The 130958-nt window shown below is 32.5% G+C and overlaps 1 protein-coding gene across 3 annotated transcripts; it reads left to right on the top strand.

Annotated features, from left to right (window-relative positions):
* The first annotated feature begins 20781 nt into the window (after positions 1 to 20781).
* Positions 20782 to 105078, top strand: LOC129798705 (pituitary homeobox homolog Ptx1). Of its 3 annotated transcripts, none has more exons than XM_055841992.1 (6): positions 20782 to 21663; positions 28413 to 28858; positions 48427 to 48561; positions 60206 to 60456; positions 80891 to 82889; positions 105037 to 105078. In XM_055841992.1, exons 2-5 carry the CDS (start codon positions 28558 to 28560, stop codon positions 81503 to 81505), a joined length of 1302 nt encoding a protein of 433 aa, XP_055697967.1. In that variant the 5' UTR covers positions 20782 to 21663; positions 28413 to 28557; the 3' UTR covers positions 81506 to 82889; positions 105037 to 105078. The 3 variants fall into 3 exon arrangements, with proteins under 3 accessions (XP_055697967.1, XP_055697966.1, XP_055697968.1); XM_055841991.1 differs by lacking the exon at positions 105037 to 105078 and adding an exon at positions 85285 to 86452 and having other exon boundaries at positions 80891 to 81651; XM_055841993.1 differs by lacking the exon at positions 105037 to 105078 and adding an exon at positions 85285 to 86452 and having other exon boundaries at positions 48427 to 48555; positions 80891 to 81651.
* Positions 105079 to 130958: the final 25880 nt, after the last annotated feature.

Consider the following 130958-nt stretch of genomic DNA (forward strand, 5'->3'; position numbering starts at 1 on the left):
TACAGTGGCGGCCAAAATAATAGAATCATCTTGCAAAACTTATATTTTTTTAACTTTTGTATTTTTTGCTAATTTGCTGATATAATTCTGCAGTAGAAATCTTCAAATTATTAGAACCGTAATGGTTGTTTTGGCCGCCAGAGGTCTCCATTTTACACAGAATACGTCAATAGTGAAATTCAGTTCGACCAAAAAAAACTGAAAAACTGTCATTTATCGTTTCTAAATATGGCTTTATTTAAACTTATTTGATTTATAGACCACGTTCTCTAATTTAAGACTTTAAAACCCGGGACAAAAAATCACATAGACTACCAAACTGGAATAAAATGCCAGTGCAGCTATATTCAACAAAAAGACAATTTTTCAATAGTTTTTCGTTCCGTAAGACTTCTACAGCAGCTCTAGGACTCAAAAAATTCATTTTCCAATAAATATTTTCCCATTTTCTTGTCATTTTTATATGAATTCTCTGAAAATTGACAAAAATGCCAAAGTGAATTTTTACAGATTTTCGTAGCAAAAAAACCAATTTCTATTGAATTTCCTAGCAATTTGGTCAGGATCTTAGAACACATATCTATATATTTTCCTGTAAAATTTTCAAATTCTCATATATAGTTCGCGCTTTTGTTTAAGGAAATTTTATGTGGAATTCCAACAGGGAATCGAAAAAGAAAAACAAAGCGTAAAGTGAATTTTCACCTTATTTTTCTTTACAATACCACTCTACAACAATTCTAGGTCTTATATTAATTAATTTTTAACTATTATTTTAACATTTTCACGTATTTTTTGTGATTTTTCCGAATCATGACAAAACTCAAAAAATGTTAACATTTTTTAGGTTATGTAATATAAGCCAATCAAATGTCCATTTCTGATGCCAACACCATATAAAAAAGGTGGAATTTTATGTCAATTTGATATTCTACGTCCATTTTTTTGGTTCTTTTTTCCAATGTTTTAAATATTAGAAAAGTTATCAACTATTTTTTTCTACTAAAGGAAAGCTAATTATATTCTCTATACTTTTGTGTTATCACTTTAGCATAATATTGAATAGAATTCTTACTAAGCAGCTCCAAACTTAAAATTGGAGTAAAATGCTACTTTGGGTTTTTAAGTGTTAAATAAAAGTGGTTCTATTGTGTTGTTCAAACCAAATTTCACTATTGATGTATTCTGTGAAAAATAGAGACCTCTAGCGGGCAAAACAACACTTATTTGACGTAAGGTACTTATTTAAACATTTCTATGTCAAAATTATTTCAACGAATTGGAATAAACAAAAATGCTCATGGTAAAATAGTGGTCTTTACGGAGCTGATTCCATTATTATGGCCGCCACTGTATATCCCCCGGGGGCAGCCAAAATCCTGAAGTTACATGGCGGATAATGTGTAGAATAATTTCCCAAGACACAGAATATTTCCCTTTGCCTTCAGCAAGCGCGGGTTCAATCATGGGAGTAGCTATGACACTTTTAAGAATTCGGTGTTTTGGCTTTCGTAATTTTCACCAGGACCCTATTCCCGCATTTATTATTTTTTTAGATTTAAAATTTAATAAAAAAAATGTTAAGGAATCCTAAAATGCCCCTCATTCCTCTATATACTAAGGCTATATACCTAAGGCTATCTATAAGGCTATATACTAAATTATCATAATACAGATACCTCAATACTGAATATGGGAATACCAAAAAGTCTCAAGGTGGTTTCTCTTGGAATTATCATAATTTGGTGATTTTTCTAAGAATGTGAATCAATCGCATCCTCCATCCAATGTAAACATCTGGATGATATAGCGCGTTGTTGTGAGGAAGAGAAGAGCCACGGTTAGTGCGGTGAATAACTTCCGCACGGCATTGTCTGGTGACACCAAAAGAGGCGATTCACTATTTTTCCGCATCGGGTGTTCTCATATGGTCACGTGTCCTGGAAGGAAACACTTTGGGTTGTAGGACGACTGATGTCCTTAGCAAAATCAAAATTGAAGAAACATTTGACGCCTGACTCGCACGTGACTCACATGGGGGTGATCAATTGTATAAACTGGCAACACGTGACCAGTGCAAATATTGTATTTTAAATTAAGTTACTTTACATAGGAATGCATGCAATTGTAAATTTAGTGAAGAAAATTGGCTGTGTACTCTGCAATAGAACGTTCTCACCATCGATGAGAAAGAAAAGAGCATTCAAAATTGCTGGAAATTGATTTCCATTTACTTTCTTGATTGTACAAAAGCTATTTTATCATCTTCTATATTTTTTTTCTCTGCAAATAATATTCAATTTCAATTTATTCCGAGGGAGATCCAAAGGAATTACAGGCAATGGGAAAAATTAAAAATGAAATAAATAACTGATGGAGAAATTAAAAAATAAGCTTTTTAAAAGGTTCCCAAATCCCTACACAGCCATCATGATGATGGCATGCATAATGGGTTTTAATCTTTTTTTTTTTCGCGCCACCACTTAGTACAATTGAAATGTGTGCTATGTACACACACACATTCTTCGTGGAAAACATTTTAAAAAGGGAACCAAATTCAATTCTTCCTCCTACTATCGTCCTTTTCCCTCGACAAATTATAATTTCTTTTCAATTGCAGGGGACATCAAAAAAAGTCCCATCAAAGTTAATTCTTTTAAAATATTCTATGGGAAAAATAACAAATAACAAATGTATTTTTATTCTTTTACTGACCAAACCACCCTTCAAGTGAAGGGTTATTTTAAAATCTGTAGTTAAGCACTAAAGCATGGCACGGTAAGTGTTTATAGATTCATGCAGAAAAGCAATTTTAATTCTGTTTTGGGAAGAATGACACTTTTTGTATTGAGACGACTTTCAAATATTTTAAAATTCAAAAATATGAGATAACCGGATGATTATTTCTTTTGAATGGCGTTTTTGTACTGTGAACATACAATTAATACGGAAATATTATGTGAATTATATATGCTTATTTTCAGTATAGATACATATATTTCAATGTCATCCTATTTGAAAGTTTGATTGTAGAAATTTCTAAATTTAGAAATATCGTCAGTGTGTGGGAGCTAGTTGCTTAGATACTCAGAACATAAATTAAAATCACAAATCCTTTATATTTGACTGCAATCTTGTCGAAATTTTTCTAACAAAAAACTGGAAGAAGGATTTTCGCAAAAGCCTTATCCTTCACTGAGACAAAAAAAGAGGCTGCGATTAACTTTTTTTCGTCATAACTTTAACACTTTTTGCGTGTAAAAATATATCAACATTTTTTAACGTTAATTTTACACCTTTGAAGGGTAAAATTAACATGAAAGAAGAGTAACTTTAACCCATAATACGCCTAAAAAGGGTAATATTTACACCGATTTCGGATCAATAATGCAGGGTAAAATTAACATTCCGGAAATGTTTATTTTAACCTTGCAGTATTGATCCGAAATCGGTGTAAATATTATGCTTTTTATGTGTATTAGGGGTTAAAGTTACCCTTTTTCATGTTAATTTTACCCTTAAGAAGGTGTAAAATTAACATTAAAAAATGTTGATATATTTTTACACCTAAAAAATGTTAAAATTAAGTCGAATAAAAGTTAATCGTACCCTTCTATTTTCTCAGTGTTGTAAAATAGTAAGAGAAGGACACCATACCTCGTCAGTTTAAGAAGTATGCTCCATAATTAGTTTAAAATATTATAATAACGCCTTAAAACTCCAAAAGAAAAGAGCGCTACCTTAGGACGACCCAAGCTTTGAAAAATTATTTTTTTAGTTTTTTTTTAAATAAAAAAAATTGATTTGTCAGAAGCTTCAGTCGTCCGAAACAGCCTATACAAAAATTGCTAACTAATTTAGGTGAAGATTACATTACGACTATTTCTAATCTATCCGTCGCGTCGATATGGAAAATCATTAAATACTAATATGGTTAGCAATTGCAGATGTTATACTTTTTATTATTCTATGATAATTAATTTAAATTTAATTTAAATTGTCAATGATCAATTGGTCCATTTTTATCAGAGTATATATCTATAATGATCCCGCCCAAGTAGCAAAAACTGATACCTTCGACGTTACAATTCACTCAATTTGAAGTAACGACTTAGACATATCTAAAGCCCTTAAAAGTCTTTATAACTTGAGTAATAAAAAAGATAAAGCTTAGAAAACGAGAACATTTTTGATAACTATAACAATTTTAAGACTTTTTTTTCAATATTTTTGGCGCCACACCAATCCTGAACGCCATTAGTGTCAACCGATCGCGCGGCGAGCACCAAAAACACCTATGAAAATTCAACCCTAATTTTTCTCCTATTGTTAACTTTACTTCCTCAAAAAAAATCTCATCGAGAATAAATGTGCAAAGTGAAAAAAATAATTAAAATCAGTGAAAATCTAACTACCGAAAGTTTTTCTGCTGTGAACGGGTCCGGTTCCCAATAAAAATACCCAGGCATAAAAATTATAAGAAATTAGTGGGTTTTAAAATTTTATAAACGTTTTTCAAATACTCTCTGCGTTCTGAAAAAATAGCTTTTGGGATTAAAGGAATTATTATTAAGAATTATAAGTTTGAGATTTTTTTATTGCTAAATTTACATACGATTTAATTCGGATTTAAATTTTCTTCAAGCTAAGACTTCTACAATGATCTATAGAAAATTATTTTAAATTTAAAAATTTATTTTAATAATAATAAATTAAATATTTATATTATAATAATAAATTAAAAATGAATATCAATTAACCCTCTAAGGATCACCATATCTCAATCAATGCACGCATAAAAAATATCATATTTTCAGTGTTTTAAGTAATATTTACCATGTTTATGTACAAAATAAAAAAAAACTTTATTATCAGAATAAATGCAATTTTTTCGATGCTACTCTTGAGAGGTAATTAGTCTTTCCAGAGTTACAACATTTATCATAATTTCCAGAAAATACATGTGACAACTTCATGAATATCCAAATAATTGTATAACCTTCTAATATTGAAATTATCTTTACAATTTAAAAGGAAGTCAAAGTGATTAAAAAAAAGTTCAAGATATAAATATTTATATTTGCACTAGACCATTATTGCAATATTTATTTTCTTTTATATGAAGCAATATAATTGTGCCATTTAATGTTCAGCAAAGTTCACCAAAATATAAAAAAAAATATATTGGTATTTGAAAATTTTCCTCTATAGAATGATTAAAATTCCTAATTTATTATGACGATTCATATATTCCAATTTTAAATACGCACCATAAATAACCTGCAAATTGCGTTATACCTACTTTTCGGAGAATAAAAATGAACTGAAAAATGCATTAATTAGGGTTATTTTACTTTTTGCCGCACCAAATATGTCTCCGCCATATTCGCCGTCCAGTCAATTTTGTCTGGATATTTCGTGAATTGCCCCTCAGGAAAGGAACATTAATGAACCCGATACGGTGGCGCTTTTTACTGATGGCTCACGAGTCCCTCTTTCATTGGCCGGAGCTCGGACTTAGCGGATCTGTACCACTCGGCCGGTATACTACTGTATTCCAGGCTGAGGTCACAGAAATTGGGGTTCAGAGCCTGATTGAGTTTGACATTTCTGGCAGGAAAATAAACATATTCTCTGATAGCAGAGCTGCTTTACTTACTCCCGCTCTTCGCTAGTGCTCGAGTGCCGAAAAATGTTAGAAACAGTCTCACTCGCCTGTTAGATTGATCTACATTGGGTGCCTGGGCACTGTGGCATTGCGGGTAATGAAGAGGCCGATCGCGTCACGATGGTAGGTGCGAACACCGAATTCATCGGTCCCGAGTCTGCCGTAGAAGTGTCCCCTCAAATGAAGAAAACTATCTTTAAGGAGGACTCACTCGGACAATACTAAGCGGTCTGGACGACTATAGGCAACTGTCGCGTGTCCAGATTATTCATGCCACTTGTGAACAAGAGAAAAGGACGGAGTACCTGGTGAGCAGTAACCGATGCATAGCGCGGCATCTTGCTTGTCTTTTCGCCGGATACTGTCTTTACAAACACCTCAAGAGACTGGGTGTTGAATGTAGTATGACCTGTAGAGGTTATAACAACGCTGAGGAAATGGTCCTACGTTATGTATTTGACTGTCACAGCCTTTAAAATACCAGACGAGCGCTACTTGGAAACGTGGTGCTGGACTTAGAATGACCTACCAAAATTGAAACTGGCTTATCTAATGGAATTTATCCTAAGCACTGGCTGGCTCAATATACAAAACCCGTAAGGGTTAACTGAAATAGGGGATGCATAAGGGACCCAAACGAAGGCCTGGATACAGCGGGCGAATCGGCGAGAATATGAAGCACGAGAAGGGTGGGGTGGCTGAAGCCATGGCTGGGACCGGAAGAGGAGCTGAAGGTGTATGAATGGATGCCACTTACTGCCACCAAAATGAATCTATCTATCTAAACAATCTAAATCTATCTCTTAGTTTTATGATCGTAAGACATGTCATAAAATGGTCACCTTGACGTCAACGACATTAACCTAAATTTAATTCTGACTGCTAACAAATTAGTTAAATTTTAGTCATTCTACTGGTTCATCTTCTTAACTTAATGTTGCGCCACTGGTCATGCAGTGCTACTTGGGTAGTGAAAGAATTCATTTCTGGAAGGCAATTTCTTTTAGATTTTCCCATCAATTGCCTCAAGTTCACTTCTTTTCTTGCAAAGCTGACTAATGATTACCAGCAATATGTCAGAGCATGGGGCTGTTTTTCTCTCATTAAAGAACTTATCTCTTTAATTTTTAACTCTTTTATAATTTGGAATTTACCCAATTAATTTATAATTAAAAATCATTTTAAAGAATTATTTTAAAAGCACTTGATTAAGAGAAAATAAGCCGCCACAAAGTCACATCAATTGTATTTTAAATCAAATTATAAAATTATAAAAAATAATCAAAAATCCTACCTGTAACTTTACCTTTCCCGAGGAAAGACTTTCATTCTGTCCATGGTGGCGGTTGAATTTCCGAAAATCATGGAATATTTTACTTAAGTGATTAATTTTGAGGTGATTTTCATTTGACAGTTGTGATTATTGCATGGAGATTTTTTTCGGATTAGCGATATCAGATTTTTATCGGCACTGCTTTGCCAGAGGCCGCTTATTGCATCATAAATTTATCTCTCCTGGAATATACGAGAGTTGTTTTCACCTACCTCTTGCCTCCCTCCTATTCACAAAAGGCGCAGATACGTCAAAGAATTTATTGATTTTGATTCCACCTAAATCCAAATCTAATTTAAAGACAGTGTCCAGATTATCTTTCTATCGAATTAAATTAAACTTTTCCACTTATCGCCGCAGAGTTGAAACATATTCTTCCCTCTTGCAGTAGTCAATTTATCCATCAGAGGCATTAATTGTGCATTCCTTACAAATTTGTCAGTTTTTATTTCATTGATGATTTATCGATTTTGGTCCATCATAGGTTCTTCATATCTCTTGCCAAGACTACAATTGAATCATTTATAATTTTTTTTCACGCCCTAATATACTCCATTCTTTTGCTGTTTGCAAACTTGCCATTCATCTATTCTTTTGCGCCGTTTATTAATGCAACAAAAAAAAAGAAAAGGAAAAATCAACAAAAAGACGTTTAAAAAATGGGAAATTCGCTGTGTATTGAATCCTGTAGGTCGCCCTCCTGCGGTTATGAATCCATCATTATGTCAATTTTGCCGCTAGAGACGATGGGGTGAAATTCACCACATCATTTTGCCCAAGTCTAAGAGGGTACTTTTTGTATCATAATTTCCATTTGGAATTTTACACCCTCCAAAACTGTAAAATCAAAGTCAATGTCCCATGCAAAATTTGATAATTAATGTTTTCAAATAAATTTCACTATAGGGGAAGTGCTTATAATTTTGGACAGTCTGCCTATAAGCATCGAAGTTCCAAGTTTGAAGTGCGATATTAGGTGAGATTCTTAACAATCTCACCTACTATAATCCTAACAAAATTTCATGTCCTCCGATCGCGCTCAAACTTGGCCAAAATGTGTTTCGCCACTTCCTGATCACGAATATATGGGGGGCTAAGTTACGTTCCCGGCCGGCCGGCCGGCCGGCCGTCCGGCCGGCCGTCCGGCCGCTCTTTGGAGCTTAATAGCTCCTAAACTAAAAAAGATATCGACTTGCGGTTTTCGGCAAAGGTTATATATCGGGTGAAAATTGCAACATGGTGCATTGACCCCCCACCCCCCACCCCTCCTTCCGCCATTTTGAAGACCCCCCTTTTTTTGTTTTCTCAATAGCTCCGCCCCTATGGCATCGAGCGGGCTCAAATTTTAGTATGTTATAGCTGGGCCTTAGAGCTTTCCATCAATACCAAACTTAAGGTCCCCCGACCCCCCTGACCCGAGCTATAAGGGTCCAAAAAAAATTTCTTAAAATGGCCATAACTCCGGTTCTAATTGTCAGAATTTAAAAAGTGAGGGCTTTTTGAAAAGCTCTCGTGAAATGCCACTTCCCCTTCTAACATCGCAAGTTCATAAAACCACCGATAGGGGCGCTATTATTAAAAAGAAAATTTTTAAATCTTAAAAGTTAAATAACTCAAAAATTCCTTATGCAATCGGGCTGAAATTTTAGTATGTTGTAGCCGTTGATTATACCTATCAAACAAAAAAAACCTTAAGTCGATCCATAACCCCTGACCCGAGCTATAAGGGGTCAAAGTTCGAACATTGACCGGCCTCTATCTCCGGTTCTAATTAACATAGCGACCTAAATTTTACCTTTTTGGTTTCGTCTCGATGAGCACTTTCAGATGGAAGTTCAAAAAGTCACCACAGGTGGCGCTGTGATAGCGTCAAAATTCATCGAAATTCAAAGTCACTTTTCTCAAAAACGGCATTGTGCAAGTTAATGAAATTTTAGTATGTTGTAGTCCAGTCTAGGAGGTTTCCAAAATTGTGCGTATGTGCGCTGTAGTTTCAATAGAACCGGAGATATGAGGGGTCAAAGTTCACGAAATTCAAAAAATCATATCTCCGGTTCTATGTGACCGATTTTGATGAATGAGGGCTTAAACGAAAGATCTCACCAAATGCTACAGCTTTCTAGAATATTTGAACTTCGTGGGGCCAACACCAGGGGCGCCACAGTCGAAAAACCAATTTCAATATCACATAACCTCAATTATCTCGACTGTCGCTGAACCGATTTTGATGATTACTTCGACATAATTGTAGAGGACATTTGTCTCTACATTTCGTCCATACATCATTTTCCGGTCAGACTACGCTATCACTCCGATTTTGCCGTTTAAGTGTGAAAAAATTGATTTTTCCCATAATAACGCTTTGAAATCACTCAGATGCCAATTTGACTGCCTCTACTCCACCAAGACACTTAAAATAGGGTTTTAAATGGAAAGTCCCACAGAATACAACAATTCTTTGATATAGTTGAAGTTCAACAAATGACTACTTGGGGCACTCTGGATGAAAAAAACAAGTTAAGAAACAAAAAACCTCGATTATCTTGGCTTCTGAGTAATCGATGAGATCATGTTCTATGGAAAAATTATAGAGAACATTCTGGTCTACATTTCACCCATATAACACTTTTCTGTCAGTTCATCCAAATCCTTGATATTTTGGTTTAAATACAAAATTTGTATAATTTCACGAATTTTATTCAAGATAACTGAATGGCGACTCACAATTTCAGCTCTAAATCGAATTTGCATGCACTCCGAGTTAGCTCACGTTAAGAATCTCACCTACATAAGCCGGTTAGGATTATCTGTCCCTTTTCTATACTAATTGACATTTCTTGTTACTCTCTTTTCAGAAGGATTGTTTAGAAACTTGGCAAGCTATTTATTATCTCATTTTTACTAAAATTAGTTTTAATACGTTTAAAAATGAATTGATATGTAGAGGTGAATTTGACTCTTATTTTGGACAACTTGGTTATTAATTTTTACAACTTGTCTGTAAATTTGGACAGCTAATCCGCCTCAACAGGATGCCCATTGCTCTTCATTTCATGAACCAATCTTACCAAGTCCTCTTCCCGTTCATGTAAGGGAAACGTGGAATGTCACAAGAAGCCCGGAAACTTTCCATTTCATTCATTAAAGTGAGTTGACTTCGATACTCCAAGTACGTGCGGATTCGCTCATTCCCTGATCTTTCCGGGAGCCTTTCAGGGCATTTCTCGCTACATCTCTTTCGTAGAGATGATGGTCCTTTGTTTCTCCAGGCATTTGTCCAACCTAGTCATCACAAAAGCTAAAACTTCACGAAATTTCGTGAGAAAAACACCTGTCCAAAATAAGAATCATCACCTCACTGGTAAATGTCTTAAAAAATTTCGCATTTTTCACACGAAAAATATAATTCACAAGGCAAATCTCACTTCAGGTCAAATGTACAAATCATCAGTAACGTGAATCAACACAATATTCAATGAATATTCAATAATATCACTCAAAAAAAGCGAACAAACTTTGTTAGTACTTCACCAAAACTAAATAAGACTGAAGTAAGCCACGAAGTTCTGTCATATTTCTCGTAAGCAATTGCTCACACTGAATTTTCAACAAAGCAGTTTCAACTCAAATCATATTCAAATTTTAACGTATTTAGTGTTAAAATCTTCCAAAAAGAACAAATATTTAGATAGAATTCATTATTCATCAAATATTGGAATAAAAATCCATCATTTTAATCAATTTATTTTTAGTGTCCAATGTTATCCTCAAAGTGTCCAAAATAAGAAACTGGACAAAATTATGAGCATTTCCCCTACCTTTTGATATAACAGAAAATTTAATAACCTTTCATTTGTATGCTTAATTTTGCTATCTGTAATACAAATGCATAAGTTTTCGCTAAATGCTGGAAAGGAGAGATACATGTGTGATATGAATATCTTAAATTTTCATATGAGGACCTTACTACTCCGCTCAAAAGCGTTTAAAGTCAATTTTCGATGTTATTCGATGTTTTTTTCGCGCGAAATCTATATATTTGAAAGGTTGTCACAGCAGGACAGAACGATTTGTATGATTTAATTCAGAGAATAAATTATACGAAACCAACTTATGTTTACTATGACTCTACTGACTACTATGACTGGCTTACTATGACTGGCTTTACTATGACTCTAATACATTAGTGTCTTTCAACCTTCAATCCATTCAAGGTTTAGTTTAAAGCTATAAATGAGCTGAAATTAAACGGACGGGAACGGCTTTTAGCCATCCATATATTCGTGATCAGGAAGTGTCATAACATGTTTTGGCAAAGTTTGGGCGCGATCGGAGGACATGAGATTTTGTTACGATTATAGTAGGTGAGATTGTTAAGAATCTCACCTAATAAACTGCACCAAAAACTTAAAATCCTATTTTAACCCTTTAAGGACGAGAAGGTCAAAAATCGATGGTCGGAAGAAGTCATTTTTTCTAACTTTTTAGAGCAAAGCATAACTTTAGAAGGTCGTAGGAAAAATTTCATTTTTGGGTCACCGGTGACCCAATCGTCCTTAAACGGTTAACATAGTTGTGTGACTTTTTATTGCTCGAAGACGCGTCGTACGATTTTTTCATTTTTGAATATATTTTAGAGACTACCCAGGCAGATATTTCGTCCTTAGACGAAAATACCGTTGAATCATTCCTAATAACGGGTTTTCAAGGTCAAAGGTTAAGAAGACACTAGAGAGTGCATTTAACAAGCAAATGGTATCATGTTAGGGCTCGTTGGAAAGGTCTTGGAATTTCCCATAAACCTGAACCGGTTCCAATGGATTCTGAACCGGTAATAAACCGGTTCATAACCGATGAATAATTTTTATCCGAAAATCAATTCTATGGCTTTTTAAACAATTTTGAAGAATGTTTTGAATGTTTTATAAATCGGTTCAAATCGGTTCAAATTTCGCAAAGCCTGGGATGCTTTGCCACCCCTTTTATGATTTTTTAAAGAATTTAAAGTAGCTTTAAAATATTTAAAGTAATTTTAAAGTATTCAATATTTCACTAAAATGTTTTGGGCATAATCTTAATTATTATTATTATCTTTGCGTCTTAAAGCTATATGCAAACCATTACAAGCCCTCGACCTCGGGACAGACCTAGGACAAGGTGGCTGAATCCAATTCAGAATCTTGCCTTGAGATCGAATCTGAATACCTGCAGCAGCAGGCATACCTGAACATTTTCGTAAAGTGGCGGACGTGTGTTGCTAAACTGGATATCCTGCGCCAACGATCCCAATATAAGAATGGGCGGTTGAAAATGATAATGATGATGATTTTGGCATGATTTTGGTTGTAAACATTGATTCTTATTTCTAGAATACTTGGACTTACATCGACTATTTCTTTATTCAACAAGAATCTCTATAGTATCATTATAAGTCTTGTCCTTTAAAGTTTAATACCTAATCAAAAAATCGCAGTGTACACAACTGCCCGTGTTACATCTATCCCAGTTCTCCCTAGGCCTTCTTTAGATGATGCAGATGATTCAAAGAAAGAGTTTTCCACCGTTTTACTCTGAGGTTGATCACTGACGCTAAGACGGAGATAGCCTTAATTACAAAAAAAACTTAAAAATTTGTGTCTGTCAAACTTTCAAGATGACTAGCTCAAAAGCAGTAGTATGAATAAATTTAAAAGAAAAACTAATAAATTCTACAATCGATATTGGTAAGAAATCGACAACCGAGCATTTTTCTATGGTGATCTACCAAACGATTTCAAACTTAAAAGTGTTATGAATTAATAAAGGTTAAAAAATGACTCAGTTAAAAAAATAATAAATGTTCAAATTTCAAGAACTCTATGCTCTTCCCTATCAATTGAATATCTAAGGAATTTTATAGAGATAAACTAAGCTTAAAATAGTATAAAAAAAATATATATAGGTAAATAGTAAACTACAGAACATTTAAGTCCCGAAATCGATAATTCAGCGAATCTAAAGTTTATCGTGTTTTTTTTAATTCTGTTAAGCTTAAATTTGCAATTTTGATTTTTTAGTGATACTGGACTTGGCCCTCAAAATTTGTAAAATGTATTTATCTCAATTTACGAGGGTTACATCTGGTCTTTTATCGGGTCCCGGTTAAAATCCCGAAAGCCAAAATCCAGAATGGGCCAAAATCTCAAATGCCACAATCTCGAATTCTTAAAAGTGTCATAACTACTTCCATGATTGCACCCGCGCTTTCTGGAGGCAAAAGGAAATCTTCTGTGTCTTGGAAAATTATTCTAAACATTTTCCCACATATAATTTCAGCCCTTTCAAGTTTTTGAAGATTCAGGATTTTGTCACCGCTTTTATCACTAAATTTACCAAAGTCTAACGAACTAAAGCGGTCTTCAGAGTAGTATGGGCTTCAGACCTGAGGCTTAGCCATATGGCTTCATTCCTCTAATTCTTTATCAGACAAGATTTTTGAAGAAATCGTTACTCCAAATTGGATACTAACGGCAAATTATCCATTAGATTTTGAGAAATCAACAAAATTGTTTGTTATTTAGAATTTTGGAGCTTTAGGGAACTGGGCTAAACCTCCAGTCTGAAGCCGGTATAGAGGTTTGGCCCAGTTCCCGAAGGTCTCAGAAACCCAAATGGTATCCAACTTTATTGCTTTTTCAGAATCAATTAGTTCATTTGTCCTCAATCGAATCCTAAGTTAAATTCTCCAAAATATCTTGACTGATAAGAAATTATATCAGGTAAGCCATATGGCTAAGTCTTAGGTCTGAAGCTTGTATAACTTAATTCAATAAAAAAGTCACTTTTGAACGTATCCTATTGAGACAATTAATTTGAATCGACTTGAAATTTAATCAATAATTTTTCTTCGATATTGAGGTAATTTCACGCATCTAATCTTTTATTCAGTCCTCATTTACTAAAGAAATGCAACATAATGTTAAAGATAAAAAAGTTTTATTTACATCAAAAAAATAAAAAAACACAGTATATCTGCATTTTATTTATTAAAAAAATTAATCTAAAATCTTGTAATCGTGATATTGCCATATTCTTCTTTTCCCTACCACTTTGAGTCACTAAAAATATTATAAATTTCATTTTTAGTGTAATTTTTAGTGTGTTATTTTTCTGTAACTGTCCCACTATGACCCATTGACCTACATTTTTTTTTCAAAAATAGTTCTGCTTTATATTTTTAATTAAATTTAAATTGTTCATGGCTTGCATTTAAAGTTAGGCATATTACTGTACTTAATTAATTTCAAATAAAGTGAAAATAAAATAGGTGTGATAATGTAAGAATCACTCTTAAATGCTTAAATTAAAGTAAAATTATTTTGTAAATATTTTTAAAAAATAATATGTCGAAGTTTTTTTCACAAAAATCATAGAACGCATAACAAAAAAAGAAAATAAGATTTTTTTATTTGTTATTTCAATTTTCAATTGAGTTTTTCTTTTCTTTATACATAATACAATGTGTTCTGACAGGTAAGTGTTAAACATTTTGAAAACATTTTTATTAGATTATTTTCATAAATCTCTTCTTATATTATTGATATATCTGAACTGTTAATGTTTGCTTTTAAAAACTGTAGAATACTTTTAATAGTTTTATTCTATTTATTTATTGTTCTAAAGTGTACAACTTTTCTTTAAGAATCAGTAGAACATCTTAAATAGTGTTGTTCATTTTATCGATTTTAGTCTAGAAGATCGTGAAGAATAACTTCAGGTCATGATGACAATCCCAAAAGATTAATTTCCTGCGAGAGGATATTTTTAGTATCGTAAAAAATTGCTAACCATTTGATAAAAGAAGTGTTGATGTTCTGCAGTATATAGAAGAGTGTTTAACAACAAATCGATAAATAGTAATATTCGAGTTCTCACAGCCCATCTACAGCGGGTTCTAGCAATAAAATATAGTGTCACGGAAAACTGCATTGCACCTCATTTAGCCTTCTCATTAATACTGATTGTTGCTGATTGTGATAGTGATAACAATTCAAAAATGATTTACGATATTACGGAGTGGGCTGATAAATATCATAAACTGTTTCTATGTAACATGTGCGTGATGAGAAAAGTTGGAGAATATCACCAACAATTCTAGGTATTTTAATTTGATAATGAAGTGGCTGTATTTGTGCTCACAATTTACTTTTCCGAAAAAAAAATCCAACACTTGAGATAAAAAGAATATTTATTTTTTATTGTTGTTAGAACTTTGTTGTTAATTTTTCTCGTTGGCTCGTGTTATTGCTGAAGACACTTTTTTGATGAATTAATTGCACTTGGTCCTTGATCACAAATTTATTCTTGCAATAGGCACTATGTAATAACACTATTTTTTGGCGGGTTACTTTCTTGTTACTTGGATGACGTTGTGGCATCAGACTACCTTGTCGGGTAGTCAACTAAAAGTAAGAATTTTCCTTTCGGGATGATATGACTGAAAGGAGTCGCCGCCGTAATATGGATTTTCCTTCTAGTTGAGATTGACTTTTCTTGTAAAGTTTTGTGTACATGAAGCTATTGGAGTCTAGTGTCACGTCCCTAACCAACACATATATACATTTTCACTCTCGTAGAAATGTATCAACAGAAGCCCACTCTCTCTTGATTTTTAGGGGCCGGGTTTATCGTATTCACTCTACATTCAAAGAGCAAACACTCAGTACTCGCATGAGTATGTAGTATCAGTTGAATTTGGAGGCGGAGCATCAGGGTTGAATTTTCCATGCGAATTTCCTTTTTCTATACAAAAACTTTAGTTTTAAATTTAAAGATTAATATTCTGACCAAGACTTTTGAATTATCAACCCCAAAACCCTTAAAAAACGGCTAAAATTTTAAATTTTCCATAAAACTCTAAATTCATTAATTTTCCTCACACTAATCCGTAAAAGTCCTCCTCCTAATTTTGAAAAAATTTCCAATTGACCTAAGGAAAAAATTAATAAGATCTTAAGGCAAAAGAAAACGCAACTACACTCCTTGCTGGTGCTTCTGTAAGTAAAAGTGAATTTCTAATATTAACTGTATACCTAAGATTTTCACAAGTTCGGCTTTTCCGACAATACATAGTGCCTGATATAAATAACCTCCTACCGCCCATTTGTAATACTACCACAGATACATACGAAAGGGACATAAGAAAAGAAAGAGCAGAGATAGACCATGACTAGGCGTCTCCACAACCATCTTTTAGTGCCGCAGCCGAACAGCGCAACTCAAGACCGAAGGGGAAAATGCTCGGGCAATTTTTCTAATCTGACATTTTCATGAATGAACATTTTCATTGCTCGAACTCTGAGAGAAAGCGATATATAAAGTCCCTTGATTTGGTTTTACTGAAAATTTTGATAATTCGACACAATGGTTATCCATGGAATTCGGTTGTCCTTGGAAAAGATTACCCGAATAGGGGCCAAACAGTTTGGGATACCAACTTTGGGTATTCAATGACTCCTCTACAAATAAACTTCCACTAAAAGAAAAAAGCCTTAGTTCTTTGATATTTTTGAAATATATTTTTGTTTATTTCGTAAACAAATTTTTACGATTGTCGAACTTTTACATCAATCTTTCAATGACTTTCATTATTTACGTAATGGACTTTTTTTTAAGATTAAGCTCTGTTTAAAATTTTTCCTACTCACATACGCATTTGTATTTATGTGAAAATTATTCTAAAACTAACCAAAAGTCTTCACCCTGGCATTGGATTGAGATTGCATTGTTCTAAAATCGGTTGCAATTGGTTAAATACGGTTATAATTGTAATAATTCCGTGTACATGATGGTCTCAATAAAGCCATTTACACTGAAGATTGAGATTGAATTGTCCTAAAATACGAATAAATCTGATGAATCCGAAAGAGAATTTCCTGGACAATTTTCTAATACATTTAGTCTGAAGACTAGATATTGCTCCACCATAAAAATAACTCTAAAAAAAAGAATATTAAGAAATTATTAAGAGTTTAGAAATCCATGTAATTGTACAAATTACTTCTAGGATACCCAAAGCAGTTCTAAAATCTATTCAAAATTCTATGGGATGTCCAAAACGTAAATATTCGATCAATTTTTTTATGGTCAGACCTACAAATTAGCCATGTACCGCCCAATTATAACTAACTTAGTAACAGAATAGATTATTACGCAAATTATGATTCAGAATGGGATATTAAGGGCAAAAGATCCATTAGATTTTAAAAAAGAATACTAATATTTCGTGTTGTTTAGGATTTTCGATCTTCAGCAACTGAGTTAAACCTCTTGTTCGAAAACCGAAAATTCGTCAGTTGGATCAGCAATTGTCGTAACTTCCTCATCACCTCATCAGCAGTTCTTGTATACAGTGTGTATTTCCATGTTGTTAAACGAAGTACTGATGAGACGATGAGGAAGTTACGACAAATGCTGATCTAACTGACGAATTGTCAAATAAAAAATAAAAACTGTCAAAAATGATTATTAATTGAAAAATTTATTGTCGCCAGACTTTATCGATTTTAACAATAAAAATCAAATATTGAAAAATAATTCATTTATTGCAAATATTTAAATTTTCTAAAGCTGAAATAGATGTCTGAATGGAATTTACATTATTATATTTTTTTTTTAATTTAATTATTTCGAATACTACTTTTGAGATAGAGCTCTTGTAAGCCAAAGTTTTTACAAATATAGGTGTTCAAGGAATTCAATGTTTGAGTGATAGCGGCCACCGCCGTCTTAGCGTTGGTAATTTTGAGTAACTCAGAGTAGTATTCTGTTCGAGATCTTTAAAGTTTATAATCGTGGATTCGACGGGTCTTACAAAACTAGATCAGAAACAGGAATGTGTTAGCTCAAGCTGCAGATATCTTGACATAACTTTGAACTTACAATAATTGAACTTAGATTATATTTTCGAATAATTGTACCTTCAGAACTTCGTCAGTCAGGTTCTAAATGAAAAGATTAATAAAAAATTAACTTACGAGATCTGAAATTTTCCAGCACGTCGAAAAATGTTTCTCATCAAAAATAAATTGCAATTCAAAAAGAAATTATTAAAACATACATTAATTGACAACTAGAAATTTAAAAAAAAAAAATATGCATTAGAAGCAGAAATATATTTTGAAAAACATATTTAAAATGAATTGTCAATGTCAAAATCAATAAAGTAAATAATATAAATTATACTATTTAATATTAATAACTAAAAAATAAAAATTTTACATAGAGTTGCATTTAATGAAAAATTTAAAAAAAAATGGCTTTTCTAAGTATAATGTGTCATTTAATTAATAATTAATAATTAGTTAATAATTTTAAATCCAGATTGAATTTCTGTGTCGTTCTTTAAAGGTCTGAAATTATTAAAGTCGTGATGATTATTGTAGGGGAAAGTACTCTCCCTTCGAAAGTTCAAGCCTTCGAATAATGTGAATTTTCTTTTAGTTTTCCTAATAAACTTATACATTTCTATTAAATATTAGTTAGCTTATCATCAATTGTTGATAATTCCGTGATAATTTAGTGTAAATCTTTTATGAAAAACAAATGAAATTCACATTATGCGAAGACATGAACATTCGAAAGGAGAGCACTTTCCCCTACTAATAAAAAAATGCAAGCTTGAAGTTATTTGTTTTAGTCAAGAACTATATTAAGAATTAAAAAAGAAGAAAGTCTTTCAGTATCATTCAAGAAAAAACAAACTTAGGAAGCATTTTAGAAAATATGGGATTGATTTATTTAAAAAAAAAACATAATTTTTGACGTATTTTTGGGGGATAGGGAACTCATCAAAGTGAAGGGGGAAAAAGAAAGAGATAAGCTTCAAGATTATGTAATTTTAGGAAGGTCATCGAAGTCCGTAATACGAGCTTCAGACCTAAGGCGTAGCCATATGGCTTAACTGTTCTAATTTTTTACTAATCAAGATTTTTGGAAAAAATTAAGATTGAAATTTGAAATTTAAAATTGAAAAATTCAAAGAAAGAAAAAAACCTCACTCGCTATTTAGGATTTTGAGACTTCGGGAACATGACTAAACCTCTGTCTGAAGACCGCGTAAGTCGATATCTCTTATCGTTTAATTGTTATATGGATCAGAACAACCCCCTTGTTTGCCTGAAATTTGAAGCCAATTTCTCATAATTTGATTTAAATTTATATGGGATTTTTTTTGCAGTCGCGACCGTTACGCTAAATATCTAAAAAGTGAGAAGTTTTTCCGTATTATAAGATACCTTTCCGTATGGAGGGATAAATATACTAAATTTTTGTTTACCATTTTGTGAAATGCTCGTCAGAACACTGAAAAAAATCGAAAACCGTATTTTTTAAATATAGAGCTACTACCGTTTACTTTACCGATCAATCACCGATTGTGACCGATGCAGTCGGGATTAGAATTACAAGACCTTCCTAAAAAATCCAAATTTAGCAAAATTGGTTGAAAAATAGGCTTTCCAAAGTTACATAATTAATTACCGTAGATGCGAATGACTTTGTCCTCTGTGAGTGACTTTGTCCCCCTCCTATTTACCGATCCGATCTACCATGCCTGATCGGTGAGGACTGTTCTTAAACATTAGAATTAAATTGATATGGGGAAACCGGAAATCGTCGGGAAATGGGATCAAGGAAAACTCATCAACTTTTCTCAAAGCTTTCGGCTCAGGCTCCGAGCCTTCATCAGTGACTGGAGCAAAAGAGAGAGCCATTTTTTATTCATACTTTTCATAGATCTTTTTTCTCAACTTACTCTTTTGCTCCGGTCACTGATGAAGGCTCGGAGCCTGAGCCGAAAGCTTTGAGAAAAGTTGATGAGTTTTCCTTGAGAAATCCCATTTCCCGTCGGTTTTTGCTTCACAATTGGAATTAAAGAGAAGTTTACAAAGAATAGGGGGCAAGGTCACCCGAATCTACGGTAATTTAATAAAGTTAATTAATTTCAGCATTTTGACAAAAGCGTCAATAAGGATTCCCCGTCGAATCCTTAGATCCTACTGCTTTTAGAATCGATTATCAAGAGGTACATATGCTAAAAAAAATGAACAAGTAAAATCCACATGCCGTTCAAACTCTTATCATCGCGAGCATTCAGCAAAGTGCCTTTCGCCATTGATATTTTTGAAAAGAGTCTCAATAATTACTTCTAAAATTTACAAAATTGATATTTATGGAGTGGTTCTTGCGAATCTTGAGTTGATTTCTTCGGCAATCGTTCAATTTAAGAAAAAAAATGAAATGGATTTTTAAATTTGTCCACGCACCTGTTGATAGTGAATCATCTTGAAAATAGCCATAGTTACGGGTTGGGAAAATCTCAAGTATTTTTCTCGTGGCGTACCTGTTCTTAGTTTAGAGGTGCTCGAAAAAGAGGTGCTGGAAAATGTTATCAAAATGAAATACATCACGTTGGAGGAAAAAAAAATCTGGCTGCATTTGATTGAGATAAGGTGTACTTGTGAGCTTATCGCCCACGATGGTATATGTTGTTCACAATTATCTACCCCGATGGCTTGGAGAGAGAATGTTTGGAGACTCAAGTGATAACACTTCTAGCCTACACGACTACATTTGAAGGGGGCCAAAAAGAATTTGTTGTGCTCACCTTTTTTCACATCAACTGATAACAATTTGGCCATCTCACTCATCGTGCACACACTCACAGGCCATCAGGCCAGAAGAGCTACTAGAGTAACTTCTGGGGCTTCACGAAAGGCACGTACAACCGTTTCGTTCTGCTGTATGCCACAAATCAGTTCACTATTTCAGTCGCAGTGTAATTTTGGACGAATAACAAGAGGGTTCGATTTGTGTGCTTGATGTACTGCAGACTCTCAATCCCCCAAACAGTCATATATGTTGAGTGTACAAGAGTGCTAGAGGGCGAGTAAGTGAATTTTCCCCGTTTATACCATCTCCGGATCACATCCCGGGGTCGTCTAACCATCGCGCATCAGGGAAAACAGTAGCTGTTTTGTGTGGCTGCGGATCAGTTTGGATAGGACTGAGTACCATTGTTAGATACCTCCGAACCTCTATCTAACACCACATTCTCGGGTTTTTCGTGTGTGAACTTTTACGAATAGTGAAAACATTCATCTTAATCCAGTGAAACTGACTTACCGGATGTGTTTGTAACTAAATGTGCGAAAAGTTTTGCAAATTTCAAAATTTTACCGGTCGATTTTCATCCCAAAATATTCGGAACTAATATCGGGAGTTAGTGGATTAGCAAGAAAAGTCATTACCTTGTTCTTGCCAGATTGTCTGACAAGACCACACCAAAACCTATAATACCATCTTAATACTTTATAATACTTTCAAAGATTTCCCCAATCCCAACAGACATTATCATTGATTTTTCACTTTTAATCCTCCCCAATTAAACATATCCATGAATAGTGTGTCGAATCCCTAACAAAACCGAATATCCCAACCCCCAAAAAATTAAAAACTCGGACTTTTCTTAAGTGATTTGTAAAATAGTGCAACAAAACTCTTTAAAAACGAAAAAATACATAAAAGTGACTTAAATGTGGGGAATGTGGATGTTCTCAGGCAAATCTTATAGCATCTGAGAAGTTACATAAGCCAGTATCAAGGTGGATAATTTAGTTGTAAGGTGAGTGTTCAATCCCCCTACCCCGCAATGACTTTAAAATTTATAAATGCAAAATGATGATCAAACAATCTACGTTTAATTTTCCATTATAATTTTTTCGTGAAATTTTTATTTGTGCATTTTCACTCATTTTTCTGCTTCTTTTTGAGCAAAAAAAATCGTGTATATATAAAAATAAACATCGCGTCAGTAAACAATGTGGCTATAATTTACTGGTGAGCAAATAAGAACACAGAGGTTGTGAATAATTTAGGTCTAATAAATTGATAAGATATATTATTTACTCCAATTTTACATTCTGTTTTATATGGCTGTGGTAAAATTTTATTAAATTTTTAATAATTGCTTTTCATCTTCAAAAGAAATCTTTAAGCAAATAGTATAAGGAAATACTGGTGATGCTGCAAATGCACAAAGATTTATTGATGGTAGGCTTCTAAAATTTGATAAAAAAAAAGACTATTGCCGTGTCTATCTTTATTAAATTGAGTGATGTTCTTTTTATCCGACGGCATCAGGAAGCAAGGTTTAAACTTAATTTACCGACGTTACTTCTTTTATTCTATGCTCAATTATTTAATGCTCTGTGCGATAGATTTATTTTCAATTTTTTTTTTAAATTCTTGATTATTTAAAAAAAAATTACGTTAAACTTTATTTTGTCGACGTGTATTCAGTTTATTTGAAACAATACTCTTAGATTTTACGGGGCTGTTCGAACGAGTTAACACAGACTTAATCTTTATCATACAGTTTTAGGGAAATCTTTTAAAATTGCAAAATAAAATTGTCAATCAACAAGTCTGTGCATAAGTTTGTCGTTAAAAGTAATTAAAAACATAGTCTTTCAATTTTTATTTAGTAAATTTCAATATCAGACGTTTATAAAAATTATTTTCGTTTTTTGAATACATGTTACATCAGCTAAATTTATCATAATATCCAAAAAAAAAAGTTTTTTTTAAATATATTTATAATGCCAATAAACAATCTACCGACACCCACGTTACCTTTGCAGGATAAACATTAAGTTTTTGCATAGGTTGTTCATTAGCAAAACGATATTCATAAGATACAGAAATAAATTTATAAAACCCACACTATGTGAATTTTTATAAATTTATAGAAAATAAATGTTATATTTATAAGATTCAAAACTTCCGGTGTTCGCCAGAAGCAGCTTTTTCCTCAATTAAAAACTCAAAATTTTGGTCCAAAGCTTTCGACCCTTGGTACGGGTCTTCCTCAGTGGGTAAATTCAGAATTTTATGTCAACTGGGAACGTCTAACGTCTGCTTACAACTACACATCACCAATAGAACTTTTCAACTTCTTGAGATTTTATATATTATCTTGAATAATTTATCTTTCAGTTGGTTCATTCCCAATCGCAGATTTTAATTGAGAAAAAAGCTGCCCCTGACGAACACCGGAAGTTTTGAATCCAATATAATCCGTCAGATACCCCACCTATAGTTATTTATAATTATTTACAAATTATTTTTGTATTTTTTATATCCAAAACCTATCACCGGCGTCAGAGATCATGAACTTAAAATCCAATCCAAATTTCTTTTTGAAAAATCAATATTTTTTAAAACAGCTTTTTTCATAACCGAAAACAGTTTACCGGTCGGTGCCAAAAGGCATATGTATTGAAAATTTTTGCTAGATTTGCATTTCATAAAAATAGAAATTTCTGCAAATATTTGGAATTTGGTATTACAAAAAGGCCTTAAAAAGATACTCAACAATTAACAATATTAACATTCGTATTTTAACAACACGTGTTCGTATTTCATCTGCCGCCGCCTTATCCATTTTCACTTCCTTCGGGAAAGGAGAAGAAACCTGAACCGAATGCACCAGTTCAGTTCAGTATATTTTTATCTCATTTTGTCCTTTTATTCCCTTCTCATGTGGCCATCGCTGTCTTAGCGTTGATACTGACCTCCGGAACGAAAACTATGGAAAATAACTTCACTGGTTGTACGTTATGTATTTGTTACAATGAGCATTGAGCATTAATCTACCAGTCGTTTTAAGAATCTATTTTCGATAAGTAAATAAAGTTAAAATACTAAGGAAAAGCGAACCACCTTCGGACGATTTATACTTCAAACAATTCATTTTTTCAATGTGCAATAAATGAATTTAAAACATTGAATTGTCCGGAAACTTGAGTCATCCGAAGGTACCGCGCTTTCTCTTACTTACTTAGGTAACAGCAATGTCCCTTTAAGGTACCGGCCTCTCGTACTAACCAGTTGTTCGCTTAAAAAAGTTCAATTTTCAAAGTAGATAAAATCATAAAAATCGTAGAGCTTCTAAAAAAACATCTGAGAATTACTTAAAAATTTACACAATATAAAAACAAATTCAATATAATAATTTTATAAATTTCGTCTTCACTTAAAAAAAAAACAAAAATAAAAATATTTACTTGGTTTTAAAATTATTTGGACACTCTTAAAAAAAAATTAAGAGTGTTAATTTCTTTTTATCAAAATCTTATTACTGTAACTTTTGAAAATTGTGAACATATTTTTATAATTTTTCCCTTACGAGAAGAAAAAAATTTTGAAAGATATGAAAATAATATAAAAAAGAAACATTTTTGAAAGCCTTATTAAATTTTAGTAGAGTGTGCTTTTGCATTTTGTAACAATAATTTTTAATAAACTGATTAGAAGGTCGGAATAGTTACAAAATAAATAAAATAAATAAAGAAAAAATAAGAAAAATAAAAATAGAAGAAATAATTCAAACCCATATTAAATTTATCCAAAAAATATCAACTTCACTCATTAAATTAACTACTAAATTTATTGAATCTGTATTCGAACTCTAATTACGTGAGTAGGGGGAAGTTGGACACCTTCGAAAATGGATACCTTTAAAACACAGATTTTCTCCTACTTTTGAATGGAACTGGACCTTATTACCAGATAATTTAGCTCTATAAAGCCATTGTGAAGGTGAATTGGATGATTATAAGGCTCAGTTCCATTTAAAAATGGGAGAACAATCTCAATATTAAAGCTGCCCCAATTCAAAGGTACCCCACTTCCCCTTACTCTGAAAAAAATGTTTTGCCAAATTAACAAGACAAGTTTGTTAAAAGGATGTTCTTCCATACAAAATATGGAAAAGTTTTGTCAAATTGGCGGCCAACTGGATCTTGTTAAAAGTTTGCCAAAAGGATGTTTTTCAATATAAAATGCAAGAAAAAGTTTTGTTAAATTGCTAAATAACTTCCTTTTAACAAAATTTCAACAAAATCCATTTGTTCGTTTAACAAGACATTTTTTTCATAGTAGATTGAGAATTACTTTTATTTCTGAAAATTTTACTTTAACATTTTATACATTCTGTATTTCTTTTTAAAACAGTTAATTAAACAGAAAGAGCCGGCGTGAGAAATTTTGAAAATAAGGCTTTTTCTGCTTTATCCTTAATCAAAGTATACCTTTTCAAAAATAATTAATTAATTTACCAAAGTCTTGGACTTCTTGGACTTGGCATAGTTTACAATTGCTGAGCCATTAAGCTTCAATAGTTCAATCAGTAATGTACTACATTCCTTCGTGAATCAGAAGTATTTCGGGTCTTCTGCGTCCCGTTTAAACGCTAAAGTATCAGACTATCTTTTAAACAAATTAAATAATGAAAATAATCTTAAACATTTTGAAAAATATAAACCTGTCGATATCTACGCCACGAGGGATTAATTTAATTTTTTAGTAGGTTTGAAAGAGCACTTGTTTGGCAGTATCTAATAAAACAAGCAATATAACATTTTTTCGTTAATCTTCGTCTTTCTAAGGATACATATCGTCGGTTAGATCAGTAACTGTGCTAACTGCATTTGGTTTTTCTCATCATTCGTTGTAAGCAACACACCGCTGCGTGCCGTTTGCAACTAATGCAGACACAAAGCAAATGCAGTTAGCATAGTTGCTGATCCAACCAACAATATTCCAATTTCATTTCACATCTTTGATCCCAATTTAAGGAAGTATAATTCTTGTTGAAATCGGATTTTCCGGTCTTCGTCAAAGACAAATTCTATTTCTAAAAAAAAGAACTCAAATTTCTGGAGAAAATTTGAGCACTTCTGTTTGAGAGATAGGATCTACTCCTGAAAAACAACTCCGTCAGATATCCTACAAAGGGTATGGGAAGGCTTACAGGCTTCGGACGCACTCTGGCTTCGAACACTTCATATTTTTCGCAAAGTCTTTTAATGAATCTAACCTATCTATGGCAATTTTAATAGCTAGTCTTAAGCCAGGTTATTCCTGGAAAAATAGGTCAGCTACAATAAAGAAATATGGGAAAATATAAAGTGTTCGAAACCAGAATGTGTGCGAAGCCTAAAAGCCTTCCACTATATATTTTTTAAATTATATGACAGAAATGGTAGTCAGGTAATTTTTGAGATAGAGTAAGTGTGCCAAATTTCGGCATAGTTGCATGCAAGCGCCAAAGTCTCAAGTTTGAAATGTAATATTTTTTTTAACACAAATTGATTTTTTATCACTTCTTTTTAAGGAGTCTTGTTTGAAACCTTGTAGACAGTTTATCTTCTCTATTTTCTCTAAAATCATTCTTATTATATTTTAAAATGCATAAAAATGTAGACAAAGCATTTGTGGCCTATTCCGACCACTTTCATCTCATAGTTCCTTACCCTTCCGCAATTCTTCCAATGCCTTTTTGAGATCATCTTCCTCGTCGAAGTGATATTATTTGTTATTTTTTTGCATTGTATAACCTCTTAGGGTATGCAAAAACTAAAAATTCATGGAAATATGAGAAACAAAAAATGTGGCCGGAATTTGGTACACTTACCCTAATACCTAAACAATCTATAATTTTTCTAGCTCACAATTTTTCAATTTTCAAAAAGAATAACCTACTTCTTAAGTTATCTATAATAAAAAAAATACTTTTCACAAAACTAGAAAAGAAGGAAGCTGAGATGAATATACCAACTCTGTGTTCTAATGGGTCTAATGCCTCTTAGGGTATGCAAAAACTAAAAATTCATGGAAATATGAGAAACAAAAAATGTGGCCGGAATTTCAAGCTGGCCGGAATTTGGTACGCTTACCCTAATACCTAAACAATCTATAATTTTTCTAGCTCACAATTTTTCAATTTTCAAAAAGAATAACTCACTTCTTAAGTTATCTATAATAAAAGAAATACTTTTCACGAAACTAGAAAAGAAGGAAGTTTTGAAGAATATACCAACTCTGTGTTCTAATGGGTCTAATGCGTCTAATGCTATACCCTGTCCGTTTGCTAATAATCCCAGGTTCACCTAATTCTGTAAAGTATTCTTTCAAAAAATCTTTCACCAAAAAAAAACCAAATATAAATCAGAAAAAATAAACATTCATAGAGTGATATAGACAGAGAAAAAAAAATGTTGTGGCAGAAGTCCGTAGATCGTTTGGGACACATCACAATTCATTTAGTTAAGAATCTATATGAACAAGGTTTAAGTCCTTTTATGGCGCTGCATGCCCCTCTGAATGGACGAGTGTAGTAGATATAAGATGTGGGGGTACAAATAATCACTAAACCATCACCCTCGGCATCCTCCAGCTCCAGTCTCGGCATAAGCTGAATAATATAATGGCGAGAGACGTCGGGACGGATGCTCTCAGAGCGTCGTTGACTATATATGGGCGGAGCTTTAGCCCATAACCCCACGACGTCGTTTCCACTGTATACACATATATTTATTTAATATATATAGCACACTAGCAACTACCATATGTACATATATATATATATATCTCGCTATTTTCTCCACATTATACCTATATCTTGTTCCTTCTGGCCTCACATACAACCCTGGGGTATACGTATAACGTATATTTTATAAGGGTTATAGGGTTCTTCAAATTAGCCCCAGTGGCTGCGAAAACTGTGGGGGACCGAATAAGAAAGATATATATTTTAAGATGGAGGCTTACCAGAGCTTCAAAAAAGATCTACTCTATTGCTTGTGCTCTGGTTCGGGGGTGCTATGAGTGAAAATCACAAAATCGCAACAATATATAGGATTTCTTATTTCTTATCCCAATTCGTTATGCACTCATCGTGCTAAAGTTTATAAACAAAAGATTTATTGCTATGGACTAGTTTTTGACTTTTCTTAAATGCAAAAGAGCTTTCACGAAAATCCTCATGTACATAACAGCATTAGTCATTTTCACTCTGTTTATACCTTTATATTGACCATTTTGCTAATACTCTCTAAAATACAAAATAATTAGCAGCATAAGTCTCAATGACAATTTCGTTTGGTATATTCTTTGAAATGTTATTTAAGCCCGGCGGTCAAAATTTTTGTACAGCAGCCAATCTGACTAAGCCGGTGTGATTAAAATATTACATCCTAGAGATCAACTGAGGATAAACAAGGATTCCGTCGGTTAGGCATCGTTATATATACCAAATGCATTTCCACATAGAGAGAAGTGAGAGAGTGAGATTGAGAGAATGGGGAATATTGTGGTTAAATGGTTCTCGAAATATTAATGATAATCATTTCATAAGCTCGTGTCATTATCTGAGATTATGGGTCTCGGAAGATTTGAAATCGTGTAGGAGACAGATACAAATTCAAATAATGAAGTCTATAAATAATATCTAGAATTGTGAGTGATTAAAAAAAATTAATTTTTGCTTTAATTCTCGACATTTTTTGTTTTTTTTTTTATTTCTTCTAGGATTACATCTTCAATATATTGGTCAGTGTTTTCTCAGAGCCGTCGCTAAATTGCCAAGACGATTCGATACCACGGATTTAGAGACGTCGTCATTCCAAACGGAAGAAGACTGAATCAACTATCGGCCATCTTTCCACCTGCTATCATGGAGCGGGGTGGGCTCGAAAGTATGACCGATTCCGCCGGACTCTGTCTTCAGGATCTGGTGGGTGGGGGTGGTGGTGGCAGTGGCAGTCAGTCTGACCACTTGCACAATCATCATCCGCTGCATGATTCTGTGGCAGCTGCGGTCAGTGTTTCATCGGCGATAACCGGCCTAATGACAGGTACGGGAGGCGCTGGCCTAGGTCACTTGCATCACAGTTCACACGACATATCCGGACATCATCACCACAGCGTTGTGCCACATACCCCATCTCTCCATGAGCCACTGGAGAAGCTAAAGAGTAAGTCCATCTTGTCCAAATATCACTTTGTACGGATGAGGAAGAATATTATAGGATCAAGCAGGGTTACTCATAAATCGAAAGGCTAACCACTTGGATAAAACCCAACTTACTGCATTCAAAGGGCGAATCATTCCCATCCGGGGTTACTCTCTGACTTAGATTTTTCGAATAAAATTAAACCTATTTTGAGACATAATTAGTTCCTTATCTGTAATTTTTTACGTATATAGGAGAATTTAGGGATGGTTCGTACGCAAGCCTTTAAATGATGTGACTACTCTCTTTGCTAGCTAAGAGCTAGTTCATTGTGTCTTAGACGTAGGGGGAAGTGGGGCACCTTTGAAGCTGGGGCACCTTTGAAATTGGGATTTTTCACCTATTTTTAAATAAAATTGAGCCTTATCGTGATATAATTTAGCTGCACAAACAGACTGAGAAGCTAAATTATATCACGATAAGGCTCAATTTTATTTAAAAATAGGTGAAAAATCCCAATTTCAAAGGTGCCCTACTTTCAAAGGTGCCCCACTTCCCCCTACAGTGCCCGCTTTGTAATCCGGATGATTGGGAGACAATATGACAGATATCCGCTTCGTAATCCGAATGGATTTTTTGAATTTGTTCAACGTCTCGCAAATATAATACAAGTTTTTTTTGTAGAATTAGAATAAAAGTTTTAAAAAAGATTAAAAAGGTTAAAAAGACAAAATTAGAGAATTATATGCTATTACACCTCATTTATTGAACAAAAACATCACAGGATAATTCATTTTCATTGATGAACACACATGCATACATGACCTCAAAATTATTTTAAATGTAACCGTCCATAACTCGTCCGGATTACGGCGATCCGAATTAGAGACAGGGCACTGTATGACAGGTATAATCATAAACATTACAAAATTGCATGAGAAATAACGAACCAGATCTTTCAGTTCCTCAAATTCTCATCTTATTGGTAAAAATCTCAATATGTTCATATATGACGCATTTGCAGGCCATTTTACATTTATGGGAAAGCCGGCGTTTATGAGACACTTTTTTATGTTTTGATTTTATGCATTATTTCCAAAACTCAGGAAATGATCTTGGTATTTTTTATAGCGCTTATTATACCCACTAGTATAGACTTTACTAAAATAACTCGATTTGTGTATTGGTTGTATTTTATTAAATAATCAAAGAGTTATCCATTGCGTCTCAAACTATCCGCGTCTTAAACATGCAGACTCTCCCTTATATTTAAAGATCTAAATCGTAAGATTTGTTTTGGGACATATGGAGTAAAATTTTGAAGTAAGACGAAGTGAGGCACCTTTAAATTGGGGCACCTTAGAAATAGTTACAGGACCTTTTTCTCATATATTTTTATATGTAACAGAGTCTTCTAATAATGTAATTAATTTTTATCAATTTTAGGAAACGGTTTACGGTTTTAGGAATTTAAATCATGGGATCGTATTGTATTGCGACTCATTATTTTTTAATGTTAACTTATGTAATACTTAAATGACCCAATTATCCTTATCTTCAATCAATTCACCCGATTTTCCTCTTCTTTTAAAATTACTATTGATTTATAATGTCTGTTTTTTTTTCAAAAGATGTAAATACATATGAATTATAGAAAATTCCAAGGGCATTCCAACAGTATCTAATTTCTAACGACAATTTAAAATATTGCGCACGAAATTAAAAAAAAAATCTTTAAATAGGCACAAATTAAACTACATCATTCCCATCGCCACTTTGTTTTCTTGGTACCAAGAGCATTATTACAAAAATTATATAGGGTAAGTGCTCATAATTTTGTCCAGTTTCTTATTTTGGACACTTTGAAGATAACATTGGACACTAAAAATAAATTGATTAAAATGATGGATTTTTATTCCAATATTTGATGAAAAATGAATTCTATCTAAATATTTGTTCTTTTTGGAAGATTTTAACACTAAATACGTTAAATTTTGAATATGATTTGAGTTGAAATTGCTTTGTTGAAAATTCAGTGTGAGCAATTGCTTACGAGAAATATGACAGAACTTCGTGGCTTACTTCAGTCTTATTTAGTTTTGGTGAAGTACTAACAAAGTTTGTTCGCTGTTTTTGAGTGATATTATTGAATATTCATTGAATATTGTGTTGATTCACGTTATTGATGATTTGTACATTTGACCTGAAGTGAGATTTGCCTTGTGAATTATATTTTTCGTGTGAAAAATGGGAAATTTTTTAAGACATTCACCAGTGAGGTGATGATTCTTATTTTGGACAGGTGTTTTTCTCACGAAATTTCGTGAAGTTTTAGCTTTTGTGATGACTAGGTTGGACAAATGCCTGGAGAAACAAAGGAGCATCATCTCTACGAAAGAGATGTAGCGACAAATGCCTTGAAAGGCTCCCGGAAAGGTCAGGGAATGAGCGAATCTGCACGTACTTGGAGTATCGAAGTCAACTCACTTTAATGAATGATATGGAAAGTTTCTGGGCTTCTGTGACATTCTACGTTTCCCTTACATGAACAGGAAGAGGACTTGGTAAGATTGGTTCATAAAATGAAGAACAATGGGCATCCTGTTGAGGCGGATTATCTGTCCAAATTTACAGACAAGTTGTAAAAATTAATAACCAAGTTGTCCAAAATAAGAGTCAAATTCACCTCTACATATCAATTCATTTTTAAACGTATTAAAACTAATTTTAGTAAAAATGAGATGATAAATAGCTTGCCAAGTTTCTAAACAATCCTTCTGAAAAGAGAGTAACAAAAAAAGTCAATTAGTATTGAAAATATCGCACTTCAAACTTGGGATATCGATGCTTATATGCAGACTGTCCAAAATTATAAGCACTTCCCCTAGTCAAAAACGAAAATATTAAAGATATTAAAATTTTTCTCATTCGCTTCTCGAAGTTAATATAAACATAAACTGAATTTTAATTAAATTCAACTGGTTTGCATCTTTTGTTCAATGATTTCGTATTTAAAAATATTAAAATTAATTGACTTATTAAAAAAATCGCAGTGTTTACAAATATCTCATGATTGCTACTGCCCCAGTTTTCCCAAAAGAAAAATGTTTGGAATCTACACAATATCGCTCCTCTAATAATGAAATGATAAATAATAGTTTAATTTCTTGAAGATATAAGGGATTTGTTCCAAGCTTCGGGCAGCGCATAATATCAAACATTTGTTATGTTAATCTAAATTTCATAAATTTTTATTTTAAAAACATCTTGAGGTACAATAATGCCGAAGAAACCACAACGTGTAACCTCTACGAACTCTTAAAAATGTTCTTGTACGTAAAGAATTTTAACAAACCTTGTGTCCGATATTGCACACAAATGATCCATGAATATTATTCATTTTTGAGATTTTTTGCATTTAAATGTATTAAGATTGTAAGGATTGTAGGAGAAAGCAAATGTGATAAACTATCTACAAAGTTCTAAATAACACACATAACTTTCTAAATAACCACAAACTTGCAATTTATGACAATAAACTAAAAATAATGGTGCTTTATATGCAAAAAAAAATCAAGACTTAGCAAAATTTATATTTATTACCGAATTATTCTTTTGAGAGCTAGTGTGTCGCCGATGAACCATAGAGCAATTTTTTTTTACTTAAAAACTAAGACTTTCAACCTAAATATTACCAATATTTTTTTTAAATATTCACTGAGAGAAAAACGGGGGTGCGATTAACTTTTTTTCCTCATTACTTTAATACTTTTTAGGTGTAAAAATATATCAAGATTTTTTAATGTTAATTTTACATCTTTTTAAGGGTAAAATTAACATGAAAAAGGGTAACTTTAACCCCTAATACACCTAAAAAGGGTAATATTTACACCGATTTTGGATCAATACTGCAGGGTAAAATAAACATTTCCGGAATGTTATTTAACTTTTTCGGATTTCTCTCAGTGTTATAAAATGATTTATACATAACCTCAAATTTTACATTTTGAACTCAACTGTCGTTCAAATTTGAGGAAATCGACTGTATCTCATACCGTTTAGCCTCTATTCTGGTGTCAGACAGAAGTAAAAAAAAAACAAAACGTGACTTATTCAAATCCTGAAATTCATATAATTATAAAATTTGACTTTCCAGAAGGTAGTCAGTAGAGATATAAAGACAATGATTTCTGTGCATTACTCACCTCCTTCAGTGTTCAAAGGTTTTCAACTGTGATAACAAGGATTTGGCTCAACTACCTTGTGAGTTGCACAATTCTCGAAGTTCAGTGCATCCAAAGGCGAATCACCCCCAAATGTAATCCGATGAATAGTTTGTATTATATAATAGGCTGTAATTGTATAATATGAGGCAATCATTCGTCACCCTCGACCCTAAAGTCTATCCTACTATACGCGTGTGAAAAATCTCCGGAATGAATAGGGTGATCAATTAGCTGGAACGCAAATACACTTCTCGCTCACTTTCTCGCCTCATTTTTCTCCTGGCTATCAAAGCGAGACTGCTCCTCGGTATTCAAATACTCCTCTCCATACATATCTGTATAGTATATATAGCACATATAGTGAGCGATTTTATGGTGATGATGCCAATGCTCTTCCTGCACAGAATGGAAACCCTCAATTTCGCGTCGATTTTCGTTGAGGACAAAAAAAAGTGGATGAAAATATACATATGCGAGCTAATCGAATGAATTTGCTCTTTTGCGGATGGGAAAGTCGTACACTTGTTGCCAAAACGAATCGAGATGAATTACGATGCTATTCAATACCATGGGGGTAGAGGAAAAAAAGCAGTCCTCTGCAAATGAATAGCTTTTGTTGTAAGGTGGAAAAGGAAAATGTCTTTAAAAATAATTCATGCAGAATAGGTATAAAATTAAATTTATTGAGATATTTAGGGGAACAATCAATTACAAAGTCTGTTCAATTAATAATTAATTTCCTTCTGGTGTCGGAGATGACCAGAAAAATTTCACCAAACATGCCCAAAATAGGGGTTGACCACATAATTCATTTGGAAATCATTAAATGAGCATCAGAAACTAAATAGAGACAATTTTACGTATATAGCACAGAAGGATAGAAAAGCATCTCAAATGGTGTAAGGGAAATTATTTGGCATCCCCTTTTCCTGACTTCTCTGCGTTCCATTTGGCTAGAAAATTGGTCCCATATGGCCTCATATCGTTGCAACACCCTCATTCATTGTCAGTGGCAAAGTATACACAGATTATGTATTATTTTATTATTATTGTATCATCATTCAACATGTAAGATAGGGAAGATCATCTGTGCCAACAGATTAGAAAAACAAATTATTGCGGGTAATGGAATGAGAATTTGATTTGAGAATCAATTCGATTAGGCGAATATTGAAGTTTTTCTTCGGTTGTTACAAATTGGATTTCAATTTGGCACAGCTCTTGCAATAGGACATGAAAGTTTGTTTAAAGAAAATTATATATTTCTAAATGACCTCGAAAAGATGGAGCATTTCAAAAAATATCGAAAATATGTAAATATTTTAATAAAATAGAAAATATTCTTTTTAACTGTGCTAAAAAGAATCTGTTTATATTTAAAATTTAGTACACGTAGGGGGAAATGGGACACCTTTGAAAGTGGGGCACCTTTGAAATTGGGATTTTTCTCCTATGTTTAAGTCGAATTGAGCCATGTCTTAATGTAATTTAGCTTCTCAATCTGATTGTACAGCTAAATTATATCACGATAAAGCTCAATTTTACTTAAAAATAGGTGAAAAATCCCAATTTCAAAGGTACCCCACTTTCAAAGGTGCCCCACTTCCCCTTATGTGATGCATCTTACTGAAAAATTAAGTTTTCTGCCCTCTCGAAGAAATGAATTTTTCTCTAAAATCTCATATTTTACTTAAGTTGTTATTAAAGGCCTTTTTGACTTTTTAGTACAGTCGTGTACTAAATTTTTTTCTACTCAAAAATTCTTTTGGAGTCTGTTAAGCAATTCCTATACGTTGAGAGGGATGAGAAGTCATTATAAGATTTTTTTTCAATTATTATATATTTAGCACATTCATGTACTAAAGTAGCTTGATACAGACGTTTTTGCAGTTTTGGGTAAAATAATTTTTTTACACTCAATAAAAAAGATTCTAATACACCAATCGTCTAAAAAAGATCACAAATAAAATTTTAACGAGTAAAAAACATAAATAAAATAAATATTTATTCACACTGTGAGTTCAACGCTACGGGAGATTGGATTAATAATTTTCTCCGCATGATTTTTTGAACTTAGCGAATTACTCCCGATAGTAGGACAATAATAAAACTAATAAAATTACAATAGTATTATTTCTATTCTAAATGCCATTTCCAGTAAGAAAGCAATTTTCCACTTTTAGGTTATAATTCTTCCGAGCAAAGCATATACAGTTGCAACGGTTGAATTCATAAGAGAATGAAACATTTCACTCTTTGTTTAGTAAGTTTTGAATGAGTTTAGAGGTCTGCCCTTGGGTCTGCTCCGGTTTGTTCATGGGCGATCTCTAAAAGATACACCTCGGTTCATCCATAGGTGATTTTGTTGGGGATAACTCCCGTATTTCCTGTATTTGAAGTAGCTCATCTGGCCCCCCGTATTTAAAGAAAAATAAAGAATACTGAATTAGTGAAGTAAATAAAAGTTAACCAGAGGAATTCTTGTGTTTTTCCTGAACCTAGAAGCTCATCTTGCCGTCCATTAGATCGTGAATCAAATAAAGGTGGTTGCTAAGGGTTTACAGGTCATACCCTACCCCCAGAATCGTAACAGTTTTTGGAATTTTATGAATTTATTTATAGTATATTAAATTAGGGTAAAGCGGTGCTCTCTGATAAAGATTTCACAAGAATAAAGCCGCCCTGTTTAATGACATTTGTCCGGAAAACAGGCTGGTATGATTCATCTTGCCCACGAGATAGAAATAGTTAATTAAGGCTTGTATGCAGCGGTTCTCTAAGGTAGGGGAGACTGGGGCAAAAAGTCACAAAACGGATATTTTATTTTTCTTACAAACTACCCGAGCGCAACAGAAATTTCTAATTAGCTCAGTTTTATAGCAAATTTACTGTTCTACAACTTTGTGAAAGACATTTTCCTCTATTTTGTAATGATATACATATATAGATCCGTATTCTTAAAAGTAACTTTGAGACTATTCTCAAAAATGTTGGGGCAAATAGTAGCATGATTTGATTCGCTTTCTTACGTGCTTCTGTAAATTAAGAAAAATACCTAGATGATATATTTTCATAGGAAATTTATTCCTCTACACTTTTGTAAAACACCGATTTCTCTATCTCAACAAGATAAGCGTTTTTCAAGCTATTTTAGAAAAAACACACACACACATATACAAAAGACAGCGAATCATTTGACCAATGCAAACAACAAGCTGTGACACAGGGTATTGACGTTTCTTTTCGCCATGAGACATCAAAAATTGCCTCGGTTTTTCTTACTTTTTGCTCCATATCTTTTGTTACCTTTTACCCCAAGTGGCCGTTTTTAATAAAAAAAGAACAAAATTCTGGACAAAAGAATATTAATAAAATTTTAAAATAGATACCGGCTTCGTATTATTATTTTATTTATTTTTAAATTTATGTCCCTGTACAATTTATGAAACGCTTTATTTTGTTTATTTATAAATTCATGTCCCTGTACAATTGTACTGAAAGTATCCAAATCATTTAGGAAACATTCTCCAGTGTATCAATTTTGAAAAATAAGTAGGTAATAACTGATACATTCTACAAGGAAAATATTTCAAAAATAGGTGTGATTAAAAGGAATCACACCTAATAGGGCTAAAAATTTTGAATTTTTTTTATTTTCTAAATTCCTTGTTCGAATTCTAAGAAATTTACGGCATTGAAGAAGATTTATGGAGGCTTCCTATGAACAAAATTTGAAGCCGCTTTCTTATTTATCTTGGAAGACATTGAATTTTGAAATTTTCGATTTGTGACTTCTTGCCCCAGTCTCCCCTACCGCAAGAAAAAACACTCATCTGAAAGAAAAAGAGATACTTGTCTCGGAGCCAGTTTTGAAAAAGATTTTCATTTTCGTTTTCATTTTTTTTAATAAATGGTTAAGGGTATAACAGGAAAACAACTGACCAAAAGTACATATCGTACACCGAGAAGTATTCATCAGTAAAATTATGAAAATTTACTCTAAAAATAAAATAGATCTTCCTCTGGTTATATTATTTTCTTTGTTTTTTAGAAATATTTCTAAGAAATTTTTAAAAATTACATATTTTATTTTAATTAATTTCGAATTAATTTTAGATATTGTCGGATAAATTTAAAAAGTTTTGTAGTATATCACTTGTATAGAAAACTTTTGGATTAATCTAAGAAATTTTTTTTTTTTCATATCTATTAGAAATTTCGCGTATTCACTATTCACAATCTTATATAAGAAGAAAAAACTTCGAATATTTACCTAAATATTCGCAAATATTTCACGAGTTGTTTGCCCCTTGTGCGAACAAGACTTTCTGTTGCCCTAAAGAAAATTGTAACCCAGAACATTTGCATAACAGAGCAAGCGCTCTATTACTTGAGACACTATGATAATACTCCAATGAAAAATGAAAAGTGGCAATCCTTCTTCTTAACATTTATTTTAGTACAGGACTGTTCTCATGTACTTCTGTGTAATTGTCTTTTCTATGTTTTTGTCCCTATCATAACTGGGAATTTCTTAACACGACGAGGACTGTGGAAAATAGTTATGACCCGAACTAATATAAAGAAAAATCAAAAATGTACAAACACTTTAGAACAGCCGTGTACTAATAATAATGTTTAAGAGATAGATGACCCCTTTTAATTTTCATTTGTATAGCACCATTTTCTATTATTACATAAGCTACTTAATTAAATTTCTAAAAGAACACTAAAAGGGGATAAGTCATATAGTACAGAATAGGGTGGTTTTAGACATTCTAGCATGGCCTAGCATTTTGGTTATTAAAATAATATGCCTTACTAATTTCGCTTAAGTTTTTAGATATCTGGAAACATTATAACAAAATTTTTAAAATTAAATTGATCATCAAGAAAAATATATATATTTTTTTAATTATGCAATTATTAAACTGCCCCACGTGCATTATAAAGTTATAATGTTAATATATATTGCAGGTCAGGGGGTGACATTGTCTCTGAAAAATGCGACCAGTTTTAGTGTAAAGTTTTTCCTGTTTTCGTACACATTTCACGAGATATCTTCAAAACTACGTAGGTTGCCAATTTGGGGTTTTCGGTTGCCTCTTCTTTATTAAATTGGCTTTTATTTTGTATTAGTATTTTTCGCTAATTCATTCTACAATGACAGAAAATAGCTAATAAACTCAAAAGTTATTTCGGCGCACTAGAAACATTTAGGAAGCATAGGAAATATCATGCCCCTGTTGCAGGTAATATTTTAGATAACCGTTCCATAAAATAAGCAACGAAATGCCGGAAGGAAGTATCTATCATTGTTTGTAAATACTTCAAACGTCTCATTACAGTTTCTTAGTAAAATTAGTAATCTTAGTAACACAAGAATCTCTCTAGGCCATATATCAATGTTCTACATGACCGCTTTTTTTATGGGAATAAATTCATTTGTATCTTTTTTTTCTTCTTAAAGACTAAGTATTTAATTAACGAAATATGCCCAGTCCATGTATGATATATCTGAGCTTGATAAAATCCCACTTAATCTAACCATCCGCTAGACAGACACTGCACCTGACATTATAGAAAAATCTTCAGAGAGGTTGAAAGGCACGTACCAACGCCTTGTCACGACAGTTTTTATGCTCTTTTTTCTCCCTCATCCTCTTTTGGCAAACAGGATAGAGTCCTCCATAGATATATGTAGTTCATAAGGTGTGAGGCTCTCTATCCCGTATTATATTTCACTGATCATATAATGCATATTCATCATGCTGGAGATATTAGGGATGAGAGGAATGAGAGAAAAGTTAGTGTACTGTACATCCCCTAAATCGTTTCCCATAAAAATTGACTCGGTTCGTCCTTCAATTCCCAAAAAATGTGATTTATTGTGTGATTTGGGATTCTTCAGCAGACTGTCCAGATGGTGTTATATCTCTTTCTTTTCTTTCTGAGATTACAGTAAATATTTAGCATGTGAGTGAATGGCTAAATTTACTTTCTTTTGATTTTGTGGTAGGAATGTTAATATGACTTTAGGGGTGGTACCTCCTAATGTGACCGTAAAAAAATGCATAAATTATCATGACACTCTTTATCTAGAATGAGTGCTATTCGCAATTGTTTCAGCAGGCATTTCAGTGTTGAGACAACTTCTAATTTAACCACTTTATTGAGACACAAGCCTTATAAGACACTCACTTTTCCTCTTCTGGTAGTTAATTTGTTGTTATATTGTGGCCAGGTTTTTTTCTCTCAGGTCATATCATAAACAAATATTTACGAGACACTTGAGTCTCTTGTTAAACAATGTTGTAATCTCATGCTGCTGAAGGACCTCATGACTATTTGTACAGTATCAAATATCATGTAGCTCTAGTAACAAAGAAAAACAACAAGAATTTTGAAAGAGAAATTCGTTGATGTTTCACCCAAAAGAATTGTCTTTTGATATCTTGGAAAAGTCTTCATGAAAATTCCTGAAAATTCACTCATGAAGTTTTGGCACAGAGTGAGCAAAAAAGGAGAACAAAAACATTCAAAATAATCGCCACGGTTAACTCTTAACCGCTTAAAACATATCCAATAGCAGTAAGGCTCAAGGAGTCTTATCCATAAGCCCCAGGGACTTAATGAATCACAGAATCCAGACAGAAAATGGCAAGAGATCTCTTTTCTGCTCACATTGTCTATATGTATACACAAGGAAAGTTTATAACATATTATGTGCTCTTAAATGGTCCACATAATCTCATGAAAAATCTACAGAAATCAAAAGTCTCTATTTTTGGAAAATGAAAAATCAAGCATCTGAAATTTAATATTACTAAAAGGGGTGGCAAAGTGACCAAGACTTTGTGGAATGCTCGTTGTCGTGTGACCCGATGAACGATTAATAGTTCAAAATTTATTTGGAAGTCTTGAAGTTAACCAATTGATTTTTATATTAAAAAATCAATTGTCTGGTATATTTTCGATTAATAACCTGTTGACATCGGATCGTGGTTGAAAGCCGTTTCAATGTGCTCTTTATAGGAGAAAGGCTCATAATTTTGTCCAGTGTCTTATTTTGGACACTTTGAAGATAAAATTGGACACTAAAAATAAATTGATTAAAATGATGGATTTTTATTCCAATATTTGATGAATAATGATTTATATCTAAATATTTGTTCTTTTTGGAAGATTTTAACACTAAATACGTAAAATTTTGAATATTATTTGAGTTGAAATTGCTTTGTTGAAAATTCAGTGTGAGCAATTGCTTACGAGAAATATGACAGAACTTCTTGTTTACTTCAGTTCTTATTTAGCTGTGGTGAAGTACTAACAATGTTTCTTCTCTCTTTTTGAGTGATATTATTGAATATTCATTGAATATTGTGTTGATTCACGTTAGTGGTGATTTGTAAATTTTACCTGAAGTGAGATTTGCCTTGTGAATTATATTTTTCGTGTGAAAATGGGCTATTTTCTAAATGATATGGAAAATTTCCAGACTTCTTGTGACATTCTACGTTTCCCTTACATGAACAGCAAGTGGAATTGGTGGTTCATGAAATGAAGAACAATGGGCATCCTGTTGAGGTGGATTAGCTGTGCAAATTTACAGCCAAGTTGTCCAAAATAAGAGTCAAATTCACCTATACATATCAATTCATTTTTAAACGTATTAAAACTAATTTTAGTAAAAACAAAGACGATAAGTAGCTTGCCAATTTTCTAAACAACACTTCTGAAAAGAGAGTAACAAAAAAAGTCAATGAGTATTGAAAATATCGCACTTCAAACTTGGAACATCGATGCTTATAACCAGACTGTCCAAAATTATGAGCCTTTACCCTAGAGGTTTTAGAGTCTTTTTGTTTTAATTTTAAGAAGACACCAAAAGAAAGGAATAACGGTCATTGATATATGTATATGGATCAAATGCTTGTTTAAACAATTTCCAAAACATTAAACAAAAACTCAGAAAAAAAGATTAGTGTAATTTTGTGATTCTAAAATCGACTTTAGATGGTCCACAATTCTAAGGAGTTATCTTAAATCCTAAACTGTTTATTTCATAAATCTTATAGGGTAATGTGTGGTATTTCCGGACACTTTTTAGCATACTTTCAAGTTTTAAACAGCTTAACGACTTCTCAAAATTATTTATTTCTTTGTTGATACAAATATTTATGTTCCTAATTTTATTTCTATTCTTAACTTTTTTTAGCAAAAAAATGTAAAAAACTAAGAATGGTATATTTCGGGGCAATTTGGGTATTTCGGGTCAAATAAAAGTGGCTATTATGCAAATAAATTTCACTGAGCCTGATTTCTGAATTAGTTTTGAATTAGTTTCACGAAACTAATTTTATCAATGGGGGTTCGGAAATCGTCGGTAGTGGTTAATCACTCAGTGAAAATACATCAACTTTTTCCAGAGCTTCCGGCTCAGTCTCCAAGCCTTCATCAGTGGCTGGAGCAATATAGAGAGAGCTTCTTTATTCACAATTAAGAAAAACATAGACATTTTCTACACAACTTACTCAAGTCTTCAAGTTCTTCTCTGACTTTCGTCAATTATTTACCTTCGAGTAGAAAGTCCAAACTTCACTATTTTATAAAAATTTTGTTCAAATTTTACTTTGATACCGGATCAAATCGAAAAAAACTCTGCCAAACTCTGCACTGTTTCTGTTGACATCTGCAAAATTGACCACTCTGAAGATTATGCAAAATGTGGAATGTGACAATCACAAATTAATGCGTATTTCACACTTTGAATTAAATACAATTTCAGAAGTTTTACATTTGTCTGATACATAAAGAGCTTAATATTTCATATATAACTTAAAAATAATAAGAAATCAAAAATTTAAAGAACTTTTGATGTGTCCAAAAATACCCATATTATGTCCTGAAAATAACCATGCTTAGAAATACTACACGTTACCCTAATTCTCCAACATTTAAGTAACTTTTGCTTGATAAAGTTGGTTATTTACAACAAATTTGATAGAAAGATGATTATAGTGTCGTTTTTAAGACAATCATTACTTCTTTTTTTAGGAAAGGAGTAGAAACCTTTCCCTAAAAGCCGAAAGAAGATTACTAGAGGAGATTGGGGCAAAATTTATCAAAACATCCTTTCACGAGCTCTCAGGAAACCTAATCAATTTCTAATTGTAAAATTAGACACTTACTGCTTTATAATTATTCTAAAGATCATTTTACTTTTACTTTTACTTTACATGACAGAAATCAGCACAATGAGAAGTCGATAACGCAGAAGTACATGAAAACAGTCATGAACTAAAAAAAAATTATTCACGCTAAAATACTACGTAGTCTATCTATCTATCTATGTAATAGGATCTTGAGTGTATCTTTGTAAATAAATAAAAAATAAAAAAAGAGAAAGATTTTTCATCTGAATTGTACCAATGGTACCAATATAAATATAATTTTTCCTACGTGTCCCGTTTCTTAAATTTAATACTTTGCCTCGAATAATCGAATAATAATAATGTAATCTTTAATATTATATAAATTTCAAAATTCAAAAATTCTTCCTAAATACAATCCCTCAGGGGGATAAGAAATCGATTATGTAAATAATCCAATATCAATGGGCCGTTATACATGTTGCACTCTCTGTGGAATTCGAGCAATAAAAAAAATTGAGGTGCCAGTGTACATATGTACAATATTTCTACTCTTCCGAGATGGTTCTTTATCGCATCTGGTTAATGTAGAGAGGATAAATGATATTTTAAAGCTCCTCTAATTCTTTTAATCTGATAGTAAACAGATAAAATGAAAATATAATAAAATACTTAAAATTATTTGTATGAAGATTAATTCCAAATCAATTATAAATTGTACACTTACAATGGCTTCTGGTTAACGCAAAACACAAATGAACTTCTTATGGTCTCAATGAACCACGGAGTTTTCCCATTTTCACTTCGATGAATGTCAATCTCATGGAGCCTCAACCGGCCTCAAACTGTTGATTTAACAGCTGTCGTGGGAAGAATACAACTATTAAGAATTTATGACACTTGAAAACTATTTTTATACCATTATTTCTGCTTTTTTTAGTTGCATCAACTACCCAAATATATCTCAGTGTAGAAAAACTTTTGGGCTAAAATTATAAAATAGTCCCTCCACCGTCCCTCAACCGAAGAAAGGAAATTGAAGATTAAGTGGAATTAGAACAGCTTCATTTTAAAAATAAATTTTATCATAGTCCAAATTGTCGATAATTTCTGCCAAATTTTTCAATTTCTAATTTATTCATTAGGGCTTCTTTTCCCATTTTTTCCCATAAATTTTAGAGGTGATGACAGTGAATTTTTCCCGACAGATGTGTAGAAAATTAATCGTCACCCGAAGATGATTTGAAATGTAAAGGGTTATGTATGTTTTGTCATATTGTGGTCCACATAATAATACAAACAATTTCACACTCAGTTTAACTGAACGATATGTTCCTGCGAATGTCCTTTTTGTATTCTAACATGTGGTGAAGATAGTACGTTTATTTCAATCCCTTCTCAATATCTACCCAATTTCATTTCTTCTGCTTCAATTGCACTTGATTTTGTATTCCTTATCTAAACACAGAAAACACTTCATAAAATCAAAATGTAGAAATCTTCAATAGATTGACTCATAAGATATTGATATACTCATGCGAAAATCCGTATTAGATACTAAATTTAGGTACGCGTTTTCTAATTAAAATTATTAATCGTACCTAATCACAAACTGTGCAAATATAATTGTTGTATTTGAATTGTCTGTGTTTAATTTAACGTGTTTGTTTTGGATAATTTCGAAGATTAAAATGAGACTTACACTGTAATCTATCTACACACAAAATGTCTTAGATTAGATTCTATATGTTAAACAATTTATAAAAGATTTAAATTCATGTGAAACAATTCGTCTGCAGAATTTTTCAAAAAAACTAAAAATTAGGAATATTTTTAGATATAGATATAGACTTTAAAAAATTCAATCAAGCCTTCCTAAAAACGAAAATAGATATTCTAAGAATTTAGAACTATTTTTTAAAAGTTTTTTTTTTTGTAAAACGTGACTCCGAAGTTTATTTGAAAAAATAAGAAAAACAATTCAAACAATTTAGTTGCGAGACAAACCTGTGTGTATGATAAGGTATGAGAATGTACGGTATTTGAATGTTTCCAGGCTGGATCCTGTGGGATCTCTGCGAACCTGTGAGTATGAAAATGGTGTAAATATTGCATTATGATTGCTACCTGACTCTGGATAGCTGATGGACCCTTACGAATCTGTGAGAATAAGCGAATAGAGGATTATAGGGTAAAGGCTCATAATTTTGGACAGTCTGCTTACAAGCATTGATGTTACAAGTTTGAAGTGCGATATTTTCAATACTAATTGACTTTTTTTGTTACTCCCTTTTCAGAAGGGTTGATTAGGAAATTGGCAAGCCACTTATCGTCTTTGTTTTTACTAAAATTAGTTTTAATACGTTTAAAAATGAATTGATATGTAGAGGTGAATTTGACACTTATTTTGGACAACTTGGTTGTATATTTGGACAGATAATTCGCCTCAATAGGATGCCCATTGTTTTCCATTTCATGAACCAATCTTACCAAGTCCTATTCCTGTTTATATTAGGGAACCGTAGAACGTCACAAGAAGCCCAGGAATTTACTATATATCTTTTATTAAAGAGATTTTACTTTGGTAATCCAAGTACTTGCGGATTCGCGAATTCCCTGGCCTCTCCGGGAGCCTTTCAAAGCATTTCTCACTACATTTCGTTCATAGAGATGATGCTCCTTTGCTTCTCGGGGCATTTATAGAACCTGGTCGTCAAAAATCTAAAACTTCACGAAATTTCGAGGAAAAAACACCTGTCCAAAATAAGGACTATAGCCTCACTGGTGAATCTCTTAGAAAATTTCTTATTTTCCACAGGAAAAACGTATTTCACAAGGCAAATCTCATTTCAGGTTAAATGTACAAATGTGAATCAACACAATATTTAATGAATATTCAATAATATCACTAAAAAACAGTGAGGAAAGATTGTTAGTAGTTCACCACAGCTAAATAAGACTGAAGTAAATGCGAAGTTTTGTCATATTTCTCGTAAGCAATTGCTCACACTGAATTTTCAACAAAGCAAATTTAACTCAAATCATAGGGGAGGCTGGGGCAAAAAGTCACAAAACGGATATTTTATAGCGGATTCGTATTCAAAGAATCCAAATTATTTAGAAAATATTCTCCAGTACATCAATTTTGGAAAATAAATAGGTAATAATTGTTATCTTCTGCAAGGAAAATATTTCAAAAATAGGACTAAAAATTTTGATATTTTTATTTTCTAAAAATATCAACGACATTGAAGAAGGTCTATGGAGGCTAAGTATAGAAAAAAATTTGAGCCGCTATCTTTTTTACCTTGGAAGATATTGAATTTTGAATTTTTCGATTTGTGACTTATTGCCCCAGTCTCCCCTACTTCAAAATTTAATTCATTTGGTTTTAAAATCTTCCAAAAAGAACAAATATTTAGATATAAATAATTATTCATCAAATATTGGAATAAAAATCCATAATTTTTATCTATTTATTTTTAGTGTCCAGTTTTATCCTCAAAGTGTCCAAATTTAGAAACTGTCCAAAATTATGAGCCTTTCCCCTATATCTGGCGAAAAAGAAAATTTCTCTTTGGCCGATAAATAATCTTCACTCGTCCTTTGATGCCTTAAATCCCTGTGAATGTTGCGCGATGATTGTTGAAATGAAACGACTTGTGATTACTTTAACAAATTTGGATTTTATTCACTAACAAAAGAAATGGCGTGTCTTAACGACCGTGATGATTTGCAAGAGAGTTGGTGTTGCCCAATGGTATCTATTTCTCGTTTGCTCATCTAAACTTAATTAAATTAAACAGGCTGGACCCGTGTTATGATTTTATGTCTGTCTAATTTTACAGGGAATGTCTAAGCATAAAAAAGCAGATTTTCTGCAACGACTTATTCAACCATCGGGAGCATTTCCACCGTTTGCCTCTGGAGGTTGGTTACCAACGCCAAGACGGCGGTGGACGCAATGCAGGAAAAAGTAATCACTGTCGATGAACATGTCTTTTAAAGCATTTGTCGATAGATTTGCCAATTTCCCTTAATTCCTAAATATTGCGTTTACTTTTATAGAAGATAAAGATTGTTAAAGATAATAACAAGGAAACTAGGGTGACGATTAAATAAAATTTTATCGAAAAATTCTACAAAATGATCACATAGACAATCTTCAAAAAATTTCTAAAAATAAAAGAAATCGATGGAGCCGTTTAAAAAAAAAAAAACAAACAATTTTTGGAGAGATAGGAAGTTATAATAATAATAATATTTATTGTTTCATGCCCATAGTACACATAAGATACATGTAGGACTATACATAAGTTGTTTGGGGTAATCTAAAATCTAGAGATAATAATTTTTAATGGGGGTCACCGAAGGCTGGAAGTCGATATCTTGTACCGTTTGCGCTCTGTAATAAAATTATTTGCAGTATCTATATCAAAGACTTAGTTTTCATGGTGTGTGTCTCAGCTTATTAATAAACATTTTTTTTCCTTTTTTAATATTCTTTTTTTAATATTTTATTTTTTTTATATTCAAAGTACCTATAAAAGTAAAAAAAAAAGATAAGAGAGGATTTTTTGTCTAATTATAAAGGAATACTCGTAAGAGCATCGTGAGGCATGCAATATTAGGTTTTCATTAATGCAAGTACTCAGGTTTAAGTCCTCACTAGATCACAAATAAATCGTCGGTTAGATCAGCAACTGCATTTGCTTTGTATCTGCGTAACGTAACGATGCGACACCTACAACAAAAGCAGACACAAAGCAAATGCAGTTAGCACAGTTGCTGATCCGACCGACGATTTTTTTATTTAAGAAGAATTAAAAAAAAATTACAAAATTAAATCAAATTAATTTAAATTTAAAAGAAGGCGAGACTCTTTTGGCTCGTCTGTTACAGTTTTGAGTTCGAGTCTCGCCATGAGCGGTACATTAAAACGTCTGATGGGATATTTATCACAATACATTGTAAATTGAATAATGTATAAAATTGCCAAGACGACCCGGGACATCAAAATAAATAAAGTTAAATAATTATTTATTGAGAAAGCTTTATTGTAAAAAGGTCTAGGTCCGGCTTAAAATGTAGTGTAGCTTTATTAAATAGATGAGGTATTGAATTATCTAACTTACTACCAACTTGTAAATGTACATGAAGACGTTCTTTGTTTATTGTGGTTTTTGTTCCGAATTAATTCAAGAAAGGGACAAATTAGTGTTTTTCTTTTGAATTCTAATTGATGAGTAGACCACACATAAATTATCTTCGTAAATGCTTCCCAGATGTGAAACATTTTAATTTTCTGACAAATTTTCTTATAACAGGGCGGTACCACTAGAAATTTGTAACATTAGCCTTATGTTAGGCTAAAAGGAAAGCAAGAGAAAAAAAGTGCGTCTATTAATTGATGCCAAGAAGGCTCGTTAGTATATTTTTCACTGAGAATGTCAAGCGACGATTATTTGTTTCTTGGGGCCATTTAACACTTGTCAGGAATGTGGAATTTATGATCGAAAGATAAATTACTTCTTTTCACAAAACAGACACATACCATGCAGAGATTTTCACACTTTCTGGAGTATAATGCTAAATTGGGATGATTTTGCTCTATAAATTTTAGTATACCAACAATCTTGCACGTTTTGCTTATGGTTCAAAATGAAAAATTAAATAGCTCTATTGTACAATGGCAAGGATGTTTAAGATGGGAAAATTTGCTGTGAACAAATAATTATTTGAGAATGTGAGTAATGCCACTTGAGTTTACAAGAGCCACTCTCTATAATGCAATTTTTAAAGTGTTTATCATGGTGCATTTTATTAAGCGAAATCTCGTTGAACTTGCTCAGAAACATGAAGACACACAACACGTTCTACAACTCTAATGAATATTAAAGTGAGTGCATTAAGTCCATAAATCCCTTTTATGATACTCCTCCTCACAACGATCATGCTATTGCTCTCTCTTTAAACTTAAAATGGCCCTGGAACAGCATAGTTATAAAAAGATAGTGCTGTACAATATTTAACTAAGACGGAGATAACCATATCCGAAGTGCATCTTCAGGTAGAAAAGATTCCAACACAAAAATCAGATGCATTTTCTTTTAGTTATTTTTTTTTAAAGTTAGTATAACTTTTATTTAAATTGCTGCAAGGGTAAACATAGTAAAAATTAATTCAATGTAATTTCTATTATCGTTACTAGTGTGGGCTGAAACTGGAGACTTTAGAGACAATACACATAGTGCAATGACGGCAGTTACCAGTGGAATGGATCATACTCAACTGAATTTTCAGTCTTCAGCATCAAGAGGACGAAGCAGAGATAGAAAAGGTGAAGGTACGATTGGTTACTAAAAAGAATGTCTGAAACAAACTTGAAGGAAAACTCAGGAAATTCACTGTATGATCGAGGGGCCAACAACTTGCAACTCTAATATATTACTCTACCTGAATATAAGGAATATTCTCATTTTTTTTTGTTAATATTCCGAATATTTAAGGTAAAGTGCCCTCAAGTCGACCGATTCCTCAATTTGACCGGTAGAGTTATTTAGTCAATTTATTTATATTTGCACTAATATTTGGCGTATGATCTAACATTAATAGATCAATTATTCCATAAATAAATACGAATCAGTAACAATTTTATAGAAATTCACCATAACATTCAAATATTGACCACCGGTCGAGTCGAGGAACTGGTCGACTCGAGGGCACTTTTCCTTATATGAATTTTGCCGACATGTCATAAATATTACGAAAACAAATTAAAAAAAACATGGCCAAAAAAACGTATTAAAATAAAAGGAATCCGAATAAAATTCAGTGGTAAAAGTCTACGTATCGAGAGAAAAATTGTAGAAAAATCTACGTAAATCCTTTCGATCTACAAAACAATCATAAAACATTTTACAAACTGAAAACGAATTCCGTGGATCTTGTCCGTTAAAAAAATCAATTTAAGCGTGATACATCTTCTTCCAAGGGCCCAGAGCCCTCTAGCGGGAATGTTATAATCACTTTAGACAATTGCGTACACTGTTGCGGCCTAAAAAAATCATTTGAAAAGAAGAAATTACATTCTGACCGATTAATTAACGATCATTGTTTGATTTGTTCTGAACAACGTACACTTTCAGAGGATTTTTAATAAAACGTCGGTTGGATAAGCAATTGTCGTAACTTACTTGCTACCTAAATAAGCAGCTCATTTTCATCCTGAGACAAGAATATCTTGCCTCAGAAATTAATTTATTAATTCTCTAGACGTACGTAATGATGACGAACTATGACATGGCGATTTGTTTTGTACAAATTATATTAATATGTATAGTCAAATTCGAAATTCCCGGTACAAACAATTTTGTATTCCATCCAATTAATAATCTTCAAGGCACTTTAGAAGTACGTAATTAATAAATTATTAATAGTTTATCAAATTCAGAATTTTCAAATTGCCCAGTCCGATTCTATTCACTCATTTTTAACCGCTTATCCCTATCGTGGTCGCGAGCCTAGGACACCCAGGTTAGCAGCCCATATGCTTATGCATGTCTATCCCCCGCCACTTCAGAAAGGTGTTCAGGTTGAGAGTCGATTCCAAGACAACTCAAGGCAAGATCTTGAATTTGTTTCAACCACTTTGTCCTACACTGAGAAAAAAAAGAGGGTTCGATTAACTTTTTTCCCTCATAACTTTAACACTTTTAGGAGTAAAAATATATCAACATTTTTCAATGTTAATTTTACACCTTTTTAAGGGTAAAATTAACATGATAAAGGGTAAATTTAATCCCCAATACACCTAAAAAGGATAATATTTACACCGATTTTGGATCAATACTGCAGGGTAAAATTAACATTTCCGAAATGTTATTTTAGCTTTTTCGGATTTCTGTCAGTGTAGGTCTAACCTGAGATTACTTTAGCTTGCATAGCTTTTTTATTAGATGCCATATAATCATTTTCAAGTATCGTTGTCGTCGTGGTAAGCTTGTCAAACATATCACTCCAGAGCCTCTTCCGGTACTCTGGTGGCCTCTGACCTCGGCACCAAAGGTTGCAGTAGCAGCCTGTACATTGTCTTGCGTAGGTCGTTTTAGGTGCAATGCATCCGTCATCCGAGACTCTTCGTTGCGTTTTTTGCGAATAGAATACTGTGAAATACACAGGCCTTCTTTCCCAGAAGAAATAGGTTTTGTGATGGTCCGCGGTTTAGTATTCATTGAGGACCTTACGTAGACGCAAAAATGACGATAGGTACCTGTAGTTGTTTCCCGCGGCTCTTTTTCCTTGCTGCAACCACCGATGAAGGCTTAGAGACCGAGCCGAAAGCTCTGGAGATACTTAATGTGTTTCTCTGAGTGTTTATTAGTTTCCCGACGATTTCTGGAATCCCTTAAGTTGATTACATATCAGGTTGGTTTATTTCTAAAATGTAGCTCTTTCCAACCAAACCATAACCGACTCTAAGAACATTTAAGAGGATCGTCAAGGAAAAAAAAGCTCCAGATTCAAGCTCTCGCGGAGCTACTCAAAGCATCCGTGATGTCCCCTGGTGGTGAAAAGAGTCATCACCCACCATCAGCTGTCTCGTTTTTTCTACTGTTTTTTGTTCACGCTCATCGTCTGTCTATTTTTCTCCGAAGCGCTCCCCAGACCCAGAGCACACAAAAAACTCATTGAAAAGGTTGAAAACCCAAAGGCAGATTTTTAGCCTTGCGATGCATTATGAGATTTTGTGAAGGAAAGAAAAAATGAAACATGCATGTTTTACGCATATCTTTGTCTCTAAAAATTGATAAAAAATTAAATTTTCAAGTGACAAAATTTCTATTTTTATTTTCTTCATAGTCCAAAATTTCTATTTCTTCAAAAAGGACACGTGCATTTGACACATTTGAAAGATAGGGGGAAACAGGTTTGTTTTTTGGCCTTTTTTTTGGTACGGGAAAGTCAAACTAATAAATAATTAACATGACTTTTATTTTTCCTCCATTCTTTCCAAAAAAACATGTTCTTCTTGGGAATCTTTAAAAACGCATCCTGCGATTTTTTTATTTTTAAATATGTTTTAGAGGCTGACTCGGTGATAATTTCATGTAAGAAAATACTGTTGAATCAAAGATTTTTCAAGGTCAAAGGTTAAAAATGCTCTAGAGAGCGTATTTTTAAACCGAATAGGGTGACATTTGGTATAGTTCCAAAGGTCATGCAATTTTTTACAATTCTGAAAAGGGTATAATTTTTTATGAATCCATATAATAAACCAGTTATGAAACTATAACTAATTTTAATCTGAAGTCCAATTGTAGTATTGTTAGCAAATTGCACAATTACAGTAAAAACTTTTGGATACTGACCAAAATATTGGTAAAAATTTTCTTTAGAACAATTTGTTACAGAACAAATATGTACCTAAAAAAGATATTTATTCGTTCCAATATTTTTTTTTCTTTACGGTTTTGTTAAGAATAGTGACAATTGTGTAAAAGTTTTCTTTTAGAACCGTTTCGATACGGTGGAATACCTACAAATTTCAGTAGATTTCGTTTTATACAAATTTGATCTGTGAGTTGGAATAGAATTTTGTTGCGCTCTACTGTTTTGTTCCCACTATCAGGAACAAATTTGTAGACTTTTTTTATAAAAATACTATCCCTACATTTGTAACATATTCGTTTCAAAAATTTTCGGTATCCGTGGACGATTTAATTTTTGGAACAAAAATCGTTACTAATATGGGGAATCCTTTTGCCTCTCTTAAAAAGCACAAATTTGTTGCTAAAAGTCGGAACCAAATCGTCAGTTGCCTCAGCAACTGTGATAACTGCATCTGCTTTGTGTCTGTATTCATTGCAAACGCCGCGCAGCGATGCGTTGCTTACAACGAATGCTGACACAAAGCAAATGCAGTTAGCACAGTTGCTGAGGCAACCGACGAAATATAGACATTTTGTTCCAATTATCGGGAACAAATTAATGCAATTTAAAAGATCTCGTCCGTTTCGTTTAACAGTTAAGGTCTATAGTTAAGGTGCCAGTGCTGGTAGCAGGAGGAGAAAAATCTCGCCAATCTCGAATTAAAAAAAAATGAAACCGTAAATATTATAGCTTGAAAAATGCCACAAATTTACCGTCCTTCTTGCTGCGATGGTGACTTTCGGAACAAATTAGTTACTAATATTGAAAATCTTTTTGTTACTCCTTGAGGGTACAAACTGGTTTATTATATGGATTCATAAAAAAAATTATACGCTTTTCAGAATTGTAAGAAATTGCATAATCATTGGAACTATACTAAATGTCACCCTATTCGGTTTAAAAATACGCTCTCTAGAGCATTTTTAACCTTTGACCTTGAAAAATCTTTGATTCAACAGTATTTTCTTATATGAAATTATCACCGAGTCGGCCTCTAAAACATATTTAAAAATAAAAAAATCGCAGGATGCGTTTTTAAAGATTCCCAAGAAGAACATGATTTTTGGAAAGAATGGAGGAAAAATAAAGGTCATGTTAATTATTTATTAGTTTGACCTGCCAAGATTGTAAAGTTTTTAAATTTCGAATCGTAAGGGTTAGGGGAAAGAACTGTCCTTTCGAACGTTCATGCCTGCGAATAGCGTGATTTTTCTTTTATTTTTCCTAAGAGACTTATAAATAATTATCACATAATCATAAATATTGATGATAAGCTAACTAATATTTAATAGAAATGTGTTAAGTCTCATACGAAAAATAAAAGAAAATTCACATTATTCGAAGGCATGAACATTCGAAAGGAGAGTACTTTCCCGTACCAAAAAAGGCCAAAAAATAAACCTGTTTCCCCCTATCTTTTAAATGTGTCAAATGCACGTGTTCTTTGAAGAAATAGAAATTTTGGACTATGAAGAAAATAAAAATAGAAATTTTGTCACTTGAAAATTTAATTTTTTTTATCAATTTTTAGAGACAAAGATATATACGTAAAACATGCATGTCTCATTTTTTCTCTCCTTCACAAAAGTTCCATTTCAAAATCGGGTTTTCTATTGTAATCTCGAAATCATGTTATGCTTTTTCGCTACTTTTAGGTTTATTTTGTAACTTCGCGGATCGCGGTGTGTTCGTGGATTTTAGTGGGCCGCGGAATTTTTCGTGTATTTGCGTGGATCGCGGTGTTGCTCCCGGATTTTCTCGGATCGCGGAATCGTTCACGAATTTTCGCGAACCGCGAAATTTCTCGCGGATCGCGGAATCTTTTGCGGACCGAAGAATTTCTGACGAATTTACGCAGCCGGCAGAATTTATTGTGGATTTTCCCGGACCGTGGATTTTTTCGCGGATTTTTGAAGATCGCAGTTTTACTCGCGGATTGCGGAATAGTTTCTGAGCCATTTTGGCATTAAAGTTTTACATGTATTTTTGTGCATTTCTGACAATCGAATTTGCACTTTTCAATTTTCAACGACCTCGAGTTGCACGCATTTCGAGGTTTCCTGTAATAAATCTCAGCTAGCATAAGGTCATCTGGACTGGACTTCGATTTTGCCCCCAATTCAAATTTGCAATGAAAGAATCATACATAGCATAAGCCCATTTAGGATTATCACTGACTTTTTTCTTCTCCGAGAAAAATTATATCCGCATATTATGTAGTCACCGATATTAGCTGGTTTTGTGAAATGCCCATGACGATTGACGATTCATAATTTTTACGATTTTCTACAATTTTTTGAAACAACGAGACTGATCGTGAAAATCATAAAAATTCGCTCAGCTGTAATTCATAAGATTTCTCACACAGGGGATGAGTTTTGTTGTTTTGTATTCTTTTTTCTCCTCCGCCTGATCGCAAAAAACTGCAGGCGTGCTGAAGGTCAGAGAGAAAAGGAAAGACATGGTGAAAAATGCGACGCGTAATCTTGTGGCGAATTGCTGAACAATTTTGAGTAGAATTTCTCGGAAGCTCGGAAAGCTATCAAAAGCTCATGAAAATTTCCAATTTGGAGCATGTTGTTTAAAATTTAATTGCAAAAAAACTATTAGGAGTTTCTCCAATTTTAATGTACCATTTGAAAGCTAATGAAATGTAGATTGGTACAAAAATAATTATTAATTCGGAAAAAATGATATTCTCGGTACAAAGATGCAATGAAAACTGTCATTTTTTGGACAATTTTCAATTGAAAAATACTTGGAAAATTTGTATGAAAAGTGAAAGAAGTGAAACAGGCATTTTGTAGAGCATGTCTTTAGGAACAAAATTAAAAAAAAATATACCTCTCTATCTTTCATATTATAGGAGATAATGCAGCTTCTTTGTGGCATGTTTTAGGAGTATACGAATGTTTGGAAAATTATATTACGAAAGCAAAACATTTTTTCAAAAAATTAAAACAGGGAATTCAAAGATAATATAAAAAACTACCCTCAGTTAAATTTTCAAGGAAATATCTCAAAAATTTTAAGACTTGATACACTTTTAATTTTGGGTTTTTGTATGGAGACGCCATTTTCTGGCTTTTCGATCCTCTTAACCGGAACTACAACCAATCCATCACCACTTGTGTCTATTACGCGCCACTGTTCTCCAATTCCGCACCTTTAATGAGCTAGCGTCCTTGTCCACACCGTCGGCCTATCAGAGGCTAGGTCGGCCTCGTTTCCTCGAAGTCTCTAAAGACTTTCCAGGCTGGATTGTCTTCATCCTTGTGAACCACATGACTATCCCACTAGAACCTATTTAGGTGTATTTCCTAGATGACAAGTACCTCTCGGCAGCTTTCATATACCTCAAAAATCCGTTATAGAATCTTTCTCTCAAACGCAGCTAAGAGTTCGCAATTCTGTTTGCTGAAAATTTTCATAGCTAACACTTTTTAGGTGTAAAAATATATCAACATTTTTTAATGTTAATTTTACACCTTTTTAAGGGTAAAATTAACATGAAAAAGGGTAACTTTAACCCCTAATACCCATAAAAAGCATAATATTTACACCGATTTCGGATCAATACTGCAGGGAAAAAAAAACATTTCCGAAATTTTATTTTAATTTTTTCGGAATTGTCTCAGTGTACGAATATGTGAGGACTGAGTGAGAGGATCATAGTCCCATACAGTAGTATCTTTTAATCTTTATGCTTAAGTTACTGAACCGGAAAACTCTTGATAGACTGAAATAGGCCCTGTTGGCTTTAAGAGAGAGCCTTTCCTTATCTCCCACCTGGAATTCACTCCATGGTTATACCCTAACGTATACGGAGCTTTTCCCGGTTTTTAACGTTTTCCGTTATTGAGAATTTCAATCTAAGACGATCGAGGGTTCTTTTAACGTCGCCTGAATCAATTCGTGCTGCTACTTTTTTTTTTGATAAGTTCTTGTACTTTCGATAATAGAAATGATAAGGACTTATTCATACGCCTAATACTAAAATTGTTTTTACTTACACTTTTTATATAATATTTTATATATTTTTCTTAATTTTCTACACTACCTACCTGAGTCATTTCCATTAATAAATTCTTTAACTTATATAAATTTGGGCAAAGATTATTTGTTTTTCATAAGTTAATATCTCGTGAATATGCATCTATAACATGTGATTTTGATCAGTTGTTTACCCCTTGTGCATGATGAGAAAATGAAGTGATAGCTAACAAATTTATCAAATAACTTTGATGAATATTTCCATTGAGGCATTTTATTTTCCAAAGGGAAGGGGAAATGTTTTAGGCAACTCAATTTGTCAAATAGTGACGTGCTTTATTGAAGAGCAAACCTTGTCTAGACAATTTTGATAAAATATTTAACATTTTATTGGACTTATGCACGTCACATTTTAGTTGTCCTAAAGAACTAATGCAGTATATACAATAATGTGATTGCACCACGGTGAATTTTTCAATCCATCATCGGTACAATGTGACACATTCTTTTGCTACACGCCAGCACGTCGTCATCAAATGATTGTGCTGTATTAAATTAAATCAGCCTAAAAGACATATCGCTCAGTTAGAAAGTCCCTTAATGTACTGCAATGTCGAGCTATATTTGATAATTACTATTTCAATAAGACTCAAGAGACTACCAAACATTTTCGATTTCGGGCTCAAGGCAAATCACTATGGGATTTAAGTTAGACAGCATTGCTCTTTATAAATGTCTCATCTTTTCCCTATATCATGATAAATCAAATGTTCCTTTTCACAAAATTTGTATATTATTGTGAGGCGCCAGTGATAAGGCCGTTCATTGTTGATTAAAAAATGTCATTAGTGACGCCACATCGTGTGATGAATGTAAGGTAAATAAACATATTGTCGAATTGAAGTATTGATAAAAATCGATCAAATTCTAATTAATTACATTTGGCGACGTAATAATGAGTTCAACCTAAGACAAAGTTCAATATAATTACACTGTGGGACTTGTTCCAGGTGCATTGGAAGCCTTCTCGTTTAAGAACTTTAAGTTACAATTGCTGTTGACACCTGAATGACTTCAAACATGAACTTAAGGCTTTATCAAATTCGCGATAAATCACTTATGAAAATCAGTTCTAAACATTTTAAACTTCTTATTGATCCATACTGAATTTAATTACTGACAATTTCGTGTTTTCTGTCGCAGAAAGAGTCTTTTCTGAAGAAAATATTAACTTACCGACCAAAAAATTTTGAATTATATCCATCTTATAAAGATGATACTGATTTTATGAATTCGGAAATATTTAATGGATCTACTACAGAAGAAATTCAATATTTAGAACATGCCTGTACTAAATAAATTCGTATTACAAATTTAAAATATTTAGAAAAGGAAATAAATTAGTTTCATGTGAAACCGTTACATAAACCTCATCTACAAAAAAAAGTAATTTTAGAACATTCCTTCAAAGAAGATAATAAAAGTGTTTTTCAATGAAAATTTATTTTACAATGAAGAAAAATTATTTTACAAAAATTACTTTCAAAAAAATTGCACATAAACAAAAAATAATGTTTATAGATTTTAGTACAAATCTGTACCAAAACTAAATAAAATTGTGACATTTAATATTCAGCCGGTATATTTATTTCTGTACAATGTAAGAGGCTTTTCTTTTCAGTGAATCGGAAAGCTCGATTCTGTGCATACGACTCCCTGCATGCGACCTCCTGAAAATGATCCCTTGCAAACGACCCCCTAAACACGATCCGTGCATACGACCCCCTGCAAACGACACTCTGTAAACTACCCCCTGCAAAAGATCCAATGAAAACGACTTCATCCAAACGACTCCCTATAAATGACCCTCTGCAAACGACCCCCTGCAAACAGCCCGCTGCACACAACTCCCTGCAAAAGAGCCCCTCCAAACGATCCTCTACAAACCACTCTAAAATAATCCCTTTCCAACAACTTCATCTAAATGACCCCTTATAAACGATCCTCTGCAAACGATCCCCTGAAAACGACCCCTGCAAACGATCTCGTGAAAATGATCCTCAACAAACGATCCCCCGAAAAAGACTCCTTGTAAATGATCCCCTGAAAACGATCCCCTGAAAACGACCCCCTGCAAACGATCCCCTGAAAACGACCCCCTGTAAATGATCCCCTGAAAACGACTTCATCCAAACTACCTCCTATAAATGACCTTCTGCAAACGACCCCCTACAAATGACTTTTAAAAACGATCCCCTGAAAACGACCCCCTTCCAAAGACTTCATCCAAACGACCCATTGTAAACGACCCTCTGCAAACGACTCCCTGCAAATAATCCCCTGAAAACGACCCCCTGTAAATGATCCTCTGTAAAGGATCCCCTGAAAACGATATCCTGCAAACGATCTCGTGGAAATTATCCCATGAAAACCACCCCCTGTAAACGATTCCCTGCAAACGATCCCCTGAAAACGAATCTCTGTAAATGATCTCCTTAAAAAATGACCCCCTGCAAACGAGTTCCTGAGAAAATTCTCTTTTATTTTATTTCATTTATAAATACGTTTCAAAATACTTACTTTTTTCGGATTTTTCTGATATTCCAGCAAAGTAATAACATACACATTCTCCTACTTTTTTCCTTTTTAAAATTTCAATAAAAATAAGGTTCAGTATTTTAAAATAGTTCAAGATAAATTTATTATTGGAAACTTTTTTCGGTTTGGAGTAAAAGATATTTCAAAACATAATTTTTCTTAGCAATTTTAACATTTTCTTTCGTTTAACAAAAAATATTTTTACTATTTTTATAAAATATTTATTTAAATATCTTTTCCTGAAAAAATTTTCTTTTTTAAAAGAAGGCATAATCCCATAAAATTTTTTAGTACTCCATGGTGTTCACTTACATCCTTGTTCTAAAACGGAGTTTAGAATATTTCTAGAAATGTAATAGTATTTCTTTAATGAAGAATGTTGATTTTTTCTTATTCTAAATTACTTAATCTGTTTTATTCTCAAAATAATTTATTTTTCACTTATTTATTTCAAATTTATTTGTACTAAAAATTCCTAAGATCACATAAAACGGTAAAGAATATTAAATAATAAACAAAAATTAAAAATATTGCTTTTTAATGGATTACTAAATATCTACAATGTAAAACCTGTTTTATTTTTTAGTACCTCTTTGTAATAATATTTAAATTTTGAACACCTGGTGGGGGAATAAAAAGAATTTTGTATTTTTATTTAAGCAAGAAATGTATATTTAAGAATTATTTCCAAAATCTAAGAACAAGGAAACTGTTCGTTTTAGTATAAAATTTTTAAGGGGAGGTTGGGCTACTTTGAGCAGTGGGCCTACTACATTCATATTCAATTTTTTGCATATTTCTAAAGGAAGCTAAGCTAAAACGTAATGTATTTTAGCTCTACAGAAAGGGGGTGCGATTGACTTTTTTTCCTCTTAACTTTAACACTTTTCAGGTGTAAAAATATATTACCATTTTTTAATGTTAATTTTACACCATTTTAAGGGTAAAATTAACATGAACAAGGGTAACTTTAACCCCTAATACACCTAAAAAGCATAATATTTACACCGATTTCGGATCAATATTTCAGGGTAAAATTAACGTTTCCGGAATGTTATTTTAACTTTTTCGGACTTCTCTCATCAGTGTGGAACTAATAAAAATAATTACAAAGCCCAGATTATTTTAGAAATATGAGAAAAAATCTAATAGAAAAAACACGGAAATTTCGACAAGGTTCTTCTCCTCCTTTATTTTTTAGCCAACGTAGAAAATAAAGGAGGAGAAGAACCAGGTCGAAATTTCCGTGTTTTCTCGATTATCATCACGTTATCGGCCGGATTCTATATAGAAAAAAAATATAATATCAATGTAGCCCCACTTCCCCCTAGATTGATTCCCGAAAACTGTTTTCTGTTTCGATTTGTTCTTTTTAAGCTTGCTTTACCACCTAATAACATATCGATACATAATGTATAGATATTACTTTAAAAGTGGTAGAAACATCTACAAAAGTTGTGCCAGAAGACACAAAGGAGTCTTATCGAAAATTATTTATAGAGATATTTATCACATAAAAACGCCAACATCTGAAGAAATAGTAGTTTGACTTTGAATATGAATCGGCTTCTGGTCATGGTAATAGGAGATTAACATCTAGACACGGTTAAATACAAGATTAGAAAACTTATAGACTGACAGATTTGCTTTGAGATGTAAACATCGCTTGAGTTTATCAAACGCAAACCGTCTTATTGATACAACATCACTTAGAAATGTTTCTTTTACTACATTATAGATATATCTTTTTTAGCTGGAATGTGAATCAATAACGTTATCAGTGAATTTCAATTTCGTGTTATTCCGCTTAAAAAGTCAAATTAAATGTGTCGATAGATATACTTACAAGCTAATTTTCTTGTCAACCTTGCAATTTTGAATGTTATCTATAATGTGAATCGAAAGAAAGGGGAAAAAGAACCAAATGGAATTTAATTGTTATATATTTTTGGGTGTCTTACCTTTAGGAAATCGATCACTGGAGACATCAGTGAAAACAGAAACAGTAACACCTGGTTTAGGTCACGATGATTCCATTGTGTCCACTGAAGAGACGAAAAATGACAAAAAGAACAAGAGACAACGACGCCAAAGGACGCACTTTACATCGCAACAACTTCAGGAATTGGAACATACATTTAGCAGAAATAGATATCCGGATATGTCGACACGTGAGGAAATCGCCATGTGGACAAATCTAACAGAGGCAAGAGTCAGGGTAAGTGCAATATTACAATTTTGGTTGAAAGTGCTAAAATCGTGGCTTGTTTATGCGAATGCACGCTCGCAAAATTTAATGCACAAGAGTACAAGAGTCTATGGGAGAAATAGATGCGAGATTTAGGGTTAAATGTTCCAGCGTAAATCCAACATCATCGTGCCAATAAACTGCGTGTAATGCAAACAATTCAATATCAATTATCCTTTGAGTACACAGTGGCAGTAGGATGGAGCATTAGGCTCAATAACATATTTCGATATGGTGCTGATATCTAACCTGCAGGGAACATGGGCTTTAATTCACATCGCTGATAATTAAATTTGTTTGTACATAGATTTAAATCGCGCAAAATTTAGCATTTCATTATGAAATATTTATGGTTATTACAATGAGCAATATTATACAACTTTTGGAAATTTCAATTATCACTTTGTGCGCTAAATCACGAAGCCGTCGGCTATAAACCTCAGTCGAGTTGCGTTCATCTAATCTCTGGTTCTAAGCCATTTAGAATGTTTTTGTTTTGTTCAAAATTTAGCAGTACGTTCACTTGAGAAATTAATTGAAAGTAATATGGTTTACAAACGCTCTAAATATGGAATTAAATAGGGGAGAGCCGGCATGTTTGAGGCACTTTTATATGTTTCGACTTTAGGCATTATTTTCAAATTATCTTATAATTTTTTATAGCGCTTGGTATATCACTGAGAGAAATCCGAAAAAGTTAAAATAACATTCTGGAAATGTAATTTTTACCCTGAAGTATTGATCCAAAGTCGGTGTAAATATTACCCTTTTTAGGTGTATTGGGGGTTAAAGTTACCCTTTTTCATGTTAATTTTACTCTTAAAAAGGTGGAAAATTAACATTAAAAAATGTTGATATATTTTTACACCTAAAAAGTGTTAAAGTTATGAGAAAAAAAAGTTAATCGCACCCTCTTTTTTTTCTCAGTGTACTCTCTAGTTACAGATTTTATTAAAATACCTGGATTAGTGTTTTTGTCACATTTATTTAAATGATCAGAGAAAATCCACTGCCTCTCAAACAAACAGATTCTCCTCTAAATACGATAATAATAAACTTATTGTAGGTAAAAGACATATTTATAAATTTTAATAAAACATACTAAGCATTAATACAGAAAACTGTGAAAGAATAGGGTCGAATGAACACCTCTTCGACAGGGAACCCCTATTGACACTTTTGTCAAAATATTGAAATTTATTTAATGTATCCAATAAAATGTAAGTAATATAGCGTTTTTTTTCATATATCTACGTTTTTCGATAAGTATAAGTGTTCAAATTTCATATTCCAAATGGTACAGAGTAGGGTGTCAATAGGTCCTGACACAAGTTCCTAAAGTGTCAATAGGTGTTCCTTTCACCCTAAAATTCTTCAAAAAACCCTAATGGAATGAAAAAAAAAACATTTTGCAAAATCAAAAAACCAGAAAATTGTTAATCGTAAGGTTGGCGTCGAATGGCGTATTTCGTAAAAGATTATTGTCTACGAAAGGCAGAATCACACCAATCGTTACGTCCTAACCACAACCAAGAGTGTCTTAAGATGCTTCTAAAACTTTATGTACTTTTATAATAAATTTTGTAAAACTTTAAATTCTTAAGTTTGCTCTTGGATAGGCTGATAAAAGAATGAAGAAGAACTACAACTGTACGATTTTACGTGCACAATGCTTTCACTCACAATTTTATTTTATTTCGTCTTAATTTTATAATATTATTGTCATCTAATATTTCAGAAAATGTGATAGATAAGATTAGTTATTAGATTGTGGAAATTGAAAATTAATAGAAGCTTAACAGTCGGTTATGTTCTACCCTAAAATCTAAATTTCAAACCTATTATTTTTGAGTACACGGTGTAAAGTCGGACAGGGCGAATGTCGTATAGATCGATTCGGAGGTTCGTATTTTGGTAATCCAATAAGAATTTCTTAATTAAGCAATTTTAGAGTCTGTTGAATATTATTTAATTGATTGATAATGTATGTTTCACGTAAGTTTTAAAAGATACTTTCTTAGTCATCTTTAGGGAATTTGCTCTAAAATGGGTATTTCATATTTTTGGAAAATGACAAACCAACAAATTAGGCATTTAGAGTGATCGGAGCGCGATGTCTTAGATCAGTAAAATTGTAGTCCTGAGTGTTGCCTATCGCCTGATGTCAATGAATTTATAATATTTTGTTTAGTTTATTTTATACAATTTTTTACAACCTCACTCAAAGACCATTTTTGGCAGTTTTTAGAAAAACTTCAATTTTACACCCTGAAGGAGTGATTTTACAAAGTTTTTTTGTAATTATCAAAATTGAAGCACAACTAATGACCTTTCCAACGTACCCACATTTTTTAAGTTCTATTCACCAGAACCTGAGATATAACGAATAATGTAAGGCAAAGGAGAAAAAATATAAAAGTATTAATAAAAAAAATTGTCACGTGATTGTGCAAAGCCAAGACCATATTCTTAATCAGGAGACTCAACTCTATCAAAAGTACCGAGTGAGACCTCTGACACAAAAACCATGTTGCATAGTGTAATATTCACTCTAACGAAAAATATTATGTTCGAGTATTGTAGTTTCCTTTTCCAAAACGGTTTTGTTCAAAAAAAAACTGGAAGTATAAAAAATAATTAAAATTAATTTTCAATATGAGAATTTAAAAATTCGTCATTTTTGAGCTTAAATATAGTATTTATTGCATAGCAAATAGCTAGAGACTATGGGACACCGGTGTTCCAATCGTCCTTAAAGAATTAATGAAAAATATTACGTATGAGTATTGTTGTTTTTATTGCCAAAAGGGTTTTGCTTAAAAAAATTAGAAGTATAAAAAATAAATAAAATCAATTATGAATTTGAAAATTTAAAAATTCGCCATATTTGAGGTTAAATATTTACTACATAGCAAATAGTTGGAGACTTGAAAAAAATATCCTGGATTCCTTCAACCTTCTACTTTGCAATTACGTATAAACATAAAAAAATTACTTTAGGTAGTAAGGAAAATTATTTTCTTTGTGGGACACCGGCATTCCAATCGTCCTTAAATGGTTAAACTTTTCTATTTCGGTACAAATCCATGACATACATCATCATATGTTTAAAAAGAAGATCTGAATAGAGAATAAAGAAGTACTTGAAAGATCATACAATGTATTGAGTGAACTCTTTTTAAGTAACCAAAAATAATGAAAGCATTTCATATAAATAATAGATTCGCTTAAGGTATAAACAAGCTTTTTCAATAGATTATGTATATATGATAGACAGCTTTTGCTTACTGAAGCTGATATAATGGCTTTATATAATTATTTGTAAATAAAATATTACTTTAGGTATTTTATTGTTTTAGGGACTATAAATTAAAAAAAAAACATTCCGAAATAAAAATTGTTTAAGAAAAGCATATTTTAGATTATTTTGGCATGAGTAACAAGGATACAGACAAATAAAAAAGTAAATCTGAGAAAGGTATATCATTTACGGGTGTTACTGATTAAGTCCGATGCAGCCGGGTTAGAAATTTCAAGATTTTTTAACAAAAAATCCAAATTTAAGCAATTAGGCTGGAATTAGGCTGGAAAATTGGCCGTCCAAAGTGGTTTGTTCCTCGAAAATTCGATGTCGATATAGAGTAAATTGGTACAAGTTGAACAATCGTACAAGTTGGACAATGCAATGGTACAATTTTGACAGGGCTTTTTTCTTGATAAATTTAGTGCTGCATTTTTATTTGTATATTTTTAATGCTTTAGTTTTATAATTTGGTTCCTTGTGCTTAAAAACAAATTTTGTACTGTATTTATCAAGAAAAAGTCCATGTCCAACTTGTACCGGCGAATTGTCCAACTTGTAACACTACGTCCAACTTGTATCACTTTACCCTATTTTTCGAACATAGGTCTCTAACTGTGTTATTACACTTGCACATTAAAAATTTAATATGATTCACATTAATTGTCGCTGGTGAGAGTCCAAATGTGTAATTTGTGTGTTTGAATTATTTTATATTCAAAATTTGATCTATTTGTTGATAAAAAGGTAGACTTGGCCCGCAAAAGTTGATATTACTTGATTTATAGCAATAATGCGAAAAATTAATGTGATTTTCTCTTTATTTTTTTAATGTGAAAAATATTTATGCTTTAGGTAAATTTAAACTTATTTTTGCAGGCCAAGTCCACTTCTTTTTCAATAAATAGAAAAACCCCAAATATTAAGTGACTCAAAGACACAAATAACATATTTGGACGCTCACAAGCGACAATTAATGTAAATCACATTAAAATTTTAATGTGCAAGTGTGATAACGCCGTAAAAACGGAATCTTAACTTTGACTACTTTCAAAATATATTCGAGAGAAATAAAATACTTTAGAAACTGTAATAGCAAATGGAATTTTTATGATTAACCCTATTTAAGAATTAAATATTTTCTGAGTATCTTACGCATCAAATGTTGTATTTTCGAATTGTATAACCCTTTCTGTTATAAAATCTGTTATATTATAGTGGTAGCGCTTCTAACGGTGATCAAATGGCTTTAAGTTGTTCTTCAAAGTAAAAATCATTCTTTTTAAAGAAAAGTATCAACAAGATTAAATGAAATAGTGAAGTTAAAACTATCGACAAAATTAGGATAAAAAAGCAGCTAGATATACATAATGAAAACCACCATAATGTATGAACAAACATTTCAGTTGGTATAGAAATGTATACATCACAATGTACAATATTGAGCTTTTTCCATTTTGCCGCCCACTATTTCGTTTCATTTCCCACAATGAAACCAAAAACACAGGGAGATAGAAAATAATGGTATTGACATTTTACATTGTTGGCACTTCTTTTTCATTTTACTTCAATAAACACAATTTATTGTCATTGCTTTTTTGCAGATTTCACGTGCGAACCATTGACGTGATTTATATTCACAATTCGCAAATTTCAGACACTTTTTTTTCTCGCGGGAAAAAGAATGGCACTGGAGCTTTTCATGAGATCTGAAATAAAAATCAAGGTCTAGTTTAGTTGAGGGAAAGTTACTATCAGGCGGGAAATTAAAAGGAAAAGCTTCGTTTTTTTTTGGCTGGGGAGCATACATTTATTAAATCTGCACGTAACCTATGTATCTATGTGGGTACATATAGCATCTGAAGCAATTCTGTTCAACAGTATTTCCGTCTTCGTGTGAACATAAACAGAGGACTTTCTGGATGGTGTGATTTCTTTCGTTGTGACTCTGAGAGATTGTTGTAAAAGATATGAAGGATTTTGGTAACTACCTTTCGGATATAACAGTCTTATATTCTCAGACTGCGGGAAATCCTCGGGCTCAACTCGATGGGCAAAAGGAAGTGCAGTGCCTTGCTTGGAATTTATCTTTAATGAAGTGCCCTCCGCGTGTGGATGTGGTCTAACTTGCTAACGTTGTCTACATTGTGGTACTCTGCAAACATGTGAGACATTTAGGATGCCATGTAAAAGAAAAGAGAAATATAGGATGACAAATGAGACTTGAAGCATAGGAAAACACAAAAAAATACTAACAGCCCTCAATACATAATATCAGCCACTATTCCTTTATTGAATTCTAATGTCTTCGCAAAGGGAGGGAAATTTTAAAAGAAAATTACACTCTCTTCCGCACTATTAAATCCCTTTTTATGCAAAATAAAAGCCCAATCTAACTAATATTCTTCCCAATACCACCCCAACATTTGCTCTAAGAAAAGGGGTTGATAAAATATTTGCAGTCCAAAGGGGTGTTGCTATCAACCCCTAAATGGCTAAAAGTGATCACATGGCTGAATAGTTTTTAACGTTTTCCCGCATGGATAAATAATGCCCCTTTTTTTCACCATTGGACCTATTGAACAATGCAAGTGAAGTAAACAGGGAGTTCACGATAATAATGAAAACATTTAGCTGTTATTCAGTGGTGAGATTGATGATATACAAGGGGCTGATGTAGGTAAACCATAAGAATTTATGGGTTTGCCTGCGAATGAACAATTTGTCGTTCCCCCAGTAATTTTTTTTACATCCCTTGATAGCAACAAATTCAAAGGACAAATCGGTTTACAACTGATGCTTTTAAATAGGGATTCGATTGAGCAATTTTTAAATTACCATTCAATTTTGGAAGTAATTTTCCTTTTTTTTTTTAAATAAATAATAAAATTTGTCAAATGATTCTTAAGAGAATAAAGTCGAAAATTTTTAAATATTCTTCTATTTATTGTACTCATAAAAGAATTTAGAAAACAAAAATAAGTTTTAGTACGAAAGTCTTAATTTTCAGTAAAGTTTGTAAAGCCCTAAAAATTACTGGTTTTAAACTTTTCTTGAAGTCACAGTATATTTTAGACTCATTGCTTCTCTGGCTGGGCAGAGCTTTTAATGCTTTTGAAGCTTCCAAGTTCTAGCCCATGAGATAGTGTGCTTAAACTTAAGTATTTATACTTTGCAGAAAGCTTTAACCCTTTAACGACGAGACAATTTTCGCTGACAGAAAATCAACAATAAAAGTTAAACTGATAAACATAAGTTGTAAAACGTCTTACATCTAAACTTTGAAAAGCAAACAGAGTCTGATTTGGTGTATTTTTTGTCTCTATGAGCAATAGGGGCAAAAATAGCCCAAAAATTTGAGTAATTTTTCTGTCGATACCAATGACTGATAATTTTCACTCTAACGAAAAATTTTATGTTTGACTATTGTAGTTTCCTTTTCCAAAACGGTTTTGCTTAAAAAAATCTGGAAGTATAAAAAATAATTAAAATTAATTTTCAATATGAAAATTTAAAAATTCGTAATTTTTTAGTTTGAATATTTATCATATTACAAATAGGTGGAGACTTGTAAAAAATATCCTAGATTCCCTCAACCTTCTACTTTGCAATTACATATAAAATTCAAGAAAAAAATAACTTTAGGTAGTCAGGAAAAATTATTTTCTTTATGGGACACCGGTGTTCCAATCGTCCTTAAAGGGTTAATGAATAAATAAGGTTTATTAGGACTTTAAGAATTAAAAAAAGAAAGAGAAAGTCTTTCAAGAAATAAAATAAAATTCCCATGTAATTAAAAATGCATTGACATATATTTATTTAATTTTTTAGACAATTGCGAATCTTTTAAACAGTCAAATAAAAGTATTTTTGAAAATTCTTGTGAAAACTGCTGAAGATACTTTACATTACTTTGCTCTAAAAATGACTTAAAATATAAAATTTTGGGATCTTTTTTAAATTTTTGTTTATTTATAGGAGGTTCTCAAAATTTTATATTTTTACCTCAATCTTATGTCTTGATAATAAAAAATTCCTGTAAGTAATCTTTAAAACTTTTTCCAGAATTTTCAAAATTTGTTTTATTTGATTGACTGAAGGATTCTTAAATTTTTAAAATAAAAAAATATTTCTCATGTCTTATTGTTTTTCATAAATTCAAAAAAATGCAATTAAACGTTTACTAATTTATAAGAACGGTCTGAAATATCTTGAGAACGATCGATAAAATACATAGTAAATACATTTTGATCAAGAAAAAACTACATATTTAATTACATTAGGGTAAGTGTGCCAAACTCCGGTCAGCTTGCAATTCCGGCCACCTCTTTTGTTCCTCGAATTTCCATGAATTTTTAGTTTTTACGTACTCTAGAGATTATACAATGCAAAAGAATAACAAAACATGTAGCTTCGGTAAACGAGAAGATGTGAAAGAGACGTTGGAAGAATTCCCGAAGGGTAAGGAACTATGAGAATGAAGGTGGCCGAAATAGGGCACCAAAGCTATGTCTACATTTTTATTCATTTTAAAATGAATTAAGAATAATTTTAAAGTAAATAAAGACGATAAACTTTCTACAAGGTTCTAAGCAACACTCCTTAAGTAGAAGGAATGAAAAAAATAAATTTCTATTAAAGATATTACATTTTAAACTTGAGACTTTGGCGCTTGCATATGCAACTATGCCGAAATTTGGCACACTTACCCTATCTCTTTTAAAAATTTTGACTTTTTATTCATTTTTTAATATTCATTTGGCTATTACGAATATTTTCTAGCTCTTTTTTGTTAAAAGCCTATTAATTGCAGTACAAAAATATTGAAATTCTATTTACATTATAAGTAAAGTGTGATAAAGTTCAACATAGTTGCAAATAAGCGCTAAAGTCTTAAAGGCATCTAAATATTGGTAGCATTTTTCGTCAAAAATTGCTTTTTTGAAACAAAATTGCCTGCAGTTCTGAAGGTAGAAAAGTCAAAATTCTGTCAAAAAAAGCAATTTTTAACGAAAACTGATCCTAATGTGTAGAAGCCTTAAGTTTGAGGTGTAATATTTTTAATAGATAGGGGAGACCACGGCAAAATTAGCTACTTATAGAATTACATACCTGGGTGTTATAGTTTTCCTTAGAAAGAATATTGATATATTTATCTGTCTGATTCAAACATGTTTTCTACAAATTATATGTAAATAAACGTTTTATTCTCCGGATAATTCTGCCAGGATCTCTCCTATTGAAATTTCTTTTTACTTCTTTTTCAGAAGGTTTGTTGGGAACCTTGAAAAGCAGTTTACCAACTATGTTTTCTTTAAATAATTTCCTAAAATATTGAAAAATGAATAAAAATGCACATTGCTTTGGATAATATTCCGGCCACTTTGAGTGCAATTTCGGCCACCTTGCCTGTAAGAATTTTTTGTCTAGCAAAAGTTGTCTTCCTGTTTACGAGAAAGGATCGTAGACTGCCCCTCAAAACTCTGAGATCTTCCTCGTTATTTATCCGGAAGAGTTGACTTTACTGAAATTCTTCAAAAGGTTTTTCTGGGTTTTTCCATATCATCTTTTTCATAGAAGAGATGCTTTTCTTCTTTGGAAATCGTACATATAACTTTAAAAAAATTAAATTAATAAAGGAGTTTAGGGAAGTAAAAGATGTTGCCGAAATAGTAAACCTTATCTCCCTAGAGAGACACTTACAAAATGACTGGTTTTTTATACGAAGCACATGATCCAGATGGGGAATTTTACTCAGAATCTACAGAACGATTCACAGTTTTTAATGAACATTAGTATTTTTTTTAATGAAAAACCTCGAAAGAAAATCATTTGTACTTCACTACAGACTACTAGCCATACATACAATCCGTTCACATTTATCGTAAGACTCTTTCCGTGCTGAAGTATCCATAACACTATTTTTAACTCAAATTATACACAAAATTTAACGTTTTTGTATTAATATACATTCTGAAAAGAATAAATATTTGAAATTAAAAAATTCCATTGGCAATTCGAAGATTAAATCCAAATTTTAATAATTTTAGTTGCTTGGACGAAGTTACACTCAAATTGGCCGAAATTAAAAGCTGACAGAAATTTAGCACAGTTCCCCTACAGGTTCTAGCTCTGTCTTTAAAGTCAGGCTAGGGTATTACAATAACCGCAAATGTTTTGCTGAATTCATTAGTAATTCTAACAAAAATATTAAAAATAATAGCAATATTAAAATCATAATTTTAAAAATGAAAAAAATTAAAATATTAATAGAAATAAGAAATAAAATTAAGACCGAAAGATTTTTGCCTTTTATATATTTTTTATTTTAACCTTTTAAAAAATACATAAACTAAAAAATCGAGAAAAAATGAAATTATGAGTTCTTATGCAAATATGTAATTTAATTTTTTAAAAGCTTGAATCCTTTTCGCAATTTCTGTTTACTTAACTAAATTAAATAGTCTTAATATTTACGGGAAGGCTTTCAGGCTTCTCACACACTCTGGCTTCGATCATTTTATATTTTCCACATATTCCTTTAAAGAATCTGACCTAATAGCAATAACAGAAGCTTTCAGGCAATGCGAAATCCAAAAGCTTTCCCCTATTACATTGTCGGGGTTCTTTTTACAAAATTGTATTTAAAAATAGAATTTAGTTATGCAAGTACTTTAACTGAAAAACAAAACTTTTTTTAAGACTTAAAATTAGTTAAATATCGGAATGGGTTTTTGGTTTTGCGTCTACCGCCTATTACCGTTAAGAAGAAATCGGTAGTAGGGAAAGGCTTTGAGGCTTCGCACATACTCAAACTTCGAGCATTTCATGTTCTTTCCATTTTTTTTAATGAATCTAACTCATCTGACCTACACTAAAAATTTTTGACTGCTTTACAATGATTTTCACTGTAAATTTTATATTAAACGTGTAATTATGTGTACTGATACACATTCATGTAATTTCTACACATTTTGTCTGAAAACTGTGTAATGTTACACGAAATCTGTAACAAAATGTACATGTACACAGCTGTGTAATTATTCGCTAATTTCGCCGTACGGTGAAAAAAGACGTAATATAAAACGAGAAACTAAAATTTGATACCGTGAGACGTAAAAAGCGACTTTCGTTACAGTATTCTCTCTATTTTCGCATTATCAACAGAACATTACTTAAAAAGTACAATATTTCATAATTTAATTGATTACAAGGTTTACGATTGCATGAAATTTAAATTACACATTTTCAGATTACTCGTTTTGCTCAAATACATAATTTGAGTAACTTTACAAGAATAATCGTGGTAAAAAAGCAAACCAACGATTATGTTTGTAATTTTTTTTACTGTGTAATTGTGCATACAAATCCTGAAAGCGTTCCCCTAAATCTCCTTACGCAACCTATGTTTAACAAAAAAATATACATAAAGACTTATTCCAACTATTCGTGCTTTCTATAAATATCTTTTTATTTTTATAGAAAATAATGAGTATAATAAAAAGTCAGTGAAATAGAGAAATTTGGAAAATACCAAAGTATTCGGACATAAATAATTTTCATAAATGCATAAAATTATTAAAATATATGATATTTTCCTTATCTTCTTTTTCAGTTGATACATAAAATGCAAGCAAACCAAAGTATATAAATAACTTTTTATGAATTAAACTTGAAAGTTTAAATAAGAACAAAATTCCGACTTTGCTGAAAAGCATTAAATATTGTGTCAAATAAAATCTTGTAACAAATTAAAATGTCATAACATTCTGATTGATATTTCTCTGTCAGAGTTTTGAAGATAAAATAAATCTACTGTGACTGGTAGGTCCATCCAAATATACAGAGAATATTGAATGAAAGTACGCTTTTAGAGCTTTTTAGCAAAATCAAGTGTTTAGAATTGCATAAAGGATGTAAAGTATACGTTAAGGCTAATCTCCTCTTGACATATTTACGAGTAAAGTTAGCCAATCGTATAAATAAAGCAGCAATCGAATGAAATATTCTATTTGGTTGTCTGTTGCTGTTGCAACAAGCAACGAAATGGTGTATGCAAATTATCGATATGGTCAATGGAAAAATATTTCAGCCCAAAATCGTATAATTTACAGGAATTTGTGCGCATTTTCGATGGTGGTGGCTTGGCACAAAATCGATTCCCATTTAATTCAGCATTTTCCATTTGGGAGGGCTAACTTTTGGGAAGGGGAAGGGGGCAAGTGGGTGGAAATTTATCATTATAGGAAAGAAACCACTTGAATATATATGCAGGTTAAATATATATGTATGTTATTCATGCCCATACAGATTCCCCAAGACTGCAATAACTCATTCAGTGATCAAAACACGTAGTCCGAAGTTTTACTTTATATTGACAGAAGCGAATAACCATGTAGAATAACTAACTCTTCTTCAATCTTCCCTGACAGTATCATTGTTCACGTAGCATTTGGAGATTTGGGGGTGCATGAAGGAAATATGGATAAATTTTTCTTTTTCAATATTTTCCTGCAAATAGGGGGGAATGGGGCGGGGTCCTGTGCATGGGATGAATTTGTGGATGATGTATGATTTGGGTGCAACATTGCCAAAATTTAAATTTCATAATATGCACATTTACTATGTGTAAGTGCTATGTATAAATTGTAAATGTGCGGCGAATCTCAACTTGATATTGTGCTCATGAAATACGAGCATATTCAGCTTTATGCATATACGATTCAAATGGTAATCCGCTGAGATTTATTGTCTTAATCATACAGGGATTAACCTTATGTCGTTGAAAGGACTACGCGTGTTTGTATACATATACTTATATAGACAATTGTCCCTGGGGGTATATCATTTAGTTACTTCTATATGCACATAGTTGCTCTGAGAATTTATGCGATATAGTTAGGGATAGTACAGTCATACATTTTCAAATGGAACCTAATTGTAATTCTGTGTCATTGATTTGTCTGCAAATCTTAAGGTTCATACGTAGTCACTTTGCTAGGAAGATAGTCGAGTAATTAAGTTACCTAGTATTCATTTTAAATTTAATAAACGAACGACTCAAGTTACGAACAACCCATTTTTTCAATATGTTTTTTCCCCAAATTTCCTGAAAAGAGCCATGGGTCAAATCCATTAAGAAGACATAAAAAATTCAATTGTCCGAAGCTTCAGTCTTTCGAAGGTATAACGCTTTCTCCTATTCGTTATTTTTTCGACGATTTTCAGACTGCATGTTCGACTTTGTTTACGAATGTTTTCGAATTTTAAATAACAAGAAGTAATACTGTATATTGGCATTCTAAAATAGTAATAATACTGAGCTGAACCTCCTATCCAAAATCGACGTTATACGGGCTTCAGACCTAAGGCTTATACGGGCCTCAGGCCTAATGCCGGCTTCAGACTGGAGGTTTAGCCCAGTTTCCAAAGGTCTCAAAAATCTTAATAACAAACAATTTTATAGAGATTTCAAAATCTAATGAATCATTTGCCCTTAATATTTAATATATTTAATATATATATATTAATATATATTATATATATATATATTATATATTATATATATATATTAATATATTTTGGATGGTGAACTACAGAGTGAAGATTTGTAAAAAAGTTCAAGTGCATTGCAGCAGCAAAATTTCCCACCTGTACGTGATTTTTCCTCCACATTCGAAACCTGATGAAGAGGACATCCATCCTCGAAACGTCGTGAAGAATTAAAGAGAAAAAGTCAAGAAAGGTCTATTTCTCCGTTCACAATTTAATATTTAATCATAACCAACAATTTCCTAAAAAATCATGCTTGATGTAGAATTAGAGGAGTTAAGCTAAATGGCTAAGCCTTAGGTCTGAAGCCCGTATAAGGCTTAGCCATGTGGCTTAAATTCTCTAATTTCTTCTTAATCAAGATTTTTTGGAAAATTATCACTCAAGATTGGTCAACATGGGCAAGTGATCCAATAAATTTTGAAAAACCAATAAAATTGGTTGCTATTTTGAATTTCGAGACCATTGGGAACTGGGCTAAACCTTAGGTCTGAAGCCGGCCTTACCATAAGGCTTAAGTTCTCTATTTATTTATCAGTCGAAATTTTTTGGAAAATTTTGACTTAGAAATGGACTATTAAGGGGAATTAATCTATTTGAATCAGAAGAACAAATTAAATTGGTAGCTATTTAGGATTTTGATATCTTCGAAAATTAGGATAAACCTCTAGTATGAAGACGGTATTAGATTAACATTATAAATATCTTTAAGAAAATATGAGAATATTCAACTGGACACTTTGCAAGCCTTTTCACAATATTTCTACTTATGAAATTTAATAGAAATTTTGCTGTGTAATTTAACCTCAATAATTAAACCTCGACAGCTTTAAATATGTATACCGACCAAAGTTCCCAAAGCCAAAAGCGGATAGCCAAATCCTGAAAAGCTAAATTCCCAAATATGCCGGAATCCCAAATGGATCAAAATCGCGGAAAGCCAAAATCCCGAATGCCAAAATCCCGAAAACCAAAATCCCAAATGGTCAAAATCTTAAAAGAAATGATTTTATACAAAGGATAATGTGTAGAATAATTTTGCAGAACACGAAAAATTTCTCTTTGAATTTGATTTAGGATTTAGGCTTCTGGCATTGACGTTCGGGATTTTGGCTTTTTCGGGATTTTGGATTTTGGAAGTTTTGCTTTTCACTATTTTGGCTTTTTAGGATTTCGACCTATTCAGAATTTTGGCGCTCGGGATTTTGGCTTTCGAATTTTTGACCAGTACCAATTTAAATATATCAAATGATCACTTTTATTGATATGGGATATCTCCGGTGTTCGCTAATGAGTTTTTCACCTTAAGGCTCTTAAGACCTTTACACATTGGGACCATTTCCCTAAAAAAGAATATTTTTGACAGAATTTTGTTGACGTTTTCTCCTAGTTTCTAGACAATTTCAATACAAAAAGCAATTTTTGACGATAATTTCTCTCAATGTGTATAAGTCGAGGAAAAACATTTTTGGTATTTGGTTCTTGGTTTTGTCCAGAGCTTTCGGTACCGAAATTGACTTCCTTCAGTGGTTGTAAAGATATTAAAATTCGAGACCGAAAGCTCTAGGCAAGACCAAAAAAGTCTCTTCCTATTAGAATAACAGGGTTTTACTGGAGAATACCGCAGATAGCCTCCTATAGAAAAGGTGATGCAAATTCGAATCGTTTGATCACTTTTAGTTCAATTAAAAGTTTATTTGTATTTAATCAATGAGTATTTATTGACATTTCAGGATTTATTTTAAGAAAACAATCATCAAAATTTGCGAACAAACTCCCATATAGACTGAGGCTAGTCCTAGAGAATATTTAGCCTGTAAATATACGAACTTTCAATTCAGTGATCCTAAACCTTCATTCTCAAACATTATCGCTAAATTTTATGGTCTAAATATTCTCAAGGATCATCCTAAGTCTCTTCGGAGCTTTATCCACTTTTTCGTTAATTGAAGTAGTTGAAAAAAATCCGTTAAAATCAAATGATATTACGTTTCCAACTAACATTTAGATTCTAATGATAATATTGGGCATATGTGGACATACAATTCTAGAAAGAAAAGAAACTTAAAAAAACTCCATATTATAAGTAAAATACTGATTTTTTAAATACCTCAATTTATAATCAAAATAATGATCGCATTACACTTTCATCAATTCCTGACTAATCCGTCTCTCGGTTTAACTCGTACGTGTGTCTAGGGTATAAGTCTATCTAAACCATAAGGGTCATAAAGATTGTAAACGGTCTTCAGGCTAAAGGTATAACCAGTATTCTGAAGGATTCAAATTTCCAAACAATTGCAATGTTTATTCAGAATATTTTAAATCAATGTCCTTTGCTTTACCATACTAAGTGAATTTTTTTCGAAAATTTTGCTTAATCAAAAATTAAAATATTTTAGTCATTCAACAATCTCTTTGATGTTAATTAAAAATACATATTTATTTTTCTGCAAAAAGTATGTAATGTTATTAGAAAAGCCTCTAGCTCATGTTTCTTAATTGTTTATACAATTAAACGGATGAAATCAGTTAGACAAAAAATCAGTTTAAAGGTTTTTATAAGAATTCCATCATTCTCAGCAAAAGATTTATATGTAGGGGTCCTCTCGTAAGTCCTCGTTCGCCTCCCTCGGTGTCACTTTACAAAAAAAAATCATATTCTAGACCACATAGCATAAAAAATTCCATCCAAATCCACGATAGAAGAATAGAAATTCCCAAGAAGAATAATTATATTCCATTTGCAATTTATCAGTGACTGTGAAGCACATAATTGAATGCGTAAGAGGTGAACATTAATTTTCCCCAAAGACGAAAAACACAAGAATTGTGTTTTTTTTTGTTGGTAAATCTGCCCTCGGATTGCACCCCATGGAATAAGAAAAATACTTTGTCAAAGCAAGTAAATTCAGCAGAAAATGGTTCTGTGAAGTACGCGTGCAGGTAATTATTGTGAAACTAGTGTAAATCAGGGATTAATTTTATAATCCGGAACATTGCATGCTTGTGTCCTTAAATCAGCATAACGAAAGGACGTAAATTTATGTCATAGCCCTATGCCATACATAGACATACCCTATGCTATTTATATTTTAGCACTAGCGTGTCATGGATATTATTTGAAGTTGGTGCAATTGAACAGAAATGCGTGTGTGATATGTCAATTTTATAATTAGGTATCATGTTCAAACAAAATTATCTCTCTGGGATGTATTTATTTATTAATTCAATTTGCAGAATAGAGGAAAAGCGTTGACACTATTGGTCATATAGTTGGTTACAAATGTTTGAACAAAGTGATGGTGCAATCAGAGAGTAGGTGGACAATTCTGTGCATATATGAATGTAATTAAACTTCTCTGTAATTCAAGACCGCAAAACCACCCCCAAAACACACACAATCATCCACACATTTGCTGCATACTCATTATCCCCCTTTGTTGCACACAGAATACACAATAATGCCTCCCAGATGTATGTGAGAGGAAAATGTGGGGAGAAAATTGGGGTGCGGATGGTGGTCCTGGGCATCCAATTGTATGTTGCACATGCGTATCCTAGAATCTTCGTTGACAAGAATATCTCCATTTGCAATATGTATGATGGCATTACATAATCCCTCCAAATGCCCCCTCAGAATATTGCAGCTCATGCGATACACATTTCTCTATATAACATGCATGAGTTAATTAATAACAAATACTCATATGTTAAGAGGCTCTCCTCTAACATTAATTCATCCCCATCCAAGCCAAAGTAATTTATTACTTATTTCCAAAAGTCTTGCCTTGTAAGATGCTGTTTATATATGCTGACAGAGGTTTGAGGAAATTGATTAATTTTTACAGTACAATTTGCAATAGTACTTTCACTTAGAAGACAAATAGGGAAAATTATTAAAGTAAAATGTTTGCAAGATTATTAGCTTCCATCTTGCTATAAAAAATCTTAACCGTTTCTTAGAATTGTCCAAGTTTCATAGTATATGTTCATGGTTTAACCCTTTAAGGACGAGACGCTTTTTTCTGATCGAAAATCAATAATAAAAAAAGAAAATAATAAACAAAATTAATTAAATGTCTTACATCTTGCCTTGGACAATCCAACAGAGTCTGATTCGGCATATTTTTTGTTTCTACATTGAGAGAAATCCGAAAAAGTTAAAATAACATTCCGAAAATGTTAATTTTACCCTACAGTATTGATCAAAAATCGGTGTAAATATTACCTTTTTAGGTGTATTATGGATTAAAGTTACCCTTTTTCATGTTGATTTTACCCTCAAAAGGTGTAAAATTAACATTGAAAAATGTTGATATATTTTTACACCCGAAAAGTGTTAAAGTTATGACGAAAAAATGTTAATCATAGCCCCTTTTTTTCTGAGTATATGAACGATAGGAACAAAAATAGTTTAAAAAATTAAGTAATTTTTCTGACGATACCAATGAATGATAATTTTTACTCCAATGAAAAATATCATGTATGAGTTAGTGTACTTTCTATTCCCAAAAGGGTTTTGCTTAAAAAAATTTGGAAATATAAAAAATAAATTATCAGTGCGGTCATTTGAAAATTCGTTACTTTTGAGCTAAAATATTTGCTATATAGCAAATAGTTGGAGTTTTGCAAAAAATATCCTAGATTACTATAACCTTCTACTTTGCGATTACGTACAAACATTAGAAAGAAAAAACTTCAGGTAGTCAGAAAAAATAATTTTCTCTATGGATCACGGGTGACCCAATCGTCCTTAAAGGGCTAAATAATTTAATTTCATAATAATCGAGACTTTTAAAAACTTTTTACACTTTATGGTGTCTACAATTTTCGTCAAAAATTGCCTTTTTTAAAAAATTCTGACGTTTCTGTTTACAAGGAAAGGGGAAATTTTCTTTAAAAGGCATTTTTTAAAGAAATTTCTACTAGTGTGTAGACGCCATTAGAGGGAAGTCTGGTACCTTTGAAATGGGATAGGGAAAAGTACTCTCCTTTTGAACATTCATACCTTCGATCAATGTGAATTTCTTTTAATTTTCCTAAGAGACGTCTCTTAAGAAAAATAAAAGAAAATCCCATTATTCGAAAGTATGTACGTTTGAAGAAAGGGTACTGTATACCTTATACCTTTGAAATAGCAATTTTTACTACTATCACTGCTCGAACTCAAAGAGAGAGCAGAAGATTAGGGGAAAGTACTCTCCCTTCGAATGAACGTTTGAAGGGAGAGTACTTTCCCCTAAGATTTTTCAACCTGTCGCCATTCTGGAGCTTAAACGGTAAAAGATATCAGCTTCCTAACATCGGTGACCCCCAATGAAAAAATAATCTCCGGATTTTTTTTTTCCTTTTTCCCCTACTTCCCTTTCACCCCGTCCACAATTATGTTTTTTTTTAGGTTTTTATCAAAATTAACCCAAGTTTATTCAATGATTTTTCGATATACAGTAGACTCCCGCTAATTCGGCTCTTTTAAGATCGGGCAGCAGTTACATTTGAAAAAAAGTTTGTTGTCATTTTTCAAGTTGGATTATGATTATCAAATGAAGCAAATATGCTCAAATTTGCGATGATTTAACTTAGTTTTGATGTGATTTTGCATTATTAAGAGATTTTCATGATATTTAAATATATTTGAGTATGCAAACTCAATATGTGTGTAGTGTATGCAGATGAATAAAAAATCGTTGTATTTCAAAAAGTTTGGCGCACGAATTTCTCTCTAATTCGGGTGAGATTTCGGTCCCAAATGCCTGAATTTGAGAGAGTTTACTGTATTCTGAAGATGCCCCTGGTAAAAATTTCGTCAATGCATACCCATGAACGGATAATTCGCAATTTTGAATTTTTGAAAGTCAAAGTACAATTTATTTGGAGGGATGATTTTCCAACCAATTTGGCTGAATTTGAATTTCTTGGATTCCAGTCGACCATACTTAAGCCCATTCTTAATAACCCAGAGCAACACTTCAGTTAACATCGTATAAAATTCGAATGATTAGTTCTTATTTTTAAGCTTAGTTATGAAAAAAGGTTTTAATTAACAACTTTGAAATATTTACTTGAATATGATTAATAACCTGGCTTGGAACAAGCACTTCTGTATCTAAAAACATTTAAATGTTCTGTTTTTTTTTAAACGCTTTTGCATGAATGATATTTTTAGCTTAAAAAATTTAGAATTCAGTAACAATAATATCAAAACCGAGAGAATTAAAGACAATTTTGTAGTGTTTCAGCAAATTAATAAATTTTAAAAATTATCAAAAAAAAATGCTACAAAATAAGGTAAAGAACCCTCACTCTACCGGTGTCTTCGATTCGACTGGTGGATCAATATTTGAATGTTTTATGGTCAATTTCTATGAAATTGTCACTGATTGGTATTATTTATGAAATAATTGACCTATTAATTTTAGATCATACGCTAAATATTATAAGAAGTAATAGCAAATATAAATAAATTGAATAAATAATTCTACCGGTTAAGTTGAGGAACCGGTCGAGCGAGAGCACTTTACCTTAATCGATTTATATTTTCGTTCAAACTAATTAACACTAGCCCGAAGAAAAGTATCAGCATATTAAATTCAAAAATTAATTTATTAACTTAGTATTTTTGACTTCACTTCTTAATCCTTTCATTACATTTTTTTTTATTTTTGCATTTTAATCCTTTATATGTACGAAAAACAGTTTTTGAACGAAAAAGCTGTTGAATTTATTTGAGATGATGAAACCGCTATCGCCGTCTTAACGTTGATTTCGATCTCTAGGACAAAACAATGGGAAAGATTGTTCACTGAATGTAGGTTTTGTTACCTTATACCCTTACACGGTCTTCTGATTAAGATTTATTTACTTGACTTAACTGCTGTAATTTCTCAATAATTTTTTTTGCGAAAAATTGGTCTTAAAATTGTTTATTAAAGGTAATTTATTCAATAGATTTTTAAAAATCACTGTACTTTCTCTTATTTTATGAGTTCCAGACATTCAGGAACAAAGTCTGAAGACAACTAGTTTGAAGACAGCATTGCGATTTTATTAAAAATGATACGATCATAGTGTTTAACACAGTAACAAAGATCCATATTCACAACTTAGCTCTTAGACCAAACTTTGATAGTTTTAGCCTCAGGCAAATTTTTTTTTCAGCCTTAAATCTAAACTTTCAAATGGGTTACCTATCACATGGATTTCGGATTTATTAGCCTTTGTATAATTAATTTTAAATGTACTAGAACGCTAGCACTTTGGAATAAGTATTTTTATGTCTTAAATGGATCCAATCACCTGATAATGAAGCAAAATAACCAATTATGCTTTTTACATTTTTAATTAAAAAAAACTTAAAAAATTTTATCATTGAAAATTTATATAACCAGAGTGTTCTCATCTATTTCTCCTATTCAAGATTTATACATAAATTTAATGTATTCATGGGCTTAATATTTATAGGCGAAAATATCTATATATTTCTTAATGCTGTGGTATAAATGAGCGGTATAATTCATGTGCACGTGTTGGTCTGTATGAATTTTGCAGGTATGGTTCAAGAACCGACGGGCCAAGTGGCGCAAACGTGAGCGGAATGCAATGAATGCCGCAGCCGTCGCGGCGGCAGACTTCAAGAATGGTTTCGGGACACAATTCATGCAGCCCTTTGCTGATACAGATACTCTATATACATCATATTCGCCATACAATAATTGGGCGACCAAAGTGCCCTCTCCACTTGGCACCAAAACTTTCCCTTGGCCTGTGAATCCTCTGGGATCAGTGGTATCGACAAATCATCATCAAAATTCTGTGAATTGCTTCAATTCATCGGCATCATCTGTGGCTGTTAGCATGTCAACTTCGGGGACAATGCTGCCGGGCGGAATGGGTACAGGTCTGGCGGCTACGGGTCCTGGTACTGCAGTTGCAGCACCACCCTGTCCCTATACAAATCCCACCAATCCTTATTCAATGTACCATCATAGAGCTACAGCTGAGCCCTGTACAGCCATGAGTTCAAGCATTGCTACCCTTCGTCTGAAGGCCAAACAACATACATCCGGCTTCAGTAGTCCCTACTCAGCTCCGTCTCCTGTCTCGAGGTCCAACTCAGCAGGACTGTCCGCTTGTCAGTATGCTGGAGTAACGGACACTGTGTGAGAAAACGCCTTGGGCTCCTTGCTGAACAGCCAACTTCAGCATCACTCCCACAAGAATCACGAGGATGATGACATCCTGGGGCCCAATAATGACGGTGACGAAGTGGAAGAGATACAAGATTGAACAGCATTTCCAACTGAATTCCTGTAAGTCTCTTTTAGTAAAAAAAAATTAACTAGGTTCTTTATCCCGAATACTAGGGTCCTTCTGGCGAAATATTCGTTTCGGTTACGAATTCTTTGAATACGAAAATAGTTTTTTAGTGTATTGATACAAGCGATATAAACCTTTGTTCACAAGCAATCTCTCAGACTATAAAGATTTTTTATCTTTTTTTGAGTCTTTTACATTACCAGTTCGAAGATCATTAAGAATCCATATTCATAAGTAATTTTTCGAATTTAAAAATATCACATTAGACTATCTCTGTTTAAACGTTTAGAAGATGATTCATATTCTTGCATTCATAAATCTTCTCCGTGAGGAGCTTTCTATTAGCTGAACCCTGTTTTACTGATTCAAAAATAATTCGAAAAGGACACAATGTTTTCGAAATTTGAATCGACGACCAAAAAAAAGGTAAATTTCAAGAGAAAGAAATTTTAGAACTTGTTTTAAAATTAATTAACGATAATGTTCGATAACCCATTAAGGATATTCTATTATTTGAAATACAATATCGAAAACAATGCTTTTCGATTTTGGTTTTGATATGACAAGTATTAAAATTTGAAAAAAAAGTTTTATCAACATTTATGCAACATATCCGCAACCTTATTTTAAAATCTTCAAGATATTATGCAAGCATTCCGAAATTTTGTTTCCAACCTCAAATTTCGATAGTTTCCGCTTCCTTATTCGGATCGGAGTTATTTGGATGTCATCTTGATTTTTCAATTTAAAATCTATAATATTAGATAATATAAAAACAAAGAATTCTCTAATAATGCCTAATGTTGCTTAATTTTTTTAATCCTAATCCCAAAAAGTATTAATAAAAAATCTTGTCTTAATTACTTTTTCTAAGAAGTTAAACAAATTCACAAAAAATCATACGAATAACACGAAATGGATATCTGTCATTCAGTCTCCCAATTAAACGAATAAGAAAGCGAGCACTGTATTTCTAAACAAAATATGTTCTTACTTTCAAGCCCTGTGAATTTCGAAGTTGTAAATTAACGAGTTTCAGGAAGAAGAGAAAAGCAAAATCACGATCTAAAGTTTTGTCTTCGAATTTCGAATTTCATCCAAGGTTTCAACTCTATGGATTGATCTGTCCAAAGATTAAAAGTTTCGGATATAATTCGAAAAAAAGCTTAGAAGGGAATTTGAAAAAGTAAAGCTATTTTTCAGTTTTTCTTGTTAAAATTTTGCAGATATTGTACCGCAACTCAAACAAATTTGCTCATAGTTCTTGTCTTATTTCGACGAACATTGTGAAATATGTACTTTTTAAATAGTTTTTAACATACAATTTCGAAATATATCAATCTAAAAAGTCAATTCTGTTTAGAATAAAACTTGTGATTACGTTTCATTTAATGAAAAAAAATTACATATAAATATTGTGGTTTCCTTTTCCAAAACGGTTTGACTTGAAAAAAAATTAGAAGTATCAAAAATAATTAAAATCATTTTTCATTATGAGAATTTAAAAATTCCTCATTTTTAAGGTTAAATATTTACTATAGGGTGGAGTCTACACTTATGGATGTTATACACTCGTGGACAGCATGGAGAAATCTTAAGTTCTTGTAAAACAGATTTCGAAAAGTTATAAAGTTATTAGTTTATGATCTAATTACAATTTTTTTTTTTTTCTAAATCTGTTAAATAAAATAACTTAAGATTTGTGTATTGTCATTGTCCATTAGTGTGTATAATATCCATAAGTGTAAACTCCACCCTATAGCAAATAGTTGGAGACTTGCAAAAAAATATCCTAGATTGCTTCAACCTTCTACTTTGCAATTAAGTACAAATATAAGAAATAAATTATTTCAAGTAGTCAGGAAAAATTATTTTCATTATGGGACACCGGTGTTCCAATCGTCCTTAAAGGGTTAAACCGACGCGTTACACAAAAGTGAGCAAGTTCATGAAAAGGAGGACAAGGACATTTATTCCACAAAACTACACAAAAATTCACTTTTTGCAGCAAACGTTTACACACTGTTGTTAACATTATTGACGATTGAAGTGTCAAGAATATCGAAATTCAAAATAGTAGATCAATCAGTGCTATAGCGGAGAACACATGAACTTGAACTTTAGGCTTCCGGTAGATTTTCGAATAGGTTTGGCTTGGCTTTGGAGTGACTCAGCCTAAACACAAGTTGATTTTGATTTTTCAATAGTGTCTTGGATAAAAGGTAAATGGAACTTTATTTGCACAAAAAGTCGTTGATGATCGAAGAATTCAAATTCAATTTCGAATTTTCATACTAAATTTTCGAACAAGGTGGGGAAAATTTATCAAGTATCACACTAAAAAGCTCGCAAAAGAGTTATTCAGTGATTATGGAGTGATTAAGTAATGGTACAAGAACATCAAGGGTCGTTGTTCTGTTTTATTCCTCACAACAATATGAACACCATCACATTTTGACACTTGAGCACTTCGAAATTCGAACAGGATGTATCTCAGACACCTTGCGGAATTATCTAAAAGTAAGAAAGTCTCTTTTTTGGATCTTCAAATAAATTTTCGAATTTTTCAAGATCTACTTTTGTACGGAAAGACTCTTCCCGTACAGAAGTAGATCTTGAAAAATTCGAAAATCAATTTGAAGATTCAAAAAAGAGACTTTCTCACTTCTTGATAATTCCGCAAAGTGGCGGAAGTTACATCCTGTTCGAATTTCTAAGTGTTCAAGTGTCAAAATGTGACGGTCTTCACATTGTTGTAAGGAAAAAACAGAACAACGCAGTTTACTGTTCTTGCTTAAGTATTTAATCACTCCATAATTACTGAGTAACTCTTTTGCCAGCTCTTTAGTGTGATATTTGATAAATTTTCCCCACCTTGTTCCAAAATTTAGTATGAAAATTCGAAATCGAATTTGAATTCTTCGAACTTCAACGACTTTTTGTGCAAATAGTGTTCCATTTACCTTTTATCCAAGACACTATTGGAGAATGAAGATCTACTTCTGCTTGAGCCCATTCTGTCTTTTCGAAAGGTTATTTATTACTGAAAGGAGCCACTCTGGCTCGCATATTCCCGAAAAACTTTATTTAGGTCAAACTCATTAAAGGAGCATGGGAAAAATATTAAGTTTTCGAAACCAGAGTGTGTTCGAAGCCTGAAAACTTTCCCCTACAGCCGAGTGCTCAATAATTGCAGGAACTAACGTTTGTAAATTCGAAAGATCTACGAACGGAATTTCGAATTTCGTTTTATTGCTTGTGAACTGAAGGATTCTGCTCAATCTTAATTACTTAAAATCAATATCTTTGTCAACAAATTACAAAAAAAAAAGTATCTTAATGTACAAGACACAGAAGGACCCTATGGTTTCACAAAGAAATGAATGTAGGCGGCAAAGGCAGTTGGAAAAAAAGGGGAGAAAATATTTCTTATCACCGCACAATCTCACAGCATATTTCAGATGGCGTATTTTGCGTTTACGTGACTTTCAAGAATACTCTATCATTTGTCGCCTAATTGCAAATTGAAGCTAAATAATGTTTTGTCTGCTGTTATCGGCCGATAAGACGAACCGAATACAATGGTGAGCCCCATTTATAATTAAAAATTCTCTGATTGGTTTCAGTTTCTAAATGGGCGTCAATTCGTGCCGAAATTGCGATAAGAATCACCTAATTACCAGCGTAGAAATGTTATCATTATTTAATTTAGGCTTTAATCAGTGCCCAAATTGCTTATCAGCCAAATTAGAGGCGGTTCTTTTCTTCAACACGAACTTTGTGAGTCATCCATATTTGTGTGTCGCGAAATGGTTATATTTTTTTGTATATTGGAGAAGCAAAAAAAAAACGTTCATGATGGATCGGCAAAGTCAATCAATCACAGATCCTAAAACATACATTGCTTGACGAGAATTATCAATGAAATAATATCAAAAAATGCAATGATTTTATTTTCTTTCAATTTTTTTTTTTTGGATTTTGATCAAAAGAAAAGGAATGAAGGAAAAAAAGAGCGGCAAGAATTGAGAAGAAAAAATGAAGACAAATAACATTCTTGAACATGTGACATGTCCTTAATTTAGTAATGAGAAAATTCAATGTTGAAGAGTCATGTGCAATTTGTAAAAAAATGAAAGATTATAAAATAGAATGAAAATATTACAAGTCACAACATTGGAAATAAAAAAATATATAAAAATTAGATCGACTTAGGTTAATCCAACACCTTTAGGTTAAATTTAGCAATTAAAGGAGTTTCTTAAAGTAAAAAAACAGCTACAAAATAGTGAGGTTAGGTCATAAGAGGACATTGTAAATAAATAAATAAATGATAAATAGAAGAAAACTTGAAAATTAAACTTACTTCCACTTTTAGATACCGTACATAAATGTATGATGAATTTAGAAACTCAGATTTTTTTTATCTGATCTCATTTCATAATTTTTATTCCATCATTGTTTTTGATTTTGTCTGAATTAGACAATAAAAACCTTTATAAAAAAAAGTAAAATTCTGAGAAAAAAATGTATATGAGTACCTTGCCATCACGTTCACATCTTACGATAAATTGCCATAAAGTTCTAAATCATAATGATTCTTCTTTGTAGGAAAAACAAATGCCAAAAAACAAGTGTTAATACAGAAAGTTGTAAAGTTAAAAAAAAGAGAACATCCTAAAAGAAATAAATGAAAAAAAATAAGTAATCTATAATTAAAAGATGAAATAAAAATACACACATCAAATAAGAGTTGTCTAGTCAGATGATATAAAAATAAAAAGTGAAATTAAATGAATATTAGTTTTATTTGGTCACTCACTCCATTTTCCCATTTCACCAAAAGGATTTTTCTTCTCCCCTCCCCCTCTTTGCTTTCCAATGTGATTCAGCCGGAGAATATTATGGTGATAAAATGAAGGAAAATTGACCCTTATTTTATGAGGTTAATAAAACCGAAATTCGGTGCGAGAAAATTCATACACATGCGAAGAAAACATTTATATATGTTTTATAAAGAAAGAGGCAAAAACGGAGGAAAATGCTGAAAGTAAACTAAAAGAGACGCATCTCACACTGGGAAGATGAACGGAACAAAACCACCCCTAATCCGGACAACAAAAGGGATCCCATTTAATGAAAACTATTTTGTTATTTAGCACTATACGATTTTGGAAGATGAATTTATACTTTGATTTGATTATAGAGGGTGAGTAAATATGTGTATTCTGTGAGGGTGCATTGTAATGATGTTAATTTAGCTGTGGAATAATGAATAAGCAATGAAATAAAATTTGGATTAAACTAACAAGTAAATTTTAATATTATGCTTCATCAATCACCTTGCATTCTCAAATGCACCATGTGGACTAAATTGTTTTTGATGCACTATTTCATACTCAATTTTAAGTTCTTATTTTTTTTCCATCACACTATACACACCTCCTTTGCATAAATCCAACACATACAAATTATGTATGCACACAAAATTACATAAAAGATGTAAATGTATATGCCTAGTATATAGAACGAGACTCCACATAAATCCTTAATTAGTGAATCGGTCCTGTCATAAATATTCAAATCAAAACTTTGGAAGCCAATTATGAATTCTGAATGTAAAATGTTACAATTATACGCTGAGGTTGCTCGCCTGAATACTTTATGCTGCGGCAACCATATTCAACATCATTCCCGTAGGTGGATAACAGAAATGTACCCTCCCAATCATTTTGCCATGTTACAAACTTTTGGGGCTGTTTTCAAGGGGAATTTATTCCAAAAATTCATGCTTCTTCAAAGGCATTTTTTTTTGGGCAACGAATAATTTATTTTATTTTATTTTTTATTATTATTTTTGATTCACATTAAATAGAGGACATTAATTTATGCAAACATCGATATGAGCGATATTTCAGGAAAAGCAAGATGTAGGGCAAACTGGGGCACTACCGAACATGGGGTAGCATCGAGCACTGATTTTTATTTTTAAACTACTTGGACCATGACGATCATTTCTTCAGGGGACAAGCATCCCTATAATAATAATAATAATAATGCTGGAACAACATTCCATGAAGGAGCAAGGCCTTCCCGCAAGGGGATTTCTAGACACGCATTATTTTTTTTCTTGTACGGGATGAGGTTGTCAGTTCCATGCCCGTGGAATCAAGTAAAGTGAAGCTTACTGGATGCAAATCAAACACCTTTAACGCCAGAAAAATTCCTGGTGACCTAAAGGGATTCGAACCCGGGACACTTGCATCATAGAGCGATTGCTCTACCATTTGACCCCTCTCAGAGTGCCCTCTGAAGTCTAAAGGTGACCCTAAATAATAATCGCGTGAGGTGTGTTTGTGGGCTGGGCCCTTGTGATCATATCTCCAGACACCGTAACATTCTGGTGGATTGTGATCTCCCAGCACTCCTCTGTCAGAAATCGGTTTCATTTGGTTTCATTTCTCTTTTGTCTAATTATATCAGGAGGGTCGTATTACTTGGCCTAACTACTGATTACTGGGGCCTCGGCTGAAGTGGGATGACTCCTGGTGCCCAGAGCTCCCTCAAACCAGCTATTCCGAACTATTTTTGTCGACGGAGTTGTCCTGTTTAACTCTCTTCCCTTGCATGCCACATCGTCATTGGTTGGTATTGCTAGATTCTATCAATCGGGTCAGGTTGAATCTTGATTTTTTAGTTGCTCTTTCTCCATTATAAGGTAAAGTGCCCTCAAGTCGACCGGTTCCTCAATTTGACCGGTAGAGTTCTTTATTGAATTTGAATGAATTGAATTGAATTGAATTTATTTATATTTATTCAATTTATTTATATTTGCACTAATATTTGGCGTATGATCTAACATTAATAGGTCAATTATTCCATAAATAAATACGAATCAGTGACAATTTAATAGAATTTCACCATTAAAACATTCAAATATTGACCACCGACCGGTCGAGTCGAGGAACCGGTCCACTGGAGGTTGGTCACCAACGCTAAGACGTCGATGGACGCATGGGAGGTGGGAAATGTGAAATGCAAGATGAAAATAAATACAATACAATACAATACAATACTCGAAGGCACTTTACCATGTCTTTTTAATTTAATTAATTTCTCTAATCAAACCATGTAGGAGCGGACCCTATTAGCTTTTCAAATTTAAAATTAATAAAAATAATAATATAATTTAAGTCGAATATTTGATTAAAAAATCGCCCTGTTCGGCGCTACCCCGTGTTTGGGGATGCCCCAGTCTCCCCTACAACTAAAAAGGTGTTTCGAATAACTAAGAATTGTAAAAGATACTTTAGAAATGAGCAGTAAAAATTAAATTCGATAGATAAAAATATTAAATATGATCAATTTTCAATTCAAAAAATTCAAAGCATCTAATGCCCAACACACAATAACTTTTGTTTAGTAAACATGTTTTTGACATTTCAATGAGAGTGAGTGAGATTTAGATCTAGTCATCTCGCTCATTCTTATGGGAAATTTTGAAAACATGTTTACAAACAAAAGTTATTATGCGCTGGTCATAATTTTCATTGAAGTTTTAAGAGAAGAAATAAGACAGTTTTTGTTTAACCTGCAAACATCTTAATGATGACGTAATGATGTATTTATTGATTAGATTAATTAGACCCATCTTTGCAAATATTTAGGTATTTTACTGAGATATTCAACAAACAAATAAAAAGTAAAATTTGATCAGCAAAAAATAAAAATGAGCTGTAAAAAATTAAAAGTAATCAGAAAAGACTTTAAAGGATTTATTTTCCTTCTAATAAATCCTACATTATTTTACTAAAATCAGTCAGTAAAAAAAATAAAACTAGGTTTTGAATTAGTGTTACAAGTTGGACAATTCGCCGGTACAAGTTGGGTATGGCTTCTTTCTTGATAAATACAGTACAAAATTTATTTTTAAGCACCAGGGACCAAATTATAAAACTAAAACATTAAAAATATACAAATAAAAATGAAGTACTAAATTTATTAAGACAAGAAGCCCTGTCCAAATTGTACCATTGCCCAACTTGTACCCCTGTCCAACTTGTACCACCTTACCCTATTCAACAAAAAAGCGGTCAATAGACATAAAAATCGGTCAGCAAATTTTGCATTTCGGTTTTACTCATTTTATCGAAAAACAAATCAGCAACGTAAAATTTCATTCAAAATTCAAGAAAAGTCCCTTGAAAATTTCAGGAAATTTTGGACATTTTGTAAAGAAATGATTAGTTTCGCTTTTTGAGACAAAGAGGCATTTTCTGAGTTTTAGAAAATTATTAACCATTTTAGTTCGTCTGATCAAATTTACTATTTTTATTATTTTACTGCAATTTTTAATTTGTTGCTGCTGACTTAATTTTTTGCTGCACACTTTTAACTTTTTATTGCTGACTTTTAATTTCTTGCTCACCCTTTTTAATAAAATAACTGATCTATATTTTTACTGCACTATTCAAAATTTCATGCTTATTTTTTAATTTTACTGACCATTTTTTTAATTTACTTTTTTTACTGACTATTTTCTATTCTTTGCAGACAATTTTTAACATTTTACCGCTAATTTATTTTCGGCTTTTACTGACCAAAATTGAATATTTTATTTTGCTTACTAAATTAAGTTTTGGGTGCAGAAGATTGGTAAGAATTTTAATAAAAATGGTAAGTAAAAAGAAAAATGGAAAGTAAAAAATATAAGTTGGCAAAGGGAAAAATTAAAAAATCTCGAACCATTTTAAAATTTTGCTTATAAAATTTACTAATTTATTTACCAAAAGCTTTTTCACCTACTTTTTAGCTATATATGGGACATCTTTTAGATCTGAAAAAAATCATAAAATCAAAATTGACATCCTTTCTTGCTGTGATTTGCTGTGATATCCAAACAATAAAAAGGAGTGCAAAAGATTACAATAAATGTATGCAGAACATTGGAGAAAGAATGAGATGAGATTTTGATTTAATGAAATTTTCTTGACCTAAAATGTGTAGCGGAGCTCTTAGTGAACGATTTAAATTTTTTTGTGACCAAATTTAATTTTTTAATTGACCAAATTGATTTTTATTACTATTTTGTTTTTTTTTGTTTAAAATCGAAAAAAATCGCATCGATTTGCGCACAATAATCGACTAATCGACAGTTACATGATTCAATAGTCTCTTCTTTAGATTAAATGGGGAGCCTAGTTCGCAGTATCTAAAAATCAAATTCCACTGGCACTGATATCTCGGGCGATGCACGTACTTTTACAACGAATTCAATCACTTGACGCTGTTTTTAGTTGATAGCTCGTTATCAAAAAGATGTCCAATTGAGTGAGCCCCACCAAAAATCGGGAAAGGTATTCTCTTCCTTTTGTGGAAAAACAGTTTTTTTTATAGCGGCCCACGATGGTTGAACATCTAAAAAGAAAGTTCAAGATGTACTCACTGAAAGAAACCCTCAGATTCAAACTTTCCACTGATCATGAAAATTTATTTTTAAACTCCTTAGTACTGTACTTCAGCACTAAACACTATCAACTCCAGTTATTGGCCAAAGAGGTCATCCTGGCTTTAACAACTGTTCACCAAATTTTATTTACACTTTGGAGAAGAATTACAAACACATCCTTCTAGGAAACTTGACTATACATACATTTCAATTTTTGAAGTCGCGTCACTTTCTCCTTAAAAATGTTATAGTGTGTCCTCTCCGTAAGTTTAGCTCTATGATCAAAACGCTGTAACAGGTTCATAAAAATAGATTTAAACTTCAAGGTAACCACATTTTCATTTTTTGGTCTTCATAACCAGACTCTCCTTGAATGTTAAGGATAAAATAATTTTTTTGAAAGTTTTCAATGTTTCGTTATAGTCTCAATTGAAATTATAAAAAAAGAAATAAAACTAAAATTGTATGCTTTGAATTGATTTTCGGACTTATTATAAGTATTATTAAGGGCTTACTGAATGTTATTTAACATTATAATAATGCTGGCACAACGTTCCATAGAGAAACAAGGCCTTCCCACAAGGGGATGTCTAGACATGCATTATTATTTTTTTTTCTTGTACGGCATGAGGTTGTCACTCCCATGCCCGTGGAATCAAGTGCAGTGAAGCTCACTGGATACAATCCGAACACCTTTAACGCCAGAAAAATTCCGGGTGACCGAAAGGGGATTCGAATCCGGGACACTTGCATCATAGAGCGAGTGCTCTACCACTTGGCCCATTGAGTGCCCATTTAATATTAACTTCTTGAACGTAAAGTTTAACTTCCCAGTGAGCACTCACTGCTAATCGATTTAAATTTAGTTGAAAACATAATTTTTTTTCTTGAACTGCTGACAGGTCAGTATATTTTTGTTGATCGATTCAGCAAAAATATGCTGAAAACGCTGCCTTTTTCATATAACTGTGCTATCTGGGTTAACCATATTCGTAATTGAAATTTCAATTGAAACGGTTTAATAATAAAATCTATTCTTTTAGACTTCTAAGATTTATTAAATTTGCTTTCTGTGTCTGTCATTTAAAGACCTCGGAGAATGGGACTAAACCTTCAATTTAAAACTTATTTAGGCCATGTGATCACAGAAAGTTGTTTTTTAAATCCTGGAATTCATTTGTTAAAGAAAATCGAAATGAAACGACTTTGGCTAAAGCTTCTTGAAGTTTTGGCCAATCACAGTGCGCGTTGGAATTAAATTTTATCGCAATTAAATATTTAATTACATGTGAATAATGCTCTAATTATGTTCTTTTCTTTTCTTCTAAACAATATTAAATACAGTGTTTATTTTTCTAAAAGATCACATATAATTTTTGAGAGATCAAACTCATGGTAAATTCTGAAGGCAATTTTACTGCTCAAAAAGTCAGTGTCTGTTTTTTTGTCATTAAAGATTATTAAAAAATATAAAATGAATATACTGATGTTGATACATTTTATGATTGTACATAAATAACGATATTTACTTTATTTTATGGCAGAAAATAAAGTCATTTACCCAAAGGCAAAATTCGCTCATCCCTCTACATTTTGAAGAATTTTCTTATTTCGTCAAATTCATATTTCTATATGAAAATGCTTTTGGTAAGGAATATTTCAGGAGGTTGCTCGGTGGAAACGTTACGTCTTTGGTGCCCTTTTGTGTCGTCGACTCTATTGTTATGCGAGAAATTTCACAAGCTCTTTCTATTCAACTTATGTACATTTTCCTTCCCATGCTATATACATAGACATATATAGAGATGATGGCAAATGGTAATAAGCCAGTTTGTACCACCACCCACCCAACCCAAAAATTTCTGGTCCCTCCTTTTCATCTTTCTCTTCTCTAACCCATTCAGATACCAAAAATTTCATATTCAAAATGGCATTTTGCATGCTCTGAATAAAATATATTCGCTCTTGAGAGAAGATATACAAAGGGGACAACTGAAAGAAAAATATTTCTACCCCATTTCACCTACGCCATCAGACCTTGCTTGAGCTTTTTGCCATGGCATAAAAGATTAAAGCCCATCTCTACAGTGGCCTGAGACTTGGTGTAAAATATCTAATTTCTCGCTTGATTCTTAAAGGTAATGAGCAAAAAAATTAATTTTGGTTTTATGAACATTTTGGGGTGACACTAGGGGGAGAAAATCTCTCTAAAAAGCTACATAAGGAGCTTCATTCTCCCTTTCACTTTCGCTATTTTGCCTTTTTTTAGCCATATACTTCACGAGACAACCACTCAATCAGCTAACAAGACTGCCCCTGCCTTATGCACATCGCAGATTATTCCACAACACCGTCATGCCTATTTAAACCCCCAAAATTCCGTAAAGTAACATAAGAAAGCAATCCAATTTCCCAGCCCTATACTTTCTTTACATTTCGACTCTATGTTCTTTTTACGATTCACCCATCTACTACTTTTTTTTAGCACTAGTCTTGTGCTGCATGTGTTTTGTATTATATTAGGGGGGATTCAAGATGAAATTGCGCTATTTTGAAGCAAGTTTCTGGCTCATACTGGATTCAATTTTCTATAAAAATATTTGTATTTAACTGAAAATTGCCATTTTGTAACTAAGAAGCTGAAATTGGTACATTATATTGAAATGAATTTAGAAAATTACTTTATAAAGCGAATAATTAATTTTTAAATTGAAAAATTACATATTTTTCTGTAATATATGATCCTTAAACTATGAAAAATGATCTAGAAATTGTTTTAGAATCTCACTAAAATCGAATTTGAATAAAAGAAAAATTTTATGTACAGTAACGTTTATTTATTCCAACGGTTATGCTTTCAAATTCAGAATTATTACGTATGAATGGCTTTTTATACATCCTAATGAAAAAAAGAATTTTGAAAATCCATTTTATTAAAGGATTATTTTATTTCCTGCTATCAATAAAAATTCTTGAGAACAGTAAAATATTTTTGGAAACTCTTAAATTTTCAGCAAATGGTAAAATTTAATGCGAACAGTAAATTATTTGAGAACGGTAAAATTTTCTGCGAACAGTAAAATATTTTTGGGAACTCTTAAATTTTCTGGAAGCGGTAATATTTAATGCGAACAGTAAATTATTTAAGAACGGTAAAATTATCCGTGAACAGTAAAATATTTTGGGAACTGTTAAATTTTCTAGGAGAGGTAATATTTAATGCGAACAGTAAATTATTTAAGAACAGTAAAATTATCCGTGAACAGTTAAATATTTTGGGAACTCATAAATTTTCTGGGAACGGTAATATTTAATGCCAACAGTAAATCAATTAAGAACGGTAAAATTACCCGGGAACAGTAAACTATTTTTGGGAACTGTTAAATTTTAGGGAGCGGTAAAATTAAATTCGAACAGTAAAATATTTGAGAATAGTAAAATTATCCGTGATTAGTAAAATATTATGGGAACTGTTAAATTTTCTAGGAATGGTAAAATATAATGCGAAGAGTAAAATGTTTTAAAAACAGTAAAATTTTCTTTCATCACTAAAATTTATTAGGAACTGATAAATTTTCTGCAAACACTAAAATTTGATGCAAAGATAGAAACAGTACAATTTTCTGCGAATAAGAAAACTTTACTTCTCCTGCGAAAAGTAAAATTTCAATGAAATGGTAAAATTTCATTGGAACATTAAAATTTTACATTTCTTGAAAATAATAAAATTTTCCGCGAACAGTGCATATTTTTTGTGAACAGGATAATTTTCTAAGAACAGTAAAATTTCCTGTGAACAGTAAAATTTCCTGTGAACAATAATATTCCCTAAGAACAGTAAAATTTCCTGAGAACAGTAAAATATCCTGAGAACAATAAAATTACCTGAGAACAGTACACTTTCCTGAAGACAGTGAAATTTCCTGAGAGCAGCAAAATTTCATGAGAACAGTTAAATATCCTGAGCACAGTAAAATTTTCTGAGCACAGTAAAATATCCTGAGAACTGTAAAATTTCCTGAGAACAGTAAAATATCCTGTGAACAGTAAAATTCCCTGAGAACAGTAAAATTTCCTTGAGCAGTAAAATATCTTGAGAACTATAAAATTTCCTGAAAACAGCAGAATTTCCTGAGAACAGTAAAGTATCCTTAGAACAGTAAAATTTCCTAAGAACAGTGAACTTTCTTGAGACTAGAAAAATTTCCTCAAAACAGTAAAATTTCCTGAAAATCACGAAATATCCTGAGAACAATAAAATTTCCTGAGAACAGTAAAATATCCTGAGAACAGTAAAATTTCCTAAGAACAGTAAAATTTGCTGAGAACCATGAAATATCCAGAGAACAATAAAATTTCCTGAGAACAGTAAAATTTCCTGAGAACAGTAATATTTCCTGAGAACCTTAAAATTTCCTGAGAACAGTAACATTTTCAATTAACAGTAAACATTTATGTGAACAGTAAAACTTTCTAAGAACAATATTATTCCTTTGGAAAGAAAGATTAAAAAAAAAAGGTTTTTTAAAAATACCAGTTTAAAATTTTCTTACACATAATTTCTTTTGTCTTCATTTTTTTATAAATCAGTAAAACGCAGCTGTACATAAAAACTTATGTTTTGTAAACATTTATTTCACAGATTTCACATTTTAGCAAAAAAAAAGTTCTATTGACCTTTTTTCAAGTATGCAGTTTCGAAAGTATGCTTACAATACAGAAGTTATTGTGCGTTACTTATGAGAAGTCTTCTTTAAAATCCTCCATAGTGTTGAAATGATATTTCGAGAGGATTTTGGTGACTTCTTGCGTGATGAGCAATTGAAAAAGAAATCTTGTGGAAATAATCATGAGTCTTGTGTATGTTCTTTAGTATTTTGGGCTGAGACAATTATGCCTTGGGGAAATAGCTGAAACATTCATAGAAAATAATGATAAGATCGTAGTTGTGGATTTTCTTAACCTAATTTTCCTAATTCTACCATTTCTGTTCAGTCCGTTTGTTTCAAATTAGAGCAAATTAGACTCTTATTGGGTTTGTCTCCGTATATTTCTGTCTTCATATAGAGACACCATAGCCATTCTTTGCTGGGATGGAGGATGGTGTTCCTACCAACTAAATACGAATGTGTATCCGCTCTTGTTTCATTTCCATCTAAATTTCCATCTTATCTACTGCGCAGAGTGGAGCATCAAGCTAGTGTTTCTATACGAGGTAAGGAGGGTTGCAAATAAATTTTTATATACGACGAGTGGATGTATACAATTGTATATTTTCTCATCCTATAAGCGACTCTACCAGATATATAGCAATGAGTGTATATTTGATTAAACTTCTTAACCCCAACCACCAACACCTACACCATTCCAACATCCACTTCTTCTCTCGTACTATAGCCTAATCTTTATTTTCTCTACTGCGTATATGTTGATGGGTAGATGTGGGTGTATTTTGTCCTGGTGGATCCAGAATCCCTTTTACAGCACAGTAAACAGCATAAAGAAAATTGGAGAAAATGTCATTGGATACATAAACAATGAGATGGGTTCCTAAACTGCTTTTTCTTGCTGCTACACAACTTCTTTTCCACTGAAATTTCCACTCTTGCAGTTTTTGAAATTAACTATCAATAGGGAAGGGGAAGGCTGTTTCAATTTTTACAGTCTTCACCCAGTTCTTTGTGAAGAGTTAAGACCTTCATGATAAGACAGTACCTAAACTTAATGATCATCGCAATCATTATCTACGTAATGCGACCTTCACACCTGAGATTGATCCATAATATAGAAATAGCTTCAATGATTCATAATATAGAACTAAATATAAACGTTTACCATCATTTCCAACTTCAACCACTTATCCCTATGGGGCTTAGAACATCCAGGTTAGCAGCTCAGGCCTACCGATATTCCGCCACTTCAGGAAGATATTCATGGCCAATCCCAAGACGCTCCCAGGCAAGATCCTGAATTTGATTTAATCACCTTGTCCTAGATCGTCTTCAGACTGGAGGTTAAGCCCAGTTTCCGAAGGTCTCAAAAATCTAAATAACAAGCAATTTTATTGATTTTTCAAAATCAAATTGATCATTTGCCCTTAATAATCCAATCCTAAGTCAAAATTTTCCAAAAAATTTTGACTGAGAGGTTAAGCCATATGGCTAATCTTTAGGTCTGAAGCCCGTACTACGTCTGTCCCGAGGTCGACTCCTCCTCACAATGGTTTGCTTAGCTTTTTAAAAACGTATAATCCTACATATTCTTAAAATACAGTAGTTCCGCTTGATATTTGGAAATTATGGATTTTTAGGAACTAGGTTAGTTACTTGGTTCGAAACCCATGTGATACGTTTACTTCGAGTTCTTACTGACTTTACAGAACTACATCGTAAAGAAACCGTTCAAGACTATTTATTTTCAGGATATGGAACTTTCTTCTTCGGTACTATTGGTTTTATGGTCTTATTCTATTCGAAACTGAAAAATATACAAGTCGAAAATGATCTTACAATAACGATTGATCTTAGAATAACGATTATCTGATGGTCTGATCTAGACCTAATTCAGATTTCCTCGTCATTTGAGCCCATTATCCGACATTGATTGATCTTTAATTTCGCGCCCCTATTAAGCTGACCTCCTAGTCCATTGGAGTCTGGGTCGGCCTCCTGATTCGTCCTCCTCGAAAACCAGATGATCATTTTCCGGAGCCTATTGAGAAATAATTTATTTACTAATTCGGCAATTTATTGCCATCGCTCTCTAGCCTCTTAGCACACATAAGGGACCTTTGGGGTATCCTCTCTAGCCCTTTTACGCTCCAGTTCAAGTTTCGTTAGGCTTTCAGTACGCATGAACGATCTAGCTCATTCTTCTGTCCCGAATGGGAGACACAATGATATGGGTAACTCTGGTACCTCTTGGGAGTAACCCTTTAACCAGAGACATCTCGACCCATCTCGACGAAACTCCAGAGTATAAGAAGTTTGGCTCCTGTGCTGTGCCTAAACAAGTACGTAGTCTTTGGGGTTAATGACACCGGGCGTTGTGGTGCACGGTCTTGACAGGGACCTTAAATACATCTCACTGTTGTGACCGCTATTTTGTGGGAGATCTATCCTCTTGGTTGTTGAATTAGATATACAGGAAGTTCCGCTTTGAAAGAATTTTTCGGGACTGGCAAAAGCCCGCTAATTCACTCCAGTGACACAGAAAAATTGCATACCCACAGGAGAGGTCTTTAGAATAAATTACGGAAACGCCGTGATGTATGAAAGATATTTTCGACGCTAATTTTTCAGCCTATTTTTATCGTCAATAATGGTTCATAAGAAATGCATTTCAAATTTACGGCGTGAAAAATATTTGCGTTCAATAGGGACACTTCAAAAATTATTTTATAAATGAGCTCCCAATAGTAGGCAAGTCATATCAAATTCTTTCAGTCCGTTTTCTCTCAAACCGGAACTCCCTATGCATCCAGGAGAAATATATCCGAAAGATTGTAAACTACCGGTTAGATTCTTAGGTTGCAAGGTTTGACAAGGAATGAGCTCTCTTAAGCAACTAGCCACCACACTTTTTAGCACCCAGCCAGATTCTCCCGAGAGACCCGAGACCACACAATCTTCTTCTCTGACGATCTAGACCGGACTGACTCTCTCGGCTTACCAACTTATAGGTACAGTGACAAAGACCCAGAAGGCAATAACACCACAACGACTTAGAAGCGGTTCAGGAACGGATTTGAACAGTTCCGATTACTTTTATAACAGCCAGGATTTTTGCAATCGTATACAATTCACTGGAAATAGGTTTAGAAGATGATGAACGGAGGTTATTACGGAGCTCTGGGTGATTGCTGTTAAACTGAACGACCTTTTTTCTTTATCCTAGGCCGGTGTTGTAGTGAGACTACGCGGTGGGTAACGGTCTTGAATTGAAACCTTCGGGAGCTAAAAGAGGTAGAGGAACAGTGAAAGCTTCACATGGGATCGTCAGATCCAAACTCTAGTTCGAAGTACTCCCTAGCTGTAACCTAGGTCAAACTGGTAGTCTACGATGGGTTCCCGCCATTGGAAGCCTATGTAGTAGTAGTATACACTGAATGAATCTATTGATGATTCACATAAATGAAGTCCTTTCTGCATGATCCTGGTGGAATGATAAATGACCTTCCGCAAATTCTAGTAGACTGATGAATTATTATGATAACAAGGTTGCACTTTATCTAAAGCCTGTATATCAAAAGACAGGTCTGTGATCTCAAGTTGAAGAGCGAAAGCCATATTAAGTACAGTTGCATTGCCTAGCCGCATGAAATCAATCCATTCAACAAACTTAAAATGACTTGCAAGAAATAAGTCTGACTTGGCCCAAGAAAGAGTAAAGTCCAAAGTACAACATATCTTGTATTAAGTCGCCGTAGAACCACTCCAGTTCGTTGTTCATCTGAATCCGGAAATTCTATACACCAGTATCCATTGATTTCACAAGGGTCATTCCTGTGTATTTTGGTCTTCAATGGGAAGATGATGTTGCACTAATGGAACACGAATTGAATTAACAACCTCAAAGTTGGAATTCTTCATTAGAATTGTCCTTTGAATTGATTAGACTCGTATTAACAGTAAGATGTACCTTATTCATCAATTAGGGTAAAGTGGTACAAGTTGGATAATCACTTGAGAGAAATCCGAAAAAGTCAAACAACATCCCAGAAATGTTAATTTTACCTTGCAGTATTGATCCGAAAACGGTATAAATATTACCCTTTTTAGGTGTATTAGGGATTAAAGTTACCCTTCTTTCATGTTGATTTTACCCTTAAAAGGTGTAAAATTAACATTAAAAAATATTGATATATTTTTACACCCAAAAAGTGTTAAGGTTATGACGAAAAAAAGTTAATCGCAGCCTCTTTTTTTTCTCAGTGATGGTACAAGTTGGACAGGGCTTTTTTACTTGATAAATTTAGTAATTCATTTTTATTTGTATATTTTTAATGTTTTAGTTTTATTATTTGTTTCCTTATGCTTAAAAACAAATTTTGTACTGTATTTATCAAGGAAAAAGCCATGTCCAACTTGTACCGGCGAATTGTCCAACTTGTAACACTATGTCCAACTTATATCACTTTACCCTACATGTTCTTAAATAAAACGTTCTAAAGTCTAAAAGCACCAAAATACTTTTACCATTACGCCGGACCTTTTATTTCCCTTCTGAATCATCATGCGAAATCTTTGCAAAGTACAATTTAAAATTCATGATCAAAAATACCCCTCTGTTCCCTATACAAGAAAGTAAAGAAGCATTCCAGAAAATTATGCATCAAATTTTCGGCACTTTTCTCAGTCATCACCTTCTGTCTGGTCTACAATATCTCAATTGATTTTTGAGGGGTAAACTTTGAAAGCGTTATCAGTATTTGATATACTCGTGGCGCTACCTTAATCCCAAATATATTTGTCCAGAAATTCTGATTTACTCTAATCCCGCTGTATCTCTCTCAAAAGAAGCCGCTCTTCATGACAATTTTCTTCATACAGCCAGCAAAAAAAAAGTAATTTGAACTTTTAGCTCATTATGTCGTTGATTTCTTCTTCTTTTTTTTGCTGGATTTAGAAAATACAAATACAGTGTATGCATAGTATATCCCTAAAATATTCTGTGAAAAAGCAAGTTGTATCCAAAAAATCTTTAAACAAATAACCACTCGTGAATGGCAAATGACATTTTTTTTCTTATACAATTCACATATTTTCTGGTCTCAACTTCATATTCAGGGGTGGAATTGCCATCCCTCAAAAAAGGCGGAGAGGAAATAAAAGGAAAGAAAATATATTGTTCAAACACCATCCATTTTATATAAGCACAGGGAACATAGAACATGGTGGATTTTCTTTTAAAGTGGAAAACATAAAGAAAACTACAACAATACGTCAAACAAAGTTGATCCACTCTTCTCTCGATTCAACATCGTCTTCCGTTTTCCTTTTCCATAGGGTAAAATGATACAATAACTTTCTGTACAAGAATCATCACGAAAATATTGGCTTGAGAACATTCTGCAGAGGGTTGGAGTTAGGACGTGAAAAATTAAATTTAGCAAAAGTTATACAACATTTATATGCTCACTTTGCCCAGAGTGCCAGATCCTTTTTTGGTCCATGAGGCATTATTATAAATTAATGATGGTGTTTCAAGTTTATTTTGTTGAACCCTTTTTAGTCTCGCACAAATATATATAATAACTCTTTATTTAAATTGGCTTGTACATTTAAATGTAATGTAAACCTACTACAAAAGCTTATTATCAGGCATCGGAAGTCACAAGTTTGTTATTTAGAGTTTGAATATAGAATTAAATAAATATAAAATTCATATAGGTGACGAAAATGCAAACTCAATTAAAATCGCATAGGAACTATCAGTTGCATCGGGCAACCTTAAATTCTATTCAAAAACAAGGCATGTAAGGTAAAGTACCCTCTAGTCGGCCGGTTTCTCAACTCGGCCAGTTGAATTATTTAACCAATTTTTTAACGTTTTATAGTCTATTTCTATGAAATTTTCACTGATTTACGTTATATATAATATAATACACTTTCTAATGTTAAATCGGTAATACCATATTATAACAAATCTAAGTAAATTGAATAAATAGTCGCACTGGCCGAGTTGAGAAACCGGCCGACTAGAGGGTACTTTACCTTATTCTGTAGTAAGTACAAATTTCCACGTTGGTGTTGTGTAACTGCTAATTTCGAAGCAGATTTTAATGATAGGTGTCTCGGCTTATTGCGAAAATGTTGGCCAAAAAATTTTACCACTCATTGTTGTTCAAGTCTCCGAGTTAAAAAAAACTGATTTCATGAAAAGTATTTTAAACGTAATGGCACTGGCACACTTTTTATATCAGGAAAATTTCATAAAGTCAAAATACACATCCCTTTCTTTCTCAAGTATTTTTCATATGTCTATCCCATTCTTTCAGATTCTTCTTCTTTTCTCAAACGTCATAACAAATTCAATTTAATTCAATCTAATTTTGAATACCAAAAAATGACAGAGGTATAAAATAGTAAATTTTAAAAGTATTTCTGAATTCATTTCATGAAATACTAAAACTCAATGGGAAATCAGTGGCGCAATAGGCAAGAGCGGTGGCTCTTATTCGGATAGATTCCCAGCTTGACTCACAGCTATGAATTCGTGTCCCGCCGGGTGCAAAGATCTGAATGTCTGAATTAGACCATTTTCACATATAATAATAACATAATAATAATGCACCACCTTCGCCCAACAACTCCGGTAGCATGAAAAAAGCACCCACATCACGTGAAAGCGCTCCTGGACGGTCCAAAATGGATTTAGCAGATTCTTCCAATACGGAACACAACATTGTACAAATAACTACCTTGTAAAACTATCTCGATACGATTAATAACAAATAATTAACTAAATTTTTCTAGAACCTTTCGACTAAAAGCTAATTAATATTTGTATGATCTATCACGTCAGTTTTTTATTTAATATGAACAGAAATTTTCAACTAAGCCTTGATAATTAAAGACTGAGAACAGTTTGCAGCGCTATCTGTGGGAGGAAGTTTCTTCGCACGTAGGAAAAGTATATCAATATCAGGGAATACAGAAATATAAAACAATTGGTAAATGTAATAATAATAAATAAATAATAAAGGCTACTATTTGTCTTTGGTCAATTAATAAAGCAGTGCAAAATCAAAACAATAAATTGTTTATTAAATATTTTAATCTTATTCAAAAACGCTTTTTTTCTAAACTCCTTTTAATTGAAAAAAATTATAAACGGAAACCGTAAAGGTTTATTTAAACGTTTTGTTCAAGTTCGAAACGATGTATTTCAAAATAAAAGATAGAATGTCTGCCACACTCTATATTTTAGTCAAGACACAATCGGAGATATTATAAAATATGATGGAGAAATTTTATTTCAGATAATGAACCACTAGGGGAGATTTCCCAAGACTTACTGGTGCATAGTATGGCTGGTTGCATTTCGAAATTACCCAGTATAGAAGACACCAAAAGGATGTGTCCCCGTAACCGTTTATAATAATTCCCCAAGTGTGTCTCGGCTAAAATAAAAATTCTATAACATCTACTTTGTGCTATCATCAATTTCATTTCGTATCGAAGTGAATTTACACGGAGTATTTTCAGAAATTTCCTCAAAATATCCATGATTGAGTACCGAAAAATAATAATAATGCTGGCACAACATTTCATGAAGGAACAAGGCATTCGCGCAAGGGGATTTCTAGACATGCATTATTATTTTTTCTTGTACGGCATGAGGTTGTCACTCCCATGCCCGTGGAATCAAGTGCAGTGAAGCTCACTGAATGCAATCCGAACACCTTTAACGCCAGAAAAATTCCTGGTGACCGAAAGAGGATTCGAACCCGGGACACTTGCTTCATAGAGCGAGTGCTCTACCACTTGACCCTTTGAGTGCCCTGCCTCCGGATCAAATCATAACAAAATCAGCATCAACATTATGGACCACATTACCGTCTTCATTGATTGTGATCTTGTACCCCTAATGAAGATGAGAGCTGTTCTATTCCTGTTTCATCTGTTCTCTGGTTGTCCCGAGTACCTGTCGAGTCTTGTTGTTAGGGGATGTTTGGCCAGAGTTGGAGGACACATAGTTGCTAATGTTCAAGATGACTGTCTTTATCGATTTCTCTTTGTAAATAGCGTCACTTTATTTAACTCGATTTCGGATAGTGACCGTATTTCAACGGTTGCAATCCATGAGTTCAGTAAAGAATTAAATGAAAGGAAAAGTCCTGTGATCGTCGGATGGGCGATGGTTTAGCTCGGATTAAAAATTCTTTTCTTTTATTTTTCTTTGTAAAGAAAAGAATTTTTATTCCATACCTCGTTCCTTACTTTCAGTAATAACCTTACTGATTTGAGAACTCTTCCAGGTTGAGCTAGGTTTTTCAGAACAATCTGCCCTGTTCAGAACAATCCTTCTGATAAGTGTCGAAAGCTCTGGGAAATTGTGTGTTTGATTCATAGGATTTGATCAACAAATTCCGACGCTCACCGGAAGGACAGATTGTCCTGAAAAACCTAGCTCAGTTCCACCACCGTGGGCTATCCCTTTATACTCCTTGAAGTTTGTACTGTACCAATTCGAAGTTATAACAGAGAGAATTTACCTAAAAACCTGTTGGAATTTCGAAAATTTAAGCCGACGAGTTGAACAGAAGTAGGGAAAACTGGGGCACCACCAAATACGGGGTAGCACCAAACACTGCGATTTTTTAATCAGAAATTCGACTTCAGAGGACAATACTTATAGAAATTTATAGGCATTATAGGGATACTTGGCCACTGAAGAAATGGTTGAGATAGTCCAAGTAGTTTAAAAATAAAAACTAGTGTTAAGTGCTACCCCGTGTTTGGTGGTGCCTGGTACCCCAATTTCCCCTAAGTAAATTCCGCAAACCTACAGAAAAATCACTTTTAGTTGCAAACGTTTTCGTGCTGTTGTTGACAATTGCAGTCTCAAGAATACTGAAATTTCGAAATTGCAGGAAAGCCAGCGCTAAAGCAGTGAATATGTGAACTTTTCATGTTAGACTTTCGATCATTTTTCGAATAAGTTTTCCTGCACAGAGAACAAAACGGGGATACGATTAACTTTTTTTCCTCATAACTTTCACACTTTTTAGGTGTAAAAATATATCAACATTTTTTATGTTAATTTTACAGTTTTTAAGGGTAAAATTAACATGAAAAAGGGTAACTTTAACCCATAATACACCTAAAAAGCATAATATTTACACCGATTTCGGATCAATACTGCAAGGTAAAATATACATTTCCGGTATGTTATTTTAACTTTTTCGCATTTCTCTCACAATCAGTGATGGGCTTTGGAGTGTCTTTGTCTCTTCGAAAAGTTATTACTGAATAGAACCATTCTGCTCTGAACTTCTACCCATCCTGACGATCACTGGTTTTTTTTTCTTTGAATTAATGTCTACATCAATACTCCACATTCTAAATCATTGGTTTATAATTTATCAATTTTCATTTTTTTCAATTTTTACAAAAAATATTGCCTAATCTGCAGCCAGCCTAATACAAATATCTCTATACCCTCTATACGTTTAATTAAAAATATTTTATAACACAGAACAGCTGATTCTGACAAGCATAGCTATTCGAAAATGTTTCGAACATAAAACTTTTCAAAGAAAACTTTAAACGCCGAATGATAGGCAAAAACCAGCTGAGTTAAAGCTGGATAAGGGCTTTTTATTTCGAAAGGTTATTTCGAAATAAAACACCCTCGATTAAATAAACCTTAAAGCCGTATTGTCTCGTCGCTTCTTAATCGTAAAGTTGAATAATGTTATGTATATTATGCGATTGAATATGACATTTGCTTTTATTTCAACCGCGATTTCTAATACATCCATCTCTATAAATACAAATCCTAAAGATATGAAAATGAACATTTCCTTTCAAATGAAGATATAAAACCATTCACCCAAGCAAGGAATACACCGCTTCTTTGTCATATTTATTTCTTGTGAGGAGTGAATTCTTGGTGGTTTTTTTTGGGGGTGGTAGGGGATTGGTGCGCGTCTGTCACTTCGAGATAGATGGCGTTGCTACGGAAACCCCCATCACAATGCATAATAACAACCCCAAATGTCGACTCTGTGTATCTATGTTTGGCCCATGCGCCGCTGAGACCTTCCTCATCATCAGATACAGCACCACGTTATTCCTCAGTCGTAACGTATACACGAAATTATACTCTCTAAAATGTAATAATGGTTTCCTACTTGTAGAAATCTTCAAATAGGGTGCAAGGAGCGCCTAACGAATCAAGATGGACGGGGATGGAGTCACTAATATTGCCTATCCTGATGGTAAAATGTGTACTTGTGCGTAGGTGGTTGGGTTGGGTTGATATGTGAACTAATATAATATATAAAGATTGGGGCGACGATACCAAGAGTAATGGGAAAGGAAATAAATGAAGTTGTTTACATGTTTATTGCCGAATGAAAGAAGAGAGAAGACGCCTTTTCTGAGGAAATTCTACTGTACACAATTATATGAATTTTCCGCTCATGGATGGGAAAATGCCGGCGCAAAATTTTGATTTCACCGCGCTATTTCAGCATTTTCGCTTCCAAAATACTTAAAGATAATAAAAGATTATTTTTATTGCAAACATTCTCTGGCAATAAAAGCATTTATGTCTTTTTCTGCTTTTCCCAGAGTATCAAAATAAATGATCATTTCATTAGGACAAGGAGCGTATTCATATTAAATTAAAATAAGACATTATGGGTATAAAGAAATGAGATATACCCAATTCTTTATGGTATAATGTCATTCAAAAAAACGAGTGGGAAACGATTCTTCCATTAAAAATACATTATATTTGTAGAATGTCCATAAGCTGTGAATCTCTGAAGGAGATTTCCTTCTATGCTATAAGGATTGGTATTGGCCCCTTTTGGAAACAATTTCTCGTATGATCCTTTTGGTCCGAAGAATGGTGCACTTGAGAAAATAAAATAAAATTATTCCCAGTGAAAAATTTACATCTAAATCGAAAGATTGATGGTTTTAACTGCTTCAGAAAAATCCATCAGGGCAGTCCAAATAGCTCTCTCAACTTTTCCTCCAAGGTACTTTAATAGCATGATGACAACTTTAAGAGCTTGGAATACGAATTTTTGCACATCATCTTATAAATTTTCCATTTCATGTCCTTTTAGCTACTAAACTAAATAGAAGACATAAATTTTGATTTATTGAAATATTTTCAAGATTCCATGAAGAGCAATTAAAATTTTCATACCATTTATAGAAGATTTTTAAGAAGAGTGAAAAAGTAAAAATAAAATTCTAGTTTAAATTGAAAAACAAGAAGAGTACCAGAGCAATTAAAATGTTTATGGCGATTTATGAGAAGTATTACATCTTGGCTTTGTATTTTATGGTTTTAGATTTTAAAACTATGACACATCGACCGCCAAAACTAAAAACCAGTGAGTCGTAAACTTACCAGAACTTTCGAAAAAAAATTCTTCTAATTTTTTAATTCCAGTTTATTATTTTTTATCAAAAAACAACCAGTCCAAATACCTCCCTCAGTAATCAATATGAATAGGGGAAAGTGCCCATGCTTCGTACAATCTTAAGCTTCATAATGACTATTTTTTCTATGTTTTTAGATAAATGTGACAGAAGTATCCAGTTTTTAAAACATATTGCGGAGTCACATTAATTCATAACCCTAGGAAAAATTTAGTTATTACGAAGCTTAGGATCGTATGAAGCATGGGCACTATCGCCTACCCATTTCCCACAGTTTTCCCGAATTTACCATAAAAAATATTAGATATTTGTTTTGAGTTGTATGATACTGGAATATTAAATAGCTTTATTAAGCAACTATAGCTATATTGTACAAAACAAAATTGATAATTAATTATGAACGACTCTGTGATATCACCTAAATGTTTTTCCATTATTTGTAACATTTCATTTTACTTTTTTTCATATCTATGAATGTTTAAATAAAAACGTATAATGTTTGAAGTTGTCCCAAATTGTTGGACTCTGACATGGGTATTAATTCCATAATAAATAAAAAAAAATAAAATAAAAAAATAATAGATCCTGAGATCGTAAAAAATTCCTTTATGATAATAAAGTTAACTGGCTTTCATGGAGTTAATCATCATTTTAAAAATTTCGCAAAATTTTTAAAGTCGTTTATCCTTTTTCTATTTAACGAATTTACTAAAAAAAAACGATTTTTTGAAGTTTATTTTTTATATAATGTCAGATATTGCGAGATATTTTTTTCAGAATTAATTCTTTTTAATAATTTTTAATTTTCTATAATTGTAAAATTATTATTATGTAAAATATGTGAAAGATTGGAATTCTGAATATCCGGTAAACGCATGCTATATTCAACTTTTGAAGGAGCTTTTTCTCGTTTCGCTCTGGAGGCTAGATATCATTACTAAAACAGCGGTGGTCGTTAGGAAATTAACCTGTTATGAGGATCTATTTTACTAAACGAAGCAGAATGAAGAAGATGAAATTTTACAAAGAATTTAAAACCTCCATTGATTAGGGTAAGTTGTCCACTTCACAGTATGTTCGAACGATGAAGACCATATTTAAGTGCTAAAGTGTGTCCACGATAAGATTGTACCAAATGATTTGATATTTTTGTGACATATGATACTAAACATTGTAACACGTGTTTTTACCTGTCTTTTGGTGAAACTCTTATCAAATTCTGTTCATTTTTCACAGAGGTACGAAATAATAATGGTAAAGAGAAGGTAACTGATCGTGTACGTATCTAAAAAATCCTGGAATCAATTACGCTGACCTTGGAAAACTCACAAATACTTCACGCCAGACTGTCCGGAGGGTGGTTCTTCGATTCCTCGACAGTAAAACCGCTCGATAGAAAAAATCGGGGTATTGGAGATCGAGATATTGGAGATCGAGATCGAGATACATTAGAAAAGTTCAGCCATATGATCAAACTTTATGTTTGAAGGGATCCCTGTCAAAATCCAGAAAGTCAAAATCCCAAAAAGCAAAAATCTCGAATGGGTTGAAATCTCGAATTCTTAAAAGTGAGCTACTCCCACGATTGGATTCGCGAGCAAAATTTTCTGTGTTTTTGGGAAATATTCTATACATTAGCCTCCGTATAATTTCGTCTATTTCAAGATTCTAGCCATTCGGGATTTTGGCTTACCGGCATATTGACCTGTACCGGTCTGAAGCTCGTATAAGGCGTCGAAGACTTCGCTCTTGATGCTTTTCACTGAATTGGCGGCAGTTCTTTTTAAGTAAAACCTTGACACATTTAATTTGACGTTATAAAGCATTTATTTTAATAACATTTTCAGTATTAAACAACCTTCAAATTTAATTGAAATCAAGATTGTAATTTTTATAATCGATGGTTTATCGACCAAAGAAGATGAAATGTATATGATTAGTAGAGAAAGGTGATCAATTTCCGAACGCCCTAGTCTTCGAATACTGTAACTTCCTTATGATTCCTCATTAAAAATAGGTGTGATTATGAAAGAATCACACCTAATTCAAGTGAATTTATTTTTATTTGAATTATTAACCCATTCCTTACCATAGTATTATACATCATACGCAAATTGAGTGATTTTGGACGATATATTCCTGGGCAATTTTTATCCGAATTGCTGTCGGGAATGGATTTTTAGCAAGTTTAGTTCTTCAATTACTTGGGAAAAATACTCCGACAGAGATAGAAATTCATTTTTTTGTTCTTTTTTCGCTTCGAAGGAGGTCATGCAAAATTTTTGCTCAAAATGGCGGACGGAAAATACGACATCCCACCGAATTTGTTAAAATTGGCCTCTTTCCTTCTTCCTGATTTGAATTCTAATTGCCAATTTGTTTTCTTGGATAGTTACTCTATCTAAAGCAATAAAATTTGTAATGAATAAATGCACAGAATTTAAATTCACTGACCGTTAAGACGTGTTTTTGACAGGGGCTCCCCGCGACCCCTTAATAGGTGATTTTTTTCTTTTCAGAAAATTCATCTGTCAATCTGTAGGAAACTAATACCAAAATATGAACATTCTATCTCAAGTATTTCTGGTACATTGACTAAATGGGTTAAATAATGTACTCTATTTCTCGTTCGAAAGCCTAGCACTTAGCACCTTCCCCTAATAGCAAAAATAATAGAATTTTTGCTTTAAGCTTTAAATCTTTAAATCAGCACTTAGAGATTTGTTCATATTCTCTATCTGATAAAGATCTTAAAGTGTCGAAATTGTTTAAAGTTTAAACCTTTGACGTAAAATGTAATAGGGGGAGGTAGAGCTACTTTGAGCTGTGGGGCTACATTATTATACGATTTTTTGCAAATATCTAAAGGAAACTGGGTTTTAACATTATGTACACACAGAAAAATGGAAAATTCTTAAACAGAAACACCCAGGAATTTAATTTCAAATCCCCTCCAATGAAATCCAATGCCCTAATTCTAAATCCTTGATCATTTAGTTTTAGTTGCAATTTGCAAATCTGTAGACATTTATCATGTTCCAACTAATGCTGAACTTAAGTTCCCGATCTCTTAACTTGAAAGAGCTAGAGATTCTAGTCCATTTTTTTCGCTTAGAGCTTCTAAACTTAAACGTCTCGGGGATGCACGTTCAATTTAAGTCCCCATGATCTTATATATTCTTAAATTTAGAGTCAAAATTTTTTTGTGTGTAATTTGGATAGACAAAACAATTATGGATCTAAATAAAATAATAGTAAGGACCAGCTTCATTTAAAAATAGGCGCAAAAGTCGTACAACAATCTATCCCCACAGCTCAAAGTAGCCCCACTTCCCCCTATACTTCATAACAACGAAGCTAAAATGGAAATACCATTTTTTTTTTGCTTCATATTAAATCTGGTTAGGAAGGCTTCTTATATCTTTAATTCCTGAAAATTATTAGAAGAAGGTAGGGCTACTTTGAGCTGTGGGGCTACATTGATATACGATTTTTTGTCATATTTCTAAAGGAACCTGAGCCTTATCTAAATTTAATTTAGATCCACACTTGTTTTGTCTATCTAAATTACATTTCGTTAAAGTCCAGTTTCCTTTAGAAATATGCGAAAAAAAATCGTATATAAATATAGCCCTAGTGGGAAGTGGGACACCTTTGAAAGTGGGGTACCTTTTCACCTATTTTTAAATAAAATTGAGGCATATCGTGATATAATTTAGCTGCATAAACAGATAGAGAAACTAAATTACATTATGATATGGATTAATTCCACTTAAAAATATGAGAAAAATCCCAATTTCAAAGGTACTGCACTTCACCCTACAGCTCAAAGTAGCCCCACCTCGATTAACTGAACTCGTAATATGTGAAGCATTGTTGGACTTTAAACCCTAACCCAGAATCTTAAATCTATAATCTATTTAACTCAAATCTTTGAGCATTCTTTATCTCAAAATCGGGAAGCATATTTTTGAATAACACCTAATAATCTTGCTAATAATAGTTTAAGGATTAAAAATTTAAGTTTATCCTTGATAATGTTTAATCCCAAAATTACCAATAAAATAAGAGTATTTAATACACTTTGTGAGATTTATCTTGAAAAATAATAAACTTAGCAATTCAACCAGGGGAATTTCAATTAAAATTCAATGTAATTTAATAATTCTCTTGAGGAATCTTTGGTTTTAGGTGGCCACAAAACACCTCGAGAATCCATATATTTTATGCGAAAATATTGATAATTTATTTTTACGATGTAGACAAACCCTAATTTTGATATAGTGAAGAAAATGGATGGTGTGGCCTCCCACCCATCTCTAACCTAACCCTGGCCTTCCCTGAGACAAGATTCATTTTATATGTTCGGGCTTACACCTTAAGGCACCTTTACGACCCAACGAGGACGAAAAGTCCTTATTCTCTTCTCGTTTTTCTTCCTTTCATTTTCATATATAGACGTTGGAGGAGGGAAAGTATGTCGTTGAGAGAAAGGAGGTTTGCTAGATGGTCCAAACAGTCGCATTACCGTAAATATCTACCCCTAAGAGAGGTAGCATAATATGCTCAATAGTGTCGTAAAAATAGGATAAAAATTATAATACAACTCCCATCACTCTCACAATACAAATTAATTAAAATATCTTACATGGTTGCTGCCTCTCTTTCTGACTTGGATGGGAAAATGGGGTCAATATCGTGCTTCATGTGGCAAAAATGTGAAATGTAATTCAACTTTCTCGCTTTCCTACCGCACAAGTTTTCCTTTTTTTCGCAATATTTTATATAGACATAAAAATAACCCAGATACCCATTTATTTGTACATTTAGCATACTTATGGGGCTACCATTGTGACTAGGAGAATAGCAAAGAAGTGAAATATATGGTGTGCAACTCTTAGACCAAAACCACCTTCTAAATGGAACACAAACATTCTGTCGTTGACAATCCCAGGGCTCAAACACACATAGGTCGTTGCCAGGGATTTTCTCAGATTTTGTAAGATTCAAACGAATTAGTCCACTGTTACGATTGATTTTTTGACCTTCTCACCTTTCCTCCCCAAAAGTCCCATTGTTCATTCTTGAGAGAATATGGAGCAACTAAACGCAATGTATTATCTTAATTGCCTAGTGCACATCTCGGGAAAATCTTCTTCCTCTCTATATAGCACTCCATCCCTCTCAACAAATCTTCCGATGGGAATCACCATTGGGAACGTGAGAGGTTCTTTGCATCATTGAAAATGTTTTGTAGCAAAGTGCAGGAAAACATTGACACATCTCTTGTTTTCATTTTCCTTTTTATTATACTCCTTCGAGCATTTGAGGATGCCTGTTTTTTCGTGGGAATGGAAATTTGTGCATTTGAATGATGAACCAACTCTTGGTATCTATAGCAACATTGCGTCCTGACTTGAGATAAATTAGCGGCTTCCGGATGTTGGCAATGATTAACATGCAAACAATAATGTCATGACTCCAGAGCACGCATGCGTTTAATTCCTGCCGACATGATGTCATCAATCAAGGAATAGTCTATTTGATTGGTTTTATTTAATTGATTCGGATTATGTATAATTAGTTTGACAAACATAAAATCAATATAAGACATGGAACTAATATAAAGTCTTATCAAATTGAGATCTCAAGTTCTCTTAAATTAAATGGAATAATCATTTAATTGCTACTAAAGCTCATTCCTTTATTTGGCTAAGAGGTTATGTTAGTGCGAGGTTATGTTACAACTAACCTCAAACAATCACAGATTTTAGCAAATGTCCTTTGCAATCTAAGAAACAACTTAATAAATTCTTTAGCTAAAAATAGTGTTTCTCTTTTAACTTTTGCTATTACCTGGAAAATAAAATCTATCAATTAGTATTTTTGACAAAAAAAATCAAAAATGATTAAATTTTTTATCAGATAAAGTTAAAACACTTATAAGTAATATTTTAGAAATTTTGAAAATGACCAGTACTTTTATAAAAACGATCAGTAAAAACTTAAAATCTGCTTTTTTTACTAAGTATGATACGAATAAAATATGTTCGATAAGTGATACAGTAGAGGCTCGTTATAGTCCATATTTGGTTCCAGATTTGACACTTGGGTCGCACTATAGTCCATGTCATTTTTTAAAATTATCAACGACTTTTAGTATTGAAATTGCTCGACAGCTTCCACTTTCTTTGCGATTGTGGTACTTGTCCTCGCTCTCTTCATTATGGATCACAATTATCACAACTACTCAATTAAGTTTGCCAAAAATATTAAAATAATTATGACAACATTGCATGTCGCGTACTAGAAAACATAACCTAACTTAAAATCAGTGTTTTGAAATCAACGGTCGATAAATTGTGGACTATAGAGCGACGGCCTATAGCGGGATTCTACTGTATAGCAAATTTGATTTGTAAAAATAAATTTTAGTAGGAACAATATTAAAATTTAAAAATCAAACATATTATAAATTATTATATATAATATTATATTATATATTACTATTAAAAAATATTAGTAATTAATTCAAAATGTTTAATACAAATTCAATTCGGTCAATAAGAAAATCCAAATTTCTTTATTTTTGATAGGGTCATGCTAAGTATTGAAATTTGACAAATCTTTTGTAGATTAATTTTTTTACTGAACAAAAAATTGTTAGGTAACTGGTGAATAAATTTTTTTCTGTCCAAAATTAATAACTATAATCGTTTTTTTTTTGTAAAAACCCGAAACTGATTTTTTTATTAACAGAAATCGTTTTTTTCTTGCCAATTATACTTTTTACTGATCAAAATCGTTCTTTTTACAAACCAAACTCGGTTATCTGTTGGTGCTAACCGAAACTCTATTTTACTGAGAAAAAAAAATGTTTTGGTAATGTTAATATTCACACTTAAATATTTTGCTAACCAAAATTGCTTTTTTCTGATCAAAATATTTGTATTCTACTGACCAATATTACTTTTTTTTTAACCTAATTCTATTTTTTTAGTGGCAAAAAATCCTGTTTTACTGATTATCATAATAGTTTTACAGAACATAGCCTCAATTTTGAGACCAAGATCAAGCTGAAAATTACAAGCTATCAAATATTTCCAAAATCAAGATTTCATATTCTGACTCGAAGTATTCTAAGCCGCCGATCTTGACTCTCTGATTTCAAAATACCAAAATCTTGAAATTTTCTTGATCTGAATCTTGATCTTGGTATCAGAATTGAGTCACTAATGTTATTAACTTACGATTTACTTAAATTAATTATTAAAAATTAGATCAGCTCCTAAGTATTTTTTTATGTTAAGAACTTTCAATATTTTTTTAATTCAATACAATTCCAATTAAATTTTCCTGAAATAATTTAATTTATTTTGTTGCAGCTGCCGCCGGCTTATTAATACCGATCTCATTGGGTAATCGATATTGCGATTTTATTATACGTTTTTTTAGATTAAGAAATTTAAGGTAATTTTGAGAAATTTAGAAGAGATAAACTTTATTTTGCAACTGTTTTATCTCTCTTTTAGTTATCATTTTTTGTAAGAGGAATTGGGGTACCTTTTAATTGTGGAACTTTTGAAATTGGACTTTTCCCCCTATTTTTAATTAGAATTTTATCTTATCTCAATATAAATTAGCTTTACAAACTAATTGTTTATTTATTTATTTATATTTCGATGTTCTGGGCTATTTCTGCCATTCTGTACATTGTTCAGTTTACAAAGGACAATGGGCAAAAGTCGTCTATGATGTGACCACCAATGAAACCTATATCATTGAATAGGTCATGGTATAGGTAACAACTTTTGTTCCAGGACCAAAGTTCTAAACCGTGGGGAAAAGTTCTAGAGCAAAAAAATTATTTTCGTAGAAGAAAAATGCCTTTTTATAATGACTTATAATGACTTATGATGACTTATAATGACTTTTATAATGTCTTTTTTCAAGGAAAAGAATAAATTGTAACATAAAATATAATTAAATTACTGCATATTCTCGAAATGCATATAAAAGCATACGTCTTTACAATGCATAACATGCGCACATGATGGCTCAAAGTCAAAATTTGAAACCTTATATCTCAGCGATTTATCAACCAAATTTAATTAATGAATACTCAATCGAAAGGTCTCGAAAAATCCTACAATACGGCGGTAAATGTAAGTTCACAAGTCGACCGCAAGGGGCGCTCCAGGTTATCAAAGTTTTGAATTAACAAGAAATGTGTTAAGTTTCGAAACTATTCAACCGATTTTGATGATCTTGTAATATGCATGTCTGATGCTTTTAATGTGTTATAGAGAGAGATATGGCCTCATTGTATTCATCAATTTCAATAGAATCATTAGATATTTTGACTTATTTTTCCAACTTAATTTATTTATTTTATATACCTTGTTCAAATGCCGAGTTTCAGCTTTCTGGCTTTTCTCAGAGAGGAGTTATAGTGGAAAAAGTCCTCATTTTGTATGGGGATTGCTGGAATGAGTGTTAGGGGGAAACGTATATATTCAAGGTTAAAGGGATGGGGGGAGGGGGTAGTATCCATGGATAAATAGTTTAAGTCATACACTGACTCCATACCGAATTTCATGAAGATCCCTTTAGCCAATGTTCAGTAATTCGATATCAAAATAGTATTTTTTCGAAAGGATGAAGGCGTTTTTATAAGAACTCCCGGCGAATATCGACCTGGGTCTCGATAGGTTTTCATCCTACACCATTACCTATAAAATGCGCCTAGTCCTATCTGTGGCCGCCACATAGACCAACTCCCATACATTTCTGCCCAATGTCCTTTATTATACAGTTTAAAATGTTTCGTGAAAAATATCTCTTCAGACGCTTCAATCATTTGCACCAAGCGAGACTCGAACTCACAACTGAGACAGTCGAACCGGAGGTCACACCGTCCAAAAGCCAAATACTCTTACCGCACTTACCAATTGCACCACGGACTCCCATCAGAAATTAATTGTGAAGCTAAATTACATTATAATAATGCTCTTGACAGACTTATGACTTAAGCCGAGAGAAGGTTTAGCGTAAGTGTAATCTAAATAATGATCAGATTACATTTCCATCAGTTTCTGACTAATTTGTCCATCGGCTTAAGCTGAGAAACAGCTTTCTTTCCATTGTACCCATATTTTAAAATTTTAAAATATATTAAGGAATCACATTTTTTCAGAAATGCAGAAAAAATAGTTATTACGTAGCTTGGGATCGTACGAAGCATGGGCATTTTCCCCTAAATATGGACAAGAATTATTTAGAAATTTGAACGTTAAAGGCAAATCAATTTTATCTATGATGCAATCTCGACCTATAATCAGTGAGTTTTAAGACAATGAATGCATGCAACAAAAGTGAATTAAGTTAATTGTTCAATTTAGTATTAAACCCAAGACTCTGATACAATTTTTTTCTATTGTATCCAGCGTAGTAAATTTTAAGTTATGTGCAGAAAGACAAAAAGAAATACAATAAAAAGACTTTTAATTCAATTTCTAGAGCACTAGCCAAACTAAATTCCGATTCATTGTCGCCTATTCGTCGTTTTGACTCTCTCATGCTTTTCTTGTTTCCCCTTTCACCCCCGTGGAATATAGCCATTGTAATATATAGAAGGAGAAAATGGTGAAAACGCTCAGCAAGTCGTAATTTACATGGATTCCCTGGGATACCTGAAGAATTGAATAGGAATCCGCAGAAAGCTACCGCTAATGTATTCTAGATTATCTCAAATCTTTTTATCCCATCGTCGAGGACTTCTTCCCATGCGAACTCCTGAGCGATGCTGCAAAGTACCGGAGTTGCTCTCCTTTTTTGGGGGCAAATTCGCAACATCTTTGCCTCACTTTCTAGTGGGCCGTTGATTGTTTAAATCCTACCCCGAACTCACTTAAATGATAACAATTTTCTGCCAAATATCCTCGACTGATCCACTCGTTTTTTTCTTTATTTTTTGTTTTTTGGAGAATTTCACACACAAGTCCACGTGTCTATAATTACGAGAGTAAGCATTACATTCTGTGCATTCTGCTTTACTTCATTTGAAAACTAAAATTAGTTGATCATATTTAATCCCACATAATCCGCAGTGAATTTGTTTTTAGAGTTCTTCTTGGTTTTTTTTTGTCTCTTGTGTTGAACCATTTGCTATTGATGCCATTCCCCTCTGCAGTGTCTCAAGATGCTGTAAATTTGATCGACTTTCTCAAGAATCTTTTTATATTTTAAGTTAGAGCATATTTTCTCTCCTATCCTTCCCTCCTAGTACCCCCGGCAATCCCCCCTTTTTTTCCTGGGCATGGAAAGATAATTCTCATCATATTATCATCTCTAGTAGTAGCAATATAGAGAGAGGATATGTTGTTAGCTATTAAAATAACTGTCTATCTTTTCGCTGTTCGGCTTCTGCTGTTCGTGAGCACAAGAAGAAAATAAGGGAGGACGGTCTTAAGCCCTGGGATTAGAGTAGAAAGGACCAATCAAGGGTAACTGTTCGGAATATAAAAGGGGGGCCCCCTTATGCTTCGTTTCTCAATACTACTCTACCAATATTCTTACGCTTTTCAAAAAGGGATTGCGTGATGTTTTCTATTACATATGCACACATGGAAATCGATTATATATAAACTCTTCCATAAGATTATTTTGTTGAGATTTTAGGGGGAAAATCATGTACAGCATCTCACAGACATATTCCCAAAAATCCTCCCATCGATACAATGATTTTTCATCTTTTCCAACATCCCAATATGCTTCCACAAAATCTTCATTTCTGCTTTTGAATATTTTGAAGGAAAATCCGATTTTCTTAATAAGAAACATTGAAGTCAATCACATTGATTTTTTGGAATGAATAACTTACATGATTTGAGGCAAACTTTCTCAATTATTTGCATAGGGGAATGTAGGCATGGTTCGCACAGAGTGACCCTTCAAACGGTGCGAATTTTCTCTTAGTTTGCAAAGAGCTAGTTCGTCATTTCTTAGTCATAAGATAGATAATTATTAAGCTCATGATACGAGATGAGAAATGGTAAGTCAGCTCTTTCCAAACAAAGAGAAAACTCGCATCGTTTGAAGGTTCATACCCAAGGAGCATTAATCGCTATAAATGAGTAGAGATGTCTGACATTTATACGAAAATAATGGCGAAGACTTTACAAATTTCTTCTATATAACCGTATAAAAGAGGTCCATATTCGGGTGAATGGGGAATTTTTACATTCAAAATATAACAACTTTTTATTTTATATATAATCACGGCATTATGTACGACAAAATGTATCGATTATGACTGAACAAAATATAATCACTCAGTAATATCAGTATTATAACTATCGGCTGAAGAGCTGTCATTTCTTTGGAATTTTTCTTTAAAACTTACTCAAATATTTTCCTCGAATCAATTATTTGTCCTCAACAATTCAGTAACATTTTGTATGCCTCGTGGACTTTTATCGCGTATGAAACTTTAATGCAATGAGTGTTTTCCGTTAGAGGATACAATTTTAGTGAACAATATTACATTCCCGACTTGAGATTCGTAATAGAAAGCTGGGAAATTAAAGAAAATAAAATTGTGTGGTTTTATTGCTTTTTCCAGCATATCATTAAAAAAAACCTTATAGATCTCAGGTTTTTATTGAGTCTATTGATAGAATACATCACTTTAAACACAATTCTGGACAAATATCGGTGCTCGTCAATGTTTTTTGCATACTTTTTCCATTAAATTGAGTTTGCCATCACTTATTTTCTGTAATTTTCCACGCCATAATCCTATTTTAGTTCCGATAAAACAAAATTAAGATATTATAACCTGATTGAGCAAGAAATGCGGAAGAAAATACGTCTTTACACATTTTTGTTATTTTATCTACATTATGTCGTACAGTATATTTACAATGCAGATTCTTTACAACAATAATGTAACTACACAACATCAAGTGTGAAAACAGGCCAATTTTATGATTTTGGTGAACTTTTTCAGCATTGCTGGGCACATTTTCTGCAACTCAGTTTTACAACAAATGATTAGAAAAGTGTGTTCTAACGCTTTCACTCCCGCTATACACTGCAATTAAAGAAAGAAATTTTTAGCAAACAAACACAATATTAATTGACTATTTATCCGTGAATTTTCCTTATCTTGCTAAATTTTATCACTTCTAACTCAGTACTCCACTCTACTGCTTACATTGATGCACTTTCATACTCTAATTTTGTGAAACACATCACTTTTTTCACAAATTTGAACTCAGAGATGTATCTCTGATTAGTAAATAAGGCAGATTTTGACAAACTGGCAGTGTTATATAAAAAGAACACAAGTTGGACATAACTTGTCTTCTTTACGGAAAAAATGTAACTAAAAACTATCAAAACATGATGTTCATACAATCTAACAACATTATGTGAACATAACAGCAAGAATATGTAAAGTAATTATACTTTCGATATTTTCGACATAGATTTACACATTTTCACTCAAAAGTGGATTATTTTATGACTTATTTATGGATTATAAAAACATGTAGTCATAATTTTAATGGGAAATACCAATATATTAACTCGAATTTAACAAATAAAACGTATTGTTCATATTAATAGAAAATAACTGATATTTTCTATACATTTTTTAGTTAAGTTATTTTATAGCATACAAAGCACATAATTTTCAGAGAATATGCCTTCATAATGTTCATACATTATATTTTTTAGTAATAGCTTGATTACGTTGAAAATATGTTGGTTACATTTGAGACATACATTATTTAGATATCAAATGCCGCTTGGGGCAGTCTGTGCGAATCATGCGAACATTCCCCTACCAAATTTTTTTGATGAATTTCATGAAAATTTTCAGTGTCTCGTGCATTTTTTTCCAATGAAATCCCATTCAAATCACGTTTTAGCTATTAATATGCACGAGATCAATATGCATATTTTTTCCCAAAGAAATAAGAATTAAATGAGATCATATTCAAGAAGGAGATTTCTTTAAATACTCTTCAGCTAACCAGAAATGCTATTTAGCATACAGCCTTCACATTTCACATAAAAAAATCACAAAGTCTTCTTTGTATGTTTTTTCCTATTTTTGCTGCAAAAAAGTTGCAAAAAAACAAGAATCTCCATCCAGGTATCCATTAGCAGTTCATCTCCAAACACAAAGACTAACAAAAAGGCTTTTTTTAATCTCAACCACGATTTATGAATTTAAAATCAACCCAATGTTCCTAAAGCGGATTCAATAAATAACAATTTTTAAGGCATTAATTTTCACGAATTTTAACTTGCTTAGCCAGATTCTCAGTTTCAGAAACAATTTCAAGCCACATGTCGTATCCCTCTGAGTGTCTAACAAGTTTCCTGCATCATTTATCGTCTTGCCGGAATTTTTCTAATATTGCGATTTTTTTTCATAATTTATTTGCTGAGTCAATAGTTTGACCCCAGCTTTTACGTAAAAAAAGCATCCCACAATGCTACGCTTTGAAATTCATGCACGAAAACCTATTAAAAATCTGCATCAAGATAAAAAGTTAAATAAAAACACAATTTTGAATGTCAATAATCACACTCATTAATGGTGATGTTAATTTATGTTGAAAAAGTTGTTGGTCTTCTGGAGTAAGATTGAAATAGTATTCCCAAGTGGCAAAAATGTGTCAGTATGACGTTATGGTTATCGTATGGTAATAGTAATAATTTGGTGCACCCGCACGTCATACTTTCGAAGTGGGGAATAACCTCCACGTTACAAAGAGGTAAGCGAAGCGACACTACTTACCATTTTGGTAAGTTCACTAACGATGGTGACACGTTAGTTGAACGTCGCTTCTTACCTCTTTTCTATTCATCTCTTTCTACTCCACAGCTTATTTTTCTTCGTTCTCTTTTTATTTCCATGACGCATAATTCTATCATGAAATCTCTCACTGAAAATATTTCAATAATCGGCGCGCAAATATCGCGGGATTTCATTGGTTTTATTTATTATATTGAACATGCCGATGCCGTTTACCGATAGAGATATTATCAAATATCGATTTAAAATATCTCCCGACCAGAAAAACTGATATTTGATAATTTTTCAATGGAATAATTCTAAAAATTTTCTGAAAATTTTTTTTAACTATTCCCTATAATTTCTGACATATTGTTACAACTTCTTGGTCATAAAAATAAATTTCATAAGTAATTAGATTTCATGAAAAACGGAATTTAAAGTCACTCTGAAAATTTTGAATTCGCGCGCAACAAAATCTTATGGCGCACTCATCCCAATAAAAGTGTGTCCGCGTCCGCGGAAAGTCTTGCGACATCTCTTGTATTCCAAAGACGGATTCTTTTAACGCTCATAGGATAATAATATAGATTTTTATAAAATAATTTTAGACACTTGCAGATAAGAAAAATTTCTGGAAATTACGTTACGTTAATAAAAAATTTTAATGAAAACGGGAAAATTTATATACATAAATTTATATTTTATTTTGAAAGGATTATCTTGAGTCGGGTCCCGGTCAAAATCCTGAAAGCCAAAATCCCAAATTTTTAAAAGTGTCATGGCTACTCCCACTATTGCACTCAGGGACATGATATTTCCTATGTTTCCCATATGTTTCTAGCGCGCCGAAAAAACTTTTGGGTTTATTGGCTGTTTTCTGTCAGTGTAGAATGAATTAGCAAATAATAGTAATACAAAATAAAAGCCAATTTAATATAGAATGGGCAACCGAAAATCCCAAATTGGCAACCTACGTAGTTTTGGAGATATCTCGTGAAATGTGTACGAAAACAGAGAAAAATTTACACTAAAATCGGTCGCATTTTTCAGAGCTAATGCCACCCCCCTGATTGCACTCGCGTATGCTGTGGAGGCAAAGGAAAATTTTCTGTGTCTTGGGAAATTATTCTACACATTATCCTCCATATAATTTCATCCCATTTCAGGATTATGGCGTTCGGGATTTTGATTTTCGGGATTTTGGCTTTCGAGATTTTGGCTGCCTCCGCTTGAATCATGTGGCGTACATTTAGTCCTCAAATCCAACATAACAACCATAAATGTTTGGAAGAAACCTTAATAGAGAGGACAGGTTGTCCTGTTTTCTTTCGAAATAAATTAAAATAAGAATAAAATTTCACAATTTTGTGTTAAATTTTAAAAAACCACTATACAAAATAAATATGATCGATTTTTTAAAATGTTGAAAATATTTTATTTTGTTGTATCAATTTAATTTTACTTGATTTTTAAGAAAACAATTGCTATCTTTTAAATTTATTTTAAATTTTTCTTCGTTAGTGAAAGGCTAAGAACACGCTTTACGTCCAGGAACGTAATGGAATGCCATTTTCGAAAACTAAAAAGCGTTGTTTTGAGAGCAATTTGTCCACAAACTGTAAAAACAAAACTTGCAAAAGAAACTATACTTACATTTTTGTGAAAAAAAAATCTTTTAATTTTCTACAAAAAAAGGTACTTTAAACTTCTGAAATATTTTATGATATCTACAATGCTTGAATCGACTTTATGAGAGTCCTCCTAGAACCTCAGGTCACTATCTCTAACTTCTTAGGGTAAAACATACCGCTGCCCGAATAAGCAACGTAGTGTCATTATTCAAAATTGTCAGATTATATTATACTTTTTGAACAATAGAGTCGGTTAAGGAAGTGCCAAATGGTAGTTGACTTCAAATATTCAGACTATTTTTTTGTTGACCAATAGATGGCATTATTGTCGTTGATGCTTTGTAGTAAAGATATTAAATTGACTTCAAATTCAAATCTCAGAAATACTTTATGCACCATGAGTGCATGACACGCTTCGCTCTAAAAGAATGTATTTCTCGATTTTCATCCCAAAAGATCAAAAATTTCACATGAAGTGACCGATAAATAGGATAAATACATCGAAAACTTAAACTTGTTCATCTTTAAGTCAATTAAGCAATTTAAAGAAATGAAAAATATCGAAAAAATTGGTAAAAATCGTATTGATATATTTAAGAATAAAAAAATTATTTTTTCAACACATTAAGATAGACACGATTTTTTTACTTAGAGATTGTAAGTTAGAAAAAATCTGAAATAAATCATTTTAAACGTAATTCAAATAATAATTTTATTACTGAATTTTAAAATCTCGTATTATTGGGTAATGTTTAAGTAAGATCATCTATTTAAATTTCATTTAAATGCAACCAATAATTTCAGAAAAAAAATTTAATTTTTAATATAAAAGTAGAAATACTCTGAGAAAATAATTCGTTTGCAAATTATTTGCAAGAACGAAAAATTTTATCACACATTTATTAAATGCAAGACAATCATATATTACATTTTATTTTTAAGCTATTCTATAACCTAATATTCTTATATTGTGATTTCTAAACGTTTAAAGAGCTGTAGATATTCTATTTATAGGGCTGAGAGTATTGAAAGAGAACAGTGACAAAATTACGTTATGCGCACGTAAATTTTCTTACAAACAGTTACGTAATATTTTGAGAAAAAAACGACGAAAAAATTACGTTATTATGACACAGCAAGTCTGACGTTAATATTTTAAGTAGACAAAACGTTATATTTAGGTCATAAGGTTTCCTCGACTCTTTGCAACTTGAAGTAACTTGAGTGACGTGCAACAAACGTTTCTTTTACCTCATTTTTGCACTATAGTAAATTTTTGCCACTTGGGTTAAATTGGCAGAATATGACATCATCTTTATATCAGTGCAAGGAATTTATTAAATAGATAACAGACCATAACACACAGTAAATGTAAAAGATAATTTGAGAAGATTTCCTGGATTCTGGACCACAAAACTAGATGTTGCACATTCTTATGATAATTTTGTTTTTTTTTACATTCAATAGATCTAGATAAAAAACATCTCAAGTTGATGAATATGCATAAAATTCGCGGTTATGATCTTAAAAATTTGAATAATGAATTGCTTAAAGTCAACAATGTATATACGAAATATAATTTTCGAATATAGCTCTGATCAACATTAATGAATACTTGTAAAAAGGTTTGGCAAAGCGTCCCAGGCTTTGCGAAGTGATCGAACTCGTGGCTGAGATGCAATAGCTTAAAAATATTTTCGCATCATTCACCATTTACCCGGTTTCAAACGATTCGCACCGATTTATTAAATCCCCCAAAATAGTTTTAAGAGTAATAGAATTGATTTTCTAACGAAAATCGGTTCACAACCATTTGAACGGATTTATAATCACACAAAACATTGTCAAAAATAGACCTCTGGAGTAATATATGTACACTGAGAAAAAACAGGGGTGCGATTAACTTTTTTTCCTCATAACTTTAACACTTTTTAGGTGTAAAAATATATCAACATTTTGTAATGTTGATTTTACACCTTTTTAAAGGTAAAATTAATATGAAAAAGGGTAACTTTAACCCCTAATACACATAAAATGCGTAATATTTACACCGATTTCTGATCAATACTGCAGGGTAAAATTAACATTTTCGGAATGTTATTTTAACTTTTTCGGATTTCTCTCAGTGTAGTAATTCAGTTTCAGGTAAAAATTAGTTATCGGTTATGAACCAGTTCATTATCAGTTCATAACCGATTAGAATCGGTCCAGGCTTGTCAGGAATTCCAATACCTTTTTAACGGTCCCAAATAGCATATCATTCGGTTGATAAATCTACTTTTAACAGCCGTTTTAATCCTTGATCTTAAAAAGCCATTGTTAGGAATGATTCAATGGTATTTTCGTATAAGGGCGAAATGTCCGCTTGGGCAATCTTTAAAACATATCCAAAAATTAAAAAATCGCACGACGTGTTTTCGAGCAATCATAGAAAATATCGTTTTGGTGGGGAGGGGATGAGGGAATAAGGGGTTCTTCGAAAGCTCCTGAATCTCTATCTCTAACTCTTTGGGCTCTAGGCGTAGTAACGGTCGAACGAACAGACGGAGATATGCAGAGACGGACAGACAGGCAAACAGCATGACATCATTTCTCAAAAATCGTCTGAAACGAAAAGATAGGGTAAATCAAGCTAATTCAAAACCTGCTCCAAATGGAAATTTTTCGATATTCCAAATGGAAACGTCAGTGTTTTTATAATAAATACAGTACTAAATTGCTATATTCATATATATTCCATACCACAGTTTCATTATTTAGTTAATTTTGCCCCAAATAAAGCGAAAATCCATTCATATTCACAAATTTTAATTTGTTAATTTCTCAGAAAAATTAAAAGTGTACCTTTTCACCATGGAATTTTTCATCGATTGATCATATTTTCCAATGAAAAACACAATGAGGTGACTATTGTTTATTCGTTTTGTTTAACATTTATGTCATATTTCTGGGTAATTTTAGTTAAATTAAGTGTTAATATTTATTGTTAACTGTACGAGAAGTTTTCAAATGAAATAATTACCTATTTCGTGAACAAAAAGGGTTTTTCTGAAGTGTCTGCAAATAATGCAATAGGAAACCCCGGAAATATGATTTTTTGGAGAAATTTTCTTATTGTTTTAGATGGGAAAGGAGAAAAGACCAAGAATAAGAACAAATTCTGCACTCAGGAGCAACTCAACAAGGTTTTGGAAGCCTTTCGTCGTGGTGTAACTTACACTGTTTGTCTCCAATTAGAAACCTTCCTTGTCTCCATTTGGATTAATTTGTTTCCAATTGAAGCATTTTACACTCGCGTATTTTTCTTGTATTTAATAAGTTTTCAAATCATATCTAAAGAATTTTTACTAAACAATAACATTCTAGAAGAGTCATGGAGCAAATTTATGTAATTCTCTTCAGAAAAAATATGAACTTCATGTGTTGAATCTTCTGTCAAAATTAAAGCGTCTGGAAATGGTTTTGAATTAGGACATTTTACCCTATGTTGAGAAAAGTGGTCCCGGAAGGGCGGAAAAATCGAAGGATTATTAAGCTGCTTTCTCTGCAGATTTCGAGCAGTAAAAAAAAACAAAGAAAATCAGCACAAATAAATTTATGTTGGAAGAAAATTTTATAAAAAGTATATTTGCAAAAAAATCTACTTTTAAAGAATAAATTTAAATTTAAATTTCTGTGTGATAAATTTTTTTATAAAATGATGCCTGTTTTAGGGGTAAGTAGAGAAGTGCACATTTTTTAGAGAAAAATTGTATCTTACTTAAGGGTTTAAATAGGTTAAAAGGACAAAAAACAGCATGTTTCACTATATCGATTTTCAATATAATAAAAATTTTATTTAATTCAAGCTCTTTGGCATAAAAAATACAAAACTTAAAGTTTATTTTCTGGAATTTTCTTTTAGTTTTAAAAATTCAGCCTCTTTGATTTTCGAACACCTGTGGACAAAAAGCGTTTTCGGAATATGTTCATCTGAAATCCAAAAACGAAATATTTCTAGTTAGATAAAATGAGTTAAACTTAGCCCTTGGACGAAGGATTTTTGAAAAATATGATACTTGAATTTGTGGGAGAATTTTATACAAAAAAAAACATTTTTGACAGTATTTTACACCACGTTCTGTCTCAATGTCTGGATTTTTAAAATTTCGATAAAAAAAATTTCGAAAATATAATTTTGAATGTTGAAATTTCAAATGCCTCAGAGCTTGAATTATTATTTTTTATTATGCTGAGAAAGAATTTTAGTAAATATTCTGTTTTTTTTCTAGTATTTTTGAGCCATGTAACCCCTTAATGAATATTGAATGAATGTTGTTAGTTTCTAACGATATATAAAAAGTGAACAAAAAATGTCAAATTTAGGTCAGTAAGAAAGTCAAATTTTCACAAAAATGGTCCTAATCGTCCTAATTTATATAAATTAACGTTTAAGATTGTTGCAGGTAATATAAAAACTCTTTTTCTTTTACTAAAAATTCAAGGGGTAACTCATATTGAGAAATTCTTATCAATTGGCCAAGAAACGCTTCGCGAAACCTGAGGAACTTATTTTTCACGAGATTTTCTTGATCTAAAAGGTGTGCCAGAGCCATAAAGTTCTAAATTGAGTAAATTTATTTTTTCATTGCATTCATTTGAACAATTTTCTCAACATAAGTCAGATATGTTATTAACTAAAATTATTTTCTTATCATTTTTTCTGAATTACGGATATATTAGATGTGAGGTATATACTGCCCGTGAAAAAAAATCCAGAATTTTAATTGAGAGGTGTGTTTTTGACGCTAAGACGACGAAAGACGGTAAAATTTATATACTTTCGCTATATTTCAATTGAATCTATTAATGTTAATTTTGGTTTTGCACTAGTCAAATATATCAGGAATTCTGTTTTACTTTTTTCACATATAAATATTTAAAAAGATAAGATATATAACTTTATTAGACAATTCAAAAAATCTTATAATGGCATTAGTTTAAAATTAGGGGATAGGCGACATGTTTCAGACAACTCATTATGTTTTGATTTTAAGCATTTTTTTAACTTAGAAAATTATCTTGAAATTTTGTATAGCGCTTATAGTGTACTCATTACTAATTCGCTTAATGTTTTTGTCAAATTTATTTAAATAATCAATGAATAATTCACTGCGTCTCAAACTACCCACGTCTCAAACATGCACCTTCTTCTCTATAAAATGTATGAAGAAATAAACTCAAAATTACGTCTTTTACAGAGAAGTTTAACTTTTCAAACAGAAAAAAATTAAAATAAGACTAGGGTAAAGTGTATAATTTGGAATTAGTGTTACAAGTTGGACAATTCGCCGGTACAAGTTGGACATGGCTTTTTTCTTGATAAATATAGTACAAAATTTGTTTTGAAGCACAAGGAACCAAATCATAAAACTAAAGCATTAAAAATATACAAATAAAAATGAAGTACTAAATTTATCAAGTAAAAAAGCCCTGTCGAAATTGTACCATTGTCCAACTTGTACCACTGTCCAACTTGTACCACTTTACCCTACGAGTCTTTAAAATAAAAAAAATATTTATTTCTATAGTTAAAGATTTCACTATAGAAACAACATTTAAAAAATAAATGCGAACACATTTCAATCTAAAATAATTTTTTTATCTTCTTCAATTTGAGATCATTTATTAATAATTGCAGAAGGATTTTATTTTAAGATTTATTAATTTCAAAAATTTTATGATAGTTCTTTTGTTATATCTAATTTTAATTTCTCCTCATTTTATGCATTTTACATTCTAATTAATTTGATATTGAAAAAATATCATAAAAAGTTACTAAAAATCTTATCATACACTTACAGACTTTCAAAGAAGACTTTGAAAGAAAGCATCTTAATTGTTAAAAAAACAGTAATTTTTATGATAAAACATATTCCCACGTATTTCTCTTACTCGAAAAGAAGTTCTCCTAGCTAGTATTTTTTTATTAACTCTTATTAGAACTTATAACGGATTTAAATTGATTTGAAAATAAAAAACAGTATTTGAATCAAATGATTTCTATTTTTTTATTTCTTTTTATTTTATTTATTTTTTTATTTTTATTAAATTGAAGTATAAATATGGTGTTTTTAAAGTACTAAATTACTAAAGAATGAATTATGTTCATTTTTTTCAATTCATTTTAATTTATATTTCCCGAATTAACTCTTAGTTGCGGCTACCGCCGACTCACCGACCTCATGGCAAAACGGTAAGGATTGTAAATGCCATAATTTCCTCCTGATTTCTCTTCCTGTTTTTTTTTCTTGTAAAACTCTTGTCACATTTCATTTTCAATTAATTTTCTAATATATCTCATCTCACGTAACGTACTGGAGCACCCGAGGGAACAAAAGAAAGCCTTCAAATTCCGTATACGCAAATGTGTACGAAACAAAGGGGTGAGTTGGAAAATGTATGTTTGGCAGTGCATAACCCTAAGATATGGAATTGGAACTTCAATGTGCCCGGGAAAAGAGATAAAAAGCTCTGGTAAATCCAACTGCTTGTTAAATAAAGAAAAAAAATATAGAAAAAAGACTTGTTCGTCTTCTTTTTTTTTCAATATTATTTTCCACCAAAAAGAGGTGGGCCCATCACTTCACGTATATCAAAAGTGTTTTATTTCTCTGTTTTTCTCTCATTCTTTCTAGGTATTATTGAGAAACGAAGACTAAGGGGGGTTGGAAGTGAGACAGGGGCGTCGTGGAAAACTTATATATTTGTTTATTTTGAACTTTTTTTTTATATATATATTTCCTTTTGGCTCCACTTGAAGACGCACGGATCCTTCGTACTCAACAAAGGAACAACAACAAATGGTAGACGGGAAAATTTTAAACGGTGTGGCAAAGATACCTAAAGAAAGGCAAGAGTGGAAGTATAAAATACAAGAGTGGAGCTTCTGGTGTTACGTCTACCATAAACGAACATCATTTATTGTAAGGAGGAAACAAGATTTATTGCAAAATGTGTGACGTCATGGTAACATCCTGAAAATACTGAAATTGAGATAAAATATTGCCATTTGGACTTGCAGTCTTGGGAGAAAAGTTGTACGCGGAAAATATTCGATACAGGAACTTCATTATGCTTTTGGGGTTGGGGAGGGAATGGGTAGCCGAAGATATTGTTCGTATGCATGGAATTAAGCAGGAACTTTTGGCCCTTTTACCAGGAAGTGACCCCTAGGACACCATCAGGTTTGGCCGAAAGGAGGGTTGAAGATGGGAGAAAGTGGTGAAGGACAGCATTGGCTTTTCCATTTTTTCCCATCTGTCCTGTCCCTCCCCCCAAACAGCCTCTCCCAACCTCATCTGTTATTTTCATACACCAAGCCCAGGAGAAGAGATCAATTCGGAAAGAACCGACATCAATTATTTCATGTCCATCCCCTAGACATAGGGTAGCAGACTATATAGAACAAGTGGTAGAACTTCCTCTCTGTTTGATGGTGAAATCGTGGTAATGGAACAAGACAGTCAGTGGATACCGCAAAAGAAACGAAGATATATTGCCGAGGAACCCGTCGTACTATAAATAAGAAAATGTGGGTGCTCATTTTGTGGTGCGGTGTGTCTTCTTGAAAATCTGGAAATGATGATGGGAAAACGCAGACCGCAAATCAACCACTTGGGAGATTTATAGGCGAAATGGACAGGGAGTTTCTAGTTTGGCATTAGATGGCAATAATGACATATTAAGTACCCGCTATCTAAGGGGTAGAATTCTTCAACCAACAATTAATGAGTTAATTTATGATGAAAACGTCCAATATTCCTCACACATCCCCTCGCACACAGATTTTCCCCTTTTTCACACCATCCACAAAAACCAGAAATCTATCTTCCATTTTGACTGCGTATTTTTCAAGAACGCAGTAAAATACAATTATGTTTTATATTCTTCGGCAACGGAGGAAAGAGCAATGGCAAAAAAAAAGAAAGGAAGAAAATTGCTTTTCCTCATCTTTCTCTGCAGATGAAATTGAAAGAGACTTCTGCGTTTATTCAACTACATATAACTTTTTTGCCATGTACTATAGATTTGAAATTGCAAGGAAATAAGAAGTACATGAGAAGAAGTCAGCAAAGGTAAACCACGGGTATTGATATAAATTCAAAAATCTACTGTTCCGAAAACCACGTTGTGTGGACTGAGAGTCCAAGCTAAATCTTAGCGACTCGACTGTGTTCAGTGTGCCTTCAATAAGTTCCACACGTTCTACTTTCCACAAAAATCATGCTAACCCTTC

This window comes from Phlebotomus papatasi, chromosome 1 (assembly GCF_024763615.1).
Source record: "Phlebotomus papatasi isolate M1 chromosome 1, Ppap_2.1, whole genome shotgun sequence".
NCBI classification, from domain to species: domain Eukaryota; kingdom Metazoa; phylum Arthropoda; class Insecta; order Diptera; family Psychodidae; genus Phlebotomus; species Phlebotomus papatasi.

Coding starts and splice junctions, on each gene's coding strand:
- LOC129798705 (XM_055841992.1), top strand. CDS start 28,558: ATGGAGCGGGGTGGGCTCGAAAGTATGACCGATTCCGCCGGACTCTGT. Junction 48,562..60,205: donor CAGAGATAGAAAAGGTGAAG/GTACGATTGGTT, acceptor TCTTACCTTTAG/GAAATCGATCACTGGAGACA. Junction 60,457..80,890: donor TAACAGAGGCAAGAGTCAGG/GTAAGTGCAATA, acceptor TGAATTTTGCAG/GTATGGTTCAAGAACCGACG.